Source organism: Scyliorhinus canicula, chromosome 17 (assembly GCF_902713615.1).
Source record: "Scyliorhinus canicula chromosome 17, sScyCan1.1, whole genome shotgun sequence".
Classification (NCBI taxonomy): Eukaryota; Metazoa; Chordata; class Chondrichthyes; order Carcharhiniformes; family Scyliorhinidae; genus Scyliorhinus; species Scyliorhinus canicula.
In genome coordinates this window covers 115,393,734-115,537,912 of record NC_052162.1, presented here as the reverse complement: position 1 = coordinate 115,537,912, position 144,179 = coordinate 115,393,734, and the positions used below count along the sequence as shown (strand labels likewise).

Genomic DNA, 144,179 nt, shown 5'->3' with positions numbered 1-144,179 from the left:
TATTAAATGGTAAGTTGGGGGTGGCTGAAATCAATAAAGTTCCAGATAACAAAATCAAAAAACGTAAATCTTCAATTTAATAACTTGCATTTCTATAGCGCCTTTCACAACTACAGGATGTCCCAAAGTGCTTTACAGCCAATGAAGTACCTTTGAAGTGGAGTCACTGTTGTAATGTCGTAAATGCAGCAGCCAATTTACACACAGCAAGATCCCACACACAGCAATGTGATAATGAGCAGATGATGTGTTTTTAGTGATGTTGACTGAGGGATAAATATTGACCAGGACACCGGGGATAACTCCCCTGCTCTTCTTCAAAATAGTGGCTGTGGGAACTTTTACACCCACCTGAGAGGGGCAGACAGGGCCTCAGTTTAACATCTTATTTGAAAGAAGGCTGTTGTGACAGTGCAGACTCCCTCAGTGCCGGGACCAGGAATGTTGGACATGATTCTTGTTCTCGGGTCCCTGGACTGGGATTTGATCCCACAATCTTCTGACACAGAGGTGAGGGAGCTGCCCACTGAGCCACGGCTGACACTATCAACAATGCAAAGTTCAAAAGGGAAAGTTACCCGTTAAAACTCCCACCCTTTGTCTTCCCTCTCACCCACTTTCCCTAAAGTACATCAATGTAACATGAAAAGGGGTGGTACGGTAATAATAGAAACCCCAGTATAAATAACATGGATTTGGTTGACAAATGTTGAAGTCTCGGTTTAGAGCCACAAGTTTTGGCTTCCCATTTGAGCATCGGGCACCTTTTTGTCTCTATTGCTCATCTCAATGACAGCCAGGAGACAGAGCTGGGGGGCTGAATTTAGCTGAGAATAACAGGGCCTGGGCCCCAGTTGGGAAACTGCCATGGGCATTGCACTAATAGAGAGACAGGAAGGTGCTGGAGGACTGACTGGGAAATGGGCCTCCAACCAATTGTTATATCGGTCACTCAGAGCTAAAGAGAAACCCATCTCTTTAAATACATATACAGGGAAGAGGCTGCAATGAAATCTGTCCCTTTTAACCTGCACAAAAGTAGGAGGCTCAGATTATTTTGGTGCGGAAGGAGACCATTTGGCCCATCATGCCCCTGCTATCTCTTTGGAAGGACTCATTGATTCATCCAACTGCTCTGCTCTTTCCCCACAGCCCGACAAATTCTTGCCTTTCAAGTGTTTACCCTTTGGAAAGATACTACTGAATCAGCTTTCAGGCAGATCAGAACAGCTCGCTGTGTCAAAAAATAAAATCTCATCTACCCGACTGGCTCCTTTGCCAATTACCTTGGAGCAGTCATTTTCAAATCCAGCGGCACGACCCATGGGTGGGTCCTGGGTGGGTATCGGGAGGGTCGTGCCATGGCGTTCCGGATCAACGGAATTGGTGCTCAGCGGTGCAGCCGGCTTTTAGAATGCCGGCTGTTCCCCGCATAGGTGCCCCTCAGCCGTGTGCAGGCCCGGAGCCCAGCGGGGTAGAACGCGGCCTCCTGATGTCAGTGCGCTGACCCAGGAGCAGAATTTTTTTTAAATGGCTGGAGTCTTCTGTCTCGCATGGTGGCAGACAGCAGGCCACACTGACATCACGTACTCTGGGCGCACGAGAGTGATTCCTCCATTTTGAGCTCCAGGGCCTCTGGTGAACAACCCATGAAGAAGAAGCTGTGAACAGGAACAAAGCAGCATAAAGATGATTACTTGAGGTATGCGTTATTTATTGTACCACTGCAAATCAGGATTCAAAGTGTGTTATATGCAGGGAAGCACTTGGAAATTAAAGTTTAAAACCCTCAAAACTTCAAAGACATTTGATGACAAAACATGGCGAGTTTGAGGATAAATGTCTTCATTTTTTTCGATGGATGCAGTGAGATCTTAAATAATCTGCTGAAGTCATTATCAGGAATGAAACATTGAATAACAAAGCGAGTGAGATCGTGAGGACCAAGCAGGCTCACTTGTCACATTAAAGGTCAGTGAAAATGCTGGGTCGCGAAGGTCAGCCATTGAGAGTAACATAGGTCAGCCGATGTGGCTCGCAAAGATCGGCCAATGTGGATTCCAAATTTCGGCCGATGTGGGTCGCGAAGATCGACCGGTTGGCAAAAATGGGTACTAAGTAAAACTGTTTGAAAAACACTGCCTTAGAGGGACTCACTTTTTTGTTAAAGAGCTTGTCAACCCCTCTTACCCCCTATCCTTAATGTACATCAGTCTAATCAAGAAACGTCAACACAAATCAAATATTTTTCCTGATAAAAGTTTATTAATGAAACCGAACATGGTTACAAAAAGCAGAAAATGAGTTGAGACTCAAAGACAGCCAGAGTAAAAGGATATTTACAGTGTTCTGGACCCAAATGGTTTCTCTTTGGCTCCTCTGTACCCTGTTCCTGTGACTCCCCACTTTGGGTGTAGGGCACATTCAGCCTGTTTGGGGATCGATGAGTATGGAAGCTCTCTGTGTTTAGGTTTGGTGATGTCAGTACATTGTAGTCACTAAAAAGAGTGGTGATTCCATGGAGAATAGTTGGAGTCAGCCACTTTATCATAATTGGCTGTTAGACTTCACCTCATTAACACATTTGTGTAATTAATAATTTGTACTGTACATAAGCTCGGTGATGAAATATCTCCAATAGCATCTCCCTTTAAGTGTCAGATACTCTAACGTAGCTTTAGATTTGGATAACAGCTTTCAGGGCCACTGGATTTCTCGATGCACTTTCCAGCCAATGATGTACTTTCTGAAGTGTTGGAAGTCACTGTTGTGTTGGAAACGTGGCAGCAAATTTTGGCAAAACAAGATAGGAACCTAGGAACAGGAGTATGCCATTCAGCTCTTTGAACCTGCTGCCCAATTCTATAAGATCATTGCTAATCTGGCTGAGATTTCAACTCCACTTTCCTGTCTCACCCCCATAACCCTTGTCTCCTTTGTCAATAATCTGTCTAACTCTGCCCTGAATATATTCAATGACCCAGCCCCACTGTTCTCTGATGAAGAGAATTCCACAGACTAAACACCCTCTGTGAGAAATACATTCTCCTCAATCACCTTCTGAATGGTGGATCTCATTTTGGTGAACTATGTCTCCTGGTTCTAGTCTCTCTCATATTTGGAAACATCCACCTAATTTCCACCCTATTGAATCACCTTAGGATTGTAAATGTTTCTATAATATTATATTCTATAATATAATATTATCTGAACTCCAGTGGTTCTGGACCTAACATGTTCCACCTTTCTGCATAAGAGAAGCCCTTCATCCTAAGAATGAGTCGAGTGATCCTTCTCTGAACTGCTGTTAACACAATTAAATGTTTGTGTTTTAAACAAAGTGAAGAAATAGTGCACAATATTGCAGATGTGGTCTCACCAAGGCCCTGCACAGCTGTAACGTTCGTTTCCCTTGTGGGAAACACGAATGTTTCAGTTGTTTTCCGAATCACTTAATGTACCTTCATATTGACATTTTGTGATTCCTGCACCAGGACACCCAGATCCCTCTGTAACACTGAGTAATGAAATCGCTCTCCATTTAAATAGAATTGTGTTTCTCTATTCTTCTTGCCAAAGTGAACACATTCAAATTTCCCAACATTATATTCCGTCTGCAAATTGTTGCCCACTCACTTAACCTGTCTGTATCTGTGTGTAGTCTTCCTACAACCTATTGACTGTTAACAAAATCCCACAAACAGCAAGAGAATAATAATGTTCTGTTTTAGTGATGTTGATTGAGGGATATATATTGACCCACAAATGAAATGAAATGAAATGAAAATCGCTTATTGTCACGAGTAGGCTTCAATGAAGTTACTGTGAAAAGCCCCTAGTCGCCACATTCCGGCGCCTGTCCGGGGAGGCTGATACGGGAATCGAACCGTGCTGCTGGCCTGCCTGGTCTGCTTTAAAAGCCAGCGATTTAGCCCAGTGAGCTAAATAGCGAACGTGAGCTGGGTTTAGACCATCGTGAGACAGGTTCGTTTTACCCTACTTAACTCCCCTGCTCTTCTTCAAAAAGAATGATGTGGGATATTTTATATTCACCAAAGGAGGAAAATGGGACCACAGTTTCACACATCATTTGAAAGATGGTACCTCCAAAAGAGCAGCACTCCCTCAGCACTGCACTAGAGGGCAGCAGTGGGTTTTGTTCTCAAGTCCTGATTGAGAAATTAACCCAGAACATAGAAAAATACAGCACAGAACAGGCCCTTAGGCCCACGATGTTGTGCCAAACTTTTGTCCTAGATTAAGAACAAATGAATCTACACCCCCTCATTCTACTGTAATCCATGTACCTATCCAATAGCCGCTTCAAGGTCCCTAATGTTTCCAACTCAACTACTTCCGCAGGCAGTGCATTCCATGCCCCCACTACTCTCTGGGTAAAGAACCTACCTCTGACATCCCTCCTATATCTTCCACCATTCACCTTAAATTTATATCCTTTGGAACTCAGAGGCAGGAGTGTTATCTACTGAGCTCTGACTGACAGTGAAGGTGAAGAAGACTGGGAGGAAACATATGTGGAGCATCAAAACCATCACAGACCAGGTGGACCTTATGGCATGTTTATTCTATGTCATTTCAATCAGTTGAACATTTCCGACTTGGAATTGTTGATTTCACACCAATGGATTTTTTTTGGTGCGATGCTGAAAGTGAACTGTTTTATTGTAAAATAATTTCAGCTGAGAGTCCCTGAATGAATGTGGAGAGATTACAAACAGCAGTTCTTAAAGAGCCACTGATGACCCAGCAATCAGCAGACACAACTGAACTACAGGAAGGACAGGACACAGGGTATGCAATTGAAATGTAGTTCATTTGACCTGAATCCAGAATTTTAAACTCCATCTCAGTGACAGGAGTCTCTAACATCAGCAAAAATAAGCCCCAACCTTCAGCATCAATAAGGTTTGGCACAGCAACAACAGCAGAATCACTCTTTGTCTCAAACAATAAACCTGTGTCCCCAATCTCTACCTCCTCCCTACTGGTTGTAACATTCCTTCATCCCACTATCCTCCTCCTGCTTTTCCCTCAATTCTCCTTCCCTGAAGCTGCTGACTCTCTGGTTCAGTTTCACTTTCACCTATTCCTTCCCCAATATGTCACCCAGATGTCTAAATCTTTACACCTGAAGTTAACAAACTGTTTTGCAAAGGGAGACGTCACAGTCAAATCCAGTGATTGTCCCGTACCCGCACTTTTCATCCCAGTCCCAGGAGTTTGGAGACTGGGTTCCAGATAAGTAATGGCGGCCTCGGCTCCCACAATTCCCCGGACGAGAGAAACGGCTCTATCCGCCGCATGGGCAACTGGCCCGGGACTGCGCATGTCCAAGGGAGAGGGGAAGCTGCGCATGTGCGGGGAGGATTCAACAACCTGACCTTCCTGCTGAGGTGTTGACCAATGGGTAGAATTGAAAGACCGGAAGGACTCTGCTCCTCCAGCCATCAGCGCGCGGGCTTTGTGTGAATGAAAATTGAGTTTCACAGACGGAAACTGCCTCCTGTCTCCAACATCTGTGAGTAAAACACTTTATTTTCTCTCCCTTTCCATTTTTTTTCTCATTCTGACCTTCAACTGGTGACTTGCAGCAACTGAAGGGAAAGGAAGTGAATCCAGGGAGGGTGCAGACTCTCCAAAGTTTGGACCCGGGTTCGGTCCCAGCCCTGGGTCACATTCCATGTGGAGTTTGCACATTCTCCCGTGTCTGCGTGGGTCTCACCCCCATAAACCCAGAAAGATGTGCAGGATATGTGAATTGACCATGCTGGATTGCCCCATGATTATGAAAATAATAATAATCAGGTCCTCTGAATTTAATTTTAAAAAATCATATATTGTACTGTAGCTACATTATATATTTCCAATCATCTCTTTCCTCGGAGGGTTATTTGACCCTGGATTTTCTTCCACGGGGATCAGTGGAATTGAATATTTCAAGGATGAGTTCAACCAATTTCCGATTGATAAGGAAGTCGAGGGTAATGGGGACTATGCAGCAAAATTAGGAATTTTCTACCCTTGAAAAGTGTGGAGCCTCAGTCATTAAGGATTTGCAAGATAGAAATTGATAGGTTTCTAGATATTAAAGATATCACAGATGTGGGGCATAGTGTGGGAAAATGATGCTTATGTAGATCGGCCAATGATCTAATTGAATGAAAGCAAATTACTGCGGATGCTGGAATCTAAAACGAAAGAGAAAATACTGGAAAATCTCAGCAAGTCTGGCAGCATCTGCAGGGAGAGAAAAGAGCTAATGTTTTGAGTCTGATGACTCTTTGTCAAAGCTAACAGACAGAGAAAATGGGAAGTATTTATGCTGTGGAGTGACAATGAAAATGAAATGAAATTAAATGAAAATCGCTTATTGTCACGAGTAGGCTTCAATGAAGTTACTGTGAAAAGTCCCTAGTCGCCACATTCTGGCACCTGTCCGGGGAGGCTGGTACGGGAATCGAACCGTACTGCTGGCCTGCTTGGTCTGCTTTAAAAGCCAGTGATTTAGCCCAGTGAGCTAAACCAGCCCCACATGAAATGATTCATATCCACAGAAACCCCGGGAAACTGGATGCTAATGGCCACACAAAGCAATGGGGAAAGAGTGTGAATGGCAGTCCCCAGAGAGGACAAAAGATTCCAGGCTTGGGTGACTGTCTGTGCAGAGTCTGCACATTCTCCCCGTGTCTGCGTGGGTTTCCACCAGGTGCTCTGGTTTCCTCCCACAGTCCAGAAATGTGCCTGTTAGGTGTTAGGAGGAAGGAGCAGTGCTCCGAAAGCTAGTGTTTGAAGCAAACATGTTGGACTTTAACCTGCTGTTGTAAGACTTCATATTGTGCTCACCCCAGTCCAATGCCGACATCTCCACATCATGTTAGGTGGATAGGCTACGCTAAATTGTCTTTAGTGTCCAAAAAATAAAGGTTAGGTGGGGTTACTGGGATAGGGTGAAGGTGTGGGCTTAGGTCGGGTGCTCTTCACAAAGGCCGGTGCAGATTCAATGGACCAAATGGCCTCCTTCTGCACTGTAAATTCTATGATTACCCCAGGCCCTGCCCATCTGGCCAGACTCTCCCCCTCGCCCTCCTTTTGTTACCATCAATCCCCTCACCCCTCCCAGAATCCCCCCATCCACTTCCTGTTGCAAACACCTCGCCCAGTATCGATCCCCTCCCCCACCATTCACACCCCTCCCAGCTCCATTGAAACCTGTTTGACCAGGTTCCAATGACCGCAGCCCCTCCCCACCACACTCCCGTTCACTAGCCAACCTACGTTTCCTCATGTGGCGCCCCCTGCCAGAGCCCCCCTCCTCCCCATCCCCTCCTCAGTAACCCAGCCCCATGTGGCCAAAACCCACCTCCCTGATACCATGAAACAATACAGAACCGCACGCATAAGGAAAAAAACACAACACATGCACATAAACTGCCCCCCCCCCCCCCCCCCCCCCGATTTAAGAGACAGAAACAAATCGCCAATCAAATAGAAAACCCTCAATAAGAGAACACAATCCCCATCCCCACCAACCAAGCCCAAATCCCAACTCTTGTCTCAGTCTCAGTCCTTCAGCCTTAACGCACACCTCCGGCGCCTCAAAATAAAAGTCTTTGAGTTATGTGTCCCTCTCGGCTTTGCTGGGTCGACCACTCCAAATCTCACTCTGCTGCCGGACAATGCCCCATTCACCCATCCAAAGGCTGCCCGCCTTCTCACCAACTCCGCCCTCAGATCTTGGTATCTGCATCTCCCAATACCTTCCCACTTCACATCCGCTAACTATTGGCATTCTGCTTTTTTTAACTGCTCCGGTGGGGAATGCCACCCGAGGCTGCACTCAGCATTATTCCTGCATTGAGGATCTCCAAAAGGAAAGCCCCTCAGTGCAGGAATAATTTTTTTTTTAAAATAATTTTTATTGAGAAATTTTGATTTTATACAACAATAACGCACCTTAGTAAAATACCGACAATAACAATAATATTAACAATCATATACATTCGCCCCATCCCCATGAACAACCCAGCATTTTAACAACAACGCAAATTAACACACTATAAAGTTACAGAATAAACACTACAATAATGCCCCCCCCCCCCCCCCCCGGGTTGCTGCTGCTATTGACCCAGTTACCTATCTCTGAGCCAGGAAGTCCAGAAAAGGCTGCCATCGATTATAGAACCCTTGTGTTGATCCTCTCGGGGCAAATTTGACCTTTTCCAATTTTATAAATCCCGCCATGTCACTGATCCAGGTCTCCACGCTTGGGGGCCTTGCATCCTTCCATTGTAACAGAATCCTTCGACGGGCTACTAGGGACGCAAAGGCCAGGACACGGCCTCTTTCGCCTCCTGCACTCCCGGCTCCACCCCAACCCCAAAAATCGCGAGTCCCCAACTGGTTTGACCCTGGATCCAACCACCCTCGACACCGTCCCCCGCCACCCCCTTCCAGAATTCTTCCAGTGCTGGGCATGCCCAGAACATATGGGCGTGGTTCGCAGGACTCCCCGAACATCTGGTGCACCTGTCCTCACCCCCGAAGAACCTACTCATCCTAGTCCCGGACATATGGGCCCGGTGCAGCACCTTAAATTGGATGAGACTAAGCCTCGCACATGAGGAGGAGGAGTTGACTCTCTCCAAGGCCTCCGCCCAAGTCCCGTCCTCTATCTGCTCCCCGAGTTCCTCCTCCCATTTAGCCTTCAGCTCCTCCACTGACGACGACTCCACCTCCTGCATTACCTTATAGATGTCAGACACCTTCCCCTCTCCTACCCACACCCCCGAAAGCACTCTGTCCATCGTCCCCTGCGAGGGCAGCAAAGGGAATCCCTCTACCTGTCGCCTAGCAAACGCCTTTACCTGCAGGTATCTGAACATGTTCCCCTGGGGAAGGCCAAATTTATCTTCCAGTTCCCCAGGCCCGCAAACCTCCCGCCAATAAACAGGTCCCTCAATTTGCTGATGCCCGCCCTTTGCCATCCCCTGAATCCCCCATCCGTGTTCCCCGGGATGAACCGATGGTTGCCACCCAGTGGAGCCTCCATCGAGCCCCCTGTTTCCCCCCGATGCCGTCTCCACTGTCCCCAGATTCTTAGGGTCGCCGCCACACCGGGCTCGTGGTAACCCTCTTGGGGGAGAGCGGCAACGGTGCCGTTACCATGGCACCCAGGCTTGTACCTCTACATGACGCCATCTCCATTCTTTTCCACGCCGCCCCTCCCCCCTCCATCACCCATTTACGCACCATTGACACATTGGCTGCCCAATAGTACCCCCGAAGGTTGGGCAGCGCCAGCCCGCCTCTATCCCTTCCTCGCTCCAGGAACACCTCCTCACTCTCGGAGTCCCATGTGCCCACACAAGCTCAGAATACTGCCGGTCACTCTCCTAAAGAAGGCCCTGGGGATAATATGGGCAGGCACTGAAAAAGGAACAAGAACCCTCGGAAGCACTGTCATTTTGACGGACTGCACCCTCCCCGCCAACGACAATGGCAGCATGTCCCACCTCCTGAACTTCTCCTCCATCTGATCTACAAGTCTGGTAAAGTTATGCTTGTGGAGAGTCCCCCAGTCCCTGGCGACTTGCACCCCCAGGTACCTAAAGCTCTCCCCTGCCCGCCTAAGCGGGAGCCTACCAATCCTCTCCTCCTGGTCTCCAGGGTGCACCACAAACACCTCGCTCTTGCCTAAGTTTAATTTATAACCTGAGAAGGTCCCAAACTCGGCTAGTAACTCCATCACTCCGGCATCCCTCCCACCGGGTCCGCCCACATACAGTAACAGGTCGTCGGCATACAACGACACCCTATGTTCCTCTCCACCTCGCACCAAGCCTCTCCACCTCTCTGAATCTCTCAATGCCATCGCCAGCGGCTCGATTGCCAGTGCAAACAACAAGGGGGACAAGGGCAACCCTGCCTGGTCCCTCTGGTAAAGCCGGAAGTACTTCCGACCTCCTCCTATTCGTGCCACGCACGCCATCGGGGCCTCATATAGCAGCCTTACCATCTAATGAACCCTTCACCAAATCCAAACTCCCCAACACCTCCCATAGGTACCCCCCACTCCACTCTATCGAAGGCCTTCTCCGCATCCAGCGCCACCACTATCTCTGCATCCCCCTCAATCGCCGGCATCATAATGACATTCAGCAATCTCCGCACATTCGGGTTCAGCTGCCTTCCCTTCACAAAACCTGTCTGGTCCTCATGCACAACCCCTGGCACACAGTCCTCTATCCTGGTGGCCAGGATTTTTGCCAGCACCTTAGCATCCACGTGAGGGAGAGATATGGGCCTGTATGACCCACACTGCTGGGGGTCCTTGTCCTTCTTTAAAATTAACGAGATCAGCGCCCGTGACATCGTCGGGGGCAAAAGTCCCCCCTTCCCACGCTTCGTTGAGTGTCCGCACCAGCAAGGGGCCCACTAGGTCCATGAACTTTTTATAAAATTCCACCGGGAACCCATCCGGCCCCGGTGCCTTCCCTGACTGCATCTGCCCGATCCCCTTAACTAGCTCCTCCAGCTCAATCGGCGCACCCAGCCCCTCCACCTTCTCCTCCTGCACCTTCGGGAAAGAAAGCCCGTCAAGGAACCTCTCCATTCCCCTCCTCTCCCCCGTTGGCTTCCGACTGGTACAGTTCCCCGTAAAAGTCCTTGAAGACCTCATTCACCTATACCCCCTTCCGCACCACATTCCCACTCTTGTCTCTCACCTCCAGCAATCTCCTTAGCCGCATCCCGCTTACGCAGCTGATGAGCCAGCATCCTACTCGCCTTTTCACCATGTTCGTACACTGCCCCTTGTGCCTTCCTCCACTGTGCCTCCACGCCTTTCTGGTGGTCAGCAAATCAAATTTAGCCTGCAGGCTGCTCCTCTCCCCCAACAGTCCTCCTCTGGTGCCTCTGCGTACCTCCCTGTCCACCTCCAGCATCTTTCCCACCAGTCTATCCTCTCACTCCTCTCGCTCCTCTCCCTGTGTGCCCGGATGGATATCAGCTCCCCACGAATTACTGCTTCAGGGCTTCCCAGACCATCCCCACCGAACCTCCCCCGTATCATTCACCTCAAGGTACCCCTCAATACTTGCCCGGACCCTCCTACACACCTCCTCCTCCCGCCAACAACCCCACATCCAACCGCCACAATGGACGTTGGTCTCGCACCTCCCCCATCTCCAACTCTATCCAATGCGGAGCAGTGGTCAGAGATTGCAATGGCCGAATACTCGGCCTCCTCCACTCTCGGAATCAGTCCCCTACTCACCACGAAGAAATCTATCCGAGAGTAGACCCTATGTACGTGGGAGAAGAAAGAGTACTCACGTGCCCTCGGCCTCACAAACCTCCATGGATCCACTCCACCCATCTGATCCATAAAACCCTCTCAGTACCTTGGCCGCCGCCGGCCTCCTACCCGTCCTAGAGCTGGACCGATCCAGTGAAGGATCCAACACCGTATTGAAGTCCCCCCCTATGATCAGACCTCCTGCCTCCAGATCCGGGATCCGTCCCAACATACGCCTCATAAAGCCCGCATCGTCCCAATTGGGGCATACACACTAGCCAGTACCACCTTCTCTCCTTGTAGCCGCCCCTAACCATCACATACCTACCCCCCTTATCCGCCACCACCTCCGATGCCTCAAACAACACATTTTTCCCCCACCAGAAATCGCCACTTCCCCGGTTCCTCCACATCCAACCCCGAGTGGAAAACCTGCCCCTCCCATCCCTTCCTCAGGCGGACCTGGTCCGCCACCCTCAGGTGGGGTCTCCTGAAGCATTGCCACATCCGCCTTTAGCCCCTTCAGGTGAGCCAGTACCCTTGACCGCTTCAACGGCCCTCAATGCAGGAATAATGCTCAGTGAAGCCGCCTTGACCCCCTGACTCGACCCCCGGACCCCCAATGTCTCAACTCACCTATAAGGGGGTCCTCGGACTGCCCCACCCCACCTCACATGGTGCACCCCGGGCTTGATCCCCGGTGTGAGCAAAATGCCAGCCTGACACCTTTGCACTGCCCGTGTGGTACCCTGGCAGTACGCCTGCCAGCCTGACTATGCTACCTGGGCACCCCAGAATTGCCATGCTAGCACCTGGGTGGCACTGCCAGGGTGCCTACATGGCATTGCCAGGGTGCCAAACTCAAAACCTTCTCCTTCACGTGGTAGCTGTGGAAGGCGACTATAACCGCCCGTGGTGGCTCATTCACTCCGGACTTCGGCCTGAGTGACCGATGTGACCTGTCTAACCCGTAGTGGGTGGATCTTCTTCCTTCCCCACCAACTCAGCAAAAATCTTTGCAAAGTACTCGGTCGGCCTCAGGCCCTCCACTCCTCAGGCAGGCCCACGATTTTCATATTTTCCCTCCTTGACCAGTTCTCCAGCTCCCCTCGCTTCGCTCTGAGCCTTTGTTAACCCCCGTTACTCTCCACAGCTCCTCACCCATCGAGGTGAACTGGTTGCTGTGTTGTGACAGTGTCTCCTCCACCCCCTTCAACTTCTCTCCTTGCTCCCACACTTCAACCCACGTCTTCATCTCTGCCACCTTTACCAGGGCAGTTGCCTCCTCCACCCACTCTAAAGTGAAGCCGTCAGCTCCCTCCAAAGCACCTCCAAACGCTTGGCAAACAGCCTTTCATACTCCACTGGCAATAAGACCCTGATTGTGCTAAAATGACTGATTGCAGGCATGATGGGAAGGTTTTGGTCAACTTGAAATGAGACCTGTTACCTTTTGACCGGTGACCTATTTAGAGTCTGCGATGCACTGATGGAAAGGATTGTGAAATGCCGAGCAGAGCCTGAGTTGAGACCTTTAACCACAATGTCTGACGAATGGCTCTGTGGTTAGAAGAAAGATGTTGTTCAACAGTTCGAAGTAGAGTAAATTTGACCTGTCTGGGTCACTGGTCAGAAGGAGTATAAGAACCAAGCATCGAAGATTCCGTTTCAGCAACGACCGAGGATCAGCCGGGACAAATGGGTGATGGCTCAGAGAATAGAACAGACCTCCGAGAGGAATGTGGCCAATTCAGTTCAAAGGGGTAAAATCTACTTATGTCTGAAGCTCTGACATCACCTCAGTCAGAGTTTCCCCGGTGAGGGGAGCGGCCCCACCCGACGACCCAGCCCCCGCCATCTTCCTTCCTGCAGGACTCACAGCAGCACTCGCCGGCGGACCTTCGCTCACCCCCTTCTTTCCAGCACCTTTCCTCTGGGACTTTGTCAGCCTCCTTATGATGTCCCTCAACAACTCATCTAAAAACTGTCCCAAAACCAGGCATAAAAGTCCAAAAATCCGAGCCACTCGCAGGAGCTACCTAACGTGTGACATCCACTGACATGTTGTCACCGGAAGTCCCCGGAATGAACAATATCAATATGGCACCAGCATCAAGATATTAACGACAGGCCATTCATCTGCTCTGTCTGTGGACAGAGCTTCTCTCAGTCAGGCAGTCTGCTGGCACTGGGGAGAGGACATTGAAAAATGTTCCAGGAGTGGGATGGAATTCAGCCAATCCTCCAGCCTGTTGACACACCAGCGAGTTCAAACTGGGGAGCTGCTGTTTACATGTTCTCTGTGTGGATAGAGAGTCACTCACTCATCCCACTTCCTGACACACCAGCCACTTCATGTTTGACTGCAGGGGCTGGACTCTGCTGAGGGAAATATTCACTCTATCTGAGCCCCTCTGAATTACACACAACTCAATTCAATCTCCCCTCAGCCTCCTCTGTTCCAATGAGAACAACCCCAGCCTCTCCAATCTTTCCTCATAGTTAAAATTCTCCATCCTGGGTAACATCATCATAAATCCCCTCTGCAGCCTCTCTCGTGTGATTCCACACTCCTTCCTGTAATGTGGTGTGAAATAACGGTCTGCAGGCTCTGGCTGTGGTCTAACTGGTGTTTGATCCAGTTCCAGCACAACTCCCCTGTTCTTATATTATTGGCCCTCGGCTACCAAAGGGAAACTATCCCACCTGCCTTCCTAAGCACTTGTACTAGCTAGGACTGAGATGGCATGCTGAGGGGCAGTGAAAGAGGCAGCTAGAGGAGACGGAGGCAGCAGAGGGAGACGGAGCAGCAGGGGAGACGGAGGCAGCAGGAGGGCGACGGAGGCAGGCAGAGGGCGACGGAGGCCAGCAGAGGGAGACGGAGGCCAGCAGAGGAGGACGGACCGGCAAGCAGAGGGAGACGGACGGCAGCAGAGGAGACGGAGGCAGCAGAGGGAGATGAGATGCACCAGAGTGAGAGGGGAGCACCAGAGACTGAGAGCGACAGGCGAGAGACCCCGAGGAGATGAAAACCAGAGAGGAGGTACCCGAGACTAGTAACAAAATAAGTAATGAAATTGAGTTCAGACAGAGATCTGCATGAACTGAACCCTCTTTGTTCACAGACTAACAGAATAATCACTGTACTTGAATCAATGTTATTCACTTTTGGAATTGAATGAATTATGGGTCAGATCAACTCTATCACCCCCAGTATCAGATAGGTCTGTTTAATACAGAACAGGGTTAAACCCAGTGTCCAATATTAGAGGTCTCTGTGGCTGTTGGATGTCTGGTTTCACTGTACAGCTGACAAGCCCACAATTTCAGTGAACTCGTCCACCCAGGGTCTGTTTCTAAACCCTCATCACAACATATTACCTGGTTAGCTATTTATATATGGTCATCATGGTCAGACAGCTTACACAAAGCTCAACCAGAAACTATGGTTCTTCTTTCTACTGATTCTAGGTCCTACAGGGAGTGACGGTATCTCCAACCCTCAGCTCTGTTGCTGGGCTGTCATTGACATGAGCAATAGAGAGACAGAAGTTGCCTGAGGCTCAATGGGAAGTTGGAAACTTGTAGCTCTAAATCAACTGTGTAAGATTTCTGAAAAGATCAGTAACTTTAAAAGATAAATTCTAAACCCAGTGAACAAGTTAGAGTCATAAGGCAAAGACTTCAGGTTTTATGACTTTTACGGCAAGAAACGAGAAGCAACAATGCCTAAATACTATTTTTATTAGGAATGTATCTCTTAAACTGTAAATAGACTTTGTCCTTTTACTTTTTTTTAATTTTAGAGTACCCAATTTATTTTAAGGGGTAATTTAGCATTGCCAATTCACCTATCCTGCGCATCTTTGGGTTGTGCGGGTGAAACCCACGCAAACACGGGGCAAATGTGCAAACTCCACACGGACAGTGACCCAGAGCCGGGATCGAACCTGAGACCTCGGTGCTATGAAGCAGCAGCACTAACCACCATGCTGCCACTTTGCCCTTTTACTTTAATGTGGTAATGCCGGCGTTGGGCTGGGGTGAGCACAGTGAGAAGTCTTACAGCACCAGGTTAAAGTCCAACAGGTTTGTTTGAAATCACTAGCTTTCGGAGCACAGCTCCTTCCTCAGGTGAATGAAGAGGTAGGTTCCAGAAACATATATAGACAAAGTCGATGATGCAAGACGATACTTTTGAATGCGAGTCTTTGCAGGTAATTAAGTCTTTACAGGTCCAGACAGAGTGACTGGAGAGAGGGACAATCATAGGGTAAAGAGGTGTGAATTGTCTCAAGCCAGGACAGTTGGTAGGATTTTGGGGGGTGGTGGTGGAATGTAATGCAACATGAATCCAAGGTCCCGGTTGAGGCCCTATTCGATTCCGGCTGGGTCACTGTCTGTGTGGAGTCTGCACATCCTCCCCGTGTGTGCGTGGGTTTCCTCCGGGTGCTCCGGTTTCCTCCCACAGTCCAAAGATGTTTGGTGGATTGACCATGATAAATTGCCCTTGGTGTCCAAAATTGCCCTTAGTGTTGGGTGGGGTTACTGGGTTATGGGGATAGAACATAGAACATAGAACAATACAGTGCAGTACCGATGTTGCACCGATATGGGAAGTCAAAAACTAAAGGCCATCTAACCTACACTATGCCATTATCATCCATATGCTTATCCAATAAACTTTTAAATGCCCGCAATGTTGGCGAGTTCACTACTGTTGCAGGTAGGGCATTCCGCGGCCTCACCACTCTTTGCGTAAAAAACCCACCTCTGACCTCTGTCCTATATCTATTACCCCTCAATTTAAGGCTATGTCCCCTCGTGCTAGCCACCTCCATCCGCGGGAGAAGGCTCTCGCTGTCCACCCTATCTAACCCTCTGATCATTTTGTATGCCTCTATTAAGTCATCTCTTAACCTTCTTCTCTCTAACGAAAACAACCTCAAGTCCATCAGCCTTTCCTCATAAGATTTTCCCTCCATACCAGGCAACATCCTGGTAAATCTCCTCTGCACCCGCTCCAAAGCTTCCACGTCCTTCCTATAATGAGGCAACAAGAACTGTACGCAATACTCCAAATGCGGCCGTACCAGAGTTTTGTACAGCTGCAACATGACCTCATGGCTCCGGAACTCAATCCCTCTACCAATAAAGGCCAACACACCATAGGCCTTCTTCACAACCCTATCAACCTGGGTGGCAACTTTCAGGGATCTATGTACATGGACACCGAGATCCCTCTGCTCATCCACACTGCCAAGAATTTTACCATTAGCCAAATATTCCGCATTCCTGTTATTCTTTCCAAAGTGAATCACCTCACACTTCTCTACATTAAACTCCATTTGCCACCTCTCAGCCCAGCTCTGCAGCTTATCTATGTCCCTCTGTAACCTGCAACATCCTTCCACACTGTCTACAACTCCACCGACTTTAGTGTCGTCTGCAAATTTACTCACCCAACCTTCTGTGCCCTCCTCTAAGTCATTTATAAAAATGACAAACAGCAACGGCCCCAGAACAGATCCTTGTGGTACGCCACTCGTAACTGAACTCCATTCTGAACATTTGCCATCAACCACCACCCTCTGTCTTCTTTCAACTAGCCAATTTCTGATCCACATCTCTAAATCACCCTCAATCCCCAGCCTCCGTATTTTCTGCAATAGCCGACTGTGGGGAACCTTATCAAACGCTTTACTGAAATACATATACACCACATCAACTGCTCTACCCTCGTCTACCTGTTCAGTCACCTTCTCAAAGAACTCGATAAGGTTTGTGAGGCATGACCTACCCATCACAAAACCATGCTGACTATCCCTAATCATATTATTCCTATCTAGATGATTATAAATCGTATCTCTTATAATCCTCTCCAAGACTTTACCCACAACAGACGTGAGGCTCACCGGCCTATAGTTACCGGGGTTATCTCTACTCCCCTTCTTGAACAAAGGGACCACATTTGCTATCCTCCAGTCCTCTGGCACTATTCCTGTAGCCAATGATGACATAAAAATCAAAGCCAAAGGCTCAGCAATCTCTTTCCTGGCTTCCCAGAGAATCCTAGGATAAATCCCATCAGGCCCGGGGACTTATCTATTTTCACCTTGTCCAGAATTGCCAACACTTCTTCCCTACGCACCTCAATGCCATCTATTCTAATAGCCTGGGTCTCAGCATTGTCCTCCACAACATTATCTTTTTCCTGAGTGAATACTGACGAAAAGTATTCATTTAGTATCTCGCTTATCTCCTCAGCCTCCACACACAACTTCCCACCACTGTTCTTGACTGGCCCTACTCTTACCCTAGTCATTCTTTTATTCCTGACATACCTATAGAAAGCTTTTGGGTTTTCCTTGATCCTACCTGCCAAAGACTTCTCATGTCCCCTCCTTGCTCGTCTTAGCTCTCTCTTTAGATCCTTCCTCGCTTCCTTGTGACTATCAAGCGCCCCAACTGAAACAGTTACTGTGAAAAGCCCCTAGTCGCCACATTCCGGCGCCTGTCCGGGGAGGCTGGTACGGGAACAGCCTACTGGTACAGCCTACTTCTCCAACCTGCACATCCTAAGTCATGTCTAATCATCATAATTGCCCTTCCCCCAGCTATAACTCTTGCCCTGCGGGGTATACTTATCCCTTTCCATCACTAATGTAAAGGTCACCGAATTGTGGTCACTGTCTCCAAAGTGCTCACCTACCTCCAGATCTAACACCTGGCCTGGTTCATTACCCAAAACCAAATCCAATGTGGCATCGCCTCTTGTTGGCCTGTCAACATATTGTGTCAGGAAACCCTCCTGCACACATTGTACAGAGAACGACCCATCTAATGTACTCGAACTATATCTTTTCCAGTCAATATTTGGAAAGTTAAAGTCTCCCATAACAACTACCCTGTTACTTTCGCTCTTTTCCAGAATCATCTTCGCCATCCTTTCCTCTATATCCCTAGAACTATTAGGTGGCCTATAGAAAACTCGCAACATGGTGACCTCTCCTTTCCTGTTTCTAACCTCAGCCCATACTACCTCGGAAGAAGAGTCCCCATCTAGCATCCTTTCCGCCACCGTAATACTGTCCTTGACTAGCAGCGCCACACCTCCCCCTCTTTTGCCCCCTTCTCTGGGCTTACTAAAATACTGAAACACCGAAACCCCGGAACCTGCAACAACCATTCCTGTCCCTGCTCTATCCATGTCTCTGAAATGGCCACAACATCGAAGTCCCAGGTACCAACCCATGCTGCCAGTTCCCCTACCTTATTTCGTATACTCCTGGCATTGAAGTAGACATACTTCAAACCACCTACCTGAACACTGGCACCCTCCTGCAAAGTCAAATCTGTGCTCCTGACCTCTATATTCTCAATCTCCCGTGCCCCAAAACTACAATCCAGGTTCCCATGCCCCTGCTGAGTTAGTTTAAATCCACCCAAAGAGCACTAACAAATCTCCCCCCCAGGATATTGGTGCCCCTCAGGTTCAGATGTAGACCATCCTGTCTATAGAGGTCCCACCTTCCCCAGAAAGAGCCCCAGTTATCCAGAAATCTGAATCCCTCCCGCCTGCACCATCCCTGTAGCCATGTGTTTAATTGCTCTCTCTCCCTATTCCTCGATTCACTATCACGTGGCACGGGCAACAACCCAGAGATAACAACTCTGTTTGTTCTCGCTCTGAGCTTCCATCCTAGCTCCCTAAAGGCCTGCCTGACATCCTTGTCCCCTTTCCTACCTATGTCGTTAGTGCCAATGTGGACTACGACTTGGGGCTGCTCCCCCTCCCCCTTAAGGACCCGGAAAACACGATCCGAGACATCACGTACCCTTGCACCTGGGAGGCAACATACCAAACGTGAGTCTCTCTCGCTCCCACAAAATCTCCTATCTGTGCCCCTGACTATTGAGTCCCCAGTTACTAATGTTCTACTCCTTTCCCCCCTTCCCTTCTGAGCAACAGGGACAGACTCCGTGCCAGAGGCCCATACCACATGGCTTACCCCTGGTAAGGTCCCCCCCCAAGTATCCAAAACGGTATACTTGTTACTCAGGGGAACGACCGCAGGGGGTCCCTGCACTGACTGCTTCTTCCCAGTCCCTCTTACAGTTACCCATCTATCTCCAGTCTTTGGTGTAACTACCTCCCTGAAGCTTCTATCTATGACCCCCTCTGCCTCCCGAATGATCCGAAGTTCATCCAGCTCAAGCTCCAGGTCCCTAACACGGTTTTTGAGGAGCTGGAGTTGGGTGCACTTCCCACAAATGAAATCAGCAGGGACACTGATGGTGTCCCTTACCTCAAACATTCTGCAGGAGGAGCATTGTACTGCCTTCCCTGACATCACCTCTAGATTTAAAAAAAACAAGAAAAAGAAAAAGAAAGGAAGAGCTTACCTGATATTCCCTCAAACCCTGCTCCTGCTGAAAGGTAAGCAAATTTAAAGGCACTCACTCACCTTCAAGACAGGCCACTGCTCCCGCTTCCCAATGACCGTGCTTTTTTTTTTAGTTAGAGGAGGAGGTAGGGTGGGAAACACTGACGAAGTGTTTCGGGTTTAACTGTCACTTGACAACAGCCCCTCCACAAACCACCTTCAAATTAGGCTGACCGCACTGCACGTATGCAAATTTCCCCAGAACAGCTGATCAGTAGCTCTGCTGTGCTGGATGCTTGCCTTCACTCAAACTCCTCGGGTCTCCTTCGCAGGTACACCTTCAAATTAGGCTGACCGCACTGCACGTATACAAATTTCCCCAGAACAGCTGATCAGTAGCTCTGCTAGCTGCCCTCTGCTAGGGTGGAGGTGTTGACCGTGGGTAGGGTGCTCTTTCCAAGAGCCGGTGCAGACTCGATGGGCCGAATGGCCTCCTTCTGCACTGTAAATTCTATGAACATGGCTATAAGTTTCTGCTCAGCGATTCTGCGTTGATGTCTGTCCTGAAGGCTGCCTTGGAAAGGCTACTCCCTCTTCCCTGTGTTTGAGTGGGTTTCACCCCCACAACCCAAAGATGTGCAGCCTAGGTGGATTGGCCACGCTGAATAGCCCCTTAATTGGAAAAAATGAATTGGGTACTTTAAATTTTTTTTAAAACACGGCAATGAAGTCACTGTGAAACTCTCCCAGTCGCCACATTCCGGCGCCTGTTAGGTTCACAGAAGGAGAATTCAGAATGTTCAATTTACCTAACAGCACATCTTTCAGGCATTCTAGAACGAGAGGTAATAGTCTGAGGAAGGAGCAGTGCTCCGAAAGCTCGTGTTTGAAACAAACCTGTTGAACCTTAACCTGGTGTTGTAAGACTTCTTGCTGTGCTCACCCCAGCCCAACGCCGGCATCTCCACATCATAGGATAAGATGGGCAGCATGGTAGCACAGTGTTTAGCACAGTAGCTTCACATCTCCAGGGTTCCAGGTTCGATTCCGGCTTGGGTCACTGGCTGTGTGGAGTCTGCATGTTCCGCCCGTGTCTTCGTAGATTTTGTACTGGTGCTCCGGTTTCCTCTGACAGTCCAAATATGTGCAGGTTAGGTGGCTTAGGCCATGATAAAAGGTGGATTGGCCATGATCAATTGCCCTTTGTGTCAAAAAAGGTTAGGTGGGTTTACTGGATTATGGGATGGGGTGGAGGCGTGAGCTGGGGTCGGGTGCTTTTTCCAGGGTCTGGTGCAGACTCGATGGGCTGAATGCCCTCCTTCTGCACTGTAAATTAAGCCGCGAAACATGTGCTGTTAGATCATTTGGACATTCTGAATTCTCCCTCTGTGTGCCCAAACAGGCGCCAAAATGTGGAGCGTAGGGGCTTTTCACAGTAACTTCATTGCAGTGTTAATGTCAGCCTACTTGTGACAATAAAGATTATTTTTTAAAAAAAGAGGTAACAAATTCTAAAGAGTTGAGGATAAGCTGCTTCTTCCAAAGGACTGTGAATCTGTGGAATTCACTACCCCAGAGTGCGAGCTGGGACAGTGAGTAAATTTAGGGAGGAGTTAGACAGATTTTTAATCGGGTTGAATGGTTATACTCGATGGGCCAAATGGCCTAATTCTGCTACTATATCTTATGACCTTCTGAAAGGGAGAGACATTGATTTGCTCCCAGATGTTGCCCAGAGGAGGAAGTGTTAGTCTGAAACTCATTGTCCAACCTCCACATTGACATCACAAAGCAGCTCGACCTCTAAATCAGCCAATAGGAATAAGTCCGCTCCGCGGTGATGTCACTGACCAGCGCAGACACGGGAGCCCCACCCCCACCCATTGTTCCCCTTCCCCCACACATCCTCGAGACAAGGTTTCCAGACAACCGGCTGACCGTTCCGCTTATTTTGGGGCGGCAGTACTTAGAATTCATGTGTTTCGGTTTTTTTGTTTATTATTATTTTATTTTTATTTTTTAATTTATTTTCTTTTATTTTGTGGATATGACCTGCACATTTATATACATGTACAGGATTAGGCCAGCACCTGCCTTAGCACGGTGCTGGGTGTGAAGAAACCAAGTATAAGAACATAAATTAAATGAAGGATAAAGCAAAGGAGGGGAGTGCCCCATAAACCACGAGTGGAGCACAACCCAAAAAGAAGCAAAAAAGGAACAGAAACTTAGCTAAAACTCGTCAGATTAAAGTGTGAAAATCGGGGTCAGTGAGGCAATCCAACCCCTGCGGTGCCCACCGAGCACGGAAAGCCTCGAGTGTGCCCGTGGACACCGCATGCTCCCTCTCCAGGGACACCCAGCCGTGAACGAGGCCGCGGAAGAGGGGCAGACAATCAGGCCGGACGACCCCCTCGCTCGCCCGCTGCCTGGACCAATAAATGGCTAGTTTGGCCAGGCCCAGGAGCAGGTTCACAAGGACATCCTCCGCCTTCCCTGCCCCCCTCCACACCGGATGTCCGTAGATCAGGAGCGTGAGGCTGAAGTGCAAACAAAACCTCAACAACAACGTTGTCAAGAAATCAAAGAGGGAGTGCAGCCTGGGACAGACAACATAAACCTGCTCCACGGTCTCCACCAGGCCGCAAAAGGAGCAGGTCTCTGGCAGAGAGAATGTTTGAATTTGACGGTTGCACGGCACAGCCATGTGCAGCACCCTCCACCCCAGGTCCCCGGGTTTTATGGGGAGGACGCCTCTGTAGACGGACCCCCAGCGGGAACCTCCGCCACCGGACGGCAACGAGGCACGCCAAGGCGTGTCCGGACGGCGGGCGAGGCAAAGGAAGTGGAAGGTGTGTAATAGCAGGCCGTACAGGACACCCCTCCGCGCAGTGCGAAATGGCACGGAGGGTATTTCCGCGAGGCGGCTGGGGCTGTGGGGTGCCGGCACCCGGCTGGGGGGGCCGGGGCTTGGGAGCAATGTGAAATTCCGTCCGAGGATGGGTCCGCTCAGATGGGATGCCACCGCACAACCACGCCGTCTCTAGCTCCAGTGTGCCCGCGGGGCCGAGCACAGCCGTTTTGAGGCCTTGGATGGCTTTGACGTTGACCCCGCCCCGCGCTCAACGAGATCGTGGGGTGTCAGCCAGCCCGCCCCTCCGCCACCCAGCACGTCCCGATCCTGGTCACCCCGGCATCCACAGCCCTCCGCTCCGCCAGCCACCGGAATGGAAATTGGCGGCGGTGCGGATTCCTGAGCAGCAGCTCCCTCGCGAGGGCCAGTATTCCTGACGGGGGAGAGCTGCGGCGCGTGGCGACCATGTTCCAGATTTTGAGGAGGTCCTGGTACAAGACGGGCAGCGCCAACAAAGAGTTCCGAAGACCCTGCTGGTCAACGAACAGGAGCTGCACGTCGTAGTTCAGGCCATGCACCTGGCAGAAGAAATACGTCGCCAGGGTACACCATCGTGCAGGAGGCTCAACGTACACGTATCGCTGCAGAGTCTGAAGGCGGAAAGCCGCAATCGGGAGACTCAGAAGATCCCCACCCCCGCAGATGGACTCCCAGGTAGAGGATGTTGGTCTGACTCCAGCTGAAGGGCCTGAGCTCCTCCGGGAGGTGGTCCATCTGCCACGGACCGACCAGGAGTCCGGAACATTTAGCCCAGTTGATCCGTGCGGAAGACGCGGTGGAGTAGACAGCTTGGCAGTCTCGCATCCTCCGCAGGTCACCGGGGTCAATGAACATGAGGAGCACCTCCACGTCCGGCTCGCGCAGAACCAGCCCCGTTAACCTCCTCCGTAGGAGGCACAGGAAAGGCTCCACGCACAGGGAATAAAGTTGGCCGGACAGGGGGCAGCCCTGACGCACTCCTCTCCCAAAGCGAAGGGGCGCCGTCAGGGACCCGTTAACCTTAATCAGACACTGCGAGGCGGCGGACAGTAATCGGATCCGGGCGACAAAATGCACCCGAACCCGAAAGCTCACAGAGTCCCGAGCAAATACTCGTGCCCCACCCTGTTGAACGCTTTCTCCTGGTCAAGAGACAAGAAGGCGCTCGACATACCAATCCTCTGGGAGAAATGAATAATGTCCCGGACCAGGTGGATGTTATCAAATATTGTGCGGTCCGGGACTGTGTAGGACTGGTCAGGGTGGATCATGTGGTCCAACACGGGGCCAAAGCGTAAAGAGAGTACCTTGGCGAAGAGTTTTTAATCCGTGCTGAGTAGGGAGACCGGTCGCCAGTTCTTAAGTTGGCGGAGATCCCCCTTCTTGGGCAGCAGGGCAATGACGGCCCTGCGCCATGAAAGGGGCATCTCCCCGGTCGCGATACATTTCCCCAGGACCCCCACGTAGTCGCTCCCCAGGACATCCCCAGAACGCCCTGAAGAACTCCACGGTCAGCCCATCCAGCCCTGGGGTTTCCCCCCGTGACAGGCTGTCGAGTGCGCCGGTCAGCTCCTGGAGGTTGATGGTTTGTTCGAGCTTCCTGGCGCCCTCCGGGCCGACCTGTAGCAGGTCCTCCCACAGAACTCTGCAAGCGTCCTCGCTGGAAGGATCCGGAGAGAAGAGGTCGGAATAACAATCCCTAATCAGGGTCCTGACCCCCTCCCGACCCGAGACGAGGGACCCGTCGTCGGCCAGCAGCGTAGAAATCTGCCGACGGGTCCCCTTTCCAGCGAGTAGAGGGGGGAGCCGCGGTCCATGTCCCTCAGGAGACGGATCCGCGACCTCACGTATGCGTCGCGGGACCCGGCAAGTTGCAGGCCCCACAGCGCGTCCCTCTTCTCTCTGTACACCAGCCCCAGGGCCGGGTCCTCATCGGGCTGAGCAAGACGTGACTCCAGATCGAGGAGTTCCTCAGCCAATTTGGCGACTGTGGAGTTCCGCCTCGCCGTAGACCCCTTCGTGTACCCCTGACAGAAGGCGCGGACGTGAGTCTTGCCCACGAACCACCATAGTCTCAAGGAGGGGAAGCCACCCCGCTTCCTTCTCCAGCCGGCCCAGAAACGGCGGAACGAGTCCAGGAACCGCTTGTCCTCCAGCAGCAGGTAGTTAAAGTGCCAGTGTGCGGACCGTGTCTGAGCGCGGGATGGGGCAAACCTCGCCCACACTAGGTTGTGGTCCGAGCACGGCACCTGCTCCATGGAAGCCGTCGGAACGCTGGGCAAGTACGTCTTGGAAATGTAAAGACGGTCGATTCTGGACGCTCTGAACGGAGGATGCACATAGGTATACACCCGCAATTCAGGATGGAGAGTCCGCCAGACGTCCACCAAGTCAAACGACCGAACCAGGTCCCTCAACATTACCACCGCCTGCAGCTTGCGCAGGACTCCATGACGGTCCTTGTCCTGGAGGGTGCAATTAAAATCTCCTCCGAGGACGATGCACTCGCCCACCGGGATGGTGTCTAGAAGAGTGGACACTTTTTCAAAGAAAGTTGTTTGCTGCGGTCCTTCTACCGGAGCGTATAGGTTTATAAAGTGGATCACCGCTGCCCCGTCACGGACCTTCAGGTGCAGCAGACGGCCTGGCACTGGCTCTTTTTTTTTTTTAAATAATTTTTATTGAGAAATTTTGATTTTATACAACATTGACGCACCTTAGTAAAATACCGAAAATAACAATAATATTAACAATCATATACATTCGCCCCATCCCCATGAACAACCCAGCATTTTAACAACGCAAATTAACACACTATAAAGTTACAGAATAAACACTACAATAATGCACCCCCCCCCCCCCCCCCGGGTTGCTGCTGCTATTGACCCAGTTACCTATCTCTGAGCCAGGAAGTCCAGAAAAGGCTGCCATCGTTTATAGAACCCTTGTATTGATCCTCTCAGGGCAAATTTGACCTTTTCCAATTTTATAAATCCCGCCATGTCACTGATCCAGGTCTCCACACTTGGGGGCCTTGCATCCTTCCATTGTAACAGAATCCTTCGACGGGCTACTAGGGACGCAAAGGCCAGGACTCCGGCCTCTTTCGCCTCCTGCACTCCCGGCTCTACCGCAACTCCAAAAATCGCGAGTCCCCACCCTGGTTTGACCCTGGATCCAACCACCCTCGACACCGTCCCCGCCACCCCCTTCCAGAATTCTTCCAGTGCTGGGCATGCCCAGAACATATGGGCGTGGTTCGCAGGACTCCCCGAACATCTGGTGCACCTGTCCGCACCCCCGAAGAACCTACTCATCCTAGTCCCGGACATGTGGGCCCGGTGCAGCACCTTAAATTGGATGAGACTAAGCCTCGCACATGAGGAGGAACAGTTGACTCTCTCCAAGGCCTCCGCCCAAGTCCCGTCCTCTATCTGCTCCCCGAGTTCCTCCTCCCATTTAGCCTTCAGCTCCTCCACTGATGACTCCTCCACCTCCTGCATTACCTTATAGATGTCAGACACCTTCCCCTCTCCTACCCACACCCCCGAAAGCACTCTGTCCATCGTCCCCTGCGAGGGCAGCAAAGGGAATCCCTCTACCTGTCGCCTAGCAAACGCCTTTACCTGCAGGTATCTGAACATGTTCCCCTGGGGAAGGCCAAATTTATCTTCCAGTTCCCCCAGGCCCGCAAACCTCCCGCCAATAAACAGGTCCCTCAATTTGCTGATGCCCGCCCTTTGCCACCCCCTGAATCCCCCATCCGTGTTCCCCGGGATGAACCGATGGTTGCCACCCAGTGGAGCCTCCATCGAGCCCCCTGTTTCCCCCCGATGCCGTCTCCATTGTTCCCAGATTCTTGGGGTCGCTGCCACCACCGGGCTCGTGGTAAACCTCTTAGGGGAGAGCGGCAACGGTGCCGTTACCATGGCACCCAGGCTCGTACCTCTACATGACGCCATCTCCATTCTTTTCCACGCCGCCCCTCCCCCCTCCATCACCCATTTACGCACCATTGACACATTGGCTGCCCAATAGTACCCCAGAAGGTTGGGCAGTGCCAGCCCACCTCCATCCCTTCCTCGCTCCAGGAACACCCTCCCCACACAAAACTCAGAATACTGCTAGTCACTCTCCTAAAGAAGGCCCTGGGGATAAATATGGGCAGGCACTGAAAAAGGAACAAGAACCTCGGAAGCACTGTCATTTTGACGGACTGCACCCTCCCCGCCAACGACAATGGCAGCATGTCCCACCTCCTGAACTCCTCCTCCATCTGATCTACCAGCCTGGTAAAGTTATGCTTGTGGAGAGTCCCCCAGTCCCTGGCCACTTGCACCCCCAGGTACCTAAAGCTCTCCCCTGCCCGCCTAAGCGGGAGCCTACCAATTCCTTCCTCCTGGTCTCCAGGGTGCACCACAAACACCTCGCTCTTGCCTAAGTTTAATTTATAACCTGAGAAGGTCCCAAACTCGGCTAGTAACTCCATCACTCCCGGCATCCCTCCCACCGGGTCCGCCACATACAGTAACAGGTCGTCGGCATACAACGACACCCTATGTTCCTCTCCACCTCGCACCAAGCCTCTCCACCTCTCTGAATCTCTCAATGCCATCGCCAGCGGCTCGATTGCCAGTGCAAACAACAAGGGGGACAGGGGGCAACCCTGCCTGGTCCCTCGGTAAAGCCGGAAGTACTCCGACCTCCTCCTATTCGTGGCCACGCACGCCATCGGGGCCTCATATAGCAGCCTCACCCATCTAATAAACCCTTCACCAAATCCAAACCTCCCCAATACCTCCCATAGGTACCCCCACTCCATTCTATCGAAGGCCTTCTCCGCATCCAGTGCCACCACTATCTCTGCCTCCCCCTCAATCGCCGGCATCATAATGACATTCAGCAATCTCCGCACATTCGTGTTCAGCTGCCTTCCCTTCACAAAACCTGTCTGGTCCTCGTGCACAACCCCTGGCACACAGTCCTCTATCCTGGTGGCCAGGATTTTTGCCAGCACCTTAGCGTCCACGTTGAGGAGAGATATGGGCCTGTATGAACCACACTGCTGGGGGTCCTTGTCCTTCTTTAAAATTAACGAGATCAGCGCCCGTGACATCGTCGGGGGCAAAGTCCCCCCTCCCACGCTTCATTGAGTGTTCGCACCAGCAAGGGGCCCACTAGATCCACAAACTTTTTATAAAATTCTACCGGGAACCCATCCGGCCCCGGTGCCTTCCCTGACTGCATCTGCCCGATCCCCTTAACTAGCTCCTCCAGCTCAATCGGCGCACCCAACCCCTCCACCTTCTCCTCCTGCACCTTCGGGAAAGAAAGCCCGTCCAGGAACCTCTCCATTCCCCTCCTCTCCCCCGTTGGCTCCGACCGGTACAGTTCCCCGTAAAAATCCTTGAAGACCTCATTCACCTCTACCCCCTTCCGCACCACATTCCCACTCTTATCTCTCACTCCAGCAATCTCCTTAGCCGCATCCCGCTTACGCAGCTGATGAGCCAGCATCCTACTCGCCTGGCACTGGCTCTTTGACCCCCAAGATCTCCGGCTGAAAATGTGGAGCCAACAAGATAGCCACCCCGCCCGAACGTGGGGCCAGGTGACTCATGAAGACTCCTCCTTGCCACTCCAGGGTCCACTGAGCTTTGTTACCCGGAATGGGGTGGGTTTCCTGCAGGAAGCACACCCCGTACTTTCTGTCCCGAAGGATAGAAAAGAACTGGAAACGGCAGTGCGCGTTCCTGCTGCCGTTGATGTTGAGGCTGGCTATGGTTACCTCCATGTCAGTAGTATAGTCTATCTGTCACCATCACCTTTTAGTGCTCAGAGGGAGTGGGGGTTTAATGCCCCCTCCACTCCCTCAGGAGTCCCACGAGGAACTGAACAGCTTGGCGCTGCTCCTCCTGGTCCTGATCAAAGTCCAGCCCCTCTCTGGTATAGGCGCGGGTGGACTCGAGGAGCAGCCCCAGATTTTCCCAGCTGTCCAGGGCCAGTCGCACACAGTTCGGGTGACCATGGTGTTCACCCAGAAATGCTCAGAGTTCCCCAGCGGGGATGAGGGGAGACTCGGTGCCGGGTGTGAGGGCGCCCTCTGCCTCGCTGCAGAGAGCATCTAAATCCTCCTCCTCACCCGCCACCGAGCAGCCTTCCTCCTCCGAGCGGTCACCAACCGAGCCCGAGTTCCCCACCACGTGGAGTGTGGTGGGTGGCAAGGGCCCACCGGCTGACCCTCGGCCCGAGTCGACCCCACCCCCAGGGTCGTCCTCAGGCGGGTCCCTCGCAGGCTCCTCCCACGATTCTGGGTCTGTGGACGGTGGCGACCCCATCGAACATCGAACATAGAACATAGAACACTACAGCGCAGTACGGGCCCTTCGGCCCTCGATGTTGCGCCGACCTGTGAAACCATCTGAAGCCTATCTGACCTACACTATTCCATTTTCATCCATGTCTATTCAGTGACCACTTAAATACCCTTAAAGTTGGCGAGTCTACTACTGTTGCAGGCAGGGCGTTCCACACCCCTATTACTCTCTGAGTAAAGAAACTGCCTCTGACATCTGTCCTATATCTATCACCCCTCAATTTAAAGCTATGTCCCCTCGTGTTGGTCATCACCATCCGAGGAAAAAGACTCTCACTGTCCACCCTATCTAACCCTCTGACTATCTTATATGTCTCTATTAAGTCACCTCTCAGCCTTCTCCTCTCTAACGAAAACAACCTCAATTCCCTGAGCCTTTCCTCGTAAGACCTTCCCTCCATACCAGGCAACATCCTAGTAAATCTCCTCTGAACCCTTTCCAAAAGCTTCCACATCCTTCCTATAATGTGGTGACCAGAACTGCACGCAGTACTCCAGGTGTGGCCGCACCAGAGTTATGTACAGCTGCAGCATGACCTTGTGGTTCCGAAACTCAATCCCCCTGCTTATAAAGGCTAGCACACCATATGCCTTCTTAACAGCCCTATTAACCTGGGTGGCAACTTTCAGGGATTTATGTACCTGGATGCCGAGATCTCTCTGTTCATCTACACTACCAAGAATCTTGCCATTAGCCCAGTACTCTGCATTCCTGTTACTCCTTCCAAAGTGAACCACCTCACACTTTTCCGCATTAAACTCCATCTGCCACCTCTCAGCCCAGCTCTGCAGCTTATCTATGTCCCTCTGTATCCTATAACATCCTTCAGCACTATCCACAACTCCACCGACCTTCGTGTCATCTGCAAATTTACTAACCCATCCTTCTACACCCTCTTCCAGGTCATTTATAAAAATGACAAACAGCAGTGGCCCCAAAACAGATCCTTGCGGTACACCACTAGTAACTGAACTCCAGGATGAACATTTGCCATCAACCACCACCCTCTGTCTTCTTTCAGCTAGCCAATTACTGATCCAAACCGCTAAATCACCTTCAATCCCATACTTCCTTATTTTCTGCAATAGCCTACCGTAGGGAACCTTATCAAATGTCTTCCTGAAATCCATATACACCACATCAACCGCTTTACCCTGATCCACCTGTTTGGTCACCGTCTCAAAAAACTCAATAAGGTTTGTGAGGCATGACCTACCCTTCACAAAACCGTGTTGACTATCGCTAATCAACTTGTTCTTTTCAAGATGATTATAAACCCTATCTCTTATAACCTTTTCCAACATTTTACCCACAACCGAAGTAAGGCTCACAGGTCTATAATTACCAGGGTTGTCTCTACTCCCCTTCTTGAACAAGGGGACAACATTTGCTATCCTCCAGTCTTCCGGCACTATTCCTGTCGACAAAGACGACAGAAAGATCAAGGACAAAGGCTCTGCAGTCTCCTCCCTGGCTTCCCAGAGAATCCTAGGATAAATCCCATCTGGCCCAGTGGACTTATCTATTTTGACATTTTCCAAAATTGCTAACACCTCCTCCTTTTGAACCTCAATTCCATCTAGCCTGGTCGAGTGTTCTCCTCGACAACATTGCCTTTCTCCAGTGTAAACACTGACGAAAAATATCCATTTAATGCTTCCCCTATCTCCTCTGATTCCACACATAACTTTCCACTACTATCCTTGATTGGCCCTAATCTTACTCTAGTCATTCTTTTGTTCCTGATATACCTATAGAAAGCCTTAGGGTTTTCCTTGATCCTATCCGCCAACGACTTTTCGTGTCCTCTCCTCGCTCTTCTTAACTCTCCCTTTAGGTCCTTCCTGGCTAACTTGTAACTCTCAAGTGCCCTAACTGAGCCTTCATGTCTCATCCTAACATAAGCCGCCTTCTTCCTCTTGACAAGTGCTTCAACTTCCTTAGTAAACCACGGTTCCCTTGCTCGACAACTTCCTCCCTGCCTGACAGGTACATACTTATCAAGGACACGCAGTAGCTGTTCCTTGAGAAAGCTCCACATTTCGATTGTACCCATCCCCTGCAGTTTCCTTCCCCATCCTATACATCCTAAATCTTGCCGAATAGCATCATAATTGCCTTTCCCCCAGCTGTAATTCTTGCCTTGCGGTATATACCTATCCCTGCCCATTGCTAAAGTAAACATAACCGAGTTGTGATCACTATCACCAAAGTGCTCACCTACATCTAAATCTAACACCTGGCCGGGTTCATCACCCAGTACCAAATCCAATGTGGCCTCGCCCCTTGTTGGCCTGTCTACATACTGTGTCAAAACACCCTCCTGCACACACTGTACAAAAACTGACCCATCTATAGTACTCGAACTATAGTATTTCCAGTCGATATTTGGAAAGTTAAAGTCTCCCATAACAACTACCCTGTTACTCTCGCTCCTGTCGAGAATCATCTTTGCAATCCTTTCCTCTACATCTCTGGAACTATTCGGAGGTCTATAGACAACTCCCAACAGGGTGACCTCTCCTCTCCTGTTCCTAACCTCGGCCCATACTACCTCAGTAGACGAGTCCTCAAACGTCCTTTCTACCGCCGTAATACTTTCCTTGATTAACAGTGCCACCCCCCCCCCCTCTCTTACCATCTTCTCTGTTCTTACAGAAACATCTAAATCCTGGAACCTGCAACAACAATTCCTGTCCCTGCTCTACCCATGTCTCCTAAATCGCCACAACATCGAGATCCCAGGTACAAACCCATGCTGCAAGCTCACCCACCTTATTCCGGATGCTCCTGGCGTTGAAGTAGACACACTTCAAACCAGCGTCTTGCTTGCCGGTGCCCTCTTTCGAACTTTTAACCCTATCCCTGACCTCACTACTCTCAACATCCTGTACACTGGGACTACAATTTAGGTTCCCATCCCCCTGCTGAATTAGTTTAAACCCCCCCCGAAGAGCACTAGCAAATCTCCCCCCCAGGATATTGGTACCCCTCTGGTTCAGGTGAAGACCATCCTGTTTGTAGAGGTCCCACCTACCCCAGAATGAGCCCCAATTATCCAGGAAACCAAAACCCTCCCTCCTGCACCATCCCTGTAGCCACGTGTTCAACTCCTCTCTCTCCTTATTTCTCACTTCGCTAGCACGTGGCATGGGTAACAACCCTGAGATAACAACTCTGTTTGTTCTAGCTCTCAGCTTCCACCCTAGCTCCCTGAATTTCTGTCTCAAATACCCATCTCTCTTCCTACCTATGTCGTTGGTACCTATGTGGACCACAACTTGGGGCTACTCCCCCTCCCCCTTAAGGATCCAAAAAACACGATCAGAGACATCACGAACCCTGGTACCTGGGAGGCAACACACCAACCGTGAGTCTCTTTCGTTCCCACAGAACCTCCTGTCTGTTCCCCGTCTCCGGGGCCCCGGAGTGGTCCGAGGAGCCCCCCGGAGACGTCTCCGGGATGAAAACCGGGCTCCCCAGCGACGTCGACCGGGGTGTAGAGAGCGGGGTGTAGAGAGCGGGGTGTAGAGAGCGGGGTGTAGAGAGCGGGGTGTAGAGAGCGGGGTGTAGAGAGCGGGGTGTAGAGAGCGGGGTGTAGAGAGCGGGGTGTAGAGAGCGGGGTGTAGAGAGCGGGGTGTAGAGAGCGGGGTGTAGAGAGCGGGGTGTAGAGAGCGGGGTGTAGAGAGCGGGGTGTAGCGAGCGGGGTGTAGCGAGCGGGGTGTAGCGAGCGGGGTGTAGCGAGCGGGGTGTAGCGAGCGGGGTGTAGCGAGCGGGGTGTAGCGAGCGGGGTGTAGCGAGCGGGGTGTAGCGAGCGGGGTGTAGCGAGCGGGGTGTAGCGAGCGGGGTGTAGCGAGCGGGGTGTAGCGAGCGGGGTGTAGCGAGCGGGGTGTAGCGAGCGGGGTGTAGCGAGCGGGGTGCCTCCCCCGTCCTCCCCCGTCCACGACCCGAACAGGTAAGAATAATGGTGACTTCTGCTGGCCCCCCGGCGATGCCCCCCGCTGCGCATGTACAGGGAAGCTCACTTCCGCTGACCTTACCGTTGACTTGTGCCCAATGGAAAGATTGGAGGACCGGAAGGACTCCGCTCCTCCGCCAATCAGAACTCCCCCATTGTCTCAATGCGGAAGCTGGACATGGAGGTTTGTGCCGAGCAAAGCTGTTGTTCCCAAACCCTGAATGAGCTTGAGCTGCACACAGACTGAAACTTCCTCCTGTCTCCAACATCTGTGAGTAAAACACTTTCTTTTCTCCCCCTTTCCATTTATTTTCTCATTCTCACCTTCAATTCGTCACTTGCAACAACTGAAGGGAAAGGAAGTGAATCCAGGGAGGGTGCAGATTCTGGAAAGCTTAGCCCAGGTCTCTCTCTCTCTCTTAAAGACATTGAAAGCCTTTGCTCCCTCAGCTTGACTCATTTATTTGTCTGGCTAAGATGATGGTCTCTTTCCAAATGTTCACAATTAAAGGGCTGGTTTCCCCAGGAGATGGCTGATATTAAAGGGAACAGTAAACAGGACAAATCAAACCCAACCAATTACTTCCTTGTCGGAATACTCTCCACCATCAGCAAAGTGATGGAAGAAGTCATTAACAGCGCTATCAAGTGGTACTTACTTAGCAAAACCTGCTCATGGACGCTCAGTTTGGATCCCACCAGGGCCACTCAGCTCCTGACCTCATTACAGCCTTGGTTCAAACATGGACAAAAGAGCTGAATGCCAGAAGTGAGGTGAGAGTGACTGCCCTTGGCATCAAGGCAGCATTTGACCGAGTATAGCATCAAGGAGCCCCAGCTAAACTGGAGTCAATCGGAATCGGGGAAAACTCTCCGCTGGTTGGAGTCACACCTGGCACAAAGGAAGAGAGTTGTGGTGGTTGGAGGTCAATCATCTCAGCTCCAGGAGTTCCTCAGGGCACATTCCTATACCCAACCATCTTCAGCTGTTTCATCAATGACCTCCCTTTCATCATAAGGTGAGAAGTGGGGATGTTTGCGAATGACTGCACAATGTTCAGCACCATTCATGACTCCTCAGATAATGAAGTCGTCCATGTCCAAATGCAGCATGTCCTGCACAGTATCCAGATGTGGGCTAATAATTGGCAAGTTATATTTGTGCTACACAAGTGCCAGGCAATGACCATCTCCTACAAAGGAGGATCTAACCACCGCCCCTTGACATTCAGTGGCATTAGCATCGCTGAATCCTCCACAACCAACATCCTGAGGGTTACCATTGATCAGAAACTGAACTGGACTAGCCATATTAATACAGTGGCCACCAGGGCAGGTCAAAGACTACAGCGAGTAACGGACCTCCTGACCCCCCAAACCGGTCCACCATATACAAGGCACAAGTCAGGCGTGTAATAGAGTAATCACTGCTTGCATGATTGAGTGCAGCTCCAACAACACTCAAGATGCTGTCCTACACCATCCAGAACAAAGCAGCCTGCTTGACTGGTCCCCATTCCACAAATATTCATACCCTCCGCCAATGGCGAACTATGGCAGCCGTGTATACAATGTGCACTGCAGTAACTCACCAAGGCTCCTCCGACAGCACCTTCCAAACCCACAACCACTACTATCTAGAAGGACAGGAGCAGCAGATACCTGGGAATCCCACTACCTGGAGGTTCACCTCCAAGTCACTCACCAGACGGACTCGGAAATATATCGCCCTTCCTTCATTGTTGCTGGGGCGACATCCTGGATCTCCTTCCCTGACAGCACAGGGGATGTACCTACACCTTAAGGACAGCAGAGGTTCAAGAAGGCAACTCATCACCACCTTCTGAAGGACAACTAGGGATGGGCAATAAATGCTGGCTGAACCAGCGACTCTCATCCTGGAAATGAATTTTTAAAAATGTTACATTGGACAGAGATATATGGAATGCTTTATATATATTATTGATGGTTCTGTAATAAAATACATTCATTATTATTTCTAGTTTTGTAATATAGTACTGTACCTACAGTATATAGAATCACCCCATCTCTAATCAGGGAATATACTTAGATGGAGAGTCTCTGCTCTTGTACAGGTTGTAATGAGTTTAGATTTGTTGATCAGCATCAATCAGCACCTTCATAAGAATTGGGAGGGGAGGAAGTGAATCCATTCTGTATATTACACACATTTTCTGACCAATAACATAGACATATATCTGTCTGGCAGTCTCTGTGTCCAGGACAAGAAGCAGTGAGCATGGATCTGTCAATCAGCCTGATTCAGTGCCTTCAGGAGAATTGGGAGGGTGAATATTAGATACAGCAGAGTGAGAATGGAGGGAGAGTGTGTGGGATGGAGATTTTAAGCATTTGAGGGAAAGCGAGAGAGCTAACAATGTTCGATAGAAAGTAGAATTGTCGGTTCTGAATTTCTATCCTGTACTGACCGTGATGATTTTTGTAAAATCTTTTTGCAGGAATTTAGAACAAGAGGGGTTTGAGGTGGATATCTCAAACTAAATATCACGTCAAGAACTGATTGAGTCACTCAATTCTTGGGAACTGAATATCATCGGCCTTTGAATCTAGAAGGAGAGATGTTTGTCTATTCTGTCTGCTTCAAGAGATTTTAAACATCGGTGTGTCTGGAAAAGCACTGAGACACACAAACCCGCATGAGACTGTTACAGAGCACTGACTGTGGAAAGATCTTTAACCAGTTACACAGTCTGAAAAAATACTACACCATTCACAGCAGGGAGAGACTGTATAGGTGTTCTGTGTGTGGACGAGGCTTCAACTGATCGTTCAACGCGGTGAGACGCAAGATCACCCTGACCATGGAGAAACCATGGAAATGTGAGGATTGTGGGAAGGGATTCACAGCCCCATGCCTGCTGGAAATACATCAACGCAGTCACACTGGAGAGAGGCCTTTCACCTGCTCTCAGTGTGAAAAGGGATTCACTATCATTAGCAACCTGCGGAGACATGAACGAGTTCACACTGGGGAGAGACCATTCACCTGCTCAGACTGTGGGAAGAGATTCACTCAGTTACCCTGCCTGCAGACACACCAGCGACTTCACACCGGGGAGAGGCCGTTCATCTGCTCCGTCTGTGATAAGGGATTTGCTCAGTTATTCGCCCTGAAGAGACACCAGAGAGTTCACACCGGGGAGGGGGAGAGGCCATTCATCTGCTCCGTGTGTGATAAAGGATTCACTCAGTTATCCAACCTGCAGAACCACCAGCGAGTTCACACCGGGGAGAGGCCATTCATCTGCTCCGTGTGTGATAAGGGATTCACTCGGTTATCCCACCTGCAGACACACCAGCGAGTTCACACCGGGGCGAGGCCATTCACCTGCTCCGTGTGTGATAAAGGATTCACTCAGTTATCCCACCTGAAGAGCCACCAGACCACTCACACCAGGGAGAGGCCATTCATCTGCTCCGTGTGTGATAAGGGATTCACTCGGTTATCCCACCTGAAGAGCCACCAGACCACTCACACCAGGGAGAGGCCATTCATCTGCTCCGTGTGTGATAAGGGATTCACTTGGTTATCCCAGCTGAAGAAACACCAGAAAAATGAAAATGAAAATCGCTTTATTGTCACGAGTAGGCTTCAATGAAGTTACTGTGAAAAGCCCCTAGTTGCCACATTCCGGTGCCTGTCCGGGGAGGCTGGTACAGGAATCGAACCGTGCTGCTGGCCTGCTTGGTCTGCTTTAAAAGCCAACGATTTAGCCCAGTGAGCTAAACCAGCCCTGATAGAGCATTCACACCGGGGAGAGGCCATTCATCTGCTCTATGTGTGATAAGGGATTTGTTCATTTATCCAGCCTGCTGAACCACAATGTCACTCACACCAAGAGCAGGCCCTTTAAATGCTCTGACTGCAGGAAGGGTTTCAAAAGTTCACAGTTACTGATGTCCCACCAGCGTATTCACTCTGAGGAGAGACCGTTCAGCTGCTCTCACTGCGCAACGAGCTTTAGAACCTCATCCAACCTGATCAAACACGAGCAACGTCACACCTAACAATGAAGCAGAATACCCGGAGGCCTTGTTCATCGTGGCTGGTATGGATCCTGCTCGGCCCAAGACCGCAAGAAATTACAAAAGGTCGTGAATGTAGCCCAATCCATCACGCAAACCAGCCTCTCATCCATTGACTCTGCCTAGAATTCCTTTCTCTCGGAAAGGCAGCCAGTATAATTAAGGACTCCACGCACCCCGGACATACTCTCTTCCACCTTCTTCCGTCAGGAAAAAGATACAAAAGTTTGAGTTCACGTACCAACCGACTCAAGAATAGCTTCTTCCCTATTGCCATCAGACTTTGGACCTACCTCGTATTAAATTGATCTTTTCTCTACACCCTAGCTATAACTGTAACATTATATTCTGCAGTCTCTCCTTCCTTCCCTATGTACGGTATGCGTTGTCTGTATAGCATGCAAGAAACAATACTTTTCACTGTATACTTATGGGAAGCAAGAGATTAAATTGTAGAGCCGTTGGCAATGATATTTTCGTCCTCACTATCAACAGGGGTGGTACCAGGGGATTGGAGAGTGGCGAATGTCATGTCCCTGTTCAAAAAAGGGAATAGGGATAACCCTGGGAATTACAGGCCAGTTAGTCTTACTTCGGTGGTAGGCAAAGTAATGGAAAGGGTACTGAGGGATAGGATTTCTCCTCATCTGGAAAGACACTGCCTGATTAGGGATAGTCAGCACGGATTTGTGAGGGGTAGGTCTTGCCTTACAAGTCTTATTGACTTCTTTGAGGAGGTGACAAAGCATGTGGATGAAGGTAAAGCAGTGGATGTAGTGTACATGGATTTTAGTAAGGCATTTGATAAGGTTCCCCATGGTAGGCTTATGCAGAAAGTAAGAAGGCATGGGATAGTGGGAAATTTGGCCAGTTGGATAACGAACTGGCTAACCGATAGAAGTCAGAGAGTGGTGGTGGATGGCAAATATTCAGCCTGGAGCCCAGTTACCAGTGGCGTACCGCAGGGATCAGTTCTGGGTCCTCTGCTGTTTGTGGATTTTCATTAACGACTTGGATGAGGAAGTTGAAGGGCGGGTCAGTAAATTTTCAGATGATACGAAAATTGGTGGAGTTGTGGATAGCGAGGAGGGCTGTTGTCGGCTGCAAAGAGACATAGATAGGATGCAGAGCTGGGCTGCGAAGTGGCAGATGGAATTTAACCCTGACAAGTGTGAGGTTGTCCATTTTGAAAGGACAAATATGAATGCGGAATACAGGGTTAACGGTAGGGTTCTTGGCAATGTAGAGGAGCAGAGAGATCTTGGGGTCTATGTTCATAGATCTTTGAAAGTTGCCACTCAAGTGGATAGAGCTGTGAAGAAGGCCTATGGTGTGCTCGGGTTCATTAGCAGAGTGATTGAATTTTAGAGCCGTGAGGTGATGATGCAGCTGTACAAAACCTTGGTAAGGCCACATTTGGAGTACTGTGTGCAGTTCTGGTTGCCTCATTTTAGGAAGGATGTGGAAGCTTTGGAAAGGGTGCAAAGGAGATTTACCAGGATGTTGCCTGGAATGGAGAGTAGGTCTTACGAGGAAATGTTGAGGGTGCTAGGCCTTTTCTCATTAGAACGGAGAAGGATGAGGGGTGACCTGATAGAGGGTGATAAGATGATCAGGGGAATAGATAGAGCAGACAGTCAGAGACTTTTCCCCCGGGTGGAACAAACCATTACAAGGGGACATAAATTTAAGGTAAATGGTGGAAGATATAGGGGGATGTCAGAGGTAGGTTCTTTACCCAGAGAGTAGTGGGGACATAGAATGCACTGCCTGTGGAAGTAGTTGAGTCGGAAACGTTAGGGACCTTCAAGCGGCTATTTGATAGGTACATGGATTATGGTAGAATAATGGAGTGTAGATTAATTTGTTCTTAAGGGCAGCACAGTAGCATTGTGGATAGCACCATTGCTTTACAGCTCCAGGGTCCCAGGTTCGATTCCAGCTTGGGTCACTGTCTGTGTGGAGTCTGCACATCCTCCCTGAGTGTGCGTGGGTTTCCTCTGGGTGCTCCAGTTTCCTTCCACAGTCCAAAGATGTGCAGGTTGGGTGGATTGGCCATGATAAATTGCCCTTAGTGTCCAAAAGTCTGTGATCTATGATTAACCTAGGACAAAAGTTTGGCACAACATCGTGGACCGAAGGGCCTGTTCTGTGCTGTATTTCTCTATGTTCTATGTGACAATAATAAATCAAACAAACTTGTCATAATCTTGTCCACCTCTCTCAAATCTCCCTTCGATCTCCTTTGCTCCAAGGTGAACAATCCCAGCCTGACCTGAACAAACAAACAGAATATGTTAATACCTGGGATCGGACGGGAATGTTTAATTTCTGTTTGAATGATACTGGGAATATTGTCCTGGACAATAAATGATTGGAATATTTACCTTGGGTGTGATTGAATGGAATATATCAATCTGGTATCCACCTACGTTCTAGTGAAAGTCTGGAATGTGTAGTTGGGATGAATAAGTTGATCACTATCTCTTGGAAATATTTCCATGCTTTTAAAAAAAATTTAGAGGATCCAATTATTTTATTCCAATAAAGGGGCAATTTAGCATGGGCAATCTACCTATCCTGCACATCTTTGGGTTGTGGAGGTCAGACCCATGCAGACACGGGGGAATGTGCAAATTCCTCACAGACAGTGACCTGGGGCCGGGATCGAACCCGGATCCTCGGCACCATGAGGTAGCAGTGCTAACCACTGTGCCACCCAGATATATTTACACCCTGGCCAATGAACTTTGTTTTTAAAAACCCACATTTGAAAGCCCGGCCACGACATGAAATATCAGCACCAAAACAGGGCAGATCAGAAAGACAGACACTCACTTTGATATTTTCATCAGAGCATCTGAGAGTTAAGTATATGTGACATGATTTTGGGATCCCGGTGTGGGTGTGCAGTTGTGATCTGTTACATGTGAAAAATAACAAGCTTAAATTCATGGTGAAATGGACTGAAGACCGGGTCCCAAACACACACAGCTACTGGAGACACAGCAGGAGATGAAATGGTTAATGTGGCCAGGCTATTGAGACACCATTGTGACATCATCAAGACATTGACACACACTCCAGAGAGAAACTGACTTTAAAACAATCCGGATAGAATTAAACACACTGGACATGGGCAAAGTGGGAGTGAAATTAAAGTGATAATGGACTGTAAGAATTCTGGGGGACTCCCTACTTCAGGTTTTCTTGCTAATGAGTGAACATTAAATTAAATTCTATGACTGGCTGTGGATTTATTTTGAATTCGATTGTTACACTTCTCCTGTTTTTATTCCTGTTGTGATTACGCTCTGGGTAAGGAAGGTTGACAGGTGACTGGATGGGAAATTGTGGTTTGGGTCTTCACTGACCAAATGTTTTATTGATCCGAAAGGTGTAAATGGGACCAAACTCCAGCAGAAATCGAGCAGAGCTGAGAACAGATGACTTGCTGTGTGGGAACAGGGAGATAAACAGCTCCCAGAGGACAGAGAAAACAGAGTGCCTGGAATCCTAGACAACACCTGGGTGTCAAGGCCACCATGTTTTCACTGCTTGGCATGGGAATGCTGACTCCCTGTGCTGGGGACGGAGCGTGGGGAAGACAATTGTTTGAGAGTTTGACGTGGCTTGGGTGGGTACAGATGGTTCAATGACAGGCTTTGTAATTCGTTCATGTGCCAAGAATCTTTTTTAAATCCTTGTCTGATCCATGTGTCCCTTTTTATTACTGTCTTGCTGGCTGCTGCACCATTGCAGATTCTGGGTTTGAACAACAGACTTTGGCAACCCCCCCGGCTGCAAACTGTTAGTTGAACTGGCCAAAGGGATTCCCCTCTGTGCTGTGTGGTAGGGTCCCGTGATCTAACTTTGATGGACTTGGCTAGCAGTCAATCAGCTCTTCTAAAATTCTGAGATTTACCCCATTCTTCATTCTGATTGGTGGAACCGTTCAGAAACTTCTGAAGGGAAGGCTAGGAGAAGAAGCAATTTCTATTTTAATTCACTTCTACTTAGACCTAGAAGGCAGCACACAGCAAGTCTGGACTCTCTCTATTATCTCTCTGCCTGGTGATTTAAAATGCTTCCAGCCAGCCTGTGAAAGTTCCACTGGAAGCTAAAGCAGATTCTCTCTCAGCTGAGGGCTTGTGACCAAATACCTTCCTCTTTCTGCACACCTGGGAGCTGTTGGCAAGTTGTCATCTCTGTTCTGATTATGCAACTGAGGGGCCAGAGCTCTGAGTTTTCTCTCATCTGTTGGACTCCTCCTGGGGGTTCCGGATAAAGAGAGGGGCCATTGAAAATCCATTTAAAACTCTCATGTTGAGAACTTCAGTGAGGCTGGTTGTCCGTCTGGTGGTTCATCAGTGACCCTGACTCCACCACTCCCTGGGGAAGAGAGATTCACAGACCCATAGACCTCAGGGGAAAGAAATATCCTCATCTGTGTCTTCAATGGGAAACCCCTTTTAAATGTAGTTCTAGTCTCTGCCACAAGGGGAAACATTCTCTCCGCATTCTCTCTGTCAGTTCCACTCAGGATTTCATGTATTTCAATAAGATCATCTCTCATTCTTCTAAACTGCAATGGATTCAGTCCCAACCTGTCAAACCTTTCCTCAGAGGATAACCCCCCTCATTCCAGGAATCCAGAGAGTCAACCTCCTCTGAACTGCTTCTAATGCAACTATATCATTTCTGAAATCAGAAGACCCAATCTGTATACAGTGCTCTAAATATGGTCTCACCAAGGCCCTGTACAACTGCAGCAAAACATCCCGACTTTTATATTCCAGCCCCTTTGCAACAAATGACAATATTCCATTATCCTTCCTAATCACTTGCTGTACCTGCAAACTAACTTATTGTGGTTCCTGTATCAGGATATCCAGATCCCTCTGCACCTCAGAGTTCTGCAATCTCTCTCCAATTAAATAATGTTCTGTTTTATTTAATCCTTTTTGCTAAAGTGGGCACATCCATATTTTCCCACGTTATGCTCTGTCTGTCAATGTGTTCCCACTCACTCAATCTGTTTGTTGTCCTTTGCAGACTCCTTAAGTCCCTTCACAAATTACTTTCTGAACTATCTTTGTGTCATCAGAAAATGTAACTGCCATACATTCAATCCCATCATCCAACTCCTTAATATAGATTGTAAATAGTTGAGGGCCCAGCACTGATCCTTGTGATATTCCACTTGTCACATCTTACCAACCCAAACATAACCCAATTATGCCCCCTCTCTGCTTCCTGTTAGCTAACCAACCCTCTATCCATGCTGAAATGTTGCTGCTCCCCCCCCCCACTCCACCCCCCATCCCACCACCATGAGCTCTTACTATGTGTAATAACCTTTGATGTGGCATCCTGGGGAATACCTTCTGGAAACCTAGATAAACCACATCTACAGGTTCCCCTTTATTTACATCCCTTGTTACTTCCTGAAAAAGATTCAATAAATTAGTCAATCCCGATTTTCAAACATTGTGCCAAAAGAAAACTAAAATCTCCTCTCCCCCTCTGGCTCCTTTACCAATTAGCTTAAGAGAGACTCACCTTTGCTTAAAGAGCCTGTGAACCTCTTTCACCCACTTTCCCCAAAGTGAATGACTTCAAGCAGAAAAATAACAAAAATCAAATATTTTCTTTTTAAAAAAATATTTTTAATTCAAATTTTAACATTTTCACAAAAAAGAAAACAATAACAGAAAATTCAAAGAACAAAAAAAAAACAGAATCCCCCCCCCCCCCCCCACCGTAAATACAAAAGAGAAACAATAAATTAACGCCCGTCATTGGCCAAAGACAGATATTCAACCCAAAACAAAAACAAAGAGACAACCCCGCCCTCCCCCCGGGTTGCTGCTGCTGCTGACCTTTTGTTTTTACCGTTCTGCCAGGAGATCTAGGAATGGTTGCCATCTCCTGAAAAACCCCTGCACTGACCCCCTTAGGGCAAATTTAATCCTCACCAATTTAATAAACCCCGCCATGTTGTTGACCCAGGCCTCCACGCTTGGGGGCCCCTCATCCTTCCACTGAAGAAGAATCCTCCGCCGGGCTACCAGGGACGTAAAGGCCAAAACACCGGCCTCTTTCGCCTCCTGCACTCCCGGTTCCACTGCAACCCCAAATATTGCGAGTCCCCAGCCTGGATTGACCCTGGATCCTACCACCCTCGATACTGTCCTTGCTACACCCTTCCAAAATTCCCCCAGCGCTGGGCATGCCCAGAACACGTGGACATGGTTTGCTGGGCTCGCTGAGCACCTAATACACCTGTCCTCGGTCCCAAAAAACCGGATCACCCTTGTCCCGGTCATGTGAGCCCTATGCAGTACCGTAAACTGTATGAGGCTAAGCCTCGCACACAACGAGGAGGAGTTCACCCTTTCTAGGGCATCCGCCCACGTCCCCTCCTCAATCCCCTCACCAAGCTCCTCCTCCCATTTATCTTTCAGCTCCTCCACCGAGGCCTCACCTACCTCCTGCATCATCTGGTACACTTCCGAGATCCTCCCCTCTCCAACCCATACCCCCGAGAGCACCCTGTCCTGAACCCCACGCGGCGGCAGCAGGGGGAACCCCGCCACCTGACAAACGCACTTGCATATACCTAAAGGTGTTCCCTGGGGGGAGCCTGAACTTCCCTTCCAGCTCACCCAGGCTCACAAACCCCGTCTATAAACAGGTCCCCCAGCCTCCTTGCACCTGCCCATAGCCAACTCAGGAACCCACCATCAATTCTCCCTGGAACAAACCGGTGGTTCCCCCGTATTGGGGACCCCATCGAGGCCCCCACCTCCCCCCTGTGTCGCCTCCATTGCCCCCAAATCTTGAGGGTAGCTGCCACCACTGGGCTCGTGGTATACGTCATTGGAGGGAGCGGCAGCGGCGCCATTGCCAGCGCTTTCAGGCCCGTACCCACACAGGATGCCTCTTCCATGCTGCCCCCTCCCCGTCCATTACCCACTTACACACCATCGCTGCGTTGGCAGCCCAATAATACCCACAGAGGTTGGGCAACGCCAGCCCCCCCATCCCTGCCCCGCTCCAAGAACACCTGTCTCACCCTTGGAGTCCTGTGTGCCCACACAAACCCCGTAATGCTCCTGTTAACCGGCCTGAAAAAGGCCTAAAATCAAATATTTTCAATGAAACAAGTTTATTAATGAAATTGAACATGGTTTTATTTAAAAATATCGGAACATTACTTGCAGATCAAAGACAACCAGAGTAAAAGAATAACCATGAAAGGATGTTCACAGTATTTGGGACCCAAATGTTTCTCTTCGGTTCCTCTGTAGCCTGTTCCCGTGACTCCCCACTTTGGACACAGGAGCACTGAACCCTGGGTTCAAGATACCATCAGCCCTGATTATCCCCATCCCCTGATTTCCCAGTCAGTCCTCTATTAGTGTGACACCCATGGCAGATTCCCAACTGGGGAACAGGCCCTGTTCTTCTCAGCTACATTCAGCCCTCAGCTCAGTTCCCTCGCTGTCATTGACACGATCAATAACGAGACAGAAAGGTGCCCGAAGCTCAAATCGAAGTCAAAACTTGTGGATTGCAATCTCTGTAAAGATCAGTAACTTCAAAACAAAAATCAAATCTCCAGTCAACAAATTAAAGGATCACATGACAGGACATAAGGTTTTATAACTTTTACTGCAACAAACAAACGAGAAGCAACATTAACTAAACATTATTTTTGGAGGAAACCTACACCTTAAAAGTATCAGTGCAAAGTGATTATTCATTCCCGAGGGTTCAGTTCGTTTCCTTTCCCAATTTGGTAGCTGTTAACTGTGAAAGATTGGCTAGTGAGCAGAAAACTGAGACTAAGCATAAATAGGTCATTTGCAGGTTGGCAAGATATAACAAATGGTGTGTCACAGGGATCAGTGCTGGGGAGTCAATCTTTTACAATTTATATCAATGACTTGGATGATGGGTCTGAAGGTATGATTGTTGAGTTTGCTGATGATGCAGGCAAAAAGGAAAAGGAGGTGGTGTTGCATTGATAATAAGGGACGGCATCAGTACATTAATAAGGGAGGATCTCAGATCAGGAATACACAATGTGGAATCTGTTTGGGTGGAGCTAAGAAACAGCATGGGACGGGTTTGGTGCCAGAGGCACAGAGCTGCCTATTTACCCTGGCCACCCTGAGGAGGCTGTACAGTTGTTTACAGCACTGTTGGCCTGTCCGGATGGTGTTGCTCATGGAGGGTACAGCCTCTGCCACCTGCGCCCAGGCACAATGAACGGCGGCAGCTGGCAGCCTCCTTCCCGGGCCACGGTACAGGGTTGCCCACCTCTCCTCCACTGCGTCCAGCCGGGTCTCAAGCCCGGTGTCCGTAAAGCAGAATGCCACTCTCCTCACTGCCATCTTGTTGGCTGGGATGGTGTGTATGTGGAGTGAAGTGTGTTTATGCTGCTTGTTCAGCCTCCTGGGCGGCAATCGTGAATCCGGCAAATCCGGCACCGTTTCTCATTGGAACGGATTGTGTTCCGTGTGCTGCCGGTCCTGGCCCCATAACAGTCATTGGTGCGGCGCCAGTTTTGTTATCATAGGACTCGCGAATCCTACCCCAGTATCAACACTTAGTCTCAGGAATGGAGAATTCATCCAAAGAAATCTCCAGAATTAGAGATCTAAGTGACAAGGGAGGATGAGGAATAAAGGATGACGAAGAGACTGCATTGGAGAAATTAATGGAATTGAATATTGATGAGTCCCCAGGGCCTGATATTCTACATCCCAGAGAGTTGAAAGAGGTTGCTCTAGAGATTGCGGATACATTGGTGATCACCTTCCACAATTCTAGGTAAACAAAGGACAACCGAGTGTATAAATCACATAACTTTATTCCACAAGCAGTAAAACAGTTACCCTTAAATTATCCCACTAATTACAGGCCAAAGATTCTCAATAGTACCCGAGCCGATGGACTCATTCGAGCTGCGGGTTCGATTCTGTATCTCAATCTCCTCGGGGTCCTCTTCCGAGAAGATGGGTCTCGCCGCTGCTTCTTTCCGTCTCTGGTCAGTCGTCTCGATTACCTCTGCGTGGAGTCTTCACTGCTGGGCGGTCCGAGGGTTCGATCATTATATCCTTTCTGTGTCCTTCCAGAATGTTCTCTGACCCCAGCCGATGAGGTCACAGGGTGGGTGTGGCACCACCCAATGGAGTTACTAATGGCCACTCAGCAGGACACCGGGAATCTGTCCACCGGAGTCCATTTCCCGGTGCATTGTCTGTTATGTAACTTTGTCTATTCAAAACAATCAATCGATGAATAGAGCCAATTATCTCTTGATTGGTGATTGATAGAGCAGAGCAGCTCCAGACATGGGCTGGCAGCTTGTCGGAGTTCGGTGTATTCAGGCTGGTTGCTGGAGCAGGCTGTGGCTCCATTTAAAATGGCCAATTTTTAATTTAAAGTGTCTGATTTTATCGAGCCTAAAATACAGGCCACTGCACATTTTACCAGAGGACTATCCTATGGTGAGACATTGGGGAAACTGGGCCTGTATTCACAGTTGTCTGTGCTAGATTGGGAAATTACAATAAAAGCTATGATGATAGACAGGAAATCACAAGTATTTGAGGAATTGTTACATATTTACATAAAATATAGACTCCCTTAATAAACAAAAATCCAACAGAAGTTTTGCAACCGTGGCTAATAAGCAAAGTTAAAGATTGCATTAGATCAAAGGAAGAGGTTCATAAAGTGGCCAAAATCATAGTAAGCCTGAGGATTGGGAACTTGGTCCTCCTTTGCTGAAAACCAAACCAAGAGACTGATAAAGAAAGAGAATGTAGAATATGTGAGCAAACAGGCGAGAAACATAAAAACCGACAGGAAAAGCTCCCATAGGAATGTGAAAAGGAAAAGATTAGCAAAGACCAATGTGGATCCATTCCAGGCAGAGACATGAGAGTTTATAATGGGGAATAAGGAAATGGCAGAGAAACTAAACAATGTGTGTCTGTCTTCACGGAGGAAGAGACAGAAATTTCCCCCAAACATGAGAACACCAAGGGACTGGTGAGAATGAGGAACTGAAAGAGATTGGTAATCATGAAAAACTAGTAGTGGAGAAATTAATGTGGTTGAAAGTTAATAAATGGTATTTTTTCCATGTATGGAATGATCTGTCTGGACTGTACGTAGAACAATACTTTTCACTGTACCTCGGTACACGTGGCAATAAAGAAATAAATCAGAAATCTCCGAAAGCTGATACTCTACATCCCAGAGTGTTGAAAGAGGCGGCTGGAGAGATAGTGGATACATTGGTGATCATCTTTCAAAATTTTATAAATTGCAAGGTGGTAAATGTAAGCCCACTATTTAAGGAGGGAGAGAGGAAACAGGGAACCACAGACCACAGGGGATGGCAGGACTGTCCTATGAATAGAGATTGGGGAAACTGGGCCTGTACTCACTAGAGTTTTGAAGAATGAGAGGTGATCTCACCAAAACTTCTTAGATACTGAAAGGAATAGACAGGGTGGGTGCAGGCGAGATGTTTCCCCGGTTTGGAGAGTCTGGAACCAGGGGACACAATTTCAAAATAAGGGTGAAGCCACTTAGGACCGGTCTCCGAGGAGACATTTCTTTACTCAGAGGGTTGTGAATCTTTGGAATTCTCTACCCCAGAGGGCTGTGGGAGCTCAGTCACTGAGTGTGTTTAAAGCTGAGACTGACAGGTTTCTCAATACCAATGACACAGGGATATGGGGATAGTGTGGGGGAAAAGGCATTGGAGTGGATGATCAGCAATGATCGTATTGAATGGTGGAGCAGGCTCGACGGGCTGAATGGCCAACTCCGGCTCCTATGTTCCAATGATACAAAGATAGGGAGGAAAGTAAATTGTGAAGAGGACATAAGGAGGTTACAAAGGGATGCAGATAGGTGACATGAGTGGGAAAAAATCTCCCCAATCGAGTATTATGTGGGAAAACAGTATCCATTTTGGCAAAAAGAATAAAAAAGCTTATTATCTAAATGGTGAGAGATTGCAGAGCTCTGAGATTCAGAGGGATCTGGGTGTCCAAGAGCATGAATCACAAAAGGCGAGTATACAGGTACAGCAATTAGGAAAGCTAATAGAATGTTATTGTTTATTGTGAGGGGAATTGAATACAAAAGTAGGGAGGTTATGCTTCAGTTATACAGGACATTGGTGAGACCACATCTGGAGCACTGTGTACAGTATTGCTCTCATTTAAGGGATGATGTCAATGTGTTGGAAGCAGTTCAGAGAAGGTTTGCTGGACTCATACCTGGAATTGGAGGCTGGTCTTATGAGGAATGATTGGACAGGCTGGGCTTGTGTCCGATGGAGTTTAGGTGACTTGATGAAATTAAATGAAATGAAAATCGCTTATTGTCACGAGTAGGCTTCAATGAGGTTACTGTGAAAAGCCCCTAGTCACCACATTCCGGCGCCTGTCCGGGGAGGCTGGTACGGGATTGAACCGTATAAGATTGGTGGATTGGCCAAGCTAAATTGCCCGTAGTATCCTAATAAAAGTAAGGTTAAGGGGGGGTGTTGGGTTACAGGTATAGGGTGGATACGTGGGTTTGAGTAGGGTGATCATGGCTCGGCACAACATTGAGGGCCGAAGGGCCTGTTCTGTGCTGTACTGTTCTATGTTCTATGTTCTAAGATCCTGAGGGGCCTCGACCGGGTGGATGTGGAAAGGATGTTTCCTCTTGTGGGAGAATCAAGAAATTGGAGTCACTTTAAAAGTAACAGCTTGCCCATTTTTCACAGAGGGTTGCGAGTGTTTGCAACCTTCTTCCTCAAAGGGCAGTGGAAGCAGAGACTTTGAATATTTTTATAGCAGATCTGGATAAATTCTTGCCAAGTAAGAAGGTGAAAGGTTATCGGGGGGTCGTCGGGAATGTGGAGTTGAGGTTGCAATCAGATCAGCCGTGAACTTATTGAATGGTGGCGCAGGCTCGACGGGCTGAGTGGCCTACTCCTGGAGCGGCATTCTCCCCTACCCGGCGGGGCGGGGGGGCCTGGCATTGGGGAGTGGTGTCAACCACTCCGGCATCGGACCTCCCCAAAGGTGCGTATTTCTCCGCACCTTTGGGGCCAAGCCCTCATATTGAGGAGCTAGGCCCGCGCCGGAGCGGTTGGCACCACGCCGACTGGCGCGAAAACCCACACCAGCGGCCTTACAGGCCCGCCGCTGAAAGGCCTTCGTCGGTTCGCGCATGTGCCGGTGGTGACGTCAGAGGCAGCTACCGCTGACATCACCACCGGCGCATGCGCGCTGGGGGATTCTCTTCTGTCTCCGCCATGGAGGCGGCGGAAGAGAAAGAGTGCCCCATGGCACTGGCCCGCCCACCAATCGGTGGGCCCCGATCGCAGGCCTGGCCACTGTGGGGGCACCCCCTGGGGTCCGATCGCCCTGCGCCCCCCCCCCCCCCAGGACTCTGGGGGCCTGCTCGCGCCGCCGATCCCGCCGCCACAGAGGTGGTTCAAACCTCGGCGGCGGGAGAGGCCTCCCAGCGGCGGGACTTCGGCCCATCGCGGGCCGGAGAATCGCCGCAGGGGGCTCGCCGTTCAACATGGCGCGATGCCCCCGCCAATTCCCGGGTGGCGGAGAATCTCTGCCACGGCGGGGCCGGGATTTTCGGCGGCCCCAGCCAATTCTCCAACCCTGCTGGGGGTGGGAGAATTTTGCCCCTATTCCTAATTCGTCTGTTATCACATCCTTTATAATAGATTGTAGAATTTTCCCTCCTACTGATGTCAGGCTAATGGGTCTGTGGTTCCCCATTTTCTCTCTCTCCTTAAATAGTGGGGTTACATTTACCACCTTCCAATCTGCAGGAACCATTCCAGAATCTTTCGAATTTTGAAAGATGATCACCAATGTATCCACTATCTCTACAGTCACCTCTTTCAACACTCTGGGATGTAGAGCATCAGCTTTTGGGGATTTATTAACTTTCAACCACGTTAATTTCTCCAGTGCTACTTTTTCACTGATACTAATCTCTTTCAGTTCCTCGTGCTCACTGGTCCCTTGGTTCTCTCGTGTTTTTAGGACAATTTCTGTGTCTTCCTCCGTGAAGACAGACACACATTGTTTAGTTTCTCTGCCATTTCCTTATTCCCCATTATAAACTCTCCTGTCTCTGCCTGGAATGGACCCACATTGGTCTTTGCTAATCTTTTCCTTTTCACATTCCGAGAGGAGCTTTTCCAGTCGGTTTTTATGTTTCTCGCCAGTTTGCTCTCATATTCTATTTTGTCTCATTTTTTAATAAACATTTTATTGAGGTTTTTTTGGGCATTGAAACAGCAGCAATATAAGCAATGTACATAAAAATATAAACATAGGGCAAATACCACCTCCCTCCCCCACAGGTCCCACCATTACTTAACCCCCTAATCTACGCTAACCATAGAAATTGTCATAGCTCCCCTCCCCTTTCTGCTGATGATTGATTCTCTGCAAAGAAGTCGACGAACGGTTGCCACCTCCCGGCGAACCCGAACAGAGACCCTCTCAAGGCGAACTTGATTTTCTCCAAACAGAGAAAGCCAGTCATGTCCGATAGCCAGGTCTCTGACTTCGGGGGCCTCGAGTCCCTCCATGCCAGTAATATCTGCCTCCGGGCTACCAGGGAAGCAAAGGCCAGAACGTCCGCCTCTTTCTCCTCCTGGATTCCCGGATCCTGTGACACGCTGAAAATTGCCACCTCTGGACTCAGTGCCACCCTCGTATTTAATACTGTGGACATGGTGTCGGCAAACCCCTGCCAAAATCCCCTCAGCCTTGGACATGTCCAGAACATGTGGACATGGTTCACTGCCCTTCCCCCCCCCACCCCGCACATTTCACACACCTGTCCTCCACCCCAAAGAATCTGTCCGGGCCACTGTCATATGAACCCGGTGAATGACCTTAAATTGGATCAAGCTGAGCCTGGCACATGTTGCGGTCGCGTTGACCCTACTCAGCTCGTCCGCCCAAAGGCCCTCCTCTAACTCTCCCTCCAGCTCCTCCTCCCACTTTCGCTTCAGCTCCTCGGTCTGCGTCTCCTCTGAAACCATAACCTCCTTATAAATGTAAGAAACACTCCCCTCACCTATCCAACCTCTGGAGACCACCCTATCCTGAATCCCCCTGAGTGGCAGGAGTGGGAAGGTTGGTACCTGTCTATGCAGAAATTCCCGCACCTGCAAATATCAAAATTCATTTCCCCCCGCCAATGCAAACTTCTCCTCCAGCGCCCTCATACTCGGGAAGCTTCCTTCTATAAACAAGTCCCCCATCCTCCCAATCCCCGCTCTCCGCCAAATTCGGAACTCACTCGTCCATCCTCCCCGGGGCAAAGCGGTGATTATCTCAGATTGGGGACCACACCGATGCCCCCTCTGCTCCCACATGTCTCCTCCACTGCCCCCAGACTCTCAAGGCCGCCACCACCACAGGGTTGGTGGAGCACCGCACGGCGGGAATGGCAGAGGCGATGTTACCAACGCCCCCAGACTTGTGCCCTTGCAAGAAGCCGCGTCCATGCACACCCATGCCGGCTCCCCCCCCCACCAGCCACCTCCTCACCATGGCTATATTAGCTGCCCAGTAATAATTGCTAAAGTTCGGCAGCGCCAGCCCACCCTCCCCCCCCCCCCCCCAACTCCGCATAAGCATTGCCCTCTTAACTCACGGAGACTTGCCATCCCATACAAAGCCCACAATAACTTTACTGACCCGCTTAAAAAAGGACCGCGGGATGAAGATGGGGAGACATTGAAGAACAATCAGGAATCTCGGGAGGACCATCATTTACACCGCTTGGACTCTGCCCGCCAGAGACAACGGGAGCGCATCCCATCTCCGGAAGTCATCTTCCGTCTGATCCACCAACCGGGCCAAGTTCAATGTATGTAGCCAGCCCCAAACCCACGCCACCTGGATATCTAGGTACCTGAAAATGTCCCCCTACTACTCTGAACGGCAGTTCCCCCAGTCGCCTCTCCTGATCCCTCGCCTGGCCTACAAACATCTCGCTCTTCCCCATATTGAGCTTATACCCCGAAAAGCAGCTGAATTCCCCACAATTCCCATAATTTCTTCCATCCCCTCAATTGGATTCGAAACATACAAAAGCAGGTAATCCGCATACAGTGAGATTCTGTGCTCCCCCTCCCCCGGACGAGCCCCTTCCAGCCCCTTGAGGCCCTCAGAGCAATTGCCAGCGGCTCTATAGCCAGCGCAAACAGCAGTGAGGAGAGGGGGCATCCCTGTCTCGCCCCCCCCGTGCAGTCTAAAATAGTCCGAAGTCGTCCTGTTCGTCTGTACACTTGCCACATGCCGGGTACAGAAACCTGACCCAGTCAATAAAGTCCCTCCCAAATCCGAACCGCCCCAGGGCCTCCCAAAAATAATCCCACTCAACCCAGTCAAAAGCTTTCTCCGCATCCATCACGGCCACTACCTCCACCTCCCTACTTTCCGGGGGCATCATGATCATGTTTAACAGCTTTCGTACATTGGCCACGAGCTGCCTGCCCTTAACGAACCCCGTCTGATCTTCCACAATAATGTTCGGCACGCAATCCTCAATCCTGGAGGACAAAAGTTTGGCCAGCAGTTTGGCATCTATGTTCAACAGGGAAATCGGCCCGTAGGACCCACATAGCTCCGGGTTCTTGTCCCATTCCAGGATAAGTGAAATTGTGGCCTGTGACATCGTCTGGGGCAGAACCCCCCCTTTCCCTTGCCTCATTAAACACCTTCATCAGCACCAGTCCCAATATCCCGGAAAACCTTTTATAGAACTCCGCTGGGTACCCGTCCGGTCCCGGGCCCATACCTGCCTGCATGGCCTTCAGACCCTCCACTATCTCTTCCAACCCGATCGGGTCTCCCAGTCCTTCTGCCAGCTCCCCATCCACCTTCGGGAAAGTCAGCCCCTCCAGGAAGTGCCTCATCCCCTCCGGCCCCGCAGGGGGTACTGACCTGTACAACCTGCTGTAAAAATCCCGAAACGTCTTACTAACCCCGACCGAGTCCCCAACTAAGTTCCCATCCCCGTCGATAAATTTCCCTATTTCTCTAGCTGCCTCCCTCTTTCTGAGCTGCTGTGCAAGCATCATACTGGCCTTCTCACAATGCTCCCCTCGCCTTTCTGAGCTGTTCCACTGCCCTCCCTGTGGGTAACAAGCCAAACTCCGCCTGTAGTCTCCGTCGTTCCCTTAAATGCCCTTTCTCTGGAGTCTCCACGTACCTCCTGTCGACTTGTAGGATCTCTCTCACCAGTCGGTCTGTTTCTGCCCTGTCCATCCTGTCACTGTGAGCCAGGATCGAGATCAGCTCTCCTCTCACCACTGCCTTCAGCGCTTCCCAGAGCACTGCTGCTGAGACCTCCCCCGTATCATTCACCTGCGGGCAATGCAGCATGCATTTCCTCAGCCTCTCACACACCGCTTCGTCCGCCAACAGCCCTACATCCAACCTCCATTGCGGGCGCCAATTGCTATCTTTACTCACCTGCAGGTCATTCCCAGTGTGGAGCTTGGTCCGAGATTGTAATCGCCGAATACCCCGTGTCCACCACCCCTGCCAGCAAGGCCCTACCCAAAACAAAGAAATCGATCTGAGAGTATACCTTATGTATGTGGGAGACCGGCTCTGGGTCACTGTCCGTGTGGAGTTTGCACATTCTCCCCGTGTCTGCGTGGGTTTCGCCCCCACAACCCAAAAATGTGCAGAGTAGGTGGATTGGCCACGCTAAATTGCCCCTTAATTGGAAAAAATAATTGGGTAATCTAAATTTATAAAAAAAAAAAAAAATGAATGTGGGAGTAGAAAGAAAACTCCTTCACCGTCGGCTGCCTAAATCTCCATGGATCCACCCCCCCCGATCTGCTCCATGAACCCTTTCAGTTCCTTTGCCATTGCTGGTACCCTGCCCGTTTTCAAGCATGATCGATCCAGGCCCTGATCAATAACTGTATTAAAGACCCCTCCCATGATCACTTTGTGCGAGTCCAGGTTCTATTTTCTATTTATCAGTTTCTTGGTCCTCCATTGCTAAATTCTAAAACAAGTCCTCAGGCTCACTACTATTTTGGCCACTTTATGAGCCTCTTCCTTTGATCTAATGGAATCTTTTCTTGTTCGCCACGGTTGCATCACTTTTCCTGTCTCAGATTCCCTGAGAGAGAAAGAGAAGAGAGAACGAAATGCAGCCCTGGATGTAATTGAAGCAGAAACAATAACAGCAGAATCCATCACTGTGATCAACTGTGAACTTGTTGGTGTCTCAGCAGGGACGAGGAAACACAGAATCCCTTCCCACACTAGGAGGTGAACGGCCTCTCCCCAGTGTGAACTCGCTGGTGTCTCCGCAGGTTGGATAGGTCCGTGAATCCCTTCTCACACTGAGAGCAGGTGAACGGCCTCTCCCCAGTGTGAACTCGCTGGTGTGTCAGCAGATTGGATAAGTCCATGAATCCCTTCTCACACTGAGAGCAGGTGAACGGCCTCTCCCCAGTGTGAATTTGCTGGTGTTTCTGCAGGTGGGATGACTGAATGAATCCCTTCCCACACTGAGAGCAGGTGAATGGTCTCTCCCCAGTGTGAATTCGCTGATGTCTCTGAAGTGTGCTTGAGTGAACGAATCCCTTCCCACACTGAGAGCAGGTGAACGGCCTCTCCCCAGTGTGAACTCGCTGGTGTCTCCGCAGGTTGGATAAGTCCATGAATCCCTTCTCACACTGAGAGCAGATGAACGGCCTCTCCCCAGTGTGAACGTGCTGGTGTTTCTGCAGTTGGGATGACTGAGTGAATCCCTTCCCACACTGAGAGCAGGTGAATGGTCTCTCCCCAGTGTGAATTCGCTGGTGTGACTTCAGGTTTTCTAAACGAGTGAATCCCTTCCCACACTCAGAGCAGGTGAACGGCCTCTCCCCAGTGTGAACTCGCTGGTGTGTCAGCAGATTGGATAAGTCCGTGAATCCCTTCTCACACTGAGAGCAGGTGAACGGCCTCTCCCCTGTGTGAACTCGCTGGTGTCTCTGCAGGCTGTTTGACTGAGTGAATCCCTTCCCACACTGGGAGCAGGTGAATGGCCTCTCCCCAGTGTGAATTCGCTGGTGTGACTTCAGGTTTTCTAAACAAATGAATCCCTTCCTACACTGAGAGCAGGTGAACGGCCTCTCCCCAGTGTGAATGCGTTGATGAATCTCCAGTTTAGACGGGACTATGTATCCCTTCCCACAGTCCCCACATTTCCACCGTTTCTCCATCTTTTGGGTCAACTCGTGTCTCTCCAGGTTAGACAATCAGTTGAAGCCTCGTCCACACACAGAACACATGTACTGTCCCTACCCGCTGTGAATGGTGCGATGTGTTTTCAGGCTGTGTAACTGGTTAAAGCTCTTTCCACAGTCAGTGCTCTGGGACTCTCTCACTCAGGTGTGTGTGTCTCGATGCTTTTCCAGTCACACTGACGTTTAAACTTTGTTGAAGCCAACAGGTCGGGCAAACATTTCTCATAGATTTAATGGTCGATGAACCAAGTGACTCTATCAGATCTAGACGTGATGTTTGAGATTTCTGTCTGTAAATCCTATCCTTTCACATCCTGTAAAAGGAGTTTACAAAAGACATCACAGTCAGTACAGGATAGAAATTCAGAACAGTCAATTCTAGTTTCTATGGAACATTCTTTCCTCTCTCATTCCCCAAAAGCTGTAAATCTCCATCCCACACACTCTCCCTCCATTCTCACTCTGCTGTATCTAATACTCACCCTCCCAATTCCCCTGAAGGTGCTGATTCAGGCTGATTGACAGATCCCTGCTCACTGCTTCCTGTCCTGGACACAGAGACCACAACAAATAGGAGCTGCAGTTGGCCATTCAGCCCATCAAGCCTACTCGACCATTCAATGAGATCATTGGCCAATCTACCTCAGCACCATTTTTCCACACTATCCCCCATATCCCTCGATATCTTCAATATAGAGAAACCTATCAATCTCGGTGTAAAAATACTTGATGACTGAGGCTCCAGAGTCCTCTGGGGTAGGGAATTCCAAAGCTTCAGCACATTGTCTTTAAATTCATTGCCGGGGGCAGCACGGTGGCACAGTGGTTAGTACTGCTGCCCCTCAGTGCCGAGGACCTGGGTTTGATCCCGGCCCCGAGTAACTGTCCACGTGGAGTCTGCACATTCTCCCTGTGCCAGCGTGGGTCTCACCTCCACAATGTAAATCGATGTGCAGAGTCGGTGAATTGGCCACGCTAAATTGACTCTTAATTGAAAAAAAAGAATTGGTTACTCTAAATTTATTTTTTGTTGAAGGAAAATTAAGTTTCGGAGCCAGAGGTGTAATTAAAGCATCGTAAAAAGCGTGGGCTAATGAAATGTTGTTTGGATGAAGGGGATTCCCTGTGGAGTTAATTAGATTTCAGCTTGGTAAGATGATGTCAGTACTGGGAGGAGCCAAGCTTGAATGATGAGGGCCTTGAGCCTTGATGAAGGTGTTAAACAGCTTAAAGCTAGCACGCATGGCAGAGGAAGTTAATAACAATGAGAATGGTTGAAATAGACGAAGATAGAAACAGCTTCACGGTTTTTTAGACTTTGAGCAGAATGCAACACGTGTTTTTTGAAATGTTTGGCAGTCTTGGGGATGATGCGAAGTCGCGGTTTTTAATGTAACACATCTATTTTGTTAAACATGAGACAATGCTTTGTAATTGACATGCACTGGAGAGAGGGTTTGAAATGTATAAAGTCTCAGAACGGCAGTTGCAAATAACACAGTAAGAAGTCTTACAACACCAGGTTAAAGTCCAACATGTTTGTTTCAAACACTAGCTTTCGGAGCACTGTTCTCCTGAAGAAGGAGCTGTGCTCCGAAAACTAGTGTTTGAAACAAACCTGTTGGACTTTAACCTGGTGTTGTAAGACTTCTTACTGTGCTCACCCCAGTCCAACGCCGGCACCTCCACATCATGGCAAATAACACAGGTACAAGAGAGAAAAGGGGGAAGAGACAGGCCGAGCCATTCGGTTCAAATTTATTCTTCGATTCGATTCGAATCAGCTCATCGCTCCATGGGAATCGGAAGATGCCGGAAGACCGAAGAATGTGAACAACCACAAGCTATCAAGATAGAAGCAAAATTGTTCAGAGAGCTCCTGAAGTCTGATCAACTAAAAGAGATTTTGTTAAAGCAAATAAAAATCAGTGTGATTTTAAATTTCAACCTGAAATAGTAGTTTATTTCAAATCTAAACCTGAAATAGTGGTTTACCCAGAAGACTCACCTATACATCCTCAGCAGATCCAGACCCTTAAAGGACATTGAGTGGTAAGTGAGTTAGAATTCTTCCTTGTAGATTTGGGATCCTATCACAACTTGAAATATAATTTGAAATAGATTAGTTCCCATCTGGTATCAGCAAGGGAGTCTAAAGGATAGAAGACCGTAGAGTGGCAACTAGTTAAGAAGTTATAGGATAGAGTAATTCAGAAAGGATTAATATCTTTTTTTTTAAAGAGTATAATTTTGATATTTTTATTTTCAGAAAGTTCTTAGCAATGCTGATTCATTTTCTAACTTTATTTTTTTTTAAATCCACAGAAAATAAGGCAATGGGTATTAATGATATTTTCAGCATGATCAACAGTACACAACTAGATATCAAGCATCAGTAGTTTGCAGATTTCAAATGTTCATGGTAAACAAAATGTCTCCCCAGTGGTTACCTGCAATTAGTGAAACTGATGAAGTATTTCACTTTCCAAACACTATCATACTTGGGTTAACACTTATCCAGATGTCATGACAAAATAAAGCTTACAGTTTAACTCCTGACCTTTTTTACCTTCAACAAGCAGCTCAAACCAAATGTCTTAAAACGTGTGCAGACTCTAATTGTAAACAAATATCTGCTGTAGTATAGCAAAGGTTGGAACAGATCAGTTTCTTCTGGTCTGAGTTATAAGGAGAGGCTGGATGGGCTGGGACTTTTCCCCCTGGAGTGTAGGAGGCTTCGGTGTAATCTTATAGAGGTCAACAAAATAATGAGCATAGATAAGGTCGATAGTCAACATCTTTTCCCTGAGGTAGAGGAGTCTAGAACTAGAGGGCATAGATTTGAGGTGAGAAGAGAGATGCAAAAGAGACCAGAGGGGACATTTCTTCACACAGAGGGCGGTGAACATCTGGAATGGCTGCCAGAGGCAGTGTGGAGGCAGGTACAATTTTGTCCTTTAAAAGAGCAGTGGACAGTTACATGGGCAGGGTGGGTATAGAGGGATATGGTCCAAATGCTGGAAAGTGGGACTAGCTTAGTGATAGAAACTGGGCGGCATGGACAAGCTGGGCCGAAGAGCCTGGTTCCAAGCTGTAAACATCTATAACTCTACCTGGAACAAAATAAACCTTGCCTCAAGTTTGTTAAGCTCCAATCACCAGGAGTTAAGGGAGGGTAAAGTCTCCCACAAATCAGGCTTCATCAATTGGCCTCTCGTCTTAGGTTCATAAGGGATTGGGTTAGGATGGAGCCAACATTCATCTGGCTCAGTACAGAAGCAGATTAGTCAGTTCTCCCTCTATCCAAAACTGGCACAGGCTGATTATGGAATGCATCTCCATGCAATTTTTAAAGTGTGAGTCATAGAATTTACAGTGCAGAAGGAGACCATTAGGCCCATCGAGTCTGCACCGGCTCCTGGAAAGATCACCCCACTTAAGCCCACACCTCCACCCTATCCCCGTAAACTAGTAACCCCACCTAACCCGAGGGCAATTTAGCATGGCCAATCTATCTAACCTGCGCATCTTTCGACTGAGAGAGGAAACTGGAGCACCTGGAGGAAACCCACGCAGACACAGTGAGAACGTGCAGACTCCACACAGACAGTGACCCAAGCTGGGAATCGAACCTGGGACCCTGAAGCTGTGAAGCATCAGTCTGATGCATTGGGTAGAGTATCGTACTCCTATCACAAATACATAGGCTCCAATTTGACTGACTTGCTCCTCCTGGGCTTCCTCCTGAGCTTTCCATGAGTGAATTCAATTTAACTTAGGCCGGGAGTAGGGCACAGTGGTTAATGCTGCTACCTCAGCGCGAGGGACCCAGGTTCAATTCTAGCCTTGGGCAGCTGTCTGTGTGGAGTTTGCATATTCTCCTTGTGTCTTTGCGTGTTTCCTCCGGGTTCTCCAGTTTCCTCCCACTGTCCAAAGATGTGGAGTGAAAGTGGATTGGTCACGCTAAATTGCCCCTTGGTGTCCAAGATGTGTAGGTTAGATGGGTTGACCATGATCAATGCACCGGGTTACGAGGATAGGATGGGGAGTGGGCCTCAGTGAAGTGCTATTTCTGAGGCTTAGTACAGACTTGAGGGGCGAATGGCCTTCTGCACTATAGGAGTTCTATGTCATCTATGTTATGTTATTCATTTTAATTTGATTTTGCTGTTAGTCTGTTTGTAATATTTTTGGGTTTACAAACTGAATTGTTATCCTCGGTTTTTAGATAATCTCATCCTCTTTCCACACTCACTATTTTAATCTGCTGACTGGTTGTTCAATTCATCTGGCATTTCATCTCAAGGCTCTGGTTCCTCAAATATCCTGTTCCAAATTAATTCTGCTCCAAATTAATTCTGCAATGTGTTGCATGTATTAATGTTGGCAATATCTCTTGTTCCGCTCTGGTGCCCATTTTCCACCATTCTTTCTGTTACTCTGTTGCATTCATTGTTTAGAACATGATTTAAAACATATCAATTTATTAAAAATCTGTCCACCTAATCCGTGAATATATTCAATGACCCCCACACCCCACTGGTCCCTGTGAAAGAAATCCAGAGACTAATAACCCTCTGAGGGAAGAGATGACTGGAAATATATAATAGAGCTACATAAGGCTAGGAATAATAATAAATGTACTTTATTATTGAACCATAAATATCTCTAATCTGTACCATATAACAACACGAGACATGTCTCTGTCCGATGTTAATTTACTGTCCCTTAAATGCCAGCCATCTCCTGGGGAAAGCAGCCCTTTAATTGTGAACATTGGGAAAGAGACCATCCTTTTAGCCAGACAAATAAACGTGTCAAGCTGAGGGAGCAAAGGATGTCAATGTCTTTAAGAGAGAGAGAGAGACCTGGGCCAAGCTTTACAGAGTTTGCACCCTCCCTGGATTCACTTCCTTTCCCTTCAGTTGCTGCAAGTAACCAATTGAAGGTGAGAATGAGAAAAGAAATGGAAAGGGGGAGAAAAGAAAGTGTTTTACTCACAGATGTTGGAGAGAGGAGGAAGTTTCAGTCTGTGCGATGACCCATGTTTCCTCATTACCCAGGTTTCCTCATTGTCCAGCTTGCGCAATCAGACAACGGGGAAGCTGATTGGATGGGGAAGGGAGTCCTTCCGGTTCACCAACTCTTCCCATTGGTCAAGAACATTCCTGCGCACGCAGAGGAATCTGTGGTGACATCTAAGGGTTCCAGTGCGCAGGCCCGGCACGCGGACACAGCAGCTCCGCCCCACTCATTATTCCCCCTCCTCCAGACAACGTTTCCAGGCAACCGGCTGACAGCTCCGGCCAGAGCAAAAAGCCTCTCGGTGATTTCCCCTCCCCCCGACCCGGGACTGCGCATGTCCTAGAGAGAGTAGAGGCGGCGCATGTGCGAGGGAAAGCCCAACCCCTGACATGTCCTGCTGAGGTGTTGACCAATGGGAAGAGTAAGGACCGGAAGGACTCTGCTCCTCCAGCCAATCAGCGCGGGCTTTGAAGATTGAGCTTCACACAGACGGAAACCTCTTCCTGTCTCCAACATCTGTGAGTAAAACACTTTCTTTTCTCCCCCTTTCCATTTCTTTTCTCATTCTCACCTTCAATTGGTCAATTGCAGCAACCGAAGGGAAAGGAAGTGAATCCAGGGAGGGTGCAGACTCTGGAAATCTTGGCCCAGATGTCTCTCTCTCTTTCTTAAAGACATTGAGAAGTCTTACAACACCAGGTTAAAGTCCAACAGGTTTGCTTCGAATCACTAGCTTTCAGAGCATAGCACCTTCCTCAGCGCCTTCCATTCACCTGAGGAAGGAGCAGTGCTCCGAAACCTAGTGATTCGAAACAAACCTGTTGGACTTTAACCTGGTGTTGTAAGGCATCTTACTGTGCTCATCCCAGTCCAACACTGGCATCTCCACCTCATGGCTTAAAGACATTGACATCCTTTGCTCCCTCAGCTTGACACGTTTATTTGTCTGGCTAAAAGGATGGTGAAGTTAAAACTCACCACTATTCTTAGAATTCCCCCTATAAAAAAAAAGGTTGATATTCTAAATGGTGAACAGGGATTCCCACTCCCTGACTCCAGTGCAGGCTTCTGTGGGTGCCATTCAGGTCAAACTATCTTTTCAAGTTATCCCCCGGTATAACCCATACCTTCACCGAAGAATTTTACCTACTTACCCCTTAATAGCATTGATGTCCTGGGTCCTGCGTTATTAAGGAAGTGAAGTAAGCTAATAACCACTTTTTCAGGTTAAGTTATTTTTATTATTATATTTTTTCTTTTAAAAGCTGCAAACACTTTCTTTACAGAAAGGAAAAAAGATCTTGCTTCTGGCTGCTGGTTGCTTCAGGCCCACCTTGGCAATCGATCTTCTTAAAATCTGGTGGTCTTGAGTTGTATTCGCTGGTGAACTCGGTTGCTGTGTCCTGTTCTTCCCATGCACCGAGCTGTGAGAGCTGGCTCTGCTAGCTATCTCTAAGCTGACTCTGACTTCTGTTTAAATTCTAGTCTTCCTTAGATGTATACCTGTTTAAACTCGGCTGCTTGCCTTGTCTTTCCCATGACCGAGCTTTCTCTCTCTCTCTCTCTGAGTTCTCCTCCCCTTCTCTCCTGTTGCTGGTGCCTCTGTCCTGTCCTCTGTCCTCTGCTCCCTGGGTTTATATTCTCTTTCTGAGAGTTATTAAGTTTTAACGACTTTATTGTAAATGGGCTTGTTTCACTTTGATAGTTTAAAATTATCTTTGATGTAAACATCTTACTACAACTAATTATTCATTTTGGGCATATCGTCTCCTCTCAGATCTGATTAAACAATGCTTTGGTTTCAATAGGTGTTACTTTTAATTCTGTGATTTCAAATCGTTTAATTTTCCAATTGTCCCCAGCTCATAACTTTGCCTTTGATTTTGACTTACATGATGTTTCTCGTAGACAGGTCGTCTCCAATTTTCTTTTAATTGTTTGATGTTCATAGAATTTTACACTTTAAATTTGACACCAAATTTGACTGAGTATCTTCCATCCTTTCCAGCTGTTTACTAAGAGAGTTTATTTCAATTAAGGTGTGAAACTTAGCTTTTAGCTGTATGCTAAAATTTAACTTGGTTATGACTTGAAAGACTTGCCTGTTTTAAACATTCGTCACTTAATGCAATTGAAACTCTCATCCATGCTTTTTCAGATGCTTCCTGAGATAGTTACATTCCATGAAGGTGTGAGCCATTGTTTTAGCTTACCACATGAGACTGGTGTGTTTGATTAGCCTGCTTGTGAGCAAGAATCTGCATTTTACAACCCTGCTCTTTGAAGCTGCTATGAAACTTTTGTGGGATCTTTCCCTGTACCCTCTCAAACCAGATATTGCCAGACTTCCATGTTTCAAATGACACATTTTTCTGTATTTTCAAGAACAATGGTCTCTTTCCTAATGTTCACAATTAAAGGGCTGGTTTTCCCAGGAGATGGCTGACATTTAAGGGGACAGTCAATAAATATTAGGCAGTGGGTGGCATGGTTAATCACTGCTGCTTCACGGCATCAAGAACCCGACTTCGATCCAGGCCCCGGGTCGCTGTCCGTGTTGAGTTTGCACATTCTCCCTGTGTCTGCGTGGATCTCACCCCCCCACAACCCAAAGATGTGAAGGGTAGGTGAATTGGCCACACCAAATTGCCTTTTGATTGGAACAAAAGAATTGGGTATTCTAAATTTACTTTTAAAAAGAAAAAATTAAAATCAGGCAGAGATATGTCTAGTGTTTCTATATGGTACATATTTAATACAGTATTTATGGTTCTGCAAATAAGTACATTTATTAGAGTTTCTAGTTGTCTAATAATATATGCAGTTACATTATATATTTCCAGTCTTCTCTTCTGTCAGATGATTATTAGTCTCTGGATTTCTCTTCGACAGGGACCAGTGGGGTCTGAGGGTCATTAAATATATTCATGGATGAGTTAGCTAGATTTTTAATTGACAAGGGAGTCAAGGTTTATGGGCAGCAAGTAGAAAAATCAAGAGAAAGCTGAGATGAGGAGGAATTTCTTCACTGGAGGATGTGGTGAAGCTTTGGAATTCTCTACCCCAGAGGACTGGAACCTCAGTCATCAAGTATTATCAGACCGAGATTGACAGGTTTCTCGATATTGAACATATCGATGGGGGATAGTGTGGGAAAATGGTGCTGAGGTAGATTGGCCAATTAGCTCATTTAATGGTTGAGCAGGTTCTATGGGCTGAATGGCTGAATGCAGCTCCTATTCATTATGATCTGTGTTCTGACAGGAAGCGATGATCATGGGTCTGTCAATCAGCCTGAATCAGCACCTTCAGGAGAATTGGGAGGGTGAATATTAGATACAGCAGAGTGAGAATGGAGGGAGAGTGTGTGGGATGGAGATTTACAGCTTTTGGGAATGAGAGAGGAAAGAATGTTCCAGAGAAACAAGAATTGCCTTTTCTGAATTTCTATCCTGTACTGACAGTGATATTTTTTGTAAATTGTTTTTCCAGGATATTAGAAGAGGAGGAATCACAGACAAAAATTGCAAGGGCCACGTCTCAATCTGACAGTCACTCAATTCTTCGGGACCTGAATACCATCGGTCTTTGAATTAAGGAGAAATATTTCCCGTTCTGTTGGCTTCAAAATATTTTAAACATCGGTGTGACTGGAAAAGCCCCGAGACACACACACACCCGAGTGAGAGTGTTCCAGAGCACTGACTGTGGAAAGAGCCTTAACCAGTTACACAGTTTGAAAGAATATCATGGCATTCACAGGGGGGAGAGACCATACATGTGGGTTCTGTGAAGTCAAGGCTTCAGCTGATTGCCTGACCCGGAGAGACACAAAGATTCGAAACATGGACAGACCGTGGAAATGTGAGGATTGTGGGAAGGGATATGGAGCCCCATCTGCACTAGAGGCTCATCAGCGCATTCACACTGGGGAGAGGCCATTCAGCTGCTCTCAGTGTGGGAAGTCATTCACTCAGTTATCCCACCTGCGGATACACCAGCGATTTCACACTGGGGAGAGGCCATTCACATGCTCCCAGTGTGGGAAGGGATTCAGTGATTCCTCCACCCTGCACAGACATCAGGCAGTTCACACTGGCAGGAAGCCGTTCACCTGAGCTCAGTGTTGGAAGGGATTCACTCAGCTATTCCCGCTGCAGACACACCAGCGAGTTCACACTGGGGAGAAGCCGTTCTCCTGCTCTCAGTGTGGGAAGGGATTCAGATATTCATCCAACCTGCAGGCACACCAGAGAGTTCACACTGGGGAGAGGCCATTCAACTGCTCTCAGTGTGGGAAGGGATTTACTCAGTTGTCCAACCTGGAGACACACCTGAGAGTTCACACTGGGGAGAAGCCATTCACCTGTTCTCAGTGTGGGAAGGGATTCAGTGTTTTATCCAGCCTTCAGAGGCATCAACGGGTTCATACTGGGGAGAAGCCGTTCACCTGCTCTCAGTGTGGGAAGGGATTCATTCAGCAATCCAACCTGCAGACACACCAGCAAATTCACACTGGGGAGAGGCTGTTCACCTGTTCTCGATGTGGGAAGGGATTTTGTGTTTCATCACATCCGCTGAGACATCAACAAGTTCACAATTGATGACGGGTTGGATTCTGCTGTTCTTGTTTCTCCTCTCAATTACCTCGAGGACTGCATTTTGTTCATTCTGGCAGTTGGTCAGTGGGGGTGGTTGGAGGGTTTCTTTCTACTGGACACTCTGGTTTCACAACTTTGCCTCCAGTGGGTTGATGATATTCAAAACTTGTTGTGAATACCAGGCTTTAAATTGCACAATAAAAGGATCACAGAGTGAAAGGGCTTTTGGAAGTTCAAAAATATATAATTCCCATTCCTGTTTGGAATCCCCTAAATCATGCCATGTTGCCATGAAGATGGGCTGTGGTGGTTATGTGTCTCTTTTGTTTAATGTATCTCGGTGCTTCTCACAGAAGAAAACTATCAGGGTATGAGGGGCAAGTTGTCTGAGGTGGACGGGGAAACTGATGGGAGGTAGGGAATAGATAATAGTTAAGGAATTATTACATATTACAAGGGCCAGTTAGCTCAGTTGGCTGGATGGCTGGTTTGTGATGCGGAGCGACTCTAACAACATGGATTCAACTCCCATATCGGTGGAGGTTATCCATGAACCTTGCCCCTCATCTGAGGTGTGGTGACCCTCAGGTTAAATCACCACCAGTCAGCTCTCTCTCTCTCTCAAAGGGGAGAGCAGCCTATGGTCCTCTGGGCCATTGGTGACATTCATTTATTTTTAAAATAAATTTCGAGCACCCAATTTGTTTTTTCCAATTAAGGGGCAATTTGGCGTGGCCAATTGACCTCCTCTGCATATCTTTTTGGGTTGTGGGAGTGAGACCCAGGCAGACACTGGGAGAATGTTCAACGGTGACTTTCATTTCACATGAATGCAACAAATCTCAATTCTTTTTTAAAAAAATAATATTTTATTGAGGTTTTTGAAATTTTTTATTACAGCAACAACAGTAACATAAACAATGACATCAACATGGTAAAATAAACATTCCCCCCCCCCCCCCCCCCCCCAGTCATACAACACCCTTGGAATACTGCATCTGCTGACAGTTTAATTTTCCCCGAGAAAGTCGACAAACGGCTGCCACCTCCGGGTGAACCCGACCATTGACCCTCTTAAGGCAAACTTTATTTTCTCGAGACTGAGAAACCCAGCCATGTCACTAACCCAGGTCTCTACACTCAGGGGCTTTGAGTCCCTCCACATTAACAAGATCCGTCTCTGGGCTACCAGGGAGGTAAAGGCCAAGACTTAGACTTAGAACAGTACAGCACAGAACAGGCCCTTCGGCCCTCAATGTTGTGCCGAGCAATGATCACCCTACTCAAACCCACGTATCCACCCTATACCCGTAACCCAACAACCCCTCCCCCTTAACCTTACTTTTTAGGACACTACGGTCAATTTAGCATGGGCAATCCACCTAACCCGCACATCTTTGGACTGTGGGAGGAAACCGGAGCACCCGGAGGAAACCCACGCACACATGGGGAGGACGTGCAGACTCCGCACAGACAGTGACCCAGCCGGGAATCGAACCTGGGACCCTGGAGCTGTGAAGCATTTATGCTAACCACCATGCTACCATGCTGCCCGGCCTCTTTCACCCCCTGAACTCCCGGAACTTCCGATACTCCAAAGATCGCTACCTCCGGACTCGGCACCACCCGTGTTTTTAGTACCGTGGACGTTGCCTTCACAAAACCCTGCCAAAACCCTCTGAGCTTCGGGCATGCCCAAAACATGTGGATATGATTTGCTGGGCTTGCTGCGCATCTCGCACACCTATCCTCAACCCCAAAGAACTTACTCATCCCAGCCACTGTCATGTGTGCCCAGTGGACTACCTTAAATTGTATCAGGCTAAGCCTGGCGCACGATGAGATATTAACCCTGCTTAGGGCATCCGCCTATAGCCCCACCTCTATCTGTCCTCCTAGCTCGTCCTCCCACTTGCCCTTAAGCTCCTCCACCTGAGTTTCCTCCGCCTCTGAAAGCTCCTGGTAAATATCCGATAACTTCCCCTCTCCCACCCAGGGACTGGAAACTATCCTGTATCCCACCGTGGCAGCAGCAGTGGAAAGACCGTCACCTGTTTTCTCAGGAAGTCTCGCACCTGCAAATACATAAAACCATTCCCCGGTGGCAATTTAAATTTATCCTCCAAAGCTTTCAAGCTGGGGAAGCTCCCGTCTATAAATAGATCCCCCATCCTTCTAATTCCTGCCCTCTGCCAACTCCGGAACCCGCCATCTAGCCTACCCGGTACAAACCTGTGGTTATTACAAAATGGGGTCCAAATCGATGCTCCTTCCCCTCTCGTATCTCCTCCATTGCCCCCAGATCCTCAGAGCCGCCACTACCACCGGACTTGTGGAGTATCGGGCCAGCAAGAACAGCAGAGGTGCCGTTACCAATGCTCCCAGACTGGTGCCTTTGCATGTCGCTGCTCCATCCACTCCCATGCTGATCCCCCAGTACCCACTTCCTAATCATGGCTATATTAGTCGCCCAGTAGTAATTGCAGAAGTTCGCAGCGCCAACCCACCCTCCTCCCGACTGCGCTCCAGCAACACTTTCTTCACAAGTGAGGTTTTACTCGCCCACACAAAGCCCAAAATAATCTTATTCACCCGCTTGAAAAAGGCCTTTGGGATGTAGATGGGGAGGTTGTGGGAATTCCACAAGAATTACTGTCAAAGAAGGAGCCAGAGAGGGTTAGGCTGCTACAGACTGATCACCCACATGAAGTTGGAAAAGTAAATGTCTTAAAGTTGTTCAGTAAATCATTTTAATTGAATAAACTTATTTTTCAATTTACTCTCCAGAGAATTGTGCCTTTGTCTTAATTGGTTAAAGTCTCATCTGAATCGAAGAGCATTTATTAAATGGTAAATTGGGGGTGGCTGAAATCAATAAAGCTCCAGATAACAAGATCAGACAACAGAAATCTTCAATTTAAAAACTTGCATTTCTATAGCACCTTTCACAACCACAGGACGTCCCAAAGTGCTTTACAGCCAATGAAGTACTTTTGAAGTGTAGTCACTGTTGCAATGTAGGAAAAGCAGCAGCCAATTTACGCACAGCAAGATCCCACACACAGCAATGTGATAATGAGCAGATTATCTGTTTTTAGTGACGTTGACTGAGGGATAAATATTGACCAGGACACTGGGGATAACTCCCCCGTTCTTCTTCAAAATAGTAGCTGTGGGAACTTTTTCACCCACCTGAGAGGGGCAGACAGGGCCTCAGTTTCACATCTTATTTGAAAGAAGGCTGTTCTGACAGTGCTGCACTCCCTCAGTGCTGGGACCAGGAATGTTGGATGTAACAATACAAAGTTAGAAAGGGAAAGTTATCTTTTAAAACTCCCACCCTTTCCCTTCAGTACCTAAATCTAATAATAAAACCCCAGTATAAATAACATGGATTTGACTGACAAATGTTGAAGTCTTGGTTTAGAGCCATAAGTTCTAACTTCCCATTTGAGCCTCGGGCACCTTTCTGTCTCTATTGCTCGTCTCAATGACAGCCAGGCGACGGAGCTGAGGCTGAATTTAGCTGAGAATAATGGAGCCTGCGCACTAGCTGGGAAACTGCCATGGGCGTCGTACTAAAAGAGAGACAGGAAGGTGCTGGAGGACGAACTGGTAAATGGGCCTCCAACCAATTGTTATATCGGTTACTCAGAGCTAAAGAGAAACCCGTCTCTCTAAATACATATACAGGGAAGAGGCTGCAATGAAACCTGTCCCTTTTAACCTGCACAAAAGCAGGAAGCTCAGATTCACAGGCTGCAGGAGTCGTCCATTCAGCTCATTGTGCCCCTGCTAGCTCATTCAAAGGATTCTCTGATTCATCCAACTGCTCTGCCCTTTCCCCACAGCCCTGCAAATTCTTCCCTTTCAAGTACTGACCCTTTGGAAAGATACCATTGAATCTGCTTTCAGGCAGATCAGAACAACTCACTCTGTCAATAAATAAAATAAAATCTCATCTCCCTCTCTGGTTCCTTTGCCAATAACCTCAGAGGGACTCACTTTCTGTTAAAGAGCCTGTCAACCCCTCTCACCCACTTTCCCTAAAGTGCATCAATCTAATCATGAAAAGTGAAGAAAAATCAAATATTTTTACTGATAAACATTCATTAATGAAACAGAATATGGTTAAAAATACAGAAAATGATTTGATAATCATAAACAACCAGAGTAAAAGGATGTTCACAATGTTCTGGATACAAATAGTTTCTCTTTAACTCATCTGTAGCTTGTTCCCTGCCCTCTCTTTAAAATAAATCTTTTTATTGGCATTTTCAATATTGTATACATTACCTTCCGTTTTCATTTATTGTACAGTCACAAAGGTTTCTTCTTAGGTTTCTCTATTTACAGTCTGTCGCCGTGTGGCTCAGCGTACAATCCTCCCTAAACCCCTCCAGCTCCCCTCTCCCCCCTTCCCAACTCCCCTCCCTCCCAGCTCCCCTCTCCCTGACCCCCCCCTCACCATCCAGCTCCCCGCTCCCTGATCCCCCTCCCTCCCAGCCCCCCTCCAGCTCTCCTCTCCCTGACTCCCCTCCCTCCCAGCTCCCCTCTCCCTGACCCCCTCCCTCCCTCCCATCCCCCCTCCAGCTCCCCTCTCCCTGAACCCCCTCCCTTCCAGCTCCCCTCTCCCTGACCCCCCTCCTCCCAGCCCCCCTCCAGCTCTCCTCTCCCTGACCCCCCCCTCCCTCCCAGCTCCCCTCTCCCTGACCCCCCTTCCTCCCAGCTCCCCTCTCCCTAGCTCCCTCCCAGCTCCCCTCTCCCTGACCCCCCTTCCTCCCAGCTCCCCCTCCCTGACCCCCCTCCCTCCCTTCCCCCCATTTTAACTGCTGCCCCCCATTCTTTCTTGCTGGGTTTTGCTCCCTCACCTTGCACCCCACTCCCCTGGCCCTCCCTCGCTTTCGTCTTTCTGTCTTGTCCTGGCTATTTCTCCCTGGCTACTGGCTATTTATTTATTTATGTCTTGGCCACAAACAGGTCTCAGAACAGTCGGCTGAATGGCTCCCATGTTTTGTGGAATTCCTCTTCCGACCCATGGATGGTGAATTTGATTTTCTCCATTTGGAGAGATTCCGAGAGGTCGGACAGCAAGTCTGCAGCTTTGGGTGGTGCTGCTGACCGCCAGCCGAACAGGATTCTACGGCGGGCAATCAGGGAGGCAAAGGAAAGGGCGTCCGCCCTCCTCCCCAGGAATAGATCCAGCTGGTCTGAAAACCTGTGGTGCATGATCAATCTGCACAAAGACTCAGATTGGGTACAACTGTGGCTTTATTGCAGTCAGATGCGTGGCCTCCTACTGCAGCTGGTGAAATGGCAGATCAGTGGAGGACACGCATATTTGTATTCCTCCTAGTGGGCGGAGCCAGCCGGCAGGGGCTACCAGCGAACCTGTAGTACAGGTCCTATCTTACATTCCCCAATACAGGTGTACACAGTGGTTCACCACACTTACCCCCTGTTAAAAATGAGTCTGGCGGGGGTGGTGGGGAACTACATACAGTGTTGAGAATTATGTACAGTGTCTTAGAAAATAAATGTCCATTTTGACGGTCCGGTGCCCGTCAGAGGTTCATTCGATCCGGTGCTTTGACGATTCGCTGGGAGCGACGTAACGGTGGCGGCGATGTCGGTGCTGGTGCTGGCCTGCTGTCAGATGACCACTGGAGCGTGACAAAATCTTCTTTGTCCTCTTGCGTGGGCAGGAGAAGGAGGGATGGACCTGGTGGGGTTAATGTTGGGAGCGCCGGAGGAGGGGAGGGTGGCGCATGGGTGGGGAAGTGTGTTTGGTTGGAACCTGACGGTACCAGGTCCCTGAGGGAGACAGTATCTTGGCAGCCGTCGGGGAACTCCACGTAGGCATACTGGGGGTTGGCGTGGAGCAAGTGTACCCTGTCCACAAAGGGGTCAGCCTTGTGGAGTCGGATGTGCCTACGGAGCAGGACCGGTCCTGGAGCTGCGAGCTAAGTCGGGAGCGACACCCCGGATGTGGACTTCCTGGGGAAGGTAAAAACAAGTTCATGGGGTGGGTTATTTGCAGCGGTGCACAGTAGTGACCGGATGGAGTGTAGTGCATTAGGGAGGACCGCCTGCCAGTGAGAGGCTGGGAGGTTCCTGGACTGTAGGGTTAGCTGGATGGCCCTCCAAACCGTCCCGTTCTCCCTCTCTCCCTGCCCGTTTCCCTGGTGGTTGTAGCTGGTCGTCCTGCTAGAGGTGATACCCCTGCTGAGCAGGAACTGACGCAGCTCATCGCTCATGAACGAGGATCCCCTGTCACTGTGGATGTAGGCGGGGAAACCTAACAGAGCGAAAATTATGTTGAGGGCCTTGATAATGGTGGCAGACGTCATATTGGGGCATGGGATGGCGAAGGGGAACCTGGAGTACTCATCGACCACACTGAGAATATACGTGTTGTGGTCGGTGGAGGGGAGGGGCCCTTTGAAATCCATGCTGAGGCGTTCAAAGGGGCGGGAGGCCTTCACCAGGCACGCACGGTCCGGCCGGTAGCAGTCTGGCTTGCACTCCGCACAGACCTGGCAGTCTCTGGTGACTGTCCGTACGTCCTCGACGGAGTAGGGCAGATTGCGGGATTGACGAGGTAGTACAATCGAGTGACCCCCGGGTGACAAAGGCTGTCGTGCAGGACCCGGAGTCGGTCTACTTGTGCGCTGGCACATGTACCTCGGGAAAGGGCATCTGGGGGCTCGTTGAGCTTTCCGGGGCGATACAAAATCTCATAATTATAGGTGGAGAGCTCGATTCTCCACCGCAAGATTTTATCGTTTTTGATCTTCCCCCGCTGTGTGTTATTGAACATGAAGGCTACCGACCGTTGGTCAGTGAGGAGAGCGAATCTCCTGCCGGCCAGGTAATGCCTTCAATGCCGCACAGCTTCAACGATGGCCTGGGCCTCTTTTTCGATGGATGAGTGCCGAATTTCTGAGGCATGAAGGGTGCGGGAAAAGAATGCCACAGGTCTGCCTGCCTGATTTAGAGTGGCGGCAAAGGTGACATCTGAAGCGTCGCTTTCTACTTGAAAGGGCAGTGTCTCATCTACTGCGTGCATCCCGGCCTTGGCCATGTCTGCTCTCATCTGGGCGAAGGCCTATTGTGCCTCGGCTGTGAGGGGAAATTGAGTGGACAGTATGAGTGGGCGGGCCTTGTCTGCATAGTTTGGGACCCACTGGGCGTAGAACGAAAAGAACCCCAGGCAGCGTTTGAGGGTCTTGGGGCAGTGGGGGAGGGGAAGCTCCATGAGGAGGCGCATGTGGTCGGGATCGGACCCCAGAAGTCCGTTCTGGACTACATAGCCGAGGATGGCTAAGCAGGTTGTGCTGAACACACACTTTTCTTTATTATAAGTAAGGTTGAGAAGAGTGGCGATGAGGAGGAATTTAGCGAGGTTGGCATCGTGGTCCTGCTGATCATGGCCGCAGATGGTGACATAATCTAAGTACGGAAATGTGGCACGCAAACCGTACCGGTCGACCATTCGATCCATCTCCCTTTGGAAGACTGAGACCCCGTTAGTGACGCCAAAGGGAACCCTAAGTAAGTGATAGAGCCGACCGTCCGCCTCGAAGGCAGTGTATGGATGGTCCGATTTACGGATGGGGAGCTGGTGGTAGGCGGATTTCAGGTCAATTGTTGAGACGACCCGGTACTGCGCAATCTGATTGACCAATCAGATATGCGTGGGAGGGGGTACGCATCAAGCTGTGTGTACCAATTGATGGTCTGGCTGTAGTCCACGACCATTTTGTGTTTCTCCACAGTTTTAACTACTACCATTTGGGCTCTCCAGGGGCTGTTGCTGGCCTCGATGATACCTTCCCGAAGCAGCCGCTGGAACTCGGACCTGATGATGGTCTTGTCCTGGATGCTGTACCGTCTGCTCCTGGTGGCAACGTGATTGCAATCAGAACTTAGACTGACCAGAGGAGAAGTTTCTTTACATAGAGGGTGGTGAGAATCTGGAATGGCTGCCAGAGCCAGTGGTAGAGGCGGATACAATTTTGTCCTTTAACAAGCAGTTAGACAGTTATATGGGCAGGGTGGGTATAGAGAGATATGGGCCAAATGCTGGCAAGTGGGACTAGCTTAGTGATAGAAACTGGGCGGCAAGGACAAGCTGGGCCGAAGGGCCTGTTTCCAAGCTGTAAACATCTATGACTCTACCTGGAACAAAATAGAAATATTGCCTCAAATTTATTAAGCTCCAATCACCAGGAGCCAAGGGAGGGTATGGTCTCCCGAAAATCAGGCTTCATCAATTGGCCTGTCGTCTTAGGTTCATTACGGATTGGGTTAGGATGGAGCCAACATTCATCTGGCTCAATACAGAAGCAGACCAGTCAGTTCCAACTCTATCCAAAACTGGCATAGGCTGATTATGGAATGCATCTACGTGGAATTTTTAATGTCTGCAATTCATTCTGAGTCTGATGCATTGGGTAAAGTATGGGACTCCTATGTCAAATACATAGGCTCCAATTTGACTGACTTGCTCCTCCTAGGCTTTCCATGAGTGAATTCAATTCAACTCAGGCCGGGAGTCGGGCACAGTGGTTAATGCTGCTACCTCAGCGCCAGGGATCCAGGTTCAATTCCAGCCTTAGGTAGCTGTCTGTATGGAGTTTGTATATTCTCCTTGTGTCTTTGTGGGTTTCCTCTGGGTGCTCCGGTTTCCTCCCACTGTCCAAAGATGTGCAGTGAAAATGGATTGGTCACGCTAATTTGCCCCTTAGTGTCCAAGATGTGTCGGTTAGGTGGGTTGACCATGATCAATGCACCAGGTTACGAGGATAGGATGGCGAATGGGCCACAGTGAAATGCTCTTTCTGAGGCTCAGTGCAGATCTGAAGGGGTGAATAGCCTTCTGCACTACAGGAGTTCTATGTCATCTATGTTGTGTTATTCATTTTAATTTGATTGTGCTGTTAGTCTGTGAAATTTTTGGATTTACAAACTGAATTGTTATATAATCTTACCCTCTTTCCCCACTCATTACTTTAACTTGTTAACTGGTTTTTCAATTGATCTGGCATTTCATCTCGAGGCTCTGGTCCCTCAAATATCCTGTTCCAAATGAATTCTGCAATGTCTTGCTTAGATTTATGTTGGCAATATCTTTTGTTCCGCTCTGTGCCCATTTGCCATGATTTTTTTCTGTTACTCTGTTGCATTCATTGTTTAAAAAATGATTTAAAACATACCAATTTATTAAAAATCTGTCCAACTCATCCATGAATATATTCAATGACCCCCACATCCCATTGTACTTTATTACAGAACCATAAATAATATCTCTAATCTGTACCATATAACATCACGAGACATGTCTCTGTCTGGCATTAATTTACTGTCCCCTTAAAAGTTAGGCATAGCCTGGAGAAACCAACCCTTTAATTATGAACATTAGGAAAGAGACCATCCTTTTAGCCAGACAAATAAATGTGTCAAACTGAGGGAACAAAGGATGTCAATGTCTTTAAGAGAGAGAGAGACCTCTGCCAACTTTCCAGAGTCTGCACCCTCTCTGGATTCACTTCCTTTCCCTTCAGTTGCTGCAAGTGACCAATTGAAGGTGAGAATGAGAAAAGAAATGGAAAGGGGGAGAAAAGAAAGTGTTTTACTCCCAGGTGTTGGAGACAGGAGGAGGTTTCAGTCTGTGCGAGGCCCCAGGTTTCCTCATTGTCCAGCTTCCGCATTCAGACAACGGGGGAGCTGATTGGATGGAGGAAGAGTCCTTCCTGTTCACCAACTCTTCCCATTGGTCAACAAACTTCCTCCACCCACTCATTGTTCCCCCTCCAGACAAGGTTTCCAGGCAACCGGCTGACAGCTCCGGCCAGAGCGAGAAGTCTCTCGGTGATTTCCCCTTCCCCGCGGCCCGGAACTGCGCATGTTGAAGAGAGAGGAGAGGCTGCGCATGTGCGAAGGGAAAGCCCACCCCTGACCTTCCTTCTGAGGTATTGACCAATGGGAAGAGTTAGGACCGGAAGGACTCTTTTCCTCCAGCCAATCAGCGCGGGCTTTGTGTGAGTGGAGAGTGAGCTTCACACAGACGCAAACCAGCTGTCTCCAACATCTGTGAGTAAAACACTTTCTTTTCTCCCCTTTCCATTTCTTTTCTCATTCTCACCTTCACTTGTTCACTTGCAGCAACTGAAGGGAAAGTAAGTGAATCCAGGGAGGGTGCAGACTCTGCAAAGCTTGGCCCAGGTCTCTCTCTCTCTTACAGACATTGACATCCTTTGCTCCCTCAGCTTGACACATTTATTTGTCGAGATTCTCTCTGAAGCTCAAATACTATAAACCATCCATGAGCCCTGCCCCTGCTCAGCCTGTAATATAATAGGGGCGGGTTTAGCTCAGTTGTTTGGACAGCTGATTCGTGATGCAGAGCGAGGCTTCAATTCCCGGCTGAGATTATTCATGAAGGCACTACCTTCTCAACCTTGTCTTTTGCCTGAGGTGTGTTCATCCTCAGGTTAAATCACCACCAGTCAGATATACCCTCAAAGGGGAAAGTAGCCTCTGGTCATCTGGGACCTTGGCAACTTTACCTTTAATTTAACAATTGAATCCACTCGATATAATCCTCACTCAATCCGAAGCCTCGAACCGTATGCACCAGATAATTCGACTCGAGCAAAAGCTTTCTCTGCATCGAAGGAGATCACCAGCCCATCCACTGTGTATTTCTGAAAAGTCTGAATCACATTCAGCAACCTTCCAACATTGTTACTGGAAAGTCTTCCCCCTTATAAACCCAATCTGATTCCTCCCCCCTCCCCTGCACAATTGTTGGAAGGATGTCCTCCAGCGTTCTCGCCAAAACTTTAGATCGTACTTTGAAGTCAAGCTTCAGAAGAGATATTGGCCAATAAGAGGCACACTCCTCTGGGTCCTTCAGAATCAAAGATATATTAGCCTCCCGAAGAGTCGATGACAGCATCCCTGAGTCAAAAGAGTGACAATACAGACCCATCAATGGGTCCAACAACAAATCCTCAATCCCCCGATAAAACTCACACCCCCGGCCATTCCGGTCCCGGTGCTTTACCCGGCTGCAGCTCCTTCATGCCCTTTGAGACATCTTCCCGAGAAAGGGGAGCATTAAGAGGCCCACGTTGGCTTTCTGAGGCCTCCGGAAGCTTCAGGGAAGAGAATAAATGCTCCATATCCAGCAACACTTCACCAGACTTCAGAGACTTTATAATCCTGCATAGAATTCCCCAAATCCCTGTTTATCTCCTCTGTCCTCACAACCCTTTTCCCTCCCCCAAGCCGCACAGAGGGAATTGTTCCAATGTTGACCTTTTTCTTTGTCAAACAGGTCAAGTATTTGCTCGGTTTATTCCCAAACACGTACAATGTCTGCCTCGCAACCTTTCTCGACTTGCTGCGTCAATAGGGAGTCCAAAGCCACTCTTGCCGCATTACCTCCTTCAGCAATAGCTTATTCGAGATCTCCTTCTAATTCTGCTCGGCCTTCGTGAAACAAACCCCCAGACGTTGCTGGTTCTTCAGCATCCGAGCATAAACTTTACACGTCTCCCATAAAATGGACGGGGGAATACCAGGGGTCGAGTTAACCCAAAGGAAGAGCTCAAACTCGTTCTTAAAATGGTTAGTATGTGAATTATCTCTGATCAGAGAGGCAGCAAACCTCCACATTCTCAACCTGGGGATGAACGCTCGAGTAGAAATTCCAGAGAAACAGGGGGATGGTCCACAACAGGGGGATGGTCCACAATCGATGTTCACTACGGTGCAAGAGGACACCAGGTGTAGGATTGTCCTTGAGATAAGAATGTTGTTGATTCTAGTCTGACATTGATGTGGGGCAGGAAAGAAGGTAAAATCTCCGCCCCTCGGGTGCAAAGTTCACCCACCTCCTCACAAGTAAAGGCCAACGCCCGAGCTTGCAGCGGGGGGGGGGGGGGGGGGGGGGGGGGGGGGGTTACCTGGTAACCGGGAGCATATCTACCAGCGGATTTAAGGGTCAGTTGAAGTCACCAACCACAAAAGAGTTAGTTGAAGCTAACTCTGCAAAATCCACAAAGGTCTTAGTAATGAACTCCGGGGAGTAATTCGGGGACCCATAGACATTTATTATTGAAACAGCATCTCCATGCACCGAACCTCTAATGGTCACATATCTACCTCCTTTGTCCTTGGTGCGGTTTCAATCTGAAAAGTGATATTTTTATTAATAAAGATTGCCACATTCCTGCTGCTTGATGAAAAGGAGATGAAAAAACTTGCCCCACTTAATCCCACCTCAATTTAAAATGTTCTTTATCCAGATGTGTTTCCTGTAATAAAGCGATGTCGACTTTCTCCTTAAGAAAGGAGAGGATAACCATAGATTTGAGCCAGGGAAGTGGGATTGGAAGGGAATTAGGACACAAAAAAGATTTATTTCTTGGGGTTATTTTGCAGGATTAAAGGAGCTGGTAGCGAAGTATGGACTGGAGCAGGGGGAAATATTTAGATGTATGCAGGTTCGAGACTTTGCCAGAAAGGAGATACAGAGCTTCCCAGTAGAGCCGGCTTGCACATTGCGGGAGAAGGTGCTGACGATGGGGTGACTGGGGAAGGGGTAGTATTGGCGGTTTACGGGGCTATTTTGGAGGAGGAGAAGGCGCCTTGTGTGTTTCTGTTTGCCCTGTGTATTGTTCTCATGTATGGAATGATCTGTCTGAACTGTACGCAGAACAATACTTTTCACTGTATCTCGGTACACGTGACAATAAACAAATCCAATCCTCACCATTGTGGTGATAGTATCTCTAATCAGTAAGGCTACTCCACCCCCTCTGCCATATTCTCTGTCCCTCCTGTAAACTTTATAACCGGTATATTTGGTACCCAGTCCAGACCATCCTGCTGCTTGTTTTTGGAACTGTGTTGAGTTTCCTGGGGCCTTTCCCTCCCCCTCCATTTGTTAGTTTAAAGTTCTTGCGACCTCCCTATTTATCCTTTCCATGTGGACACTGGTCCCAGATCGGTTCAGGTGGAGACCGTCCCAACGGTACAGATCCCTCCTGTCCCAATACTGATGCCAGTGTCCCATGAAATGGAACCCCTCTTTCCCACACCACTCCTTTAGCCACGTGTTTACTTCCCTAATTTTCTCATCCCTATGCTAATTTGCATGTGGCTCTGATAATAATCCAGAGATTATAACCCTTGGGACCTGTTCTTTAATTTTGTTCCTAGTTCCGGGTATTCCCCAAATAGATCCTCTTTCCGAGTCTTGCCGACGTTGTTTGTCCCAACATGGACCCCAACAACTGGATCCTCCCCCTCCCTCTCCAATATCCTTTCAAGCCAGTTAGAGATGCCCCTCACCCTGGCACCGGGCAGGCAACATACCCTGTGGGACTCTCGGTCCTGCTTCCAAAGGATGTTATCAGTTCCCCTAATTATAGAATCCCCGACAACTACCACTTCCTCCCCCAGCTTGAATGGCCTCCTGTACCAGGGTGCAGTGGTCAGCTAGCTCATCCTTCCTACAGTCACTGCTCCGATATCCTGCCCCTCCGAGTCCTCTCCCTGGAGACTAGGTTTGGGGAATAGGTATTGGAGACGAGGGATTGGGGAATGAGAGGAAGGAATGTTCCATAGAAACTAGAATTATCTGTTCTGAATTTCTATCCTGTACTGAGTGTTGACTTTTGTAAACTCCTTTTACAGATATTACAAGAGGAGGAATTACGGACAGAAATCTCAATTGTCACGTCTCGGTCTTACAGAGTCACTCGATACCTTGGAATCTGATTATCATCTCCCTTTGAATCTAGAAGGAGAAATGTTTGCCAGATTTGTCGGCATCAAAAGATTTTCAACATCAGTGTGACTGGAAAAACACCGAGACACACACACCCGAGTGAGAGTGTTCCAGAGCACTGACTGTGGAAAGAGCTTTAACCAGTTACACAGCCTGAAAAACATCAGACCATTCACAGCGGGAGAGACCGTACATGTGTTCTGTGTGTGGACGAGGCTTCCACTGATTGACAAACCTGGAGAGATACAAGGAGATCCGAAACATGGAGAGACCGTGGAAATGTGGGGACTGTGGGAAGGGCTACAGATCTCCCTCAGAGCTGGAGATTCATCGACGCAGTCACACTGGGGAGAGGCCATTCACCTGCTCTCAGTGTGAGAAGGGATTCACTCAGTTATCCAGCCTGAAGAGACACCATCGAGATCACACTGGGGAGAGGCCATTCATCTGCTCTCAGTGTGGGAAGGAATTCATTCAGTTATCCAGCCTGCAGACACACCAGCGGGTTCACGCTGGGGAGAGGCCGTTCACCTGCTCTCAGTGTGGGAAGAGATTCACTCAGTTATCCAGCCTGAAGAGACACCAGCGGGTTCACGCTGGGAAAAGGCTGTTCACCTGCTCTCAGTGTGGGAAGGGATTCACTCAGTTATCCAGTCTGAAGAAACACCAGCGAGTTCACACCGGGGAGAGGCCGTTCACCTGCTCTCAGTGTGGGAAAGGATTCACTACTTCATCGAACCTGCTGACACACCAGCGAGTTCACACTGGAGAGAGGCCATTCAATTGCTCTCAGTGTGAGAAGGGATTCACTACTTCATCAAGCCTGCTGACACACCAGCGAATTCACACTGGGGAGAGGCCGTTCACCTGCTCCCAGTGTGAGAAGGGATTCGCTCAGTTATCAAACCTGCGGATACATCAGCGAGTTCACACTGGGGAGAGACCATTCACCTGCTCTCAGTGTGAGAAGAGATTCACTACTTTAAAGAGCCTGGGGATACATCAGCGACTTCACACTGGGGAGAGGCCATTCACCTGCTCTCAGTGTGAGAAGGGATTCACTCAGTTATCCCACCTGCAGAAACACCAGCGAATTCACACTGGGGAGAAGGCGTTAACCTTCTCTTAGTGAGAGAAGGGATTCAGATATCTATACACCCTGCAGGAACACTAGCGAGTTCACACCTGGAAGAAGCCATTCACCTGCTCTGAGCTGGGGAGACATTCAATGATCCGGAGACACTAGCGAGTTAATTCTGGGGAGAGGCCATTCATCTGCTCTCAGTGTGGGGAGGGGTTTTGTGATTCCTCACACCTGTTGTGACTCCAAGTTCACAATAAATTCCAGATGTTGGCTCCGTTGTTATTGTTTCTGCTCTCACTGACATCCAGGACTGCATTTTGTTCATTCTGACATCTGGTGAATGGTGATGATTGGAGGGTTTCTTTCTGCTGGACTGGCCGGTCTAACACCTCTGCCTCCGGTGGGCTGACCATTTCTGAGCCTCGTTGCAATTACCTGGTTCCAAGTTTGACGAGGAGCACAGAATGAAAAGGTGTTTGCATGTTGGAAGATATTTAGTTCCCAAAGCAGCCACATTGCCATGGTGATGGGCTATGGTGGTTACAGGGTTCTTTTGTCTAATTTATCTGGGTGTTTCTCGCAGAAGGAAACTGCCATGGTATGAGGGGCAAGTTGTCTGGGGTAGATTGGGAAATTACAATAAACATATCACTGAAAGTGGCAACGCAGGTGGATAAGGCAGCTAAGAAGGCAGACGGCATGCTTGTCTTCATTGGTCGGGGCATTGAGTATAAAAATTGGCAAGTCATGCTGCAGCTGTACAGAACCTTAGTTAGGCCACATGTGGAATATTGCCGACAATTCTGATCACCACATTACCAAAAAGATGTGGAGGCTTTGGAGAGAGTACAGAGGAGGTTTACCAGGATGTTGCCGAGCCTGGAGGGTATTAGCTATGAGGAGAGGTTGGATAAACTCGGATTGTTTTCACTTGAGCGACGGAGGTTGAGGGACGACCTGATAAAAGTTTACAAAATTATGAATGGCGTGGACAGAGTGGATAGTCAGAAGCTTTTTCCCAGGTTGGAAAAGTCAATTACCAGGTGACATAGGTTTAAGGTTCGAGGGGCAAAGTTTAGAGGAGATGTGTGAGGGATGTTTTTTACACAGAGGGTGTTGAGTGCCTGGAACTCGCTGCAGGAGGAGGTGGTGGAAGCAGATACGATAGTGACGTTTAAGAGGCATCTTGACGAATACATGAATAGGATGGGAATAGACGGATACAGACCCTGGAACACAGAAGGTTTTAGTTCAGACAGACATCATGATCCGAGCAGGCTTGGTGGGCCGAAGGGCCTGTTCCTGTGGTGTACTGTCCTTTGTTCTTTGTTGTTCTTTGTTTGACGATAGACAGACAGGCAACCGCTAGCATTTTATTGACATAAAATATAGATTCCTTTAAGAAGCAAAAATTGGGCAGCACGGTGGCACAGTGGGTTAGCCCTGCCGCCTCACGGCGCTGAGGTCCCAGGTTCGATCCCGGCTCTGGGTCACTGTCCGTGTGGAGTTTGCACATTCTCCCCGTGTTTGCGTGGGTTTCTCCCCCACAACCCCAAAGATATGCAGGCTCGGTGGATTGGCCACGCTAAATTGCCCCTTTTTTTTTTTTTTTTTCATTTTTTTTATTGGAATTTTTTGCAGAAAATATAACAAAAAGTATAGCAAAAAGCAGTAATATGCAACTAACAGCCCCATAACACCCACAATTCCCCCCATACCGTAACATCACATGTATCACATTCCCCCACCCCCCCCCAAACAAGAGAACTTAACCATAAATTAAAATTAGATAAATCAAATTTAAATAAAATAAGCTAACATAATCAACGCCCCCCCCCCCCACCCCCCCCCCCCCCCCCCCCCCCCCCGGGTTGCTGCTGCTACTGTCCCAGTACCCTATCGTTGAGCCAGAAAGTCGAGGAAAGGTTGCCACCGTTTAAAGAACCCTTGCACCGATCCTCTCAGGGCGAATTTAACCTTCTCAAGCTTAATAAAGCCCGCCATGTCATTGATCCAGGTCTCCACGCTTGGGGGCCTCGCGTCCTTCCACTGTAGCAAAATCCTTCGCCGGGCTACTAGGGACGCAAAGGCCAGCACACCGGCCTCTTTCGCCTCCTGCACTCCCGGCTCTACCCCAACCCCAAAGATCGCGAGTCCCCATCCTGGCTTGACCCTGGATCCCACCACCCTTGACACCGTCCTCGCCACCCCCTTCCAGAACTCCTCCAATGCCGGGCATGCCCAGAACATATGGGCATGGTTCGCTGGACTCCCCGAGCACCTGGCACACCTATCTTCACCCCCAAAGAACCTATTCATCCTCGTCCCAGTCATGTGGGCCCTATGCAGCACCTTGAATTGGATGAGGCTAAGCCGCGCACACGAGGAGGAAGAATTTACCCTCTCCAGGGCATCAGCCCATGTCCCGTCTTCGATCTGTTCCCCCAGTTCCCCCTCCCACTTCGTTTTCAGCTCCTCTACTGACGCCTCTTCCTTCTCCTGCATAAGCTTGTAGATATCGGATATCTTCCCCTCCCCGACCCAGACCCCCGAGAGCACCCTGTCACTCACCCCCTTCGCGGGGAGCGCAGGGAATCCCTCCACCTGCCGTCTAGCAAATGCCTTTACCTGCAGATATCTAAACATGTTTCCCGGCGGGAGCCCAAATTTCTCTTCCAACTCCCCCAGGCTCGCAAACCTTCCGTCGATAAACAGGTCCTTCAGCTGTCTAATGCCCGCTCTATACCATCCCCGAAATCCCCCATCCATGTTCCCCGGGACGAACCTATGGTTCCCCCTTAACGGAGCCTCCATCGAGCCCCCCACTTCTCCCCTATGTCGCCTCCACTGCCCCCAAATCTTGAGGGTAGCCGCCACCACCGGACTCGTGGTATACCTCGTGGGAGGGAGCGGCCACGGCGCCGTTACCAGGGCCCCCAGGCTTGTATCCCCACAGGACGCTCTCTCCATCCGTTTCCATGCTGCCCCCTCCCCCTCCATCACCCACTTACGCACCATCGACACGTTGGCCGCCCAGTAATACCCCGAGAGGTTGGGCAACGCCAGCCCCCCCCCATCCCTACTCCGCTCCAAGAAGACCCTCTTCACCCTCGGGGTGCCATGCGCCCAAACAAATCCCATGATGCTGCTGGTCACCCTTTTAAAAAAGGCCCTAGGGATAAAGATGGGCAAGCACTGGAAGAGGAACAAGAACCTCGGGAGAACCGTCATTTTGACGGATTGCACTCTGCCCGCCAGCGGCTAAATTGCCCCTTAATTGGAAAAAATGAATTGGGTACTCTAAATTTATTTTTAAAAAAAGAAAAAAAAAAAGAAAAAAAAAAAAAGAAAAAAAAAAAGAAGCAAAAATTAAACAGCAAAAGTGAAGCTAACGTGGCTGACAAGAAAAGTTACAGATTCCATTCGATCACTGAAGGAGACTCATAAAGTGGCCAAAATAGTAGTGAGCCTGAGGATTGGGAACTTGTTTCCGAATTCATCAAAGGAGGACCAAGAAACTGATAAAGAGAAAATAGAATATGAGAGCAAACTGGGGAGAAACATAAAAACTGACTGGAAAAGTTCCTACATGAATGTGAAAAGGAAAAGATTAGCAAAGACCAATGTGGGTCCATTCCAGGCAAAGACAGGAGAGTTTATAATGGGGAATAAGGAAATGGCAGAGAAACTAAACAATGTCTGTCTGTCTTCATAGAGGAAGATACAGAAATTGTCCCAAAACACTAGAGAACCAAGAGAGGAGTGAGCACGAGGGACTGAAAGAGATTAGTATCAGTGAAAAAGTAGCACTGGAGTAATTAATGGGATTGAAAGTTAATAAATCCCCAAAAGCTGATACTCTACATCCCAGAGTGTTGAAAGAGGCGGCTGTAGAGATAGTGGATACATTGGTGATCATCTTTCAAAAGTCTAGATTCTGGAATGGTTCCTGCAGATTGGAAGGTGGTAAATGTAACCCCACTATTTAAGGGGGCAGAGAGAAAACGGTGAACCACAGACCCATTAACTTGACATCAGTAGGAGGGAAAATGCTACAATCTATTATAAAAGATGTGATAACATCGGAATTAGGAGCAGGAGTAGACCACTTGGCCCCTTGAGCCTGCTCCACCATTCAATAAGTTCCCGGTTGATCTGATTGTAATCTCAACTCCACAGAGGCCCCTTAGAAAATAAATGTTGGGAGATAGTAATAACATTCTTTATTTTTATAATAATCTTTATTATTATCACAAGTAGGCTTACAGTAACACTGCAATGAAGTTACTGTGAAAATCCCTTGTTGCCACACTCCTCTGTTCAGATACACTGAGGGAGAATTGAGAATGTCCAATTCACCTGACAGCACATCTTTGAGGACTTGTGGGAGGAAACCGGAGCACCTGGATGAAACCCACGCAGACACAGCGAGAATGTGCAGACTCCTCACAGACAGTGACCAAGCAAGGAATCAAACCTCGTTCCCTGGCGATGTGAAGTAACTGTGCTAACCATTGTGCTGCTGTGCCGCTTGTAGATGCTACACATTGCTGCCACTGGGTATCAATGGTGGAGATGGTGAATGGGGTGCTCATCACGTGCCTACTTTGTCTTGTATAAAACAAACTCTCCGATTTGAATCAGACTGTCTGATAATTAAGCACTTTAAAGAATTGAGTAAAACCTGATAAATTTAAATAATCCAGTCCATTTGAAAAAAAAATCTGCTCTTCAAAGATATATTGGTACAAATTACAGGAACTCTTTGTAGTTGAATTGAATACCTTGACTCCTCACACGGACACCTGGCTGACAAGAGGCACTGATTGGACAATAGCTGGAAACAATGAGCAGAAATGTTTTTGTGGGAGTGAAACTGTTTCTCTTTTACCCGGAATCGACTATGTGAGAGTTAAAGGCAATACCAGGCTAAATTACATTGAATATACAGCACAGAAACAGCCCAACCAATCCAAGCCAGTGTTTATACTTCACTTGAGCTTCCTCTCATGCTTTCCCATCTGACTCGATCAGTGTCTCCCTCTGTTCATTTCTCCCTCATGTGTTCATCCAGCTTCCCCATGAATATATTGATTTTATTCACCTCCACCAATCCCTGTGGTAGCGAGTTTCACATTCCCACCACTCTCTGGGGAAGAAGTTCCTCCTGAATTCCTGATTAGATTATCTCACATTGCTAGCGTCTAGTTTTGCTCTTCCCCTTACAAGTAAAAACATTCTCCCTGTGTATCAAAATCTTTCATAATTTACAGCCCTCCATTAGTCCCTCAGCCTTGTATTTTGATGAGAGGAGTGACCCGACCTATTTGTCGTCTCCTGATAGGTTTAACCTCACACACTAAAAATCTGAAGACATAAATGCTTTGTTCACTCTTGTGTTCTGCGCAGTGAGGGAGTTACAAGGGAGCCTGAGAAAAGCAGATTCACTGAGAATGGGTGGGCTGGGCTGATCTGTGTGAATAAGCTAGTTAATCAGACTGTTCATGATCTGGGTCTTGGTGTTCTGGGTAGTGGAGGAGCTCAAGTATCAGTCTTCAATAACACAGTAATTTGCATTTATACAGCACACTTAATGTAATTAAATTTCCCAAGGTGTTTTCACGGACATTGTAAATCCAGGTTTCACAGATGATTCGGTAAAATTGTCGAAGCTCATGATCATGTGACAGAAAATACTCCTCTCTGACTCTGCCTCCACACACTCCCTCCCTATTGATTGTAACACTAATTCATCCCACTATCCTCCTCCTGTTTTTCCCCAATTCTCCTCCCCTGAAGGTGCTGACTCTCGGGTTCAGCTTCACTCTCAGCTGTTGCCCTCCTCAATATGTCACCCAGGTTTCTGAAGTTAACAAACTGTTTTCAAAGGGGGACGTCAGAATCAAACCCAGTGACATGTACATTATGTCTGGAATGGGGTCACTGCCCCCCACTCCCACTTTTATCCCAGTCCCAGGGGTTTGGAAACTGATTTGGAGATGGTTAATGGCGGCTGAATCTCCCATACTCCCCCACGCCGGGGAAACCGCTCTATCCACCGCGCGGGGGACGGATCAAGGGAGAGGAGAAGATGCCCATGCTCAGTGACGGTTATTCCCATTAAGGTCAAAAGAACATCCATGACCACGTGACATCCGTTGCCCATTTTTTTCCAGTCGGCCAGCAACTAATGGGAAGAGTTGGAGGACCAGAAGGACTGTGTTCCTCCAACCAATCAGTGTGCGGGCATTGTGTTAATGACGTTTCAGCTTCATGCAGACAAACATCTTGCTGTGCCCCCAGGTTCACTGTCTGTGCGGAGTCAGCACGTTCTCCCCTTGTCTGCGTGGGTTTCCTCCGGCTGCTGCGGTTTCCTCCCACAGTCCAAAGATGTGCAAGTTAGGTGGATTGGCCATGCTAAATTGCCCTTAGTGTCCAAAATGTTTAGGTGAGATTACTGGGTTACGGGGTGGTCTTAAGTGGGGTGGTCTTTCCAAGGGCCGGTGCAAACTCAATGGGACAATTGGCCTCCTTCTGCATAGTAAGTTTTATGACTCCTTTCAGCCAGGCAAATAAATGTGTCAAGCTTAGGGAGCAAAGGATGTCAATGCCTTTAAGAGAGAGAGACCTGGGCCAAGCTTTCCAGAGTCTGCACCCTCCCTGGATTCACTTCCTTTCACTTCAGTTGCTGCAAGTGACCAATTGAAGGTGAGAATGAGAAAAGAAATGGAAAGGGGGAGAAAAGAAAGTGTTTTACTCACAGATGTTGGAGACAGGAGGAGGTTTCAGTTTGTGTGAAGCTCGATCTTCATACACACCAAGCCCGCGCTCTGATTGGTTGGAGGACCAACGTCCCTCCGGTTCGCTGACCCTTTCCATTGGTCAACATTTCAGTGAGAAGTTAGAGGGCTGGTTCTTTCTGCACATGCGCGTTTCTCCATCCTTTCGACATGCGCAGACCCGGGCCACAGGCCCGTGCGGCCGATGGAACGGTTTCCCAGGCGCGGCGGATTGTGGGAGTTCCCGGCGCCATTACTCATCCGGAGCCCAGTCTGCAAAAGCCTGGGACTGTGATGGAAGTGGGGGAGGTGGGGGCTGTAACATGTGTTTAGTCTCCTCACCCCCTCCCTGAATCCCCCCATCCATTTCCTCTTTCAAACACCTCACCCAGTATCATCCCCTCTCCCACCATTCAAACCTCCCAGGTCCATTGAAACCTGTTTGACCAGGCTCCAATGACTGCCCGCCCCCCCCCCCCCCCCCCCCATCAGACCCGTTCACTCATCACCCTACGTTTCCTCGTGTGGTCAAGCCTGCCAGAGCCCCGCCTCCTCGCCACCCCCTCCTCAGCAACCCAGCCCCACATGCTCAAAACCCACCTCCCGGAAACCAAGAAACGATACAGAACTGCACCCAGAAGGAAAACACCATAACACATGCAGATAAACTACCCCCCCCCCTCACCCCCACATTTAAGAGTCATAAACAAACCCCATTCAAATAGAAAACCCTCAATAAGAGAACACAATTCACGTTCCCAACAACCAAGCCCAAATCCCAACTCTCATCCCAGTCTCAGTCCTTCAGCCTGAACGAATGCCTCCGCCGCCTCCACCAGCTCAAAATAAAATCCTTCACGTTATGAGTGACTCTCAGCTTTGCTGGTTAGACCACTCCAAATCACACTCTGCTACCGTACAATGCCCCCTTCACCCGTCCAAAGGACACCAGCCTCCCCACCTGCTACTCCACTGTCAGATCTTGGTATCTGCATCTACCAACACCTTCCCACTTCACATTCGCTATCTAATGGCATTCCTCTTTTTTTTACTGCTCCGGTGGGGAATGCCACCCGAGGCTGCACTTAGCATTATTCCTGCATTGAAGATCTCCTCAGTGCAGGATGAGATCAGCATGCCGTTTTTAAATGGCGTCCTGAGCTCTTGACCCCCTGACTCAACCCCCGGACCCCCCAATGTCCCAACTCACCTATAAGCGGTCCTCGGGCCTCCCCACACCACCTCCCATGGGCAGTGCATCCCCCGGAATTGATCCCGGTGCAAGCAAATTGCCAGCCTGACACCTTGGCACTGCCCGCGTGGTACCCTGACAGTACCCCTGCCAGCCTGACAGTGCTAACTGGACACCCCAGAAGTGCCAGGCTGGCACCAGGGTGGCACTGCCAGTGTGCCTACATGGCATTGCTAGGGTGCCAAGCTCAAAACCTTCTCCTTCACGTGGTAGCTGTGGAAGCCGACTATCACCGCCCTTGGTGGCTCATTCACTCCAGACTTCGGCCTGAGTGACCTATGAGACCTGTCTAATGCGTAGCTGGTGGATCTTCTCCCTCCCTCATCAACTCAGCATAATTCTTTGCAAAGTACTCGATCGGCCTCAGGCTCTCCACTGCTCAGGCAGGCCCACGATTTTCAATTTTTACTTCCTTGACCAGTTCTGCAGTTCCCCTCCCTTAGCTCTGAGCCTTTTGTTGACCTCTGCCACCCTCCACAGCTCCTCACCCATCGAGGTGAACTGGTTGCTGTGTTGCAACAGTGTCTCCTCCACGCTCTTCAACTTCACTCCTTGCTCCCACACTTCGATCAATGTCTCCATCCCTGCCACCTTTACCAGGGCAATCGCCTCCTCTACCCACTCTAAAGTGAAGCCAGCAGCTTCCTCTGAAGCACCTCCAAATGCTTGGCAAAACAGCCTTTCAAACTGTAGCGATAAGACCCCGTTTGTGTTAAAATAACTGATTGCAGGCATGATGGGAAGGTTTTGGTCAATTTGAAATGAGACCTGTTACCTTTTGACCGGTGACCTATTTATTGTCTGCGATGCACTAATGGAAAAGTGTGAAATGCCGAGCAGAACCTGAGTTGACACCTTTAACCACAATGTCTGAAGAATGGATCTGTGGTTAGAAGAAAGATGTCATTCGACAGTTTGAAGTAGAGTAAATTTGACCTGTCTGGGACACGGGTCAGAAGGAGTATAAGAACCAAGCATCGAAGATTCCGTTTCAGCGACGACCGAGGATCAACTGGGACAAATGGGTGATGGCTCAGAGAATAGAACAGACCTCCGAGAGGAATGTGGCCAATTTAGTTCAAAGGGGTAATATCTACTTATGTCTGAAGCTCTGACATCACCTCGGTCAGAGTTTCCCCGGTGAGGGGAGCGGCCCCACCCGACGACCCAGCCCCCGCCATCTTCCTTCCTGCAGGACTCACAGCAGCACTCGCCGGCGGACCTTCGCTCACCCCCTTCTTTCCAGCACCTTTCCTCTGGGACTTCGTCAGCCTCCTTATGACTTCCCACAACAACTCATCTAAAAACTGTCCCAAAAGCAGGCACTAAAGTCCAAAAATCCGAGACTCTCACATGAGCTACCTAACGTGTGACATCCACCTACATGTTGTCACCGGAAGTCCCCGGAATGAACAATATCAATATGACACCAGCATCAACATATTAACGACAGGCCATTCATCTGCTCTGTCTGAGGACAGAGCTTCTCTCAGTCAGGCAGCCTGCTGGCACTGGGGAGAGGACATTGAAAAATGTTCCAGGAGTGGGATGGAATTCAGCCAATCCTCCAGCCTGTTGACACACCAGCGAGTTCAAACTGGGGAGCTGCTGTTTACATGTTCTCTGTGCGGATAGAGAGTCACTCACTCATCCCACTTCCTGACACACCAGCCACTTCATGTTTGACTGCAGGGGCTGGACTCTGCTGAGGGAAATATTCACTCTATCTCGGCCCCTCAGAATTACACACAACTCAATTCAATCTCCCCTCAGCCTCCTCTGTTCCAATGAGAACAACCCCAGCCTCTCCAATCTTTCCTCATAGTTAAAATTCTGCATCCTGGGTAACATCATCATAAATCCCCTCTGCAGCCTCTCTCGTGTGATCACATCCTTCCTGTAATGTGGTGACCAGAACTGTCTACAGTGCTCCGGCTGTGGTCCAACTGGTGTTTTATACAGTTCCAGCACAATATCCCAGCTCTTATATTCTCGGCTCTCGGCTACCAAAGGAAACTATCACACCTGCCTTCCTAAGTACAGATAACAGAGAATGAGAGGCAGCTGAGAGTGACAGAGGGAGAGAGGCAGCAGAGGGAGTGAGAGGCACCAGAGAGAGAGGGGAGCACCAGAGAATGAGTGAGGCAGGAGAGAGAGGAGAGAAAAGAGAGTTTGAGAGAGAGGTACCCGAGACAGTAACAAAAATAAGTAATGAAATTGAGTTCAGACAGAGATCTGCATGAACTGACACCACTTTATTCACAGATTAACAGAGTAATCACTGTACTTGAATCAATGTTATTCACTTCTGGAATTGAATGAATTATGGGTCAGATTAACTATATCATCCCCAGTATCAGATAGGTCTGTTTAATACAGAACAGGGTTAAACCCAGTGTCCAATATTAGAGGTCTCTGTGGCTGTTGGATGCCTGGTTTCATTGTGCAGCTGACAAGCCCACAGCTTCAATGAAGTCGTCTACCCAGGGTCTGTTTCTAAACCCACCTCACAACATATTACCTGGTTAGCTATTTATATACGGTCATCATGGTCAGACAGCTAACACAAAGCTCAACCAGAAACTATAGTTCTTCTTTCTACTGAGTCCAGCTCCTACAAGGAGTGACGGTTTCTCCAGCCCTCAGCTCTGCTGCTGGGCTATCATTGACATGAGCAATAGAGAGACAGAAGTTGCCTGAGGCTTAATGGGAAGTTGAAACTTGTAGCTCTAAATCAACTGTGTAAGATTTCTGAAAAGATTAGTAACTTTAAAAGATAAATTCTAAACCCAGTGAACAAATTAAAGAGTCATGAGGCAATAACTTCATGTTTTATGCATTTTACTGCAAAAAACTAGAAGCAACAATGCCTAAACACTATTTTTATTAGGAATGTATCTCTTAAACTATAAATAGACTTTGCACTTTTACTTTTTTTTATATTTTAGAGTACCCAATTTATGTTTTCCAATGAAGGGGCAATTTAGCATTGCCAATTCATCTACCCTGCACATCTTTGGGTTGTGGGGGTGAAAACCACGCAAACACGGGGAGAATGTGCAAACTCCATACGGACAGTGACCCAGAGCTGGGATCGAACTTGGGACCTCGCCGCCGTGAGGCAGCAGCACTAACCACTGCACCACCATGCTGCCACTTTGCCCCTTTACTTCAATGTGGTAATAATGCCGACGTTGGACTGGGGTGAGCACAGTCAGAAGTCTTACAACACCGGGTTAAAGTCCAACAGGTTTGTTTCGAATCACTAGCTTTCAGAGCACAGCTCCTTCCTCAGGTGAATGAAGAGGTGGGTTCCAGAAACATATACATTGACAAAGTCAATGATGCAAGATGATACTTTTGAATGCGAGTCTTTGCAGGTAATTAAGTCTTTACAGGTCCAGATGGAGTGACTGGAGAGAGGGATAATCACAGGTTAAAGAGGTGTGAATTGTCTCGAGCCAGGACAGTTGGTAGAATTTTGCAAGCCCAGGCCAGATGGTGGGGGGGGGGGGGGGGGTGAATGTAATGCAACATGAATCCAAGGTCCCGGTCAAGGCTGTACTCGTGTGCGGAACTTGGCAATGTTTCTGCTCAGCGATTCTGCATTGTTGCGCGTCCTGAAGGCTGCCTTGGAGAGGCTACTCCCACTTAATAATAATAATCTTTATTTTTGTTACAAGTCGGCTCACATTAACACCGCAATGGGGCAGCACGGTGGCGCAGTGGTTAGCATTGCTGCCTCATGGCGCCGAAGTACCAGGTTTGATCCTGGATCTGGGTCACTGTCCATGCGGAGTTTGCACATTTTCCCCGTGCTTGCATGGGTTTCGCCCCCACAACCCAAAGATGTGCAGCCTAGGTGGATTGACCACGCTAAATTGCCCCTTAATTGGAAAAAATGAATTGGGTAGATTAAATTTTTTTTAAAACACGGCAATTAAGTTACTGTGAACCTCCCCAAGTCGCCACATTCTGGCGCCTGTTAGGGTACACAGGAGAATTCAGAATGTTCAATTCACCTAACAGCACGTCTTTCAGGCATTCTAGAACGAGAGGTGGGGCAGCACAGTGCTAGCAGTGGTTAGCAGAGTTGCTTCACATCTCCAGGGTTCCAGGTTCGATTCCGGCTTGGGTCACTTGCTGTGTGGAGTCTGCACGTTCTCCCCGTGTCTTCGTAGGTTTTGTCTGGGTGCTCCGGTTTCCTCCCACAGTCCAAAGATGTGCAGGTTAGGTGGATTGGCCATGATGAAAGGTAGATTGGCCATGATAAATTACCCTTAGAGTCCAAAACGGTTAGGTGGGTTTACTGGGTTACGGGGATGAGGTGGAGGCCTGGGCTGGGGTGGGGTGCTCTTTCCAGGGCTGGTGCCGATTCGATGGGCTGAATGCCCTCCTTCTGCAGTATAAATTCTATGATTCCACCCAACGCTTCGGTTTCCTCCCAAGCATATTTGTGACAATTAAGATTATTTCAAAAAAGAGGTAGCTAATTGTAAAGAGTTGAGGAGAAACTGCTTGTCCCAAAGGGCTGTGAATCTGTGGCATTCACTACCCCAGAGTGCGGTGGAGCTGGGACAGTGAGTAAATCCGGGAGGAGTTCGACAGATTTTTCATCGGGTTGAAGGGTTCGACTCGATGGGCCAAATGGCCTAATTCTGCTCCTATATCTTATGACCTTCTGAAAGGGGGAGACGTTGATTTGCTCCCAGATGTTGCCCAGAGGAAAAAGTTTCACTCAAACCCATTGCCCAACTTCCACATTGTGACATCACAAAGGAGCGCGTCCTCTAAATCAGCCAATTGGAATAAATCCGTTCCGCGGTGACGTCACTGCCCAGCGCGCGGACACGGGAGCTCCGCCCTCACCCGGTGTTCTCCTTCCCCCACATATCCTCGAAACAAGGTTTCCAGGCAACCGGCTGACAGTTCCGGCCTTCGTTGATCTCCCCCTCCCCAGACCCGGGACTGCGCATGTCTAAGGGAAGGCGAAGCTGCGCATGTACAGGAGAGCTCACTTCCGCTGACCTTACTGCTGAGGTGTTGACCAATTGGAAGATTGGAGGACCGGAAGGACTCTTCTCCTCCGCCAATCAGAGCTCCCCCATTGTCTCAATGCGGAAGCTGGACATGTAGGTTTGTGCCGAGCAAAGCTGTTGTTCCCCCAACCCTGAATCAGCTTGAGCTGCACATAGACTGAACCGTTCCCCTGTCTCCAACATCTGTGAGTAAAACACTTTCTTTTCTCCCCCTTTCCATATATTTTCTCATTCTGACCTTCAATTGGTCGCTTGCAGCAACTGAAGGGAAAGGAAGTGAATCTAGGGAGGGTGCAGACTCTGGAAAGCTTGGCCCAGGTCTCTCTCTCAAAGACATTGACATCCTTTGCTCCCTCAGCTTGACACATTTATTTGTCTGGCTAAAATGATGGTCTCTTTCCTAATGTTCACATTTAAAGGGCTGGTGTCCCCAGGAGATTGCTGACATTAAAGGGAACAGTAAACAGGACAAATCAAACCCAACCAATTACTTCCTTGTCGGAATACCTGCCATCATCAGCAAAGTGATGGAAGGAGTCATTAACGGTGGGGATGTTTGTGGAATGTTCAGCACCATTCGTGACTCCTCAGATAATGAAGTCGTCCATGTCCAAATGCAGCATGACCTGGGCAGTATCCAGATGTGGGCTGATAAGTGGCAACTTACATTTGTGCTACAGAAGTGCCAGGCAATGGCCATCTCCTACAAAGGATGATCTAACCACCGCCCTTTGACATTCAGTGGCATTAGCATAGCTGAATCCCCGCAACCAACATCCTGAGACATATTAATACGGTGGCCACCAGGGCAGGTCAAAGACTACAGTGAGTAATGCACCTCCTGACTCCCAAAGCCTGTCCACCATATACAAGGCAAGGCACAAGTCAGGCATGTAATAGAATAATCATCACGTACCTGGTTGAGTGCAGCTCCAACAACACTCAAGATGCTGCTCTACACCATCCAGAACAAAGCAGCCTGCTTGACTGCTCCCCATTCCACAAATATTCAAACCCTCCACCACCGCCGAACAGTGGCAGCCGTGTGTATCATCTACAAGATGCACTGCAGTAAGTCACCAAGGTTCCTCAGACAGCACCTTCCAAACCCACAACCACTACTATCTAGAAGGACAAAAGCAGCAGATACCTGGGAACCCCACCAGCTGGAGGTTCACCTCCAAGTCACTCACCAGACAGAATTGGAAATATATCTCTCTTCCCCTTGTTGTTGGGGATGTACCTACAACTCCAGGACTGCAGCGGTTCAAGAAGGCAACTCATCACTACCTTCTGAAGGGCAACTGGGGATGGGCAATAAATGCCGGCTGAACCAACGATTCTCACATCCCGTAAATGAATTTGAAATTTTTTAATATCGGATATAGATAAATCTAGTGTTATATGGTTGTATTATATATATTATTGATGGTTCTGTCATAAAATACATGTATTATTAGTTCTAGTTTTGTAATATAGTACTGTACCTACATTATATTTTCCAGTCATACAGTCATTGCAGCATCGACAGAATCTATTTGGCAACTCCAGTCAATGCTGACTCTCTGCACAGTCATCCAGTCAGTCCCATTCCCCCTTGATATCGCTGTTCACCTGAACGCTTATTTTCTTCATATTTTATTTTGAATTATTGATCATATCGATTTCCACAACACTTGTGGCAGTGGGTTCTTGCTCATAATCACTCCATGAGTAAATAAAATTCTTCCTCAGAATCACCCCATCTTTAATCAGTGAATATACTTAGATGGAGATTCTCTACTCTTGTACAGGTTGTAGTGAGTTTAGATTTGTTGATCAGCATCAATCAGCACCTTCATGAGGATTGGGAGGGAAAGGAAGTGAATCCAGTCTGTATATTACACACATTTTTTGTCCAGTAACATAGACATATATCTGTCTGGCAGCCTCTGTGTCCAGGACAGGAAGCAGTGAGCAGGGATCTGTCAATCAGCCTGATTCAGTGCATTCAGGAGAATTGGGCGGGTGAATATTAGATACAGCAGAGTGAGAATGGAGGGAGAGTGTGTGGAATGGAGATTTAGAGCATTTGAGGGAAAGAGAGAGAGCGAACAATGTTCGCTAGAAACTAGAATTGTCTGTTCTGAAATTCTATCCTGTACTGACAGTGATGATTTTTATAAAATCTTTTTGCAGGAAGGTAGAACGAGAGGGGTTTGAGGTGGATATCTCAAACTAAATATCACGTCAAGAACTGACTGAGTCACTCAATTCTTGGGAATTGAAGAACATCTGCCTTTGAATCTAGAAGGAGAAATGTTTGTCTATTCTGTCTGCTTCAAGAGATTTTAAACATCAGTGTGTCAGGAAAAGCACTGAGACACACACACCCGTGTGAGACTGTTACAGAGCACTGACTGGAAAGAGCTTTAACCAGTCACACAACCTGAAAAAATACTACACATTTCACATCAGGGGGAGACTGTACACGTGTTTGTGTGAACGAGGCTTCAACTGATCGTCCAACGTGGTGCGACGCAAGATCACCCGGACCATGGAGAAACCATGGAAATGTGAGGACTGTGGGAAGGGGTTCAAAGGCCCATACGGGCTGGAAAGGCATCAACGTAGTCACACTGGAGAAAGGCCGTTCACCTGTTCTGTGTGTGGGAAGGGATTCATAACCCCGCACGAGCTGGAAAGGCATCAACGCAGTCACACTGGAGAGAGGCCTTTCCCCTGCTCTCAGTGTGAAAAGGGATTCACTGACATTGGCAACTTGCGGAGACACGAACGAGTTCACACTGGAGAGAGGCCATTCACCTGCTCAGACTGTGGGAAGGAATTCACTCAGTTATCCAGCCTGCAGAGACACCAGCGAGTTCACGCTGGGGAAAGGCCATTCACCTGCTCTGTGTGTGATAAGGGATTCACTCGGTTAGCCCACCTTCAGAGACACCAGCGAGTTCACACCGGGGAGAGGCCATTCACCTGCTCTGTGTGTGATAAGGGATTCACTCGGTTATCCAACCTGCAGGCACACCAGCGAGTTCACACCGGGGAGAAGCCGTTCATCTGCAGTGTGTGTGATAAGGGATTCACTCAGTTATCCAACCTGCTGAGCCACTATGTCACTCACACCAAGAGCAGGCCCTTTAAATGCTCTGACTGCAGGAGGGGTTTCAAAAGCTCCCAGCTACTGATGTCCCACCAGCGCATTCACACTACACAAAGAGCTTTAGAACCTCCTCCAACCTGATGAAACACGAGCGAGGTCACACTGGGGAGAGCCCGTTCATCTCTCCGACTGGGAAAAGATTCACTCGGTCATCACTTGCTGAGCCACATGATCAATCACACCAATGAGAGACCCTTTAAATGCTCCGACTGTGGGAGTGGGTTTAAAAGCTCTCGGGTACTGATGGAACACCAGCGCATTCACACTGAGGAGAAACTGTTCAACTGCTCTCACTGCACAAAGAGCTTTCAAACATCATCCACATTGCGGAGACACCAGCGAGTTCACACTTGATTCACCTGCTCTGATTGTGGGAAGAGATTTAGTGATTCATCTGCCTTGTTGACACACCAGCGAGTCCACACTGCAAACTCACCTGCTGTAACTGTGGGGAGAGAGTCATCCAACATGCTCAGACACCAAAGGGTTCACAAGTGATGACGGGTTAAATTCTGCTGTTATTCCAGCTGTTAATCACATCCAGGATTGAACCTCCAGGAGTGGGTGGAGGGATTTGTCTTCTCATCAACTCCACCTGGTGCTCGGACGTGGCAACCCTGGAGAACTAATGCTCCCTGGATCTGGAATATCCGACTGTGAAGTACCGTCCATACTACCTTCCACAGAGTTCACTTCTGCCATCATCACAGCGGTCTACATCCCACCCCAGGCGGAAGTGAAGAAACCGCTTGATGAATTGCAACCGCTATAAATAATAATTAAGCAGAATACCCGGAGGCCTTGTTCATCGTGGCTGGGGACTTTAACCAGGCCAACCTCGAGTGTACTGCCAAAATTCCACCAACACATCTCCTGTCCCAACAGGGGCCCCAACATCCTTGACCACTGCTACACAAACATCTCCTGACTGCACTTCGGAAAATCGGACCACAAGATGGTGCTCCTTCCCCCGGCACACAAGCAGAAACTTAAGCGGAGAATCTGATTAAGAAGGTCGTGCATTGCTGGTCTGAGGCAACAGAAGAGCTCCTACGCGACTCGTCCATATTCAAGAACTCAGCAGCCAACCTAAACGAGTTTGCCAGCACCATCACAGACTTCATCAGTAAATGTGTAGAAGATTGTGTGTGAAAGAAGGTAGTATGTACGTTACCCAACCAGATACCATGGTTTAATGGGAGATTCACTCCCGACTGAAGGCCAGGTCTGAGGAGTTCAAGACAGGCGACCCTGACCTAATCAAAAGATCGAGGTATGACCTCAGCAAAGCCATCACGGACTCCAAGTGACAATACCAGACTAAGCTAGAATCACAGATTAACAACATGGACTCTCATTGGTTGTAGCAGGGCTTAAACAACATAATGGGTGCAAAGTAAAGCTGAGTAGAGTCTTCAGCAACAGCGCAGGCCTCCCCGACAAACTCGATGCGTTCTATGCTTATTTCGAGCAGGAAACCAACAAACTGCCCCAGCAGCCTTGGACACACCCATACCGACCGTCACAGCCTCCAAAGTCAGATTGGCCTTCTTGAAAGTGAACCCTCGGAAAGCGACAGGTCCTTCGGGATCCCTGGTCGTGCACCCAGATCCTGCACGGAACAACTGGCGGGTGTGTTTGCGGACATCCTCAACCTCTCCCTACTCCGTTCCGAGGTTCCCACCTGCTTCAAGAAGACCACCATCATACCGGGGCCAAAGAAGAACCAGGCAACGTGCCTCAGTGACTACCATCCGGTGGCCTTGACATCGATCATTATGAAATGCTTAGACCACAGCTGGAGTAATGTGTGCAGTTTTACTCCCCTTACCTTAGGAAAGGTATTGCCACAGAGGAACAGCAACAAAGTTTCACCAGACTTGTTCCAGGTTTGGCAGGGCTGTCCTGTGAAGAGAGATTGGGGAAACTAGGCCTCTTTTCTCTAGTTTCAAGGAATGAGAGGGGATTTCATTGAAACTTACAAAATCCATAAAAGAATAGACAGGGTTGGTGCAGGTGAGATGTTTCCCCTGGTTGGAGAGTCTGTAACCAGGGGACACAATTTCAAAATAAGGGTGAAGCCACTTAGGGCCGGTCTCGGAGGAGACATTTCTTTACTCAGAGGGTTGTGAATCTTTGGAATTCTCTACCCCAGAGGGCTGTGGGAGCTCAGTCACTGAGTGTGTTTAAAGCAGAGACTGACAGATTTTTTTTTTTTTTTGTTTAATAAATTTAAGAGTACCTCATTATTTCTTTCCAATTCAGGGGCAGTGTAGTGTGACCAATTCACCTATGCTGCACATCGAATTGGGTTGTGGGGCTGAGATCCACAAGACACGAGGAGAATGTGCAAACTCCACACGGACAGTGACCCAGGGCCAGGATCAAACGCAGGTTCTTGGTGCCGTGAGGCAGCAGTGGCAACCATTGTGCCACCCAACTGACAGATTTCTAAATACCAATAACACAAAGGGAGATGGGGATAGTGTGGGGAAAAGGCATTGAAGTGGATGATCAGCCATGATCGTATTGAATGGTGGAGCAGGCTCGATGGGTTGAATAGCCAAGTCCTGCTCCTATGTTCCAATGATAGAAAGATAGGTAGGAAAGTAAATTGTGAAGAGGACATAAGGAGGTTACAAAGGGATACAGATAGGTTACGTGAGTGAGAAAAGATCTGCCCAGTTGAGTATTCTGTGGGAAAATGTGACATTATCCATTTTGGCAAAAAGAATAAAAAAGCTTATTATCTAAATGGTGAGAGATTGCAGAGCTCTGAGATTCAGAGGGATCTGGGTGTCCAAGAGCATGAATCACAAAAGGCGAGTGTACAGGTACAGCACGTAATTAGGAAAACAAATAAATGTTATTGTTCATTGTGATGTGGAGATGCCGGCATTGGACTGGGGTGAGCACAGTAAGAAGTCTTACAACACCAGGTTAAAGTCCAACATGTTTGTTTCAAACACTAGCTTTCGGAGCACTGCTCCTTCCTCAGGTGAATGAAGAGGTATGTTCCAGAAACATATATATAGACAAATTCAAAGTTGCCAGACAATGCTTAGAATGCGAGCATTTGCAAGTAATTCAGTTTTTACAGATCCTGATATAGGGGTAACCCCAGGTTAAAGAGGTGTGAAGTGTCTCAAGCCAGGACAGTTGGTAGGATTTCGCAAGCCCAGGCCAGGGTGGGGGATGAATGTAATGTGACATGAATCCCAGATCCCGGTTGAGGCCACACATATATGTGCGGAACTTGGCTATAAGTTTCTGCTCGGCGATTCTGCGTTGTCGCGCGTCCTGAAGGCCGCCTTGGAGAATGCTTACCCGGAGATCAGAGGCTGAAAGCCCTTGACTGCTGAAGTGTTTCCTGACTGGAAGGGAACATTCCTGCCTGGTGATTGTCGCGCGATGTCCGTTCGTTTGTTGTCGCAGCGTCGAGTCATTGTATCCCAGATACTCTGTTTAGTTTCTCTGCAATTTCATTGTTCCCCATTATAAACTCCCCTGTCTCTGCGCGGAATGGACCCACATTGGCCTTTGCTAATCTTTTCCTTTTCACATTTTGAAGGAAAATGTTTCTAGCCAGTTTTCTCTCATATTCTATTTTCTCTTTATGAGTTTCTTGATCCTCCTTTGCTGAATTCTAAAACAAGTTTCCAATCCTCAGGGTTACACTTATTTTGGCCATTTTATGAGCGATAAGATCTCTTATTTTATCTTCAAATAAGAGCCCAAGGTCTGGTTGATTGGAGGTGTCCAAAAATACAACTTTATTGCTAATTATCCACCTTGATTCACTTACATAAAAATAAATTAAAACTTAGATCAAATAAAACATCAAATCATAAAGAGAGTTAAACGAAAACATAAGAAAATATTAGGAAATCAATAGATGGTTCAGAATTTCTTAAAGCATGAATACAGAACAAACTTTAGTCATGAAACTTTATTCTTAAGAAATTCTTATCAATGGTCTAACCCCTTATTGGTTTCAAATTCTCAGCTGAGGCTTCCTGATTTATTCAAAAAACTCTGTCACGCAGCACGATTTGTTATCCAGGTATTGGTCATTACTTAAGATTCATTCATGTCTGTCAAATTAATTAAATGTCTACATGCTCCCGCCACGTGTACCAATCCTCTGAAGATAAGGTGTTCTGCATTAACCTTGCTTGTTGCTAAGGCTTTGCTACTATTTGTAAATGTTTCTGTTGCTAAAGCTGCGATTCTTTTTCATTACTAGATGTATTTGTAGAACAATGGTTTATTCATTACGAGGGCTTTTATGCAACTTTTCTTGAAACAGTGTTAGATTCTGACATTAAGTTGCTGTACAGTAATTCTCATATTTTATCTGAAACAATGACTTTGCCTTGTGGATATTCCATTTTCTGTCTGTATGTATACTGAATTGAAGAATTATACTGCATTAATTCTTAAATGTTACCAGTGAAGCAATAAATGTGTAATCTATCAATGAGTCTCTTCCTTTGACCTAATGGAATCTTTAATTTTTCTTGTTAGCCACGATTGTGTCACTTTTCCTGTTGGATTTGTGTTTCTTAAAAGGAATCTATATTTTATGTAAATATGGAATAATTCCTTAAATGCGATTGCCTGTGTATCATTACACATTTAATTGTAAGTTCCCAATCAACTTGCCCCTCATAGCTTGACAGTTTCCTTCTGAGACAGAACCATGTAACCACCATAGCCTATCTTCATCTGAACTGCATGCTTTAGGGGTTTCAAACAGAAATAGGAACTATATGTCATCTACCTTCCAAACACACTTTCACTCTGTGATCCTTGTGAAATTTGCCACAAGGTTCAAGAGCATCAGTCATGAGACTGGCCAGTCCAGCAGAAAGAAACCCTCCAACCCTCCCCATTGACCAACTGTCAGAATGAACACAATGCTGTTCTGGGTGTAATTGAGAGTAGCAACAATAACAGCAAAATCCAACCCCTGTAATCACTTGTGAACTTGTTGGTGTCTCAGCAGGTACGATGAAGCACAATATCCCTTCCCACACTGAGAGCAAGTGAACGGTCTCTCCCCAGTGTGAACTCGCTGGTGTGTCTTCAGGCTGGATGATTGAGTGAATCCCTTCCCACACTGGAAGCAGGTGTACGGCTTCTCACCAGTGTGAACTCGCTGGTGGGACGTCAGGCTGGATAATTGATTGAATCCCTTCTCACATTGAGAGCAGCTGAATGGCTTCTCCCCCGTGTGAATTCGCTGGTGTCTTCGCAGTGTGGATGATTCAGAGAATCCCTTCCCACACTGAGAGCAGATAAATGGCCTCTCGCCATTGTGAACCCACCGGTGCCTCTGCAGGCTGGATAATTGAGTGAATCCATTCCCACACTGGGAGCAGGTGAACGGTTTCTCCCCAGTGTGAACTCGCTGATGTCTCTGCAGGGTGGATAAATGTCGGAATCCCTTCCCACACTGAGAGCAGGTGAACGGCCTCTCCCCAGTGTGAACCCTCTGGTGTGTCTGCAGGGTGAATGACTGACTGAATCCTCTCCCACAAAGAGAGCAGCTGAATGGCTTCTCCCCAGTGTGAATGCGTCGATGAGCTTCCAGTGCAGATGGGGCTCTGTACCCCTTCCCACAGTCTTGGCATTTCCACTGTTTCTCCATGTTTTGAGTCTCCTTGTGTCCTCCAGGTTAGACAATTGAAGCCTTATCCATACAGAGAGCACATGAACAGTCTCTCCCTGTTGTGAGTGCTGCGATGTTTTGTCAGGCGGTGTCTGGTTAAAACTCTTTCCACAGTCAGTGCTCTGGAACATTCTCTCTCGGGTGTGTGTTTCCTAAGTAATCAAGTGACTCTGTCAGATCAAGACACGATGTTTGAGATTTCTGTCTATAATTCCTCATCTTCTAATATCCTAGAAAAACAATTTACAAAAGTTATCACTGTCAGCACAGGATAGAAACTCAGAACAGACAATTCTGATTCCTATGGAACATTCTTTCCACTCATTCCCCAAAAGCAGTAAATCTCCATCCCACACTCTCCCTCCATTCTCACTCTGCTGTATCTAATATTCACCCTCCCAATTCTCCTGAAGGTGCTGATTCAGGCTGATTGACAGATTCACGCTCACGGCTTCCTGTCCTTAACACAGAGACCATAACAAAAAGGAGCTGCAGTCAGCCATTTGGCCCATTGAACTTGCTCAACCCTATAATGAGCTCAATGGCCGATCTAGCTCAGCACCATTTCCCCACACTATTCCCCAATATCCCTTGGTGACTTCAACATCTCGAAACCTATCAATCTCGATCTGGAAAGTACTTGATGACTGAGGCTACACAGTCCTCTGGGGAGAGAATTCCAAAGCTTCACCACATCCTCGAGTGAAGAATTCACTCCTCATCTTAACTTTCAGTCCATTTTCCTACCTGTTCCCCGTGACCCTCAACTCCCTCGTCAATCAGAAGTCTGTCTAACTTCACGGCACCAAGGACACAGTTTCGATCCCGGCCCTGGGACACTGTCCATGTGGAGTTTGCAAATTCTCCCCATGTCTGTGTGGGTCTCATCCCCACAACCCAAAGATGTGCAGGGTCGGTGGATTGGCCATACTAAATTGGCCCTTAATTGGAAAAAACATGAATTGGATACTTTAAATGAAAAAAATATGTTTTGTTTTGGGGGAGGGGTGTCACAATCAAATCCAGTAACTACCCACATGTACCTTGTGTCAGGTTGGGGTCAATGTCCACCCCCTCACTTTTCATCCGAGTCTCAGGAGGTTGGAGACGGCTCCGGCCAAGTAATGGCGGACACAGCTCCCACAATCCCCCCATGTTGGACAAACCTCCCTATCCCAGGTGGGTGGGTGGCCTGGAACTCCACATGTCCAAGGGAAAGGGCCCCTTAAATGAAAAAAAAAAGACTGGGCATTTATTTAAAAAATAATTCTGTCTTGCTCATCCTTGAATATATGCAATGACCCCCAGACTCCACTGGTCCCTGTAGGAAATTAATTCCAGAGATAAACAACCCTCTGAGGTAAGAGATTACTGACAATATATAACATGGTTCCAATACAATATTACAAGACTGGGAATAATAATGCACTTTACAGAAACAATAATATATCTAATCTGTCCCATATAACAACACTGGACATTTCTCTGGCTGATATTAATTTACTGTACCCTTAAATGTTCAACCATCTCCTGGGGAAACCAGCCCTTTAATTGTGAACAGAAGGAGAGACCATTCTTTTAGCCAGACAAATAAATGTGTCAAGCTGAGGAAGCACAGGATGTCAATGACTTTAAGAGAGATAGAGACTTGAGCCAACCTTTCCAGAGTCTGCACCCTCCCTGGATTCACTTCCTTTCCCTTCAGTTGCTGCAAGTGACCAATTGAAGGTGAGAATGAAAAAATAAATGAAAAGGGGGAGAAAAGAAAGTGTTTTACTCACAGATGTTGGAGACAGGAAGACGTTTCCGTCTGTGTGCAGCTCAAGCTCACACAGGGTTGAAGGAACAACAGTTTTGCTCGGCACAAACCTCCACGTCCAGCTTCCGCATTGAGACAATGGGGGAGCTCTGATTGGTGGAACTCGCAGAGTCCTTCCTGTCTTTCAACTCTTTCCATTGGTTGCCAGCCGCTTGAAGACAAAGGGCAACGGATGATATATGGTCGCAGAGGCAGTCTTGACCTCAAGCAGAGCGGACCACGTGCCCAATGGAATAGCCTTTTTCCGCATGCGCAGCTGACTTCTTCCTTGGACATGCGCAGTCCCGTGCTCCACGCCAGCGCTGCCGATAAAGCGGTTTCTCGAGAGCGCGGGACTGTGGGAAGCCCGGCCGCCATTATCCATACTGAGCCCAGTTTCCAAATTCCAGGGACTGGGATGAAAAGTGAGGATGAGAGGCGGCAGTAACCCCGTCCTGACACAAAGTACTTGTGAGGAGTGATACCCTCCTTCGCAAAACTTTTAAAAAAATACCGAATTAATTTATTTTCCAATTTTAAAAATAAATTTAGAGTACCCAATTCTTTTTTCCAACGAAGGGGCAATTTAGCATGGCCAATTCACCAACGCTGCACATCCTTTTGGGTTGTGGGGGTGAGACCCATACAGGCACAGGGAGAATATGCAAACTCCACACGGACTGTGGCCCAGGGCCGGGATCGATCCTGGGTCCTCAGCTCCATGAGGCAGCAGTGCTGATCACTGTGCTGCTAAATTTATTATCCAATTAAGGGGCAATTTAGCATGGCCAATCCACCTGCTCTGCACACCTTTGGGATGTGGGGATGAGGCCCGAGCAGACACGGCCGGGGGGGGGGGGTGGATGTGTATAAAGATTTAGACACCTGGGTGACATATTGGGGAGGACAATAGGTGAGAGTGAAACTGAAACCGAGAGTCAGCACCTTCAGGAGAGGAGAATTGGAGAAAAGCAGGAGGAGAATGGTGGGGTGAATTAGTGTTAAAATCAATAGGGAGGAGGGAGTGCGTGGGTGGGGAGCTTTATAGTTTGAGAGGGAGAAGGATGTTTCATGACAAGTAGAATTTTGTATTCTGTTTTTCTGTCATCTAATTTTGCTGCAGTTGTGTTGGCATCAGAGACAAACATCTGGATTCTACCAACATTTTTATGATTGATGATTACAGGCTAGATATTGGTCAGGACACCAGGAATAACTCCTCTGCTCATCTTTGAAACAGTGACCTGGGATCTGAAACATCCATCAGAACAGGCAGACCAGAACTCGGTTTCATGCCTCATCTGAAATTCTACATTGCAGTTCACCTTCAGAACTGCAGTAGATAGTCATCCTTGGTTTTTATCCTCAAATCTTTGAGTAAGATATAAATACTGGGACCTGTGATTCAGAGGTGAGAGTGCTATGAACTGAACGCAACTGACAGCAATTACCTTTTTTGTAGCATTTTAGAAGGGGAACTTTTACAGACTGGAAAATAAATCAAATGTCACGGCAGGGTGTGATTGATGCATTCGATTTCTCAGGTCCTGAATATCATCAGTCTTTTTATCTTGGAGAAGTGACATTTCGTTCTGTCAGTTTGAAACATGTTAAATGGGAGTGTGAATGGTAAAGCACTGAAATACACAGGGATTTGAGAGTGTTCCTGAGCACTGATTGTGGAAATAGCTTCAACCAGTTACACAGCCTGAAAAAACATCAGACCATTCAGATTTTGGAGAGACCGTAGATGCATGGAAATGTAGGAATTGTGGGAATTAATTCAGATTCTATTTGCACTGGAAACCCATCAACACTGTCACACCAGTGAGAGCCGTTGACCTGCTCCATGTGTGAAAAGGAATTTTCCCTTTCCACTCACCTGCTGTTACGTCAGCGAGTTTACACCAGGGGGAGGCTGGTCACCTGCTCCGTGTGTGTGGGAAAGGATTTACAGATTCTGCCAACCACCAGTGAGTTCATAATGAGGAGGGGACTTCGCCTTCCCCCTGTGTGAGAAGAGATTCATTCAGTTGTCCCACCTGCTGTCACAACAACCCAGTCACGCAGGGGAGAGGCCGTTCACCTGCATCCAGTTTGGAAAGGGATTCCCTGGGTCATCCACCCTGCTGAGACTCCAGCAAGTTCACATATGAGGGGCGGCATTCTCCCCTACCCGGCGTGACGGAGGGTGCCGGAGTAGGGGAGTGGCGCCAACCACTCAGGGGTCGCGCCTCCCCAAAGGTGGGGAATTCTCCCCACCTTTGGGGGCCAGCCCCGCGCCGGAGCGGTTTGCACCAGAAGACTGGCGCAAAAAAACGGCGCCCCCGGCAGCGGGGTTGGCCGAAAGGCTTTCGGCGGTCGGCGCATGCGCCGGCAGTGACGTCAGCGGCCGCTGGCTGCTGACGTCACTGCCGGCGCATGCGCGATGTGGTGTTCCCTTCCGCTTCCGCCATGGCAGAGGCCGTGGCGGTCGCGGAGGAACATACTGCACCCAGGGCACTGGCCCGGCCCCTGATCGGGGGCCCCCGATCACGGGCCAGACCACCATGGGGGCACCCCCCGGGGTCCGATCGTCCCCGCCCCCCCAGGACCCCGGGGGCCTGCTCGCGCCGCTGAGCCCGCCGTTCCAGAGGTGGTTTAATCCCAGCGGCGGGAAAGGCCTCCCAGCGGCGGGACCACGGCCCATCCGGGCCGGAGAATCGCCGCAGGGGCCTCTCCGATCGGCGGGGCGAGATTCCTGCCCCCGCCACTTCCCGGGTGGCGGAGAATCTCTGCCACGGCAGGGGCGGGATTTTAAGCGCCCCCAGGCGATTCTCCGACCCTGCTGGGGGTCGGAGAATTTCGCCCGAGAACAGAGATTGGACTTTGCTGTTATTGCTGCTAATTGCAGTCAGGACTGAAACATGTTCATTCTGACTTTAGGTCTACATCAGTGTTTAGGGTCCACTTGAGCTTCCTTCAGTTCTACTTCAACTCCCCTGAATCAACAGAACCTTCTATTCCTTCCCCCGTCATGTGTTTATCTAGGTTCCCCTTAAATATATCTGTCTCTCACCTCAACCACTTCATGTGGTAGCATGGTCCACATTCTCACCTCTCCCTGAAAAAAAGAATGGTTCCTCCTGAATTCATCAGTGATAATCTGATCTTTGTTTACACAAATTCAGGCCTCCCCCACAAGTGGAAACTCTTCATCTCAACATCAACCCTATAAAACCCCTTTATAATCTTAAAGTCTCTATCAGGTCAGCCATCAGCCTTCTCTTTCCCAGAGAAAATACCCCCAGTCTGTTCAGTCTATCCTGTAACTTAAAACTCTCCAATCTTGTACCATCCTTGTGAATCTTTCTTGCACCTTGCCCTGTTTCTCTCTATCATTTTTATAATTATGGAGATGCAGAACTGTTCACAGTATTCGAAGTGTAGTCTCACCAAGATCTAACAAGTTGAACATGACTTCTCTGCTTTTCAATGTTCTTCCTCAGCAAATGAGGCCCAGGTACAGGCCCCATAATTCAGGAAGGATTTAGTACGGTGATAGGAATGAGGAACTTCAGTTCTGTGAACAGACTGAAGAGGCCGAGGTTGTTCTCCTTAGAGCAGTGAAGGCTGAGAGGAAATCTGATAGAATAACTCAATTCATCGGAACCTGAATATAATCAGCCTTTGAATCTAGAAGGAAAAATGTGTCTCTACTCTGCTTGCTTCAAAATCTTTTAAATATTTGTGTTACTGGAAAGTGTTCCAATGCATTGACTTAGGAAAGACCATCCCTGTGTGTGTGTGTGTGTGTGTGTGTGTGGACGAGGCTTCAACTCATTGTTGAACCTGGACAGTTCTTAGTACCCTGCAACATGGGGAAAGTATGCAACGTCTGCAGTAGTATGGAGCCTTTGGGAACAGATTCAGATTTGCATTTGTGCTGGAAGCTCATCGATGCAGTCAGACTGGTGAGATCGGTCACCTGCTCAGAGTGTGGGAAGAGATTCACTCAGTCCTCCAGCCCACTGAAATACCATGTCGCTCACACCAAAACAGACAGTTTAAATGCTCTGAGTGTGTGAGTGCCTTTAAAAGCAGTGTGGAACTGATAGCCCACCGCTCACACTGAGGAGAAACCGTTCAGCTACTGTCACTGCACAAAGAGATTTAAAAGGTCAGATCCTACGGATAGATAGGAGGGATGCGGTGACCCCAGGGGTGGAACTGTTAAGGGAGCGTCGGAGGCTGCAGGCGGAGTTTGGAGTACTGTCCACGGGCAAGGCAGTGGAGCAGCATAGAATGGCGTGAGGCCACTGTATGAATATGGGGAGAAGGTCAGCAGAATACTGGCACAGCAGTTGAGGAAGAGGGAGGCGGCCAGAGGAATCGATAAGGTGGTCGACGGGGATGGGAACCTGGGAGGGGATTCAGCTGGGCTAAATAGGGTGTTCAGGGATTTTATAGCGGACTTTACCGCTCGGAGCCCCTCTCGGGGCCCGAGGGGATGAAACGCTTTTTGGACGGGCTGACTTTCCCAAGCATGGGTAGGGAGCAGGTGGGTGAGTTGGGGCCCCGATCAGGGCCAAAGAAATTTCTGAGGGCTTGAAGGCAATGCAGTCGGGCAAAGCTCCGGGGCCAGATGGGTTCCCGGTAGAATTTTACAAGAAATGTTTGGGGATATTAGGGGATATTGCTGGTTAAGGTTTTTAACGATGTGAGGATTAGAGGGGTGCTGCCCCCGATTATGTCACAGGCCATCATTTCGTTAATATTGAAGCGGGACAATAACCCAGAGCTGTGAGCATCCTCCAGGCCGATCGCGTTGCTCAATGTGGACAATAACCCAGAGCTGTGTGCGTCCTCCAGGCCGATCCCGTTGCTCAATGTGGACAATAACCCAGAGCTGTGAGCGTCCTCCAGGCCGATCCCGTTGCTCAATGTGGACAATAACCCAGAGCTGTGTGCGTCCTCCAGGCCGATCGCGTTGCTCAATGTGGACAATAACCCAGAGCTGTGAGCATCCTCCAGGCCGATCGTGTTGCTCAATGTGGACAATAACCCAGAGCTGTGTGCATCCTCCAGGCCGATCGTGTTGCTCAATGTGGACAATAACCCAGAGCTGTGAGCATCCTCCAGGCTGATCCCGTTGCTCAATGTGGACAATAACCCAGAGCTGTGTGTGTCCTCCAGGCCGATCTCGTTGCTCAATGTGGACAATAACCCAGAGCTGTGTGCATCCTCCAGGCCGATCTCGTTGCTCAATGTGGACGCTAAGCTGCTGGCCAAAGTGTTGGCCTCCAGGATTGAAGATTGTGTGCTGGAGGGGATTATGGAGAACCAAACCGGATTTGTCAAGGGCAGGCAGTTGGTACCCAATATTAGAAGGTTGCTTAACGTGATTATGATGCCCCCGGAGGGTAGGGAAGTAGAGATAGTTGTGGCAATGGATGCAGAGAAGGCATTTGACCAAGTAGAGTGGGACTATTTATGGGAGATGTTGGGATGCTTTGGGTTTGGTAGGGGCTTTATCGAGTGGGTCAGGCTGCTGTACCAGGCTCCGGAAGCCAGTGTAAGGACAAACAAGATTACCTCGGACTATTTTAGGCTGTACTGGGGGACAAGAAAGGTATGTCCCCTCTCCCCGCTGCTATTTGCGCTAGCCATAGAGCCGCTGGCAATTGCTCTGAGAGCTTCTAGGGGCTGGAAAGGGCTGGTTCGGGGTGGGGGGGGGGGGGGGCGGTGGAGCAAAGGGTATTGCTTTATGAGGATGATGTACTCCTATATGTGGAAGATCCAGGGGCAGGGATGAGGGAGATTATGACGATTCTGGGGGAATTTGGCCGGTTTTCGGGATACAAACCCCTGGGGGGCAGCATGGTAGCATGGTGGTTAGCATAAATGCTTCACAGCTCCAAGGTCCCAGGTTCAGTTCCCGGCTGGGTCACTGTCTGTGTGGAGTCTGCACATCCTCCCCGTGTGTGCGTGGGTTTCCTCCGGGTGCTCCGGTTTCCTCCCACAGTCCAAAGATGTGCGGCTTAGGTGGATTGGCCATGCTAAATTGCCCGTAGTGTCCTAAAAAGTAAGGTTAAGGGGTGGGGGGTTGTTGGGTTACAGGTATAGGGTGGATACGTGGGTTTGAGTAGGGTGATCATGGCTCGGCACAACATCGAGGGCCGAAGGGCCTGTTCTGTGCTGTACTGTTCTATGTTCTATGTTCTAAACCGAATATGACGAAGAGTGAGATGTCTGTAGTCCAGGCAGGAGGCCAGGGGGAGGCCAGGAGGGTCGGCTGGGGGAGCTACCGTTCAGGTTAGTGAGGGATAGCTTTAGATATCTGGGGATACAAGTGACGCACGACTGGGGCCAGTTACACACGTTGAACTTGTCCCCACTGGTTGAGAAGATGAGGAGCGAGTTTCGGAAATGGGATGCGCTCCCGCTATCACTGGCAGGGAGGGTGCAGACGGTTAAGATGATGATATTGCCGAGATTTTTATTTGTGTTCCAATGCCTCCCGATTTTCATACCGTAGTCAGTTTTTAAGAGGATCAACAAAATCATTTTGGGCTTGGTGTGGGTGGGTCAGTCCTCACGTGTGGAAAAAGGTGATGCTCGAGTGGAATGGGGGGAGGGGGGGGCTTGCCCTGCCACATTTTAGTAATTATTACTGGCCGGCCAATATTGTGATGATAAGGAAGTGGGTGGTGGGGACGGGGGCAGCTTGGGAGTGGATGGAAGTGGCCTCATGCAGGGGCACCAGCTTTGGGGGCACTGATAACGGCACCATTGCCGTTCCCGCCGGCGAGATATTCCACTAGTCCCATGGTGGTGGTGGCCCTGAGGATCTGGGGTCAGTGGAGGAGATCTGTTGCTGCAGTGAGGGCGTCGGTTTGGTCCCCAATTTGTAACAATCATCAGTTCACTCCGGGGAGCTTAGATGGGGGATTTCGGGTATGGCAAAGGGCGGGGATTGAGAAGATGGGGATCCTGTTTCTGAAAGGGAGCTTTCCTAGTTTAAGGGCGCTGGAGGAGAGGTTTGGGCTGCCAGCAGGGAATGATTTCAGATATCTACAGGTGTGGGACCTCCGGCGCAGGCAGGTAACACCCTTCCCACTCCTGCCATGAAGAGGGTTCAGGACAGGATAATGTCTAGGAGATGGGTGGGGGAGGGGAGCATCTCGGACATTGACAGAGAATTAATGGGGGCGGAGGAGACGCATACAGAGGAGCTGAAGCGTAAGTGGGAGGAGGAACTGGGGGGTCAAATGGAGGATGGCCTATGGGTGGAGGAGCTGAGCAGGGTCAACGCGACTGCTACATGCGCAAGACTCAGCTTGATCCAGTTTAAGGTGGTACACCGGGCGCACATGTCAGCGGCTTGGATGAGTAGATCTTTTTGGGTGGAAGACAAGAGTGTCAGATGTGTGGATGGACCAGTGAACCATGTCCATGTGTTCTGGGCATGTCCAAAACTTAGGGGATATTGGCAGGGTTCATGGATGTCATGACCAGGGTATTGAAGACAAGGGTGGAAATGAGTCCAGGCGTAGCGATCTTTGGGGTGTTTGAGGACCCGGGTATTCAGGAGAGGCAGATGTTCTGGCCTTTTCCTCCTTGGTAGCCCGGCGATAGATACTACTGGCTTGGAGGGAGTCTCGGCCTCCGAAGTCAGAGGCCTGGTTAACCAACATGGCGAGGTAACCCTAGAAATAGTCCCCAAACCTGGATTAATCACACTCAGCCCACTCACACAGATCATTAATAAAGAATGAGTCATAATTTTGATTAACAATCATGTCTTTCACTCTATTTCAAATCTTCTGTGACAATCCAAACACAATATATTGTGAAGTTATTAGATTGAAAATGAGTTGTTGTGATTTGGGATTCACTGCCTGACAATGGTGCAGGAAGTACATTCAACTATAACTTTCAAAAGGGAACTGGGCAGACTCTGGAAAGGAAAAGAAACTTTCTGGGCGCTGGGTAGTTCAAAGAGGCAGCATGGGAATGATGGTGGAACGGCCTCCTTATGTTCTCTCTGAGTCCCTTTCCATTTAAAGGAAGTGGGAACTATCTGGGAGCCACTTCCTACGAGGGGGGTAGAAACAGAGATGATGGAATGTTTCCAAAAGGAAATTGGATAGCGCTTGATGGAAATAAACCGACAGGAATAGTGGGGATAGAACAGGGAAACGGATTGATCAGAGTCGGAATGGATTCAATGGGTCAAATAGCCCCATTCCCGCTCCGAATATCTGGTCGGTGTAAAGAGAGAAATTTCAGCTGCTGCAGTCTCTCCAACTCACTGAAGTCCCTCATCCCTGGTGCCATTCTCGTAAATCTCCTCTGCACCCTCTCTGAGAACTTCACGTCTTTCCTAAAGTGTGGGGCCCATATATAAGGTTCCATGCCAGAGGGATAGAATTGAAAACCAGGGAGGTTTTGTTCAACTTGTTTAGAGCCAGGGTCAGACTACACTGGGAGCACTGTCAACATTTGTCATCTCCATTTAGAAAAAGGAAAGGAGAAGGTGCAACAAAGATTCACAAGATTAATACCAGAACTGAGAACATTTCACCCTCAGGAAAGGCTGGGGCTGCTTTTCTCTGGAAAAGTGAAGGCTGAAGGGTGACCTGATGGAAGTCTTTAAGATTCTGAAGGGGTTCAATAATCCAACCAATAATCCAACAGGGATTTGATGAGAAACCTCTTTAGCCAGCGAGTGGTGAGAATGTGGAACTCACTCCCACAGCGAGCGGTTGAGGTGAACAGCATGAATACATTGAAGGGGAAGCTAGATACATACATGAGGGAGAAAGGAATAGAAGGAGATGCTGATGGAGGGAGATGAAGAGGGGTGAGTGGTGGCTCATGTGGAGCATAAATACTGACAGAGACAAATTGAGCCGACTGGCCTGGTCCTGTGCTGTAGACTCTGTGAAACGTTTATCACAAACGAATCCGGAAGAATGACTCGATACTCGGGTTTGCTCCAATGGTCAAACAGTTTATTGATTTAACACCGGCGGGGAGCGAGTCACTGGGCTCAACATGTACATCTCCACTGAACAAAGAAAATCATCAATATTTATACAGTTACTCAGCCCATCGATTCTGCACACAATCCAATCCTCATGGTTATAGATTACATGTTAAATATTGATCCAATGATTTCAGTAACTGGGCATGATGTAGCTGCATGATCAGTGCATGCTCAGCTAGGTGCTTCCTCAAGATATTTCCCAGACATCTTAGCAACTGTCCTTGGGTGTGGACAATGTACGATCTGACCGAGGAACCCCTTATCTCAGTTCTGTCTCAGGTCTTTGAAAAAGTGGGTACAGTGGTTAGCACTGCTGCCTCACAGCACCAGAATGTGCAGGTTAGGTGGATTGGCTATGCTAAATTGCCCCTTATTCCAAAGGTGTGCAGCTTCGGTGGGGTTGTGGGGAGAGGGTGGGAAACTGGGCCTAGATAGGGTGCTTTCTCAGAGGTCTTTGTTCTTTGTTAGGTGCAGACATAATGGGCCGAATGGCCTCCTTCTGCACTGTTTGGTTCTAACCGAGCAATTCAATTAACAGGAACTCCACGCTGCTGCCTGTGCCACTGATGAAAGGCCCGACTCAGCAGCTCATTGTCTGCATCTCTGATTAATGCAAAACCCATCATGCCCCTTTAGTTTGTGATGCTCCATTTTGTCAACATCATACATATTTTCATACACAATATCCATATATTGTAGGTATCTCCGCACTGGCCCACTCTAACAGATTAGAGACAAATGTATTTATTTTAGATCTACCTGTAGTGGGGGAAAAACAATATTTACTCTCCAGGGTAAAATAAATGTCCTTCATCAGCTTTTGTGGATCATTTCAGTGGAAATGTGCTCTCCCAGGCTCAAGGAGAATTCCGCACCTTTGGGGAGGCCCGACGCCGGAGTGGTTCACGCCACTCCAAAACGCCGAGACCCCCCGCCCTGTCGGGTAGGGGAGAATCCCGGCCCTGATGTGAGACTCACTGGTCTGCGATACTGGAAGTCTGCAGAGGGATTTGGCTAGTTTAAGTGAATGGGCTAGGGTCTGGCAGATGGAATACAATGTTGCCAAATGTGAGGTTATCCATTTTGGTAGGAATATCAGCAAAAGGAATTATTGTTTAAATTATAAAATATTAAAGCATGCCGCTGTGCAGAGAGACCTGGGTGTGCGCGTGCATGAGTTGCAAAAAGTTGGTTTACAGGTGCAACAGGTGATTAAGAAGGCAAATGGAGTTTTGTCCTTCATTGTCAGAGGGGTGGAGTTTAAGACTAGGGAGGTTATGCTGCAACTGAATAAGGTGTTAGTGAGGTCACACCTGGAGTATTGTGTTCAGTTTTGGTCTCCTTACCTGAGAAAGAACTTACTGGCGCTGGAGGGTGTGCAGAGGAGATTCATCCCAGAGCTGAAGGGGTTGGATTACGAGGAGAGGTTGAGTAGACTGGGACTGTACTCGTTGGCAGTTAGAAGGATGAAGGGGGATCTTATAGAAACATATAAAATTATGAAGGGAATAGATAGGATAGATGTGGGCAGGTTGATTCCACTGGCGGGTGAAAGCAGAACTAGGGGGCATAGCCTCAAAATAAGGGGAAGTAGATTTAGGACTGAATTTAGGAGGAACTTCTTCACCCAAAGGGTTGTGAATCTATGGAATTCTCTGCCTTTCGAAGCAGTTGAGGCTCCTTCATTAGATGTTTTCACGATAAAGACAAATAAATTTTTGAAGAATAAAGGGTTATGGTGTTCGGGCGGGAAAGTGGAGCTGAGTCCACAAAAGATCAGCCATGATCTCATTGAATGGCGTAGCAGGCTCGAGGGACCAGATGGCCGACTCCTGTTCCTAGATCTTATGTAATTCCCTGGCTTATCTAAACCATTCTTCTAAAAAGTGGAACCACATTAACCATCCTCCAGGCCTCAGAAGAGGGGCAATGTTGAGAAGGCGGGGCCTTCATGAATAACCTCAGTCGGGACAGGAGTTGAAGCCGCGCTGCTGGTGTCGCTCTGCATCATGAACCAGCCATCTAACCAACTGAGCTAACTGACCCCTGGTATAGATTTAATAATTCCTGAAATATTAGCTATTCCCTGTCTCCCATCTAGTTTCCCAGTCCACCTCAGACAACTTGCCCCTCATACCCGGTGAGTTTTCTTCTTGATAAAGAAAACAAAAGAACCATGTGACCACCATAGCCCAGCTGCATGGCAACATGGCTGCTTTGGGGTGGGGGAGGGTAGCCCAGCTGCATGGCAACATGGCTGCTTCGGAGGGGGAAGGGTAGCCCAGCTGCATGGCAACATGGCTGCTTCGGAGGGAGAAGGGTAGCCCAGCTACATGGCAACATGGCTGCTTTGGGGAGGGGGGGGGGAAGGGTAGCCCAGCTATATGGCAACATGGCTGCTTTGGGGAGGGGGGGGGGGTAGCCCAGCTGCATGGCAACATGGCTGCTTTGGGGAGGGGGGGAAGGGTAGCCCAGCTACATGGCAACATGGCTGCTTTGGGGGGGGGGAGGGTAGCCCAGCTACATGGCAACATGGCTGCTTTGGGGAGGGGGAAGGGTAGCCCAGCTGCATGGCAACATGGCTGCTTTGGGGAGGGGGGGGGAAGGGTAGCCCAGCTGCATGGCAACATGGCTGCTTTGGGGAGGGGAAGGGTAGCCCAGCTGCATGGCAACATGGCTGCTTTGGGGGGGGGGGAGGGTAGCCCAGCTGCATGGCAACATGGCTGCTTTGGGGAGGGGGGGGGTAGCCCAGCTGCATGGCAACATGGCTGCTTTGGGGAGGGGGGAAGGGTAGCCCAGCTGCATGGCAACATGGCTGCTTTGGGGAGGGGGGGGGGGGGGGGAGCCCAGCTGCATGGCAACATGGCTGCTTTGGGGAGGGGAAGGGTAGCCCAGCTGCATGGCAACATGGCTGCTTTGGGGAGGGGGAAGGGTAGCCCAGCTGCATGGCAACATGGCTGCTTTGGGGAGGGGGAAGGGTAGCCCAGCTACATGGCAACATGGCTGCTTCGGAGGGAGAAGGGTAGCCCAGCTACATGGCAACATGGCTGCTTCGGGGGGAGAAGGGTAGCCCAGCTGCACGGCAACATGGCTGCTTTGTCGGGGGGGGTAGCCCAGCTGCATGGCAACATGGCTGCTTCGGAGGGAGAAGGGTAGCCCAGCTGCATGGCAACATGGCTGCTTTGGGGGGGGGGGGGGGGGTAGCCCAGCTACATGGCAACATGGCTGCTTTGGGGGGGGGGGTAGCCCAGCTACATGGCAACATGGCTGCTTTGGGGGGGGGGGGGGGTAGCCCAGCTACATGGCAACATGGCTGCTTCGGAGGGGGGAAGGGTAGCCCAGCTGCATGGCAACATGGCTGCTTTGGGGAGAGGGAAGGGTAGCCCAGCTGCATGGCAACATGGCTGCTTTGGGGGGGGGGGGGGGTAGCCCAGCTACATGGCAACATGGCTGCTTTGGGGGGGGGGGGGGGTAGCCCAGCTACATGGCAACATGGCTGCTTCGGAGGGGGGGAAGGGTAGCCCAGCTGCATGGCAACATGGCTGCTTCGGAGGGAGAAGGGTAGCCCAGCTGCATGGCAACATGGCTGCTTTGGGGGGAGGGGGAAGGGTAGCCCAGCTGCATGGCAACATGGCTGCTTTGGGGAGAGGGGGGGGTGGGGTAGCCCAGCTGCATGGCAACATGGCTGCTTTGGGGGGGGGGGGGGGGGGGAGGGTAGCCCAGCTGCATGGCAACATGGCTGCTTTGGGGAGGGGGTGGGTGGGGTAGCCCAGCTGCATGGCAACATGGCTGCTTTGGGGGGGGGGGGGGAGGGTAGCCCAGCTACATGGCAACATGGCTGCTTTGGGGAGGGGGAAGGGTAGCCCAGCTGCATGGCAACATGGCTGCTTTGGGGAGAGGGGGGGTGGGGTAGCCGAGCTGCATGGCAACATGGCTGCTTTGGTGGGGGGGGGGGAGGGTAGCCCAGCTGCATGGCAACATGGCTGCTTTGGGGAGGGGGAAGGGTAGCCCAGCTGCATGGCAACATGGCTGCTTTGGGGAGAGGGGGGGTGGGGTAGCCCAGCTGCATGGCAACATGCCTGCTTTGGGGGGGGGGGAGGGTAGCCCAGCTGCATGGCAGCATGCCTGCTTTGGGGGGGGGGGGGGGGGAGGGTAGCCCAGCTACATGGCAACATGGCTGCTTTGGGGAGGGGGGGGGGGGAGCCCAGCTGCATGGCAACATGGCTGCTTTGGGGAGGGGGGGGGGGGGGAGCCCAGCTGCATGGCAACATGGCTGCTTTGGGGAGGGGAAGGGTAGCCCAGCTACATGGCAACATGGCTGCTTTGGGGAGGGGGAAGGGTAGCCCAGCTACATGGCAACATGGCTGCTTCGGAGGAAGAAGGGTAGCCCAGCTACATGGCAACATGGCTGCTTCGGAGGGAGAAGGGTAGCCCAGCTGCATGGCAACATGGCTGCTTTGGGGAGGGGGGGGAAGGGTAGCCCAGCTGCATGGCAACACGGCTGCTTTGGGGAGGGGGGGGGGGAGCCCAGCTGCATGGCAACATGGCTGCTTTGGGGAGGGGAAGGGTAGCCCAGCTACATGGCAACATGGCTGCTTTGGGGGGGGGGGGGAAGGGTAGCCCAGTTGCATGGCAACATGGCTGCTTTGGGGAGGGGAAGGGTAGCCCAGCTACATGGCAAACATGGCTGCTTTGGTGAGGGGAAGGGTGACCCAGCTACATGGCAACATGGCTGCTTCGGAGGGAGAAAGGTAGCCCAGCTACATGGCAACATGGCTGCTTCGGAGGGGGGGAAGGGTAGCCCAGCTGCATGGCAACATGGCTGCTTTGGGGGGGGGAAGGGTAGCCAGCTGCATGGCAACATGGCTGCTTTGGGGAAGGGTAGCCCAGCTGCATGGCAACATGGCTGCTTCGGAGGGGGAAGGTTCCAAACAGAAATGCAAACTAAATATTTTCTTACTTTTAAATGTCCATTCACTCTGTGATCTTTGTGAAATTTGAAACCAGGTATTTGGAACAAGGCTCAAAGAGCATCAGCCCACTGGAAGCAAATTCATCAGACCGGCCAGTCCAACAGAAAGACCCTTCTTCCAAGTCCCACTTCAACAAGTGTCAGAATGAAATGGTTCAGTCCTGGATTTAACCGAGAACAGAAACAATATCAGAATCCAACCCCTGTGATCAATTGTGAACTTGGTGTCTCAGCAGATACAGTGAATTACAAAATCCCTTTTGACTGAATGAGGGGAAGGATAGAAGGGTTCTACAATTCATGAGCATTATTCATTATGCACTTTCAAGAACTGGATAACATCGAACATTAGTTGGGTTGTTGGGGGGGGGGGGGGGGGGGGTAGCGATGGGTGTTAATGTGGCTATGGGTGATCCCTAATTCCTTTTTGTCGTTTGTTTATATGAACGTGTGAGCTAATCTTTGAGGTTTGGCGGGAGGATGGGATCGTTGTTATTGATATGGAGATTGAAATATTTGTTACTGATTATTGTTTACTGTTGGTGGGAGTAAATTTGGGAGAAAATGTGAAAAAGAAGAAAAAATAAATATTTTTAAAAAAACCTTTCGACTTTGAGCTCATGTGAATGGCCTCTCCCCAGTACGAATGCGCTGGCGTCCCTGCAGCTGGGATGGATCACTGAACACCTTCCCCTATTCAGAGCAAGAAAATGGCTTCTCCCCGGTCCGGGCTCGCTGGTGCACCCGCAGGTTGGACAAGCGAGTGAATGCCTTCCCACACTGAGAGCAGCTGAACGGCCTCTCCCCAGTGTGAACTCGCTGATGTGACTGTAGGTTGGATAACTGAGTGAATCCCTTCTCACACTGAGAGCAGGTGAATGGCCTCTCCCCAGTGTGAACTCGCTGGTGTGTCCGCAGGGTAGATGGATCACTGAATCCCTTCCCACACTGAGAGCAGGTAAATGGCCTCTCCCCAGTGTGAACTCTCTTATGTACCTGCAGGTTGGATAAGTTAATGAATCCCTTCCCACACTGAGAGCAGATGAATGGCCTCTCCCCAGTGTGAACTCGCTGGTGTGTCTGCAGGCTGCTTGACTGAGCGAATCCCATCCCACACTGAGAGCAAGTAAATGGCCTCTCCCCAGTGTGAACTCTCTGATGTCTCTGCAGGCTGGATAATTGAGTGAATCCCTCCCTGCACTGAGAGCAGGTGAACGGTCTCTCCCCAGTGTGAACTCGCTGGTGTGTCCGCAGGGTGGATAAGCGAGTAAAGCCCTTCCCGCACTGAGAGCAGGTGAATGGCCTCTCCCCAGTGTGAACTCTCTGGTGTCTCTGCAGGCTGGATAGCTGATTAAATCCCTTCCCACATTGAGAGCAGGTGAATGGCCTCTCCCCAGTGTGAATTCGCTGATGTGTCTGCAGGGTGGTTGAATCACTGAATCCTTTACCACACTGAGAGCAGGTGAACGGCCTTTCCCCAGTGTGAACACGAGTGTGTGACTGCAAGTGGGACAAGCAAGTGAACCCCTTCTCACAGTGAGAGCAAGTGAATGGTCTATCCCCAGTGTGACTGCGTCGATGAGCTTCCAGCACAGATGGGGCTCTGTATCCTTTCCCACAGTCCACACATTTCCACGGTTTCTTCATGCTGACAATGCCCTTGTATGTCTCCAGATGGGACAATCAGTTGAAGCCTTGACCACACACACAACACGTGTATGGTCTCTCCCCGCTGTGAATGGTGTGATGTTTTTTCAGGCTGTGTAACTGGTTCAAGCTCTTTCCACAGTCAGTGCTCTGGAACACTCTCACTCGGGTGTGTGTGTGTCTCGGTGCTTTTCCAGTCGCATTGATGTTTACAATTTTTCGAAGGTGACAGATCCGGCAAAAATTTCTCCTTCTTGATTCAAAGGCTGCTAATTTTCAGGTTCCAATGAATCGAGTGACTCCATCAGATTGAGATATGAGTAAGATTTCTGCTATCAGTCTGCCTCTTCTAATGTCCTGGAAATACAATTCACAAAGTCATTACTGTCAATACAGGATAGAAATTCAGAACAACAATTCTAGTTTCTATGGAACATTCTTTCCTCTGTCATAGAATTTACAATGCAGAAGGAGGGCATTCAGCCCATCGAGACTGCACTGGCCCTTGGAAAGAGCACCCTACTTATACCCACATCTCCACCCTATCCCCGGAACCCAGTGACCCCACCTAACCTTTTTGGACATTAAGGGCAATTGACCAACCTAATCTGCAAATCATTGAACGGTGGGAGGAAACCGGAGCACCCGGAGGAAACCCACTAAGACATGGGGAGATGCAGACTCGCACAATCAGTGACCCAAGCCAGGAATCGAACCTGGGACACCTCGAGCTGTGGAGCAACAGTGCTAACCACTGTGCTACTGTCACCCATTCCCCAAGAGCTGTAAATCTCTGTCTCACATACTCTCTCAACAGATCCTTGCTCACCGCTTCTTGTCCAGAACACAGATTATAATAAATAGGAGCTGCAGTAGTTCATTTGGCCCATCGAGCCTGCTCAACCATTCAATGAGCTCATTTACCGATCTACCTCAGCACCATTTTCCCACATTATACCCCATATCCCTTGATATCTTCAATATCTAGAAACGGATCAATCTTGATCTTGAAAATACTTGATGACTGAGGCTCCACAGTCCTCTGAGGTAGAGAATTCCATCCTCAAACGAAGAAATCCCTCATCTCAGCTTTCTCTCCAAATTCCCACTGGTTCCCCATAACCCTCGACTCCCTGGTCAATCAGAAATCTGTCTAACTCAGCGGTGAATATATTCAGTGACCCCCAGACTCCACTGGTCCCTGTGGAAGAGAAATCCAGGGACTGACAACCCTCTGAGGGAAGAGATGGCTGGAAATATATAACGTAGCTGCAGCACAATATGACACAACTGGAAATAATAATAAATGTACTTCGTTACAGAATATCAATAATATATCTAATCTGTACAATATAACACTGGACATTTCTGTCTGATATTAATTTACTAACCCTTTAAATGTCAGCCATTTCCTGAGAAACCAGCCCTTTAATTGTGAACATTGGGAAAGAGACCATCCTTTAACCAGACAAATCAATGTGTCCAGCTGAGGGAGCAAAGGATGTCAATGACTTTAAGAGAGAGAGAGAGACCTGGGCCAAGCTTTCCAGAGTCTGCACCCTCCCTGGATTCACTTCCTTTCCCTTCAGTTGCTGCGCAGGTCAGCCGGAAGAGGCGTGGTGCGCATGTGCGGGGGTGAGGCGGGGACCAGGACAAAGCGGCGGACTGACCATCCGGGTCTTCCAGCCTTTCCCATCGGACACCAGCTCAGCGCGGCTGGAGGGGAAAGTCTCTCCCACCCCCAAGTGGGATTTCGCCCCTTATTGGCTGTCAGCGGGGGGATTGGCCAATGAGAAACCGGGGCGACCGGAAGGACTCAGCTCGAGCCAATGTGTGAGTGAAGATTGAGCTTCACACAGACGGAAACCTCCTCCTGTCTCCAACATCTGTCAGTAAAACACTTTCTTAACTCCCCCTTTCCATTTATTTTCTCATTCTCACCTTCAATTGGTGACTTGCAGCAACTGAAGGGAAAGGAAGTGAATCCAGGAAGAGAGGGTGAAGACTCTGGAAATGTTGGCCCAGGATTTTTCTCCTGAATTTCTATCCTGTACTGACAGTGATGAATTTTTCAAACTCCTTTTACCGGATATCAGGTGAGGAGGATTCAGAGCCAGAAATCTGAAACTTGGTGTCACGAGAAGATCTGACAGATGAGTGCCTGAAAATCGTTGAACAGCAGGACTGTGCCTATGCCCTGTATGTGGAGGAGGCTTCAATAGATTATCCAACCTGGAGAAACATTAGGATATCCGCACCACAGAAAATATGTGGAAATGTGGGGACTGTGGGAAGGGATTCAAAGGTTCATCTCAGCAGGAAATTCATCAATGTAGTCACACTGGAGAGAGACCATTCATCTGCTCGGTGTGCGGAAGAGAGTCACTGAGTCAGTGTTTTTCAAACTGTTTTGCCCGGTACCCATTTTTACCAACCAGCCATCCTTCACGACCCAGCTTTTCGCTTACCTCCAATGCGACAGGTGTGCCTGCTTGGTCCTCTGCTTTTCTCACACATACTTTCCCATACATGTGTTGGACATGTTTCACCTCTGTGGGGGCGACTGCTGGGGGGGGGGGGGGGGGGGGGGGGGATGGTGCACTGGCCTGAATGCACCAGGTTTTTAAAAAATTGATTATTCATTGGTTTCTGTTTTGGATTGATTATTTGTTAGTTTCTGCTTTGGATTGATTATTCATTGGTTTCTGTTTTGGATTAATTATTCAGTGGTTTTCTGTTTTGGATTGATTATTCATTGGTTTCTGTTTTGGATTGATTATTCATTGGTTTCTGTTTTAGATTGATTATTCATTAGTTTCTGTTTTGGATTGATTATTCATTAGTTTCTGCTTTGAATTGATTACTCATTGGTTTCTGTTTTGGATTGATTATTCATTGGTTTCTGTTTTGGATTGATTATTCATTGGTTTCTGTTTGGATTGATTATTCATTGGTTCCTGTTTTGGATTGATTATTCATTGGTTCCTGTTTTGCATGTATTGTGGGAGTATTTTTAGTGTATTGCTGATTGTTCTGTATTCAGCTTTGTCCTTTTGCATTGTAGAATTGATCATAAAAAAAGATGTAAAACTTTCTCCTCTGTGCAATATCAGGGAGGGAATCAATAATCCTCCCTTTCGATTTCTTTTCTCATTCTGACCTTCAATTGGTGACTTGCAGCAACTGAAGAGAAAGGAAGTGAATTCAGCAGGGTGCAGACTCTGGAAAGGTTGGCCCAGATCTCTCTCTCTCCCTCTCTTAGGGACAGCACAGTAGCACAGTGGTTAGCACTGTTGCTTCACAGCTCCAGGGTCCCAGGTTCCATTCCAGCTTGGGTCACTGTCCGTGCGGAGTCTGCACGTTCTCCCCGTGTCTGCGTGGGTTTCCTCTGGGTGCTCTGGTTTCCTCCCACAGTTCAAAGATATGCAGGTTAGGTGGATTGGCCATGCTAAATTACCCTTAGTGTCCAAAAAAAAAGGTTAGGTGGAGTTGCTGAGATAGGGTGGAGGTGTGGGCTTAGATAGCGTTCTCTTTCCAAGGGCCGGTGCAGACTTGATGGTCCGAATGGCCTCCTTCTGCACTGTAAATTCTATGATTCTTAAAGACATTGACATCCTTTGCTCCCTCAGCTTGACACATTTATTTGTCTGGCTAAAAGGATGGTCTCTTTCCTAATGTTCACAATTAAAGGGCTGATTTCCCCAGGCGATGGCTGACATTTAAGGGGACAGTCAATTAATATCAGACAGAGAAATGTCCAGTGTTGTTATATGGTACAGATTAGATATATTATTTATGGTTCTGTAATGAAGGATATTTATTATTATTTCCAGTTGTGTAATATTGCACTGTGGCTACGTTATATATTTCCAGTCATCTCTTCCCTCAGAAGGTTGTTAGTCTCTGGATTTCTCTTCCACAGGGACCAGTGGAGTCTGGGAGTCACTGAATATATTCACCGCTGAGTTGGACAGATTTCTGATTGACGAGGGGGTCAAGGGTTATGGGGAATAGATCATAAAATTAAGTGAAAGGCAAGATGAAGAGGGATTTCTTCACTCGAGGATGTGATGAAGCTTTGGAATTCTCTACCCCAGAGACCGTGGAGCCTCAGTCATCAAGTATTTTCAAGACAGAGATTGATACGCCTCCACCTATCTCAGTAACCCCACCTAACCTTTTGTTTTGGACACTAAAGTAATTTAGGATTCTCGATATTAAAGATATTGAAGGATATGGGGACTAGTGTGAGAAAATGGTGCTGGGGTAGATCGGCCAAAGATCTCAATGAATGGTTGAGCAGGCTCGATGGGCTGCAGGTCCGATTTTTTATGATCTCGGAGTCCAGGACAGGAAGCAGCGAGCCGGGATCTGTCAATCACCCTGAATCAGCACCTTCAGGAGAATTGGGAGGGTGAATATTAGATACAGCAGAGTGAGAATGGAGGGAGAGTGTGTGGGATGGAGATTTACAGATTTTGAGGAATGAGAGAGGAAAGACTGTTCCAGAGAATCTAAATTTGTTTGATCTGAATTCCTATCCTGTACTGACAGTGATGTTGTTTCTAAATTGTTTTTACAGGATATTAGAAGAAGAGGAATTACAGACAGCAATCCCGATCTGACTGAGCAACTAGGTTCATCAGGCCCTGACTATCATCAGCTTTTAAATGTAGGGGGCAAAATGTTTGCCCGCCCTGTCTATTTAAGAAGATTTGAAACATCAGTTGACTGGAAAAGCACTGAGGCACACACACCCGAGTGAGAGTGTTCCAGAGCACTGACTGTGGAAAGAGCTTTAACCAGTTACACAGCCTGAAGAAACATCACACCATTCACAGTGAGGAGAGACCGTACATGTGTTCTGTGTTTGGACGAGTCTTCAACTGATTATCCAACCTGGAGACACATGAGGAGACCCAGAACATGGAAAAACCGTGGAAATGTAGTGACTGTGGGAAGGGATTCAGAGCCCCATCTACGCTGGAAGCTCATCGACGAATTCACACTGGAGAGAGGCCGTTCACCTGCTCTGTGTGTAAGAAGGGATTCACTTGTCTATCCAACCTACAAACACACCAGCGAGCTCATACAGGGGAGAGGCCATTCACCTGCTTTCAGTGTGAGAAGGGATTCAGTCGTTGAACCACCCTGCAGCAACATCAGCGACTTCACACTGGGAAAAGGCCGTTCACCTGCTCTCAGTGCGAGAAGCAATTTACTGAGTTATCCAGCGTGAAGTCACACCAACGAGATCACTCTCGGGAGAAGCCATTCATCTGCTCTCAGTGTGGGAAGGGATTCAAACATACATCCACGCTACAGAGACACCAGCGGGTTCACACTGGGGAGAAACCATTCATCTGCTCTCAGTGTGAGAAGCGATTCACTGAGTTTTCCAGCCTGAAGTCACACCAGCGAGTCGACTCTCGGGAGAAGCCATTCACCTGCTCTCAGTGTGGGAAGGGATTCACTTGGCTATCCGACTTGCAGAGACACCAGCGAGTTCACACTGGGGAGAGGCCATTCACCTGCTCTCAGTGTGGGAAGGGATTCATTCAGTTTTCTAGCCTGCAGACACACCAACGAGATCACAGTGGGGAAAGGCCGTTCACCTGCTCTCAGTGTGGAAAGGGATTCACTCGCTTATCCAACCTGCAGAGTCACCAGCGAGTTCACACTGGGGAGAGGCCGTTCACCTGCTCTCAGTGTGGGAAGGGACTCAGTCGGTTATCCAGCCTGCGGAAACATCAACAAGTTCACACTGGGGAGAGGCCGTTCACCTGCTCTCAATGTGGGAAGGGATTATGTAATTCATTGCACCTGCTGAGACACCAACAAGTTCACAATTGATCACAGCGGTTGGATTCTGTTATTGGTTCTGTTCTCAATTTCATTCAGGGCTGCATTTCATTCATTCTGACACTTGGTGAAGTGGGAGGGTCGGAGGGTTTCTTTCTGCTGGACTGGCTGGTCTCATAACTTTGCCTCTAGTGGCCTGATAATCTTTGAGCTTCGTTGTGAATACCTGCTTTCAAATTTCACAAGGATCAGAGTGAAAGGGTGTTTTGAAGATGGATGATATTTTGTTCCTATTTATGTTTAGAACCCCTCAAAGCTTGCCATGTTGTCATGGAGATGGGCTATGGTGGTTACCTGGTACTTCTGTTTAATTTATCTGGGTGTTTTTCGCAGAAGGAAGCTGTCACGGTGTGAGGGGCAAGATGTCTGTGGTAGATTGGGAAATTACAATAAAAGTGTGACAATAGACAGGCAATTGCTAGCAGTTCAGGAATTATTACCTGTTACAACAAATATAGATTCCTTTGAGAAACAAAAATCCAACAGGAAAAGTAATGTCACCTTGGCCAACAAGATTTAGCTCAGTGGCTCACTGGGCTAAATCGCTGGCTTTTAAAGCAGACCAAGCGGGCCAGCAGCACGGTTCGATTCCCATACCAGCCTCTCCGGACAGGCGCCGGAATTTGGTGACTAGGGGCTTTTCACAGTAACTTTATTGAAGCCAACTCGTGACAATAAGCGATTTTCATTTTTTTTCAAGATTCCATTCGGCTGATAATGTGCCCGAAATAGTAGTAACGCTGAGGATTGGGAACTTTTTTTTGAATTCAGCAAAGGAGGACCAAGAAACTGATCAAGAGAAAATAGAATGAGAGCAAACTGGCGAGAAATATAAAAACTGACTGGAAAAGGAATGTGTAAAGGAAAAGATTAGCAAAGACTAATGTGGGTCCATTCCAGGCAGAGACAGGAGAGTTTATAATGGGGAATAAGGAAATGGCAGAGAAACTAAACAATGTGTGTCTGTCTTCACGGAGGCAGATACAGAAATTGTCAAAAACACTAGAGTACCAAGGGACTAGTGAGCATGTGGAACTGAGATTAGTATTAGTGAAAAAGTAGCACTGGAGAAAATAATGTGGTTGAAAGTTAATAAATCCCAAAAGCTGATGCTCTACATCCCAGACTGTTGAAAGAGGCGGCTGTAGAGATTGTGGATACATTGGTGATCATCTTTCAAAATTCTATAGATTCTGGAATGGTTCCTGTAGATTGTAAGGTGGGAAATGTAACCCCACTATTTAAGGAGGGAGAGAGAAAACAGGGAACCACAGACCCATTAGCCTGACATCAATAGGAGGGAAAATGCTACAATGGAGTTCAGAAGGATGAGGGGGGATCTTATTGAAACTCACAGGATACTCTAAGGCCTAGATAGAGTGGACGTGGAGAGGATGTTTCCACTTGTAGTAAAAACTAGGAGCAGAGGACACAATCTCAGACTAAAGGGACAATCCTTTAAAACAGAGATGAGGAGGAATTTCTTCAGCCAGAGGGTGGTGAATCTGTGGAACTCTTTGCCGCAGAAGGCTGTGGTGGCCAAATCATTGAGTGGCTTTAATACAGAGACAGATAGGTTCTTGATTAATAAGATGATCAGGGGTTATGGGGAGAAGGCAGGAGAATGGGGATGAGAAAAATATCAGCCACGATTGAATGGCGGAGCAGTCTCGATGGGCTGAGTGGCCTAATTCTGCTCCTATGCCTTACGGCCATATGGTCTTAAAGCTGGAATTGAACCCACATTCTTGGCACTGTGAAGCAACTGTACTAACTACCATGTTGCCCCTTATAAGTCCAGCCTCCAGTTCCACGTATGAGTCCAGTGAACCTTCTCTGAACTGCTTCCAACACATTGACATAATTCCTTAAATGGGAGCAATACTGTACACAGTGCTCCAGATGTGGTCTCACCAATGTCTTGTATAACTGAAACATAACCTCCCTCCTTTTGTATTCAATTCCTCTCACAATAAACAATAACATTCTATTAGCTTTCCTAATTACTTGCTGTACCTGTATACTTGCCTTTAGTGATTCATGCTCTTGGACACCCAGATCCCTCTGAATCTCAGAGCTCTGCAATCTCTCACCATTTAGATAATAAGCTTTCTATTCTTCCAGCCACAATGGACAATGTCACATTTTCCCACACTATTCTCCTTTTCATAGATCTTTGATAGATACCTTTGTTGCCTCTTTATGCCCTCTTCGCAATTTACTTTCCTACTTATCTTTGTATCATTGGAACGTAAGACTGGGAGTTGGCCATTCAACCATCGAGCCTGCTTTGCCATTGTCATAAACCTGCCTGGAGACAGCAGTAGACAATATTCAAAGTCCTCAATTGATATGCGTCTCTCCCTTGTAACGTGTTCAGAGCAGCTGTTTAAATAAGAATCAAATGTGAAAATCTTATGGAAGACAAACAGATTGCAGATGATTGGATCCATGAGATATAGATGTGTGTGTATAGACAAGGACGCTGATGGGGGCAGACAGCCGAATACACAGAAAGCATAATCAAAGAACAAAGTGGAACAATTGACCAGACCCTGAGGGGCAAAGAGAAGCAGTTAACATCTAGGAGTATCAGAAAGAAAGACAGGCAGGTTCCAACCACCCAGCCTGAAAACCACGTTTACAGCAAAACAGGTTTCTGAGTCTTAGAGCCAAGGCAGTGCAGAAAACCTTTGTAACGGCATTTTGTAATATCTTCCCTGGACCAGAGAAAGACATTTTCCCAGACTTGAGTATCATCCCAGTATTGTGTGGTAACTGTAGCTGGTTATTTAATTTGGGAACAGGGGAAGTCTGGGAACAGTTCTGGTATTGTAGATATATTTTGTAACCAGGAGTATGTTCAAAATAAACTGGAAGATTAATAATTCATACACCTGAATTGCGTGAGAGTAAAGTTGTCCCATTAGTGGGTATTTGTCATTTGTTACTTTAATAAATAGTCTTTAATAATTGTTATGATGACTGGGCTATTTATTCTCTCTGGGTTTTCACATGTTTCCTCACACCAGAATAAAATTATACATCTCCACAATCCGGTGTTCCAAGTTGGGACAACTTCGCAGATAACATCAACGTGCTTCATGACACCATTCAATATGATCATGGCAGATCATCCACTTCAATGCCTTTTTCCCCACACTATCCCCATATCCCTTTGTGTTATTGGGATTTAGAAATCTGTCAGTCGCTGCTTTAAACACACTCAGTGACTGAGCTCCCACAGCCCTCTGGGGTAGAGAATTCCAAAGATTCACAACCCTCTGAGTAAAGAAATGTCTCCTCCGAGACCCGTCCTAAGTTACTTCCCCTTATTTTGAAATTGTGTCCCCTGGTTCCAGACTCTCCAACCAGGGGAAACATCTCACCTGCACCAACCCTGTCTATTATTTTAGGATTTTGTAAGTTTCAATGAGAGTACCTCCCCCATCATTGAAACCTAGAAAATACAGGCCCAATTTCCCCAATCTCTCTTCATAGGACAGGCCTGACAACTCTGGTGAACCTTCATATACTCCCTCTCTGGAAATAATATCTTTCCCAAGGTAAGGGCAGTAAAACTGCACCCAGTCCTACAGCTGTGGTCTAACCAAGGTTCCATACAATGGGTATATTCTGGCCGGTCTCACGCCTTTGCTTCCAGTGGGCTGATGCTCTTTGAGCCTGGGACAGCACATTTCCACGGAAATGATCCACAAAAGCTGATGAACGACATTTATTTTATTCTGGACAGTAAATAGTGTTTTACCCCACGACAGGTAGATCTAAAATAAATACATTTGTCTCTGTTCCATTGAGTCTACAGCACAGGGCCAGGCCGGTCTCTGTCGGTATTTATGCTCCATATGAACCAAAACCCAGGTGGCCTTACTAATCCCACCTTCCTGCACCCGGTCCATATCTTTGGACCTAAAGCACAAGTTTTTATCATGACCAATCCACCTAACCTCCACATCTTTGAACTATGGGAGGAAGCCGGAACACCCGGAGGAAACACACACAGGCAAGGGGAGAAAGTGCAAATTCCACACAGTTAACCAAGACTGGAATTGAACCCCAGTGCTGTGACACAGCAGTGCTAACTATCTAAGTATCTACAATTCTATCCCGCTAGAATGCAACCCTATCTATGGGCCCCACACTTTAGGAAAGATGTGAAGTCCTCAGAGATGATGCGGAGGAGATTTACGAGAATGGCACCAGGGGTAAGGGACGTCAGTGAGTTGTAGAGATTGAGCAGCTAAAATTGTTCTTTTTCAATCATAGAGTCATTAGCGCTGAGAAGGAGGCCATTCAGCCCATCGAGTGTGATGTAGGAAATAAAGTGTTAATATGATTGAGATGAGTTATAAAGTGGGTTATATTTCTGAAAGCTGTGTGTCTCTCACTGTATTTTCCACCAAAACCATTGACCTGCACATCTGCTATTTGTTTTTTCATTCATTGGATATGGGCATCGCTGGCTGGGCCGCATTTGTTGCCCATCCCTAATTGCCCTTGAACTGAGTGGCTGCAGTTAAGAGTCACCCACATTGCCGTGGATCTGACATCACAAATAGGCCAGACCAGGTCAGCATGGCAGATTTCCTTCTCTAAAGGACATCAGTGAACCAGATGGGGTTTTACAACAATCGGCAATGCTTTCATGATCATCGATGACTTTTAATTCCAGATTTTTAATAAATTCAAATTTCACCAGCTGTCAAACCTGGATCCCCATTGCATTATCCTGGGTCTCCAGACAAAGGTAAAGAGGCCATTGTCCCTGATGATCATAGGCTGCTTTCCCCCTGTGATGGGGAGAGCTGACTGGTGGTGGTTTAACCGGAGGATCACCACACCTCAGGCAAGGGGCAAGGTTGAGAAGATGGACCTTCATGAATAACCTCAGCTGGGGGAAATTGAACCCGCACTACTGGCCTTGTTCTGCATCACAAACCAGGTGTCTGGCCCACAGAGTCTCTGGATTACTAGTCTAACTGTTGGTTTCCGAGATGTGTTTTGTGAGAGATGACGTCGCTATAGCCGATAATTCGGAGCTGTTTTCGAATTGTTTCCTTTACGTCCTGTACTTTCCCACTAACTTGTAGACAAAACATCTGCAAATGTACTGTGTATAACTGTGTGTTATTGTAACTACTCCTTGAGATGCTTCGGTTCGCTGAAGCATTCCCCTATGTGCTTGTAATAAAGATTCCCAAACTTTAACCAACTCTGGACTCCGAGTCACATTTGTCCCACAACAACCTGGTGTCAGGAACAGGATCCACTGACGGCTCTGATTAAAGGAAAGTCCCCGTGGACAGCAGATACCGGGGTGAGTGTTGTTTGCTTTATACCACCTGTGTTCCGTTCATTATGACTGACCACTGGGGCCTCCTCAGTGATCTGTTTCTTGTCTGTTTCTTTGACGTCATTCAATGTAATTTCAATAAATAGATTATTTCAGACAGGGAATTGTCGGTTTTACATTAGGATATGTTTGAGGGCGATGCTGAAGTCCCCGTGACCGAGAGGGTTTTGTAGCTGCCAACAAAATGAGGGGTACAGCCGTATGGGAGGCGAAATAGAAAGAGTTAGGCAGTTGGGGAGAGTTTGGTGTGTGTTCAGAGTCCCAGATAGGGGTCAGCCAGCATCACATTGATGGATCTGCACAGAAAATGTCCAACCAGATAGAACATATAAGGCCAAGGCGAGGTTAGTGTCTCGGGGATTTGAAAAGCTTTGGGAGATAAAGAGGTCAGAGTGGACGCGCCCACAGCGGGAAAGGTCATTCTGAAATTTTTTTGGCCCTTTTCCTGACATTTTCTCAAAACTTTAAGTCAAGAAACATAAAAGCTGCATTTGTTGCTGGGGAAATCACCTCCCGGGGGCAGTGTTTCTGTAACCTCCTAAGGTGCTAGAGGTGGATGAAAGACTTTGGAAGTTAAATAAGTTTGTCTATGTTTTGAACGCTGTTTCAGAGTATATGGTACTTCTCAGATCAGTTTTGTTCAAGTCAGGTTATCTCCACCTGAAGGCAGAAGCTGCCGTGCTTTATTGGTACCATGACAGGAAACTCTCAGGCATCTTTATGATGCACGGTGATGGCTGCCTATGTGGTTTTATGATTGAGTTTCAAAACAATGTTACTGACAGGATCAGAACAACATTTAAGGTTTGGAGTCAGGCTCCTGGAACCTTTAAATAAATTGGATTGGAAATCGGGCAGTGTGGGTCTGATGTGACTTTACATTAACAATCTCATGGAGATGGTAGGAACCCTGTCACAGTCAATGGGGCCGGGGCCTCACAGAAAGATGAAGATGTTTCCAAAGCTGGAACTGCTGCAAAGTCGAATTGACGAATTGGAATGGCTGGGCACACAGGCAAGGCTGGATTTGTTTTGATGTCTTCGAGTTGAGTTCTGTAATGAAACGTCGAGGACAAAACATTAAAAAAATACAAGATGGAGAAATGTGTGCTGAAATTTCCATCTTTGGTGAGCTGAAGAATATAAAATGTATTGTTTTTAGTGATGCCTCTCACTGGCAGGAGCCTGTCTCAGTGTCTGTACACTCAGTGATGTTTAAACATCACTTTCAGCAGAAGAACAGACAAACATTTCTCCTTCTAGATTCAAAGGTTGATGATATTCAGCTCCCATGAATTGAGTGACGCTGTCAGATCTTGACGTGATGTTTGGTGTGAAATTTCTCTCTGTAAATCCTCCCCTTCTAATATCCTGTAAAAGGAGTTGACAAAAGTTATCACTATTTACTGAGGGATAACTGAGTTAATCCCTTCCCACACTGAGAGCAGGTGAATGGTTTCTCCTCAGTGTGAACCCGCTGGTGTCTCTGCAGGTTCCCTAAGTGAGTGAATTCCTTCCCACACTGAGAGCAGCTGAACGCTTTCTCGCCAGAATGAACTCGCTGGTGATTCTGCACGCTAGACAAATGACTGAATCCCTTCTCACATTGAGAGCAGGTGAATGGTCTCTCCCCAGTGTGAACTCGCTGGTGAGTGTGCAGATTGGATAACCGATTGAATCCCTTCCCACACTGAGAGCAAATGAATGGCCTCTCCCCAATGTGAATGAGTTGGTGTTTCTGCGGGTCAGATAACTGAGTGAATCCCTTCCCAAACACAGGGCAAGTGAAAGGTCTCTCCCCAGTGTGAGTACGTCGATGAATCTCCAGTTCAGATGGCCATCTAAATCCCTTCTCACAGTCCCCACATTTCCACTGTTTCTCCAAGGTGGATAATAAGTTGAAGCCTTAGCCAAATACACAGAACACGGGTATGGTCTCTCTCTGCCGTGAATGGTGCAAAGTTTTTTTCAGGCTGTTTACCCATCGAGCCTGCTCAACCCTTCAATGAGCTCAATGGCCGATCTACCTCAGCAGCATTTTCCAACTCTAATTCCCATATCCATCGATGACTTCAATAACTTGAAACCTATCAATCTCGGTCCTAAAATACTTGATCATTGAAGCTCCACAGTCCTCTCCAGTAGAGAATTTGAAAGCACCGCCACATCCTCAAGTAAGGAATTTATTCCTCATCTCAGCTTTCTCTCCATTTTACTGCCTGTTCCCCATAACTCTCGGCTCCCTCGTCAATCAGAAATCTGTCCAACTCGTCCTTGAATGAATCCAATGACCCCTTCCTGGCCTCCACTGGTCCCTGTGGAAGAGAAATCCAGAGACTAACAACCCTCTGAGGGAAGAGATGACTGGAAATATATAACGTAGCCACAGCGCAATATTACACAACAGGAAATAATAATAAATGTACTTCATTACAGAACCATCAATAATATATCTAATCTGTTCCAAATAACAACACTAGACATATTTCTGTCTGATATTAATTTACTGACCCCTTAAATGTCAGCCATCTCCTAGAGAAACCAGCCCTTTCATTGTGAACATTAGGAAAGAGACCATCTGTTATGTTATGTAATTTGGAAGAACACAAGCTGCCACTTGATGCAGTTTTGAGTAAAAGATGCTCCAGACTTTGAAGTGAGTTCAATGCGTTTTCTTGAACTATTAGCACAGTTCTCAATGAGTTTAACTCTCTGCTAATCTAAATGTAGTAACTCAGTCTAACTGAACCAGCCTTGCTCTAAGCCACGTGCTGGGGTGTGATGCTGAGGATACAGCCTGTCTCACTCTGTAGATGTTGGTCTGTGGAAAGAGGCGGGGTGTGATTACCTCATCCCTTTTATAATGACATACCACCCCTGAGTGTCCTGACTGCTCATTGGTCATGTCCTATTCTATGTGTTCATTAGCTGCATGTTTGCATATCATGACAAAAATTAGGGAAGTAAACACGTGGCTAAAGGAGTGGTGCGGGAAAGAGGGGTTCCATTTCATGGGGCACTGGCATCAGTATCAAGTAGTAAGACTGTCTGGACTGGGTACCAAATATACCGGTTACAAAGTTGACAGGAGGGACAGAGAATATGGCAGAGGGGGTGGAGTAGCCTTACTGATTAGAAATACTATCACCTCAATGGTTAGGATTTGTTTATTGTCACGTGTACTGAGATACAGTGAAAAGTATTGTTCTGTGTACAGTTCAGACAGATCATTCCATACATGAGAATACATAGGGCAAACATAAACACACAATGAAAATACATAACACACAATGAAAATACAGAGACACAGGCATCAGGTGAAACATACAGGAGTGCAGTACTACTCAGTAGAGAAGGTGTGTGAAGAGATCAGGTCAGTACATAAGAGGGTCATTTAGGAGTATGGTAACAGCGGGGAAGAAGCTGTTTTTGAATCTGTTAGAACATAGAACATACAGTGCAGAAGGAGGCCATTCGGCCCATCGAGTCTGCACCGACCCACTTAAGCCCTCACTTCCACCCTATCCCCATAACCCAATAACCCCTCCTAACCTTTTTGGTCAATAAGGGCAATTTATCATGGCCAATCCACCTAACCTGCACGTCTTTGGACGTGTTAGTGCGTGTTCTCAGACTTTTGTATCTCCTGCCCGATGGAAGAGGTTGGAAGTGTGAACAAGCTGGATGGGAGGGGTCTTTGATTACGCTGCCCGCAATCCCAAAGCAGCGGGAGGTGTTGACAGAGTCAATGGATGGGAGGCAGGTTCATGTGAGGGACTGGGCGTGTTCACGACTCTCTGTAGTTTCTTACAGTCTTGGGCCGAGCAGTTGCCATACCAGGCTGTGATGCAGCCAGAGAGGATGCTTTCTATGGTGCATCTGTAAAAGTTGGTAAGGGTTAATGTGGACATGCCAAATGTCCTTAGTTTCCTGAGAAAGTATAGGCGCTGTTGTGCTTTCTTGGTCGTAGTGTTGACGTGGGTGGACCAGGACAGATTGTTCGTGACGTGCACACCTAGGAATTTGAAGCTGTAGTCGCTCTTTCCCACATTTTCCATGATGCCTACGATGCTGCCCACCGAGTCTGAAATATATAACAGGTCGAAGGGGAATGGAAAGGGGGAGTGTGGACACCCCTGCCTCGTCCCATGATGCAGCCCAAAGTATCCCTAACTCAATCGGTTTGTCTGCACGTTCACGACCGGCGCCTTACAGAGCAGCCGGACCCAATCCACAAACCCCTGCCTGAACCCAAACTGACCCAGTTCTCCAACAGATACGTCCACTCCACCCGATCAAACGCGTCCATCGCCACCACTGCCTCCACTTCCTGCCCTTCCGAAGGCATCATGATCATATTAAGCAGCTTCCTCACATTCGCCAACAACTGCCTTCCCTTCGCAAAACCCGTCTGATCCTCACCCATCACCCCTGGTACACAGTCCTCAATTTGTGAGGCCAACATCTTCGCCAATACCTTGGCATCTACATTCAATAATGCTATCGGGCGGTATGACCCACACTGCTCCGGGTCCTTGTCCCTCTTTAAAATCAGAGAGCGAGAAGGCTTCAAAAGTGTCGGGTGGGAGTCCCCCCCATTCCCTCGCTTCATTATACACCATCAGCAGGAACCCATCCGGCCCCGGGGACTCCCATGCCTGCATCGCCCCCATACCATCCATCACCTCCCTTAGCCCTGCCTGCATCGCCCCCACACCATCCATCACCTCCCTTAGCCCTGCCTGCATCGCCCCCACACCATCCATCACCTCCCTTAGCCCTGCCTGCATCGCCCCCACACCATCCATCACCTCCCTCAGCCCTGCCTGCATCACCTCCCTCAGCCCTGCCTGCATCACCCCCACACGATCCATCACCTCCCTCAGCCCTGCCTGCATCACCCCCACACCATCCATCACCTCCCTCAACCCTGCCTGCTTCACCCCCACACCATCCATCACCACCTTCAGCCCTGCCTGCAGCTCCCACACCATCCATCACCTCCCTCAGCCCTGCCTGCATCACCTCCCTCAGCCCTGCCTCCATCACCTCCCTCAGCCCTGCCTGCATCACCCCCACAACATCCATCACCTCCCTCAGCCCTGCCTGCATCACCCCCTACCATCCATCACCTCCCTCAGCCCTGCCTGCATCACCTCCCTCAGCCCTGCCTGCATCGCCCCCACACCATCCATCACCTCCCTCAGCCCTGCCTGCATCACCCCCACACCATCCATCGCCTCCCTCAGCCCTGCCTGCATCACCCCCACACCATCCATCACCTCCCTCAGCCCTGCCTGCATCACCCCCATACCATCCATCACCTCCCTCAGCCCTGCCTGCATCGCCCCCATGCCATCCATCACCTCCCTCAGCCCTGCCTGCATCACCCCCTACCATCCATCACCTCCCTCAGCCCTGCCTGCATCACCTCCCTCAGCCCTGCCTGCATCGCCCCCACACCATCCATCACCTCCCTCAGCCCTGCCTGCATCGCCCCCATACCATCCATCACCTCCCTCAGCCCTGCCTGCATCGCCCCCATACCATCCATCACCTCCCTCAGCCCTGCCTGCATCACCCCCACACCATCCATCACCACCCTCAGCCCTGCATCACCCCCACACCATCCATCACCTCCCTCAGCCCTGCCTGCATTGCCCCCATACCATCCATCACCTCCCTCAGCCCTGCCTGCATCACCTCCCTCAGCCCTGCCTGCATCAACCCCCACACCATCCATCACCCCCCTCAGCCCTGCCTGCAGCTCCCACACCATCCATCACCTCCCTCAGCCCTGCCTGCATCACCTCCCTCAGCCCTGCCTGCATCGCCCCCATACCATCCATCACCTCCCTCAGCCCTGCCTGCATCGCCCCCACACCATCCATCACCTCCCTCAGCCCTGCCTGCATCACCCCCACACCATTCATCACCACCCTCAGCCCTGCCTGCATCACCTCCCTCAGCCCTGCCTGCATCGCCTCCATACCATCCATCACCTCCCTCAGCCCTGCCTGCATCGCCCCCATACCATCCATCACCTCCCTCAGCCCTGTCTGCATCGCCCCCATACCATCCATCACCTCCCTCAGCCCTGCCTGCATCACCTCCCTAAGCCCTGCCTGCATCGCCCCCATACCATCCATCACCTCCCTCAGCCCTGCCTGCATCACCTCCATACCATCCATCACCTCCCTCAGCTCTGCCTGCATCACCCCCATACCATCCATAACCTCAGCCCTGCCTGCATCACCCCCATACCATCCATCACCTCCCTCAGCCCTGCCTGAATCACCCCCACTCCATCCATCACCTCCCTCAGCCCAATTGGGGCCCCCATCCCTGAACCAGCCCCTCCTCCACTTTGGGAAACTCGAACCCATCCAGGAACCGCCTCATCCCCTCCTCTCCAGTCGCGGGCTCCGACTCATAGGGCCTCCTCTCAAAAGCCTCAAACACCCCATTCACACCCTCTCGGGTCCATCACCACCTGATCCTTGTCATCTCTCACTCTACCAATCTCCCTTGCCACCTACCGCTTTCTCAGCTGATGGGCCAACATCCTGCTCTCCTTTACCCCGTACTCATACACTGCCCCTCTGGCCCTCCGCAATGGTCCCACTGCCTTCCCCGTGGAAACTAGCCCAAACTCCATCTGCAGCCTCTGCCTCTCCTTCAACAGACCTGCCTCCGGTGCGTCAAATATCTCCTGTCCACCCTCAAAATCTCATCCACCAGCCTTGCCTTCGCCTCCCGCTCCATTTTCTCCCTGTGCGCCGGAATTGATACAAACAATTGATACAAACTTCCCCCCTGACTACGGCCTTAAGTGCCCCCCCCCCCCCCACCCCCACAGCATCGTGGCTGTGACCTTCCCCGTGTCTTTCAGCTCCACGTAGCCACAAATAGCAGCCCTCACCCCAGTCAATCCGGGAATATACCCAGTCCACATGGGAGAAGTATGAAAACTCCTTCGCTCTCGGCCTCCAAAACCTCCAAAGGTCCCCCCTCCCCTCCCTCCTTCCCCCCATAAACCCCCTCAGCTCCTTGGTCACTATCGACACCCTTGATGACTTGGGATTAGACAGGTCCAAGCTCGGATCTATGACCGGAATTTAAATCACCCCCTTAATCAACCGATGCGAGTCCGGAATCTTCCCCAACACCTGCCCCATAAAATCCACCACATCCCAATTCAGGGCAGAAACCTTACCAAAACCACTGGCATCCCCGCCAACTTCCCACTAACCATCGCATATCTCCCCCCTCCCCCCACCCCCGGATCATCGACACTACTCCCCACCTCGAACACAAATCTCTTACTAACCAATACTGCCACCCCTCTCATCTTCATATCCAGACCCGAATGGAACATCTGTCCCGCCCACTCCTTCCTCAATCTTGTCTGGTCCCCAGTTTCAGGGGCGTCTCCTGCAAAAAAAGCCACATCCGCCTTCAGACTCCTCAAATGCATGGACACACGCGACCGTTTAACCGGCCCATTCAGCCCCCTCACATTCCATATGACCAGGAAGGTCAGGAGGCTCCCTGCCCCCTTCCCCTGCCAATCAGCCATATTCCTTTTTCGGCCAGTCCCCAGCCCATATCACGCCCCCCTCCAGGCCCGCTGTCGGATGTCACTGCCATCGATTCCTTCTCAACTGCGGCACACCAACCACACCCATGTCAGCAATGCTCCCCCCCAAACAAAATAACAACCCCATCTCCCCTCCCATGCCAACCCCCTACCGGGCAGCACGGTAGCACAGTGGTTAGCACGGTTGTTTCACAGTGCCAGGGTCCCAGGTTTGATTCCCGGCTTGGGGCACTGTATGTGCGGAGTCTGCACGTTCTCCCCGTGTCTGTGTGGGTTTCCTCCGGGTGCTCCGGTTTCCTTCCACAGTCCAAAGATGTGCAGGTTAGGTGGGTTGGCAATGCTAAATTGCCCTTAGTGCCAAAAAGATTAGGCAGGGTTACTGGGTTACGGGGATAGGGTGGATGTGGGCTTCAGTGGGGTGCTCTTTCCAAGGGCCGGTGCAGACTCGATAGGCTGAATGGCCTCCTTCTGCATTGTAAATTGTATGTTCACCCCTATTAACTAGCCCACCCAGCTAGCATGGTAGCCCCCGCCCAAAGCCTCCAACCACCCTGCCTCCCTCCAGTTCCCCCCCACCCCCCGACCATCCCACCTGTCGACCCCTAAAGAGTAACAAAAGGCCCACTCACCATCACTGCTCTCCTGCCAAGACCTGCCCCAGAATACCCACCCCCAGACACTTCAAAAACCACTCACAACTCCTCCAAAGTTCAATGTCCTCGCACTCCTCTCAGTCCACAGCCTCTCAGAAATTCTATCTCCTCCTCTGGCCTGTCGAAATAAAGCTCTCGTTCTTGGAAAGTCACCCACAGGTGGGCCAGGTATAATACCCCAAACTTCACCCCCTTTTTAAAGACGGCAGCCTTAATCCGATTAAACCCAGCCCTCCTCTTCCCAGCTCCACACCCAGGTCCTGGTACACCCGCAGCTCAGTCCCTTCCCAGGTACATTTTCTGGTTTGCCTCACCCATTAAAGGATCTTCTCCTTCACCAGAAAGCGGTGCAACTGCACCAGCATTGCCCTCGGTGGCACGACCACCTGCGGCCTCCTCCTTATGCCCTGCACACTCAGTCCACCTCCAGAGGCCATTCGAAGGCCCTCTCCCCCATCAAGTTCTCCAGAATCCTTGTCACATACACAGCGGCCTCCGCATCTTCAATGCCTTCAGGCATCTCTTAAATTCTGCCTGCTAGATTGACTCTTCAGATCCTCCACCTTCTCCCTCAGCCTCTTCAAACTCTCCAGCATCACTCCCACCTCCGCCACCAACGAGGCCAACTGCTCCTCGTGCTTCCCCCACCGCCTCCTCCACTTTCTGGATCGCCTGGCCCTGGGACTTCAGCCTTTGCTTAACTCGCTCGATCCCAGATCTCAGCGGTTCCACCACCTTGGCCAGGTCTTCCAGGGCCTCTTTCCTCTGTTGTAGGAACTTATTGTTCAGAAACTCTACCAACTGCTCCGTCGACCGCTAGGCAGGCAATGCGCCTCCCTTGTCCTCCGCCATCTTTTCCTGTGGCGCACCACATAGACTCTCCTGCTCCCCCTGCTCTTCCTTTTTTACACCACTCCTTGTCCGCAGATCCAGCCACCAACCACACCAGAGGAGTATTACCTTCCCCGGGCTCCTGTACCCGTTGCCTTGCCTTCCCCGGGCTCCTGTACCTGTTGCCTTGCCTTCCCCGGGCTCCTGTACCTGTTGCCTTGCCTTGCCTTCCCCGGGCTCCTGTACCTGTTGCCTTGCCTTGCCTTCCCCGGGCTCCTGTACCTGTTGCCTTGCCTTCCCCGGGCTCCTGTACCTGTTGCCTTGCCTTCCCCAGACTCCTGTACCTGTTGCCTTGCCTTCCCCGGGCTCCTGTACCTGTTGCCTTGCCTTCCCCGGGCTCCTGTACCTGTTGCCTTGCCTTCCCCAGGCTCCTGTACCTGTTGCCTTGCCTTCCCCGGGCTCCTGTACCTGTTGCCTTGCCTTCCCCGGGCTCCTGTACCTGTTGCCTTGCCTTCCCCGGGCTCCTGTACCTGTTGCCTTGCCTTCTCCGGGCTCCTGTACCTGTTGCCTTGCCTTCCCCGGGCTCCTGTACCTGTTGCCTTGCCTTCCCCGGGCTCCTGTACCTGTTGCCTTGCCTTCCCCGGGATCCTGTACCTGTTGCCTTGCCTTCCCCGGGCTCCTGTACCTGTTGCCTTGCCTTCCCCGGGCTCCTGTAACGGTTGCCTTCAAATAACAAGCCCTTCGAGCAGGAAAAGACCAAAAAAAAATTCTTGAGCGGGAGCCACCAAATGTGTGACCACTCACTCCATGGCCGCCACCGGAAGCCCTGGTTGGAGATTCTAAACCTAAGGGCCATAGTCTAAAAATTAGGGCTAGACCGTTCAAGAGAGATGTTAGGAAGAACTTCTTCACTGAAAGAGTTGTAGAAGTTTGGAATTCTCTCCCACAAACTGCAGTTGAAGTTCGATCAGTTGGTAATTTTAAATGAGATAGATACATTTTTGTAAATCAAAGATATTAATGGATATGGGCCAAAGGCAGGTATATGGAGTTAGGTCACAGATAAGCCATGATCTCATTGAATAGCGGGACAGGCTCCAGGGGCTGAATGGCCTACTTCTGTTCCTCGGTTCCTAAAAGTTGCAAATCTCCATCCCACACACTCTCCCTCCATTCTCACTCTGCTGTTTTTAATATTCACCCTCCCAATTCTCCTGAAGGTGATGATTCAGGCTGTTTGATAGATCCATGCTCATTGCTTTATAATAATAACAATCTTTATTGTAACAAGTAGGCTTACATTAACGCTGCAACGAAGTTACTGTGAAAAGAGGGAGAATTCTGAATGCCCAACTCACTGAGGGGTTGGTTTGGCACAGTGAGCTAAAGAGCTGGCTTGTAAAGCAGAACAAGGCCAGCAGTGCGGGTTGAATTCCCATACCAACCTCTATGAACAGGCGCCAGAATGTGGCGACCAGGGGCTTTTCACAGTAACCTCATTTGAAGCCTATTTGTGACAATAAGTGATTTTCATTGCATTTTTCAATTCACCTAACAGCACGTCTTTCGGGAATTGTGGGAGGAAACCGGAGCATCCAGAGATACGGGGCGAATGTCCAGACTCCGCACAGACAGTAACCCAAGCCGCATATCGAACCTGGGACCTTGGAGCTGTGAAGCAACAGTGCTATCCACTGTGCTATCATGCGCTTCAAGACAGAACAAATAGGAGCTGCATTTGGCCCATCAAGCCTGCTCAACCATTCGATGAGATAATTGGCCCCTCTACCTCAGCACCATTTCCCCAGGTTATAACCCTACAGGAGGCCAAGGAATCTGCAATCTGAGGCCTCACCGGAGTACAATCTACCTGGATGAGGCGGGCAGAGCTACCCCCTTAACCCAGGGGCCTTTGTGACATAAACACCTCGGCCCAAGTGTGGGTCGGGGACAGGAGACCCTTCAGGCGACCGCCGGGCCAAGCACATTGGAACCACCCAGGGGTTCGGCCCAAAGGCCTGCTCCCACAGTCTGTGCGGCGTCTGCACGTTCTCCCCATGTCAAACTGAGGGAGCAAAGGATGTCAATGTCTTTCAGAGAGAGAGAGAGAACTGGACCAACCTTTCCAGAGCTTGCACCCTCCCTGGATTCACTTCCTTTCACTTCAGTTGCTGCAAGTGACCAATTGAAGGTCAGAATGAGAAAAGAAATGGAAAGGGGGAGAAAAGAAAGTGTTTTACTCACAGAGGTTGGAGACAGGAGGCAGTTTCCGTCTGTGTGAAGCTCAATCTTGAGCCACACAAGGCCAGAGCTCTGATTGGCTGGAGGACCAGAGTCCTTTTGGGCTTGGGTCACTCTCTCTGCGAAGTCTGCGTGGGTTACCTCCGGGTGCTCATGTTTCCTCCCACAGTCCAAAGATGTGCAGGTTAGGTGGATTGGCCATGCTAAATTGGCCCTTAGTGACGAAAAAGGATAGGTGGGGTTACAAGGATAGGGTGGAGGTGTGGGTCTCAGTGTGGTGCTCTTTCCAAGGGCCGGTGCAAACTCGATGGGCCAAATGCACTCCTGCACTGTAAATTGTAGGATTTTATGTTCCCATGATAGTGAAGGGTGGGAGCAGTAAGTCCAGGGAACCCTGGATGTCAAGGGATATCCAGGGTTGGGTAAGGAATTAAAGGTGACTCTTATCACAGATAACGAGGGCTCAAAGCGGAAGTTCTAGAGGAACATCGGAAGTGCAAACGATTACTTAATAAAGGAATTAGGAGAGCAAAGAAGGAGCGTGGAAAAGCACTGTGGGGTAAAATAAAGGAAAATCCACCAATGTTCCATAAGTATATTTGGGGCAGGAGGTTGACCAGGGTAAGAGTACGGACCAATGTGGCAATGTGTGCACAGAACTGGAAGATATAGGTGAGGTTTTAAATGAGTACTTTGCATCTGTGGTTCACTACGGAGAAGGAGGATGTCGGTATAGAAATCACGGAGGCACGTTGTGATTTGCTTGAACAACCTAACATTGAGAGGGAGAAGGTATGAACAGTTTCACCAGGCCTGAAAGTGAATAAATCCCCAGGGCCAGATGAGATGTATCCCAGGCTGCTGTGGGAGGCAAGGAAGAAGATTGCAGAGGCTCTGACAATTTTCAAATCTTCTCTGGTCACAGGAGAGGTGCCTGAGGACTGGAAGACAGCAAATGTGGTGCCATTATTCAAGAAGGCAAGTAGGGACAAACCAGGAAATTACAGGCCAGTGAGTCTAACTTCACTGCCAGGGAAACTACTGGAAAACATTCTGTGGGACAGAATTAATCTCCACTTGGAGAGGCAAGGATTAAACGAGGGAGAGCATGTCTTACAAATTTGATTGAATTTTTTGAAGAGGTGACTAGGTGTGTAGATGAGGGTAGTGCGGTTGATGTAGTCGAAATGGACTTTAGATTCCCCAAATTAAGGTTTTTATACTCTTAGCTCAGATACTCTGCCCCTCCGAGTACTCTCCCTGGAGACTTGGCCATGAATTCCCGAGGTCAGGTTGTTATACTTACTGCTCCAATACTCCATCCCTCCCTGGAGACTAGGTATGGGGAATAGGTATTGGAGATGAGGTATTGGGGAATGAGAGAGGAAAGAATGTTATACAGAAACTAGAATTGTTTGTTCTGAATTTCTATCCAATACTGAGTTGACTTTGTAAACTCCTTTTGTAGGATATTACAAGAGGAGGAATTACAGACAGAAATCTCAAACGTCACGTCTCGATCTGAAAGAGCCACTTGATTCGTTAGGATCTGAATAGCATCGGCCTTTGAATCCAGAAGAATTCATGTTTACCTGATCTGTCGGCATCAAAACATTTAAACCATCAGTGTGGCTTGAAAAGCATCGAGACACACACACCGGAGTGAGAGCGTTCCAGAGCACTGACTGTGGAAAGAGCTTTCACCAGTTACACAGCCTGAAAAAACATTGCACCGTTCACAGCAGGGAGAGACCGTACACATGTTCTGTGTGTGGATGAGGCCTCAACTGATTGTCCGACCTGGAGAGACACGAGGAAACCCACAACCTGGAGAAACCGTGGAAATGTGGGGACTGTGGGAAGGGATTCGGAGCCCCATCACAGCTGGAGGCTCATCGGCGCATTCACACTGGGGATAGGCCATACACCTGCTCTCAGTGTGAGAAGGGATTCACTCAGTTATCCAACCTGCAGTCACACCAGCGAGTTCACACTGGGGAGAGGCTGTTCACCTGCTCCCAGTGTGGGAAGGGATTCAGTCAATTATCCAACCTGCGGAAACATCAGCGAGTTCACACTGGGGAGAAGCCATTCACCTGCTCTCGGTGTGGGAAGGGATTTACTCAGTTATCCAGCCTGCAGACACACCAGTGAATCCACACTGGGGAGAGGCCATTCACCTGCTCTCAGTGTGGGAAGGAAATCCATGATTCATGGCGCCTGCTGAGACACCAACAAGTTCACAAGTGATTACAGGGTTTGGATTCTGCTGCTATTGTTGCTGTTGTCAATTACATCCAGGACGGCATTTTGTTTATTCTGACAGTTCATCAATGGGGATGGTGGGAGGGTTTTGTTCTGCTGGACTGGAAGGTGGCTAATGGAACACCACTGTTTAAGAAGGGAGGGAGGCAGAAG

The 144,179-nt window shown here is 48.9% G+C and overlaps 1 protein-coding gene, 1 long non-coding RNA gene and 2 pseudogenes across 2 annotated transcripts; 2 read left to right on the top strand and 2 right to left on the bottom strand.

The window, feature by feature from the left end:
* Positions 1-53,859: 53,859 nt before the first annotated feature.
* Positions 53,860-120,859, bottom strand: LOC119951543 (annotated as a pseudogene).
* Positions 55,549-60,477, bottom strand: LOC119952244. The gene is made up of 3 exons (XR_005457783.1): positions 60,336-60,477; positions 57,343-57,433; positions 55,549-55,648 (listed from the first exon to the last, which is right to left on the bottom strand). It is a non-coding gene; the product is annotated as an uncharacterized LOC119952244 (long non-coding RNA).
* LOC119952165 lies at positions 60,683-80,127 on the top strand (annotated as a pseudogene).
* A 3,486-nt stretch (positions 120,860-124,345) lies between the features above and the next one.
* LOC119952233 (gastrula zinc finger protein XlCGF7.1-like) lies at positions 124,346-126,224 on the top strand (the record flags this gene model as incomplete). Its single annotated transcript, XM_038775885.1, has 1 exon — positions 124,346-126,224. A coding segment is annotated over one exon (708 nt), but the record flags the coding sequence as incomplete, so codon positions are not given.
* Positions 126,225-144,179: the final 17,955 nt, after the last annotated feature.